The following is a 144,179-nucleotide window of genomic DNA, read 5'->3' on the forward strand; positions in this document are numbered from 1 at the left end:
CCCCCTTTCGATCCTGGGCCAGTGAGGGACAGCTCAGAGCCTACTTCTCGCCGTCACCGACGGAAAAGGAGGAGGAAACGGAGGAAACAGCGAGAGACTGTTCACGTCACGTCGGTCCAGCGAGAGACCGTTCACGTCACGTCGGTCCAGCGAGAGACTGTTCACGTCACATCGGTCCAGCGAGAGACCGTTCACGTCACGTCAGTCCAGCGAGAGACCGTTCACGTCCCGTCTGCCCAGCGAGAGACTGTCCACGTCCCGTCTGCCCAGCGAGAGACTGTCTACGTCCCGTCTGCCCAGCGAGAGACTGTCCACGTCCCGTCTTCCCAGCGAGAGACTGTTCACGTCCCGTCTTCCCAGAGAGAGACTGTCCACGTCCCGTCTGCCCAGTGAGAGACTGTCCACGTTCCGTCTGCCTTCCTGAGCCAGGACTATCTGGAGCGGCTGGCTCGGATATTGGAGAGGCCGGTGTCCGGTGTTTTGGAGCTGAACCCAGCGCCTGTTCCAAAGCCAGAGGCAGAGTCGGTGCCCGTTCCAGAGCCGGAGCCAGAGCCAATGCCCGTTCCACAGCCGGAGGCAGAGCCAGTAACCGTTCCAGAGCTGGAGCTCATGTCGGTTCCAGACCCAGTGTTTGTGTCTGTGTTTGTGTCTGTCCTTGTGACTGTTTTTGTTCTAGTGTCTGTTCCTGAGCCGGTGTCTGTTCCTGAGCCAATGCCTGTTCCTGAGCCGGAGGCAGAGCCAGTGCCTGTTCCTGAGCTGGAGGCAGAGCCAGTGCCTGTTCCTGAGCCAGAGGCAGAGCCAGTGCCTGTTCCTGAGCCGGAGGCAGAGCCAGTGTCTGTTCCAGAGCCGGAGGCAGAGCCAGTGCCTGTTCCAAAGCCGGAGGCAGAACCAGTGCCTGTTCCAGAGCCGGAGCTCATGTCGGTTCCGGACCCAGTGTTTGTGTCTGTGTTTGTGTCTGTCCTTGTGACTGTTTCTGTTCTAGTGTCTGTTCCTGAGCCGGTGTCTGTTCCTGAGCCGGTTTCTGTTCTCGAGCCGGTGTCTGGTCCTGAGAGGGCTTCACCGCCCTGGCCGCCCGAGGGGTCTGCACCGCCCTGGCCACCTGAGGGGTCTTCACCACCCTGGCCACCCGAAAGGTCTTCACCGCCCTGGCCACCTGAAAGATCTTCACCGGCCTGGCCACCCGAGAGGTCTTCACCACCCTGGCTGCCCGAGGGGTCTTCACTGCCCTGGCCGCCCGAGGGGTCTTCGCCGCCCTGGCCGCCCGAGGGGTCTTCTCCTCCCTGGCCACCCGAAGGGTCTGCTCCGCCCTGGCCGCCCGAGGGCTCTTCGCCACCCTGGCCGCCCGATGGACTATGTGTTTTGCCTTGGTCGGAAAATGGACTATGTGCTTCGCTCTGGCTCGATCTGTTTCGCCCGGACCGCCCAGGACTAAGCGGTCTGTCCCTCCCGTCCCACCCTGGTCTGTCCCTCCCGTCCCGCCCTGGTCTGTCCCTCCTGTCCCGCCGGATGGAGCGTCTGGTAGCCGCTCCGTAGGGAGGGGGTAATGTCACGTGTCTGTCCTGTCTTGTATCGCACTTGGGTGTCTTTGTTATGTTGGGCCATGTGCTCTCGTTATTGTTTGATCCCTCCCCCTTGTTACCTGATTAGTGTTTGAGTTCTTCCACCTGTTCCCTCTTGATTTGTTCCCTTTTTAAGTCTCCTCTTGTTTGTAGTCTTTGTCCGATCGTTGTCATGTTTTCCCAGTTTCTGTGTGATGGTCTTCATGTTCAGAGTCAGTGTTTGTTCTTCAAGTTCAGTTTTGTTTAATGTCTCATTTATTGTGTTTTCCCCCTTGTGGGTTTTGCTTTGTGTTTTGTTTTCTTTTGTTAATAAATCATCCATTGCTGCACTTGAGTCCTCCTTCCACTTTTTGTAACTGTACCGTGACAGAAACACTTAAAAAGAAGTGTTAAATAGCTCCATATTCCGATGGTGATCATTGCTATAGATGCTAGATTAAGTATTTTTGGTTCAGCATTTCTTCAGTAAAACATTTTTTCAAAATAATTACTTTCTATTGTAAATACTTGAATATAACACACAAAGTAAAAACCTTAAAATTGTAAATAGAATTCACACTTTCTTATAGTTATCTGAATATAATCTGTTTCTGAATCATGTTAAGTTAAAAATTCACCTTAAGGTCATAAATCCTCATGAGCTTGGCTAGATCATCCACTGTCTTGCCAGTCTTGGTGGTCTTGTCTCTGAACAAGATGATGAGTTTAGGCGTGTGTCTGCGCAGTAGAATTGATTGCGCAGGTTAACGTTGTTGATTCGGTGAAACTCTGCAATACATGGAGAGAATTACACAGAATTGTGAACGTATTTTAAGTAGTCAAAATAGAAAGTTAATTATCATTCTTAAATTTAAAACAGGCTGTATAATGCTATCAAATAGAAAATGAAAATACTTGAACTCCACGAGAAAGTTCAAATTCATGGTCGTTCCACTACGTCAATGTCCCGGGAAAACATGCATTATGCGAAATGTAGTTCTTCCTGGAAACCCGCTGATAACCGTTGTAAGATTCAAACACTTCTAAAGTTACAATTACTCGGATTTGTAAACTATTTACAACACATATTCCCTGTGCACATTGTACTCATGTATTCCCAGTTGCAAATGTAAGACTATTTATCGAAATTCAATTACAAACAACAACAAAAAAACGTTAGTGTTACTTACCAAATCAGGGCTGATAAGACGGCGCTGAAAAAACGGCAGGCCAAAGATGAAAAAACTGAGGTGGTGGTTTGAATCGAGGGGATAAAAGTGCGCATTGCAAACAAATAAAACCAAATTAAACTGCAGGGGTTGGCCAAAACTTCGATGAAAACTTCTCCGCATGAAGGCAAATTCAATATGGCTGCCTCAGCTTTCCTGAGGGAGAGATAAGACCCACCCACCAGAATGTGACGTCATGACACTACTGAATGGTTCCTAAACTTTTTGAGTGATCCACACAAATTAACTATCAAATTTTGAGCCCTATTCAATTAAAGTGGCATAAATCTCAACTGAGCTCAATAATTTATAGCTTGGTCAACTGCATAAAGACTTTTGACTGTAATGACCGCATTAGTTATAAGCTAGTACAACTGTTTGGGTTTACAGTGTTTCTATCAGTAACCAATCGTGAATGTCCAAAGGGTGATTTAAAGCTAATGACAAAACCTCATTGGCTACTGCTGGTATCTGCTAATGGTCCCCACACTTGACACCCTCCGGCCCCTGGCTGCACCTAGAAATTCTGTCCATGAAAATGATGAACAGAACCGGCGACAAAGGGCAGCCCTGTCGGGTTAGCTCCTAACTCTGCCGGAGTGCAACATGCACTGAGAAAAAGTCTGACTTACTGCCGGCAATGGCAACCATCCGACGACATTCCCAGTTGAGTCAACAGCCGCCCACCTCCACTGTAAACAGCATTGGTAGGGTACTGCTTTCCTCTCTGAGGCGCCGGAGTGTTTGCTAGAATCTCTTAGAGGCCAGTTGATAGTCCTTGTCCATGGCCTCACCAACCACTTCCCAGGCCCGACTTTTTGCCTCCACAACCACCCGGGCTGCAGTCCGCTTGACCTGCCGGTACCTTTCAGCTGCCTCAGGAGTCCCACAAGCCAACCAGGCCCAATAGGGCTCCTTCTTCAGCTTGACAGCATCCTTTACTTCCGGTGTCCACCACCGGGTTCGGGGATTGCTGCCTCGACAGGCACCGGAGACCTGCCGGCCACAGCTCCGAGCAGCTCCATACCGGGCGACGTCACGGTCCTTGTTTCTTCTTCACTCATATGTTTTTTTGAACCGCTCTAAGTCTGACCTATCGCCTAGGACCTGTTTGCCTTGGGAGACCCTACCAGGGGCATATAGCCCCAGACAACATAGCTCCTAGGGTCGTTCTGGTACTCAAATCCCTCCACCAAGTTTTTTTTCTTTTCAATAGAAAAGCATTAAATTCCCTACTTAAATCTTTAAATGCCTTTTTCTCAAAATGATTTTTTTTGTTATTCTCCAGTACAAATATCTCAGCCTATGTAGCACCTATGTACACCAAACTTTCCAGTTATACACTTGGCAGTATTCTGAAGATATTTTCAGAGTGATATTTTCATTGCTGGCCTGATTTATGTGAAATTTAAATTAAAAAAATATGGCGAAAATCGATTTTTTTTTAGGGTATGGACAGTATATAATGCAAGCATACATCCTGAAATACCTCTGAACTTTTTTTGTTCATCTTGTGTGTAAACAAAATGAAAAAAATAATTTTGTGCCTGGCTTTATCATATGTTCAGATCTATCTACCAAATATATATGCAAAATTTTGCATATTTAATGAGATAATGCATCATTTGCATTAATAAACGTACAAATTTCAAAAACGTCTCGGTTACGTATGTAACCCTCGTTCCCTGAGTAGGGAACGGAGACGTTACGTCAGAAGTGACGGAGATTGGGGGTTTCGCATAGAAAGCCAATCCTCTTCGAGTATTTAAAAACGAGCCAATGGCATGCAATGCCTTGGGGCTGCGGAAATTTGCATAGCGTACTCCGCCCTACTCCGTGAGTATAAAAGGAGGAAGTGAACGCAACCGCAGTATGTCTTCGCTGAGGAGCCAAGACTGAACTCGGCGTCTACCCAGCGATACAGCAGAAGTGGCAGGGAGACGTAACGTCTCCGTTCCCTACTCAGGAAACGAGGGTTACATACGTAACCGAGACGTTCCCGTTCGTAGTCACTTCGAGTTACGTCAGAAGTGACGGAGATTGGGGGTCTGTGCCATCACGCCATCTTCAAGCTGTCTTCCAGTGCCCTGCGAAAGTCTGGACCCCTCCTCTCTCTTTTTTTTTTTTTTAGGGATCCTACTTTGACACAGGATTACCAAGGTACACTGGGAAACATATCCCGGGAGGGACATGCTACCAGATGCCTACCGAAGGGAGGACTTAAGAATACTCATATGGCCACATAGGAACGCATACGGAGACACTGGAGCACCAACCGCAGGTGGCTGCTAAAATTTCAACTCCAGGGGTGGCAGATGGCTTGCCAAGGGAAGACACATGCTCAGAGAGGCTTACAGTGGACAATACACATGAGACGGTTACCATGGGGAACCGTACGCATGGAGGCACCTAGCCAGCATCCAGAGCAACAGCAGTGGTGCCCGCATCGTCGGTGCTGGAGGACTCAAGACTTCAATGGAAGGACTGAGGAAATATCGCACTTATCCAGTCCGGGGAGTGGAGTGGCAAGCAAGCGAAGACACCTGAGCGGGTCCAGAACTGGCCAAAACGAGTACGTGAGAGGACACTGGCTCAATTCGCAGATTATAGAATCTGGCGAAGGTGTTGGGTGTCGCCTAGCCTGCAGCTCTGCAGATGTTTGTTAGCGAGGCGCCGTGCGCTAGAGCCCAAGAGGAGGCCACACTCCGAGTGGAATGGGCCGTCACACCAAGGGGGCACGGACGGCCCTGCTGCTGGTAAGACAAAGCAATGGCGTCCACTATCCAGTGGGACAGCCGTTGCTTTGAGAGAGCCCTTCCCTTCTGGCTCCCCCCATGACAGACAAAGAGCTGGTCTGAGGTCCTGAAACACTGCGTTCTGTCGACATAGGTGCGGAGAGCACGTACCGGACAGAGCAGTGCCAAGGCTGGTACTGCCTCCTCCAGGGGCAGCGCTTGCAGGTTCACCACCTGGTCCCGGAAGGGAGTGGTGGGAACCTTGGGCACATATCCAGGCAGGGGTCTCAGGATCATGTGAGAGTAAGCCGGCCCGAACTCCAGGCGCGCTTCGTCAACGGAGAATGCATGCAGGTCCCCCACCCTCTTGATGGAGGCCAATGCAACCAGGAGTGCTGTCTTCATGGACAGAAACTTTAACTCTACTGATTGCAAGGGCTCAAAGGGAGGCCTCTGCAATGCATTTAAAACTACCGAGAGGTCCCAAGAGGGTACGAGGGGAGGACGAGGCGGATGCAGCCTCCTCGCTCCCCTCAGGAACCTGATGACCAGGTCGTGCTTCCCTAAGGACTTACCCTCCACTGCTTCGTGAGAAGCGGCAATGGCCGCGACGTAAACCTTAAGGGTGGAGGGCGACAGCCTGCGCTCCAACCCTTCTTGCAGGAAGGAAAGCACGACCTCGATCGAACACCTCCGGGGGTCTTCTCCGCGAGAAGAACACCAATTGACGAAGAGGTTCCACTTCAACGCATAAAGGTGTCTCGTGGACTCGTGGACTTGTGGAAGTGATGGTTGCCGCCACCGCAGGTGGCAGCGAACTCAAACCTGCCTCGTCCCATCCAGGAGCCACACGTGCAGCTCTCCAAAGATCGGGACGAGGGTGCCACAGAGTGCCCCGTCTCTGAGAGAGTAGGTCCTGTGTCAGAGGAATAGGCCAAGAAGGTGCTGTCGCGAGGAGCATGAGTTCGGAGAACCATGTCTTGGTGGGCCAGTAGGGGGCTACCAGCAAGACCTGCTCCTCGTCCTCCTTGATCTTGCACAACACCCGTGCAAGGAGGCTCACTGGGGGAAACGCATACTTGCGTGGGCCCCGTGGCCAACTGTGCGCCAGCGCATCTGAGCCGAGCGTACCCCCGGTCAGGGAATAAAACTGGGCGCAGTGGGATGTGTCCCGAGAGGCGAACAGATCTATCTGTGCCTCCCCGAACTGGTCCCAAATCAGCTGGACTGACTGGGGATGGAGTCGCCATTCGCCGGAGATGGGACGGACCCGTGACAGCTCGTCGGCTGCCACGTTCCGGTCTCCAGGAATGTATACTGCACGAAGGGACCTCAGGTGCTTCTGACTCCATATCAAGAGGTGGCGGGCGAGCTGCGACAACCGGCGCGAGCGTAGACCCCCCTGGTGGTTGATGTACGCTACTGCCGTAGTGTTGTCTGAACGGACAAGCACATGCTGGCCCGAGAGCAACGCTCTGAAGCGGTGCAGGGCGAGCCGTACTGCCAGCAGCTCGAGGCAATTGATGTGCATGAGGCGCTGGGCTTCTGTCCAGGAACCGGCGGCTGCATGCCCATTGCACATGGCACCCCAACCCGTGGTAGACGCATCCGTGGAGACAACGAGATGCCTGGAAACTCGCTGAATAGGGACCCCGGACCGTAAGAAGCTGAGGTTCGACCACGGGAAGAAGGTTCGGCGGCACGCTGGAGTCACTGGAACTCGGAGCGAGCCGCGATGCCATGCCCACCTCGGGACTTGATCGCGAAGCCACAGCTGAAGCGGTCTCATATGAAGCAAACCGAGCGGCGTTGCCGCGGCCGCGGATGCCATATGCCCCAGGAGCCTCTGAAATAGTTTCAGTGGAACCGCACTCTTGCCCTCGAACTGTCGAAGACAAGTCAGCAGTGAGTGCGCGCGCTCGTTCGTGAGCTGCGCGGACATGGCGACCGAGTCTATCTCCATGCCGAGAAAAGAGATCCTCTGCACGGGGCAAAGTTTGCTCTTTTCCCGGTTGACCCGAAGGCCCAGACGGGCTAGGTGCCGGAGCACCAGGTCTCTGTGTTCGCAAACCTGAGCTCGAGAGTGTGCCAGTATCAGCCAGTCATCGAGATAATTCAGGATGCGAACCCCGTGCTCGCGAAGGGGAACAAGGGCTGCCTCAACGATCTTCGTGAAGACGCGAGGGGACAGAGCTAACCCGAATGGGAGAACCGTGTACTGATATGCCTGGCCCTCGAAAGCAAACCGAAGAAACGGTCTGTGTCGAGGCAAAATGGCGACATGGAAGTACGCGTCCTTCAGGTCGATCGCTGCAAACCAATCCTGAAACCGAACACATTCGAAAATGCGTTTGGCCGTGAGCATCTTGAATGGTAGTCGATGGAGAGAACGGTTCAAAATGCGCAGGTCCAGGAGCGGTCGTAACCCACCGGTCTTTTTGGGGACAATGAAGTAGGGGCTGTAAAACCCGGACCTCACCTCGGCTGGAGGGACAGTTTCGATTGCACCCTTCGCCAGCAGGGTCGCAATCTCCGCTCTCAAGACCGGGGCATTGCCACCGACCATCGTGGAGCGAACTCCCCTGAAACGGGGAGGAGACCGTGCGAACTGAATCGCGTAGCCGAATCTGATCGTTCTGATGACCCAGCGGGATAGCCCGGGAAGCTCTAGCCAGGCTTCCAGGAAGTGAACCAGCGGGGTCATTCGAACCACAGATGTCCCCCCGGAGGGGCAGCGAGGCGGGTCGACCGGCATGCGCGCAGGAGTTACCCTGCCCAGATGCACCGCTGAAGCCCGCTCCCCGACAGAAGGGACCAGGGAAGGCAGAGCGTTCCACGGGGGTCTGTTCTGCCGGGGGTCTGGCGATAGAGGGGGAAGGGATTGGCGTAGCCCGGGGACGACACACGCACCCTTCCGCGCCCTCAGAGACAGAGAGGAATGTGTGGGCTGACGCACTGGGACGTCGAGCGCACCCACTCCAGTCTGTGGGCTCAGTGATGATGTCAAGTCTTTCTTTAACCAACTCAGGGTGCTGCCCACCCGTGGGTGAGCAGCGGGGAGCTGAGAACAAAAGATTCTCCCCCGGCCCTCCACCGGGGGAAGGAGGGGGCCTGCTACCGCCTCCTGGGAAAGACTCGACTTCGTCACTGAGCAGCCCGTGTCAGGATCGTCGCTTAGCCTGGCGTTTAGCGGGGCGTGCGGCCTGAGGGGGCTGCGACGCCTGCCTGCGGCCTCCTCCACGCCGTGGCCCGGGTGAAGGCTGCTGCTGGGGCCGGGCGGGAGGGAGGGGAGCCGCAGGGGGGCGTCCTCGGCGGCGAGCAGCGGGAGGCATCTGTGCCGGTGACAGGATGGAGGCAGCAGCTGGTCGCCGGGGCAGAATGTGTTTAATTGCCTCCGTCTGCTTCTGGGCAGTGGAGAACTGCTGGGCGAAGTCCTCGACTGCATCGCCGAAAAGGCCAACCTGGGAGAGAGGAGCGTCGAGCAGACGGGTCCGCTCAGCGCTCCGAGTGTCTGCCAGGTTGAGCCAGAGATGGCGCTGCTGGACCACACTGGTGGCCATCACCTGACCAACGGCGCGAGCGGCCACTTTCGTTGCCCGGAGAGCAAGGTCAGTGGCGGACCGCAAATCTTTAAATGCCGTTGGATCAGTCCCGCCCTCGTGCATGTCTCTGAGCATCTTCGCTTGGAAGACCTGCAAAGTGCTCATCGCATGCAAAGCGGAGGCCGCCTGTCCCGCCGCTCTATAGGAACGCGCCGCCATAGCAGACGAGAACCCACAGGCTTTGGATGGGTGCTTAGGAGGACCACGGGAGGAGGTGCTCTGTGGACACAGCTGCATCGCAACAGAGCGCTCCACCGGGGGCATCCCAGTGTACCCACGGGCGGCCCCACCATCGAGGGGGGGAAAGGCGGGGGAGAGATCGCGCTCTCGAGTGGACAGGGGAGCCCCCCAAGAGCGCGATAACTCTGCATGCAGCTCGGGGAAAAAAGGTATTGGAGTTGGCCGTGGCCTTGCGGCGGCAGCTTTATCCAAAAACCAGTTATCCATCCGTGAGAGATCGGGGCAGGACGGAGGTTTCCATTCTAGCCCGATACTCCCAGCGGCTCAAAACAGCATGGCCGTCAGCTCGGGATCCGACGCGGACAACGCTGGTACTCCCGAAGGAGGCAACGCAGCCGCATCCTCCTCTCCCGAGGACTCTAGCCCGCCTAGTGATGCTGTGATAGACATCACATCATCATCTGGAGCGCTCCCCGAAGCAGCTGGCGCCGCCGAAGAAGCAGCCGACTGAATCGAGCTAACGCTCGCTGGCTCTCGCACTGAGGCGGGAGGTGTGGCCCGAGGAATCGTCGGGGCTTTATCCCACACCGTCACCGTTAAATCACCGGGTCCCCGGGTCGCTCTAGTGAGATCATTAAGCCTCAACCTCAGTGTAGAGATGGTCATGTTCCCACAGAAAGAACATGAGTCATCCACGAACGCTGCTGCTGCATGCTGAATGCCCATGCATACAAAGCAGCGCTCGTGACCATCAGATGACGATAGAAATCTACCACACCCAGAAGAACACGGGCGAACCATCTTTAAAAAGACGTGCCACGTGCAGCTCTTTCAATGAGAGGAGGAAATTCACTCTTTCAGCGCTGAGGCTACCAGGGAGAAGTGCAAAGTCTGGCAGACCACTGCTCAGATCGCAGGCGATGCAGAATCTCGCTGGGTACCGCCGTCATACCAACACTGAAGAGGACGCTCGTCTCGAAGAGTCTTGAAACAGTGAGAATGGCTTTCAGGAGTGAAGAGGTTCTCTTGGCTCCGAAGCGAAAACATACTGCGGTTGCGTTCACTTCCTCCTTTTATACTCACGGAGTAGGGGCGGAGTACGCTATGCAAATTTCCGCAGCCCCAAGGCATTGCATGCCATTGGCTCGTTTTTAAATACTCGAAGAGGATTGGCTTTCTATGCGAAACCCCCAATCTCCGTCACTTCTGACGTAACTCGAAGTGACTACGAAAGGGAACTTATAATACGTTTCTTTAATATACTTGTGTGAGTAATCAACTGAGGAAGTTTCATGGTTATATCTATTATATAAAAATTTTACCCTATTCACCTAGTGTCTCGCCTTAAAAGTTGGTAGTTTGCAAATATATATACATAAAAAGGAAGTGAGCCTCCAATATATCTTTGCTCTGACCCTTGACTATTGATCTAGAAACTTAATTTCCTCATCTTGATTGCCTACATACAAAAAACTAGGGGGTCCAACGACTGAGCAAGATAGGCAATTTGGCGGCCATTTTGATATACAAATTAGAAGGTAAAAAACTCAAAATGTCACATGGGTACCACTTTTTTTGGACTCAGCATCCTTGAAATATGTAAGGTAGGCCGGTTCCCGACTTCTACCCATAAATGCTCCTCACTTTCACAATTTTATGCCATCTAGACTATGGCCTACAGAGTGATTTTGTGGGCTCAAATTCTTTTGTTGTAAGACTTTTTTATTTTTATTTTTTTATTTAACCTTTATTTAAACAGAAAAGCTCTCTAAAATTAAGAATCTCTTTTACAGGAGTGTCCTGGCCAAAAATGTGCAGCAGTACAATCGGTTCCATTACAAATAAACATCACACAGACAGATACAAAACAAGGCAAGGCAAGGCAAGTTTATTTATATAGCACATTTCATACACAGTGGCAATTCAAAGTGCTTTACATGGAAGAAATTAAAGAAGTCAGAATAATTAAAACGGTTTAGAATAAAAAAATCATAATAATAAAAATAAAATACAGTGTAAATGCAATCAATATAAATAAAAACAGTTAAGAGTAAAAATAAAATAAAATAAAGTAATTCCCCTATCTGAGATGGAAGAGATTGAGCTGGTTTACGGTGCTACTGGGCCTCCAGCCCAGGGACGTACTGTACTGGGGTGGTGCTACACCAGTAATGCCCAGCGGGGCCCCCACAGAGCACGCTTCTGCTGCCGTTACCCTTAACAACGCTCTCAGCGACTACTTATACTCTCAGCAGTATCTTACTTCTTCACTCGCCTCATCGGAGTGAACACTCTCCCGCTCTCCATCAAGATCTCTTCCAGTATACCCCTATCTGAGGTGGAAGAGATTGAGTTGGTTTACGGTGCAACTGGACCTCTAGCCCAGGGACGTAGAGCGTCGTACGTACTCTGCTGGGGTGGTGCTACACCAGTAATGCCCAGCGGGCCCCCACAGAGCACTTTTCTCCCCTTAACGATGCTCTCAGCGACTTCTTATACTCTCAGCAGTATAAGTAACTTACTTCTTCACTCGCCTCATCAGAGTGAAGACTCTCCTGCTCTCCATCAAAATCTCTTCCAGTATATAAGATGGAAGAGATTGAGCTGGTTTACGGTGCAACTGGACCTCCAGCCCAGGGACGTACTCTGCTGGGGTGGTGCTACACCAGTAATGCCCAGCGGGGCCCCCACAGAGCACGTTTCTGCTGCCATTACCCTTAATGACGCTCTCAGCGACTACTTATACTCTCATCAGTATAAGTAATTTACTTCTTCACTCGCCTCATCGGAGTGAAGACTCTCCCGCTCTCCATCAAAATCTCTTCCAGTCAGAGCAGTATTAAAGCAGTATTAAAGCAGATAAAGCAGTACAGTAAAAACAGTCAGACGTACAGTGGCACAGTGCTCATTCAGTAAATGCACAGCTAAACAGATGTGTTTTGAGTCTGGATTTGAATGTGACTACTGTAGGAGCACACCTGATCTCTTCTGGAAGCTGGTTTCAGCTGCGGCTGGCATAATAGCTAAAAGCAGACTCTCCATGCTTAGAGTGAACCCTTGGTATTTCTAGCTGATGTGATCCTAATGATCTGAGTGATCTGTTGGGTTTATATTCAGTTAGCATATCTGCAATATATTGAGGTCCTAACCCATTAAATGATTTATATACCAGCAATAATACTTTAAAATCAATCCTAAATGTAACTGGCAGCCAGTGTAAAGACCTGAGGACTGGTGTGATGTGTTCATATTTTCTGGTCCTGCTCAGAATCCTGGCAGCAGCGTTCTGTATGAGCTGCAACTGTCTTATGGTCTTTTTGGGAAGGCCAGTGAGGAGGCCATTACAGTAATCCACCCTGCTGGTGATGAAAGCATGCACAAGTTTCTCTAAGTCTTGACTGGAAACAAAGCATCTAATTCTTGAAATATTTTTCAGATGATAGTATGCTGATTTAGTTATTGCTTTGACATGACTATTGAAACTAAGGTCTGACTCTAGAGACACGCCAAGATTCCTGACTTGATTTTTAGTTGTTAGACCCCTAGCGTCAAGGTATGCATTCACCTTGAGAACTTCATCTTTGTTTCCAAACGCAATAACTTCAGTTTTGTCTTTGTTTAACTGCAGAAAGTTTTGACACATCCAACCGTTTACTTCATCAATGCATTTGCACAGGGAGTCAATGGGGCTGTAGTCGTTAGGCGATAGGGCTAAGTAGAGCTGTGTGTCGTCTGCGTAGCTGTGGTAAGCGATTTGGTTCTTTTTCATTATTCGGCTCATTGGGAGCATATACAGGTTGAATAGGAGTGGCGCAAGAATCGAGCCCTGAGGGACTCCGCAGTTCATGGATGTCCACTCAGACTTATGTTCTCCCATACTCACAAAATAACCTCTCCCTTCTAAGTATGACCTGAACCATTTTAGGACTATCCCAGAAAGCCCCACCCAGTTTTCCAGCCTGTCAAGAAGTATGTCGTGATCAACAGTGTCAAATGCAGCACTGAGGTCGAGTAGTACCAACACGGATAATTTGCCAGTATCAGTATTTAAGCGAATATCGTTTATTATCTTTATGAGCGCTGTCTCTGTGCTGTGATGCGATCGGAAACCAGATTGAAAATTGACAAAATATCCATTTGAGCTTAAAAATTTGTTCAGCTGATTGAAGACAACCTTTTCAATGATTTTGCCTATGAAAGGAAGATTTGAGATTGGTCTATAGTTGCTTAAGATGGTCTTATCCAGATTGCTCTTTTTCAGGAGGGGCTTGACAACTGCAGTTTTCAGGGAGTTCGGAAAACTCCCAGAGCGAAGTGAGGCATTTACCACTTCTAGGAGATCTGCTTCTAAACAGTTTAACACACTTTTGAAAAAAGATGTGGGAAGTGTGTCAAGGGCGCAGTTTGATGTTTTAAGGTGCTGTACGGTTTCTACCAAAATTGTGCCATCAATTTCTTCGAAATCAGACATAGTAACTACTTTCTCAGGTTGTGGTCTGGTCTGCCTGACCCCAGAGCAACTCAAGGATGTGCTGATCACCTTTCTGATGTTATTGACTTTCTCAGAGAAGAAAGAAGCAAACTCACTACATTTCCTTTCTGAGAGCATTTCTATGGGAATCTGGCTCGGGGGGGTTGTCAGTCTCTCTACAGTAGCAAAAAGAGTGCGTGTGTTGTTTATATTGCTGTTTATAATATTTGAGAAGAAAGTCCGTCTAGCTTTGCCTAGTTCCCTATTGAAAGTGTGGATGCTGTCTTTGTAGATGTTATAATGGACAACAAGTTTTGTCTTCCGCCACATGCATTCTGCTCTTCTGCATTGTCTTTTCATATTTTGCACAGCTGTTGAGTTTCTCCAAGGTGCTTTTTGTCTGCCACTATTCTTCCTGACTTTCACAAGAGCAATATCATCGATTACACTCTTAACTTTTGAGTTGAAAGAATCAAGGAGAAAATCAACAGAGTCAGCAGATATGCTTGGTTTTAAGGATATAGCCTTCATAAATAGCACACCAGTGTTCTCATTTAAGCATCTCTTCTTGACAGACACAGCTCTAGCTTCAATGGCAGGAGAGATTAATATATCAAAGAAAATACAGAAATGGTCAGACAGTGCTACATCCTTAATAACAATCGATGAGATGTTTAAACCTGTACTGATAAGTAAATCTAGAGTGTGTCCACGATTGTGTGTGGGACCGTGTACATGCTGTGTCAGATCAAAAGTTTTTAAAACAGTTTTGATTTCTTTTGCCATATTGTTTTATGCATTATCTATGTGAATGTTAAAATATCCAGCAATGGAAAAACAGTCAAACTCAGAGGCAATTGTTGATAACAGTTCTGTAAAGTCCTCAGCAAAGGCTGGAGAGTATTTTGGAGGCCTGTAAACAATGATAAGTAACATACGTGGAGCACCTTTTAACACAATACCCAGATATTCGAAAGAGGGGTAGTTCCCAAATGATATTTGCTTACATTGATAGACATCTTTAAAAAGAACAGCTAAGCCCCCGCCTCTCTTACCCGCTCTGCAGACACTCATATAAGTAAAGTTAGGAGGGGATGTTTCGTTTAGGACCGTTGCACTACAGCTGTCTTCTAGCCAAGTTTCAGTTAGAAACATGAAGTCCAGGTTGTGTGTGGTTATTAAGTCATTGACTAGAAGTGATTTATTTTTAATGGAGCGGATGTTTAAAAGTGCTGACTTTATAGTCTTACTTTTTGTCCCCACAGCAGTCTTAGTTTGGCGTGTAATAGGCACCAGATTAGATGGGTTTGCTGTACGGCTGTTGAAGGCCTTAGATTTTCTATCATGTAAATGAACAGCAATAGAGAAAGATTCAGGCACACTGGGTTCCCGCTTGTTCTGTAAACATTTGATAAAGTTATTGTTTTCAAAGCGAGGACCCAAAATATTTCACAGAGCTGGTATCAGTTGTTTTTGGTTCACCTCGAGCTGATGGAGGAGGCTGTGAGCCCTGGCGCTGTGGCAGAGGCCGAAGAACTCTCGGAGGAGGAGGAGGGGGAGGGCGAGCTGGGCCCGAAAGTTTTGGTGGTTTTGGGGCCTGACGTTTTTTGGTTGGTATCTGGGGGCTTGCAGCAAAAGAGTGTGATAGTTTGGTTCCAGCAGACACCAGTTGTTCCATTTTCTCTGAGAAGCACAGAAGTGGAGATGCTGGAGAGACGGATAACGTGTCAGGTAAGATGGGCTGTTGCTCTGGTGTTATTGGAGGGTGTAAAATGCTGTCCTGGTTTCCCTCGTTGTTTTCCAGAAAGTCGTCCTTGGGTGCTGAATCTGGGAGCAGTTCTGATATGTCATAGTCTGACTGTGGTGAGCTCTGTGGGCAAGGCTCTGCTGAGATTGTATCCGTGAGCAGAGGTTGTTGTTGAGTGGTGTTGTTGGTGAGAGGCTGAGTGGTGTTTTCATTGTCCTTGTTTTATGTGTCAGCAATATGTCCATTCAGGTGTTGAAGTGAAGTCCTGTGGTCGTTCATACTAAGTCCAGGTGTGTGAGTGCCATTCAGGTTGAATGGATTGGCACACACAGCAGAAGGATGATGGAGGGAGAAGTAGATGTTGTCCTTTAGTACTCTTGAACCAAGTTTGTTTGGGTGATGGCCATCCCGTTGAAACAGTTGCCTCTGACTCCAGAAAAGATTGAAGTTGTCAATAAAGTTCACTCCTTTTATATTGCAGGTTTTTTGCAGCCATGTGTTGAGCCCAAGCAACCGTGAAAACCTGTTTGTTCCTCTTGCTGGGAGTGGTCCACTGATGAATGTTTCAACTTTCAGTCTTTTAAGTGTTTCAAAGAGTTCATTGAAATCCTTCTTAAGGAGTTCCGACTGCTCTTTATGAATATCATTTTTCCCCACATGAATGATGAGTCGATTTGCAGTCTTATGTTTCACCAGAATGTTCTGAAGTTCCCTGTTTACATCAGAAGTTGTTGCTTGTGGAAGGCAGCATGTAGTTGTATCCTTGCTACTAATGTTTCTGATTATGGAGTCGCCCACTATCAGAGTCCTGGGCCCCGCTGTGCTCTGAGCTGAGTGCCGCTGTCTGCTCGACCTTGAGCGCCGGTTAGCATCAGTGTTAGCTACAGGCTGACTCAGTCTGTGTTCGATCACATTCGTCAAATTCAGGGATTCCTCATTCATTAATACTTCGAATCTGTTCTCAAGATGAATAGGCGGTGGTAGGAGACCAGTGGTTGCAATCCTGGTCAGAGTCATATCTGGGGTAGATGATGCTACTGCTGAAATATGTGGTGCTCGTGACAATCTGATGTCTCAAGTGCCTTTGGGTCTCGCTCCCTGTTTGTGCCATCGATTTGTAAGTCGATCGGCTTGTTTCTCTACAGTCAGTATAGCCTGCCGAGGAGCACTAGATTCATGGGACTCACCGGCTGTATGCTGAGGGCGTCCACGACGGAGCTCTGTTGTGCCTTCCGTCTGGTTTGTCGGTCCCGAATGTAACTTTGTTTCAAGAACTGCAATCCTTTGTAAAAGTCTGTGGCAGTTAGAGCAGCAAGTAGATTCCCGAAGAGGCATTTTCTTGTCCTTATGAATGTAGGGAGTTGTGTTTTCTCTTCCCCGGAATGTAAGCAGTGAGAGGCTGGTTGAATAAAAGTGTGAAGTATTTTTAAAGTAATCCCAGCGTCTGAGCACTGTGCTGATTTGCTGAAGTTAAAATTAGGTGAAGAGGAGATAAAATATATAAAAAATATTAAAGCGATAGAGCAAAGCGCGGAGCAGTAAACAGGAGCGTCTGAACAGTAGCTGAGCAGGAAGTCAAGTCCAGGCAGGCAGACTCAACATCGGGAATGAGAAAAATCCTGTCCCAGTCACAGCGTGCTACATCAAAAAAAAAGGCTTGTTCATTAAAATATCGTGTACAACGTTTAATAATAATACGTGGTTTATGCTTGGGTAATTTGGTATCTCTGACTATGGCTACGACGCAGTGATTGCTAACATCATTAGCATATGCAGAGGCCAAAGAGTACTTGTGAGGCAAATTACTAAAAATAAGATCAATCAATGTGGACTTTTTATAGTCCTTCGAGTTAGGTCTAGTGGGTGTTTCGACTAGCTGAAAGAGATTTAAACAATCACAAATTGCTTTAAAACAATCTGATACTGAATGTAGCCAGTTCACATTAAAATCACCAAGAAGAACAAGCTCCTTGTAATTCAAAGAAGTCACTGAGTGCATCATAATGTTAATTTTAACAGCCATTTTTAAATTTAGTTTCAGTTTTAGTCCAGTTTCAGCATCGCTTGTTAGTTTTTATCACATTTAGTCGACATCATCCCATTTTTATTTAGTCTAGTTTTAGTCGACTATAAGTCGAGCATTTTAGTCTTTATTTTAGTCCAAGAAAACATAATTTTATTCGTTTAGTTTTAGTCAAAAAAAAACTGTCAACATTTTAGTCTAGTTTTAGTCAGGACATCATTTTAACCTTTTACTTTTTTGTCAGCAGATAATATTTAACATTTCCAAAAAATTATTTCACATTTCAACATTTTCTCTCATCTTTTTGATAAAAAAAACACAATTTTAAGGAACACATGCAGACATGGAAGATGTTCTGACAATATTTGCATATTTATTTTGAACATTGTTAAGGTTCAAAGACACAAACACAAATGCTTGCATTAAAACAAATAAAATACACCTGACAAAGGAAACAAATAAATAAAATAAAGTGTATTATGAACTTAACACAAGTGCTGGCTGTTTAAAGCTAGTTCACATAGAATAATAAAATAAATAGATTTGAGGTCAATGTTGTGAAAAAAAAAAAAAACTCCAACTGATACAACAAAAGTGCTTTCCTGCCAGCTAGTTCACATGGTATATAAAGGTACAGTATTTAAGGTGAAACAAGGCATAGCTTGCTAGAACGTATGAAATCTTTTTAACTAATCTTTTTAAAGCGTCTGTCTGCTTTAATCAAATGTAACTGAAACTATAGTTGCCCGGCCAGTATAACATATCTAAGTTAGCATAAATTTAACTTCACATACAATTCTATCAACAAGTGGCTACGGTCGCTACGTGCTAAGAAGCTAACGCAACATAGCCAGCCTGGATACTAAATGCTATGAAAGTTAGCCATCATTAGTTAGTTTATCATTGTAACAAAATGTGTCCATATATCACGTCTCTTCTTTCTCCCGAGCCCCGTGCAAAGCATGTTTTACTTTTAACCTGTCGCCGCCGCCTCACCGTGAATCCAGCTCCTGTCTGCTCCATGTGTTGTGTAGGCTACTCTGACTGTGCCCGCCCGCTCCAGGTTTGAACGTGGGTGTGTGTGGCGGAAGAGCTGACGAGGAGGAGGCGGAGGAGGAGACAGGATTTGACAAAACCATATCATATAATATGTAATTTTCGTCTCGTCTTTGTTCGTGAACTAAAATGTCCATAGATTTTAGCCCAGTCTTTATTTACCGAACTGCATGTTCGTCTCGTCTTTATTAGTCTACGAAAATTATGTCTGATTTAGTCCCAGTTATTGTTTATTAGTGGGGATTTTAGTCTCGTCTCGTCTAGTTTTCGTTCGGTGAAAAATGTGCGTTGACGAAAATATTTTCGTTTAGTTTTCGTTAACGAAATTAACACTAGTGCATCAGGGAGGAAATGGCATCAGTACTAGCTGATGGGGGTCTGTAGCAACTACAGTAAGATGTAAAGTCTTAGAAACGATAAGATTTAAAGCTAATAGTTCATACTTTTTAACTACTGATTCAGAGAGCAACACAGTAACTTCAAGACTATCCTTAACATAGATTGCTACCCCCCCTCCCCTGTTTGGTCTGTCAGTCCTATAAACAGTATAACCATCAATATCTATGGCATTATCCGAAACTGTTTTTTAAGCCATGTTTCGGATATCACTATAACATCAGCACTTGTATTTTCTGCCAAGATACGCACCAAGTCCAACTTAGGAAGCAGGCTTCTCACATTCATATGGATAAAACCTAATCCTGATCTAGATTTAAAATCAGCAGGAACTTTGAACATTAAGGAAGTATCGTTAAAAGAACCAGGATTTGGTAATACATCAGTAACATAAGAACTATAAAACTCCGACGCCTTACTGTTTCTCTTACATTTCCAGGAGGATTCAAACAAGTGGAACAGTTTAAGATGCTGGGCTCCTTATTCGTTTGAGCAGAAACTATGGAATTCTCGTACACAAAGTTTGAAAGCAGTAACTTCAAACGGCAGTCCGAGAGAATGTTAAAGTTTGTATACCAATCCCCGGCAATTTGTCCATTTTTAAGTTGTGGACTTCCATACCATAACATTTCGATTCTAATATAAAAGTGTAGATTATGCAAATTAGCACATATTTTAATAGATAATGCCCCATTTGCATATGTAAACATGCCATTTCAGAAAACTGGAAAAGTTTTATGGTTGTATCTATAACTTAAATTTTTTTTTCAGCTGTGAATAATGCACTTATTGTTTCGATAACAATTACAAGAAAAAGGGACCCTTATTTCAATGTTATATGTTGGATCCTTATTCAGGACACATTGACCTTTCTAAAAATGTGGTATAACAACTTTTCCTCAAAAATACCTACAGGGTTACACAATCTTGGAGATTTGGACCTGACTATAATCAACCTCTATGGGAGGAAGAGTGTGACGACTAATAGTAATGGTCACAGTACAAAAAAGTATAAAAAATAAACCAGAATAAGAGGAAACAACTGAATACAACAAAAAAAGATATGCATAAATAAAAAAAGTATTAAAAAATATAAAAAAACAAAAGAAAAGAAAAAAAAACATGCATTATAAAAAATATTAAGGCAAGGCAGTTTTATTTATATAGCACATTTCAGCAGTGGTGCAATACAAGGTGCTTTACAAGTTACAGACATAAAAACACAAAAGCAACATTAAAAATGCAAGAATAAAATAATAAAAGAAAAGATATATAATACAGTACAATGAATGAATGAAAAAAAAAATAAGAATATGCAACATTAAATAAATAGGTCTTCAACCTTGATTTAAAAGAACTAAGCGTTGTTGCGAACTTACAATCGTCAGGAATTTTATTCCAGATATGAGGCGCATAAAAACTGAACGCTGCTTCCCCCTTTTTAGTTCTAACCCTGGGGACAGCAAGCAGACCTGCCACAGATGATCTAAGTCACTCTTTGGCCTAATGGACATAGCTGAAACTAAAAGACTTATATTTCTGACACTATCCAACATTGTTTATAATAAAAGGATTTGAAAATTATGGTTTTAAATAAATAAATAAATAATAGGGCTCATATTCTGGTATTCATGATTATAGACAATGTCCTTATTTAGGATCTGAGTAGTGACTGCGGGTCTAGCCCATGCTGAATACAGCAACAGTGCTTGATTATTTAGCCCGGCTTCCAGAGAATAAATATGTACTTGTTTCGGAATCAGTTATGTGTTCTATAAAAATGATAACCTGACTGATAAATTGAGGAAGGATGACATTGATGTCCTGTTGTGTGTGGAAGGTGGGAGAGCCTCTTAATGGGGACTGGAATTTTTAGTATTCATCATGTCCGTGACGAGGTGAAAAGACAAGTGTGACCCGTCAGGGGAGCATGCGTCACCACTCCCCCTTTCCGTAGTGACCTCACTGGTTAGACCAGACGTGGCGGTATTGGACCCCACATTGGTCTAAAACGGGGGACTGAAGGGGTGGTCAAAATCCCTTGACTCTTCAGCATATATATCATAATATCCTTTTGAATGATTATGTATTTCTTTATAAAATCAATAATTAAGTATATTCATTGTTACTTAATCATTTATTGACATAAATGTATTCTTTGTGCGTTTGCTTGTGAAATCATATACTTAAATGCATGCTGATGTACATGCACAAGTCACCAGCTTCTTTTAGGTGCACAAGGCCATTTGTCTCTTTCTCTGGTCTCAGGAGAAATGTTTGTGGATCCTAAAGGCGTCGTGAACACATATGTCCAACACATATGATACTTCTCTGTACAGATGGTCAAGCTATATTGAGCATTGCTATATTGAACTTTAATTGATATATTGTATTCTTTCTATTATATTTGCTCTCTGGGAAGCAAATGTTATCTGTTTTTCTCCCAAACGAGTGAATGTTTTACCATTATGTTTTGGTACACTTTACTGATTATAAGCCGCTCAGACTCTCTTCAGCCTTGATGGGAGCTCCTATTTGCTAGTGTCCTATGTGAATGCAGTAACAATGAAAATAATAGGAAAATAGGGATTTGGTTTGTGTTTGAGTGTTAAAACATAAAGGGTTCATTGAAGCCAACAGTTTAAGGCACCATGTTGAAGTCTTACTCCAGTTAGACTAAAGTTTAGTGCTAGTCTTCTTAGTTGCAGGTTAAGGAACCACTGCCATTATTGGAGATTGAATGAGTTGTTGTTCTGGACACACTGGCACCAGCAACCCAAATCTGTGACCTGGAAGGTCATGACGTGCCTCATCGATGGAGATATGCTTCGTCTATCTGTATATGTGTGGAAAATTACTGTGTTTATCTATATCTTAGCCAATGAGAATCATTCAACGTGTAAGCAATGACTTAGCTTAGACCTTGGAAACAGTATAACTGCTGTGATCTTTGTAACTGTAAGGGGGGTGGCCTACGAACTACGGCCTATGAGTTTTGAAGCTGACTTCTGCTGATGAAATGGCAAACTATGTTCAGTAAAACTTTCTTTAATTTTTTTTTTATAATTCTGACTCCGGGTCTTCATTCTTCATATCTGGTTCTGGGTCCCTAACTGTTAATCCCTTACACTTAGAACCACGCATACTAAATGAGGGTGTTGAATTACACGCAAGATATTTTAAGGCATGAAAACATCTATTTCAAGGAAAAACTGCCCAAATATTTAATTTCGCTTATTAAGATGTTTTAAGGGGAAAAATGATTGATTGTACTTTAAACTTTTTGACTTAAGATCATTTGAAAGTACTGTTCTATAATGGGAATCTTTTTCCAAAGCCATATCAAAAACAGTAACACACACCCACTTACACAGCTTTTTTTTATTTTACAAAATCTTTCTGAGTGACACTGAAATATGATACAATGCAATATGAATACAAACAGTCTCTGATAGTTCAAGCTGATATACGACTCTGGCTTGAGGAGGGCAGTGCATGACGTCACCACAGTACAATACAATATACGGCTACACATAAACAGCCTCGACGTGATGGTGGTGGTGTGTGTGTGTGAGAGAGAGAGAGAGAGAGAGAGAGAGAGAGAGTGTGAGAGAGAGAGAGAGAGAGAAGGAGGGAGAGAGAGAGAAAGAGAAGGAGGGGGAGAGAGAGAGAGAGAGAGAGAGTGTGTGAGAGAGAGAGAGAGAGAGAAGGAGGGAGAGAGAGAGAAAGAGAAGGAGGGGGAGAGAGAGAGAGAGAGAGAGAGAGAGTGTGTGTGTGGTGCTGCTGCTGCTGCAGTGTTCAGGGCCGGAATGAAGAGGGCCGGAACTTCATCTCAGTGAAGGGAATAGAGAAATCCTTGCCTTTCCACTGCATCCAGATCACTCCCTGAGAAAACCACACACACACACACACACACCTTACCACGGCATTCATGGTGATACCAGTTTATATTACTGTAAGCAACCGAAATATGATGAACATTTCTATTCTTGAGCGGTCTGAAAATAGCAAATCTTGTATAATTGTCATATCTACAACAAAAATACACTTTATTACACAAAAATAACTCGTTAGGGCCCAAGCCCTGAAAGGGCGCAGAGCCCTATTGTTTTCCTTAGGGTTCTTATTAGGGCCCAAGCCCTGAAAGGGCAAAGACCCTATTCAGTGCCACCGCTCCCACCACGCGCATCACGCGCAGTGCGTAGGGCACCAAGTGCTGAGGGGGCACCAAAAATATCCTAATGAAAAATCAATCTTCAAACTTCTTGTTATAATCAGATTCAGCACATTCTTCATCTTCAATCCGCAGCGGCGCCGAGCAGAGAGCACGCCAGAAACAGCTGACAGGGTGTGTGTGTGTGTGTGTGTTCAGAGCCTCATTGGTTTGTCACGGCTCGTCAATGTCAGAATATTTGAGATGACCAATCAAATCAAAGAAGGCGGGCTTTATATTCACAGAGGCTGAGCGCGAATTTTAACAGTGCAACTCAACGCTTCAGTGTACGGTCAAGTGCGAGATAAGATGTAAGTATATATTTGACAGGTTTTTTTGGTCATAAATGTTAAAGGAATGACAAAAAATAATTAGGCAAACTAATATAATTTTGTCTAATTTCGCCATTTTGAACTGAAAATAGGCCTATGTAACATGTAGCCTAGTGTAAAAGTTTAGGCTACTGTGATTGTGAGGGGACAAGCAACATGAACAAAGCCTTTTTCATCATGTTAGATAGATAGATAGATAGAAAATTTATTAATCCCGGTAGGGAAACTGGTTTGCCACCAACCGTACAACCATAAACACAGCACACAACTAACAGACAAATAAATAAATAAATAAATATGCATTAAAAGAATGACAAAAACCTGATAAGACACAACTACAAGAAATATTCAATTTCACAGTACAAAAATAATCAAACACTAACTATATTAAAGGCCTGGATGTCACTCAATAATTAACAGTGTTCATTAAAATATCTGACTGCTGCTGGGACAAAAGATCTTCTCATCCGCTCACTAGAACACCGAGGCAGAACCAGTCGCTCACTGAAAGAGCTTCTGAGTCCCCTAAACAAATTGTGTAGTGGATGGCCTTCAAAAAGCAGGACAGTTTTCAATTTTGAATGTATCCTCTTCTCCACAGTAACCTCCAATGCATCTGGGTTAAGACCAATAACTGAACCAGCTCTCTTGATCAGTTTATTTATCCTATTTTTGTCCTCAACAGATATACTGCCCCCCCAGCAAAGTACAGCATAAAAAAGAACACTATCTAAAATCCCTTGATAAAAAACATTTAAGAGCTTTGTGCTGATATTAAATGATCTTAGTTTTCTCAAAAAGAACAGTCTCGACTGAGCCTTCTTCATCACAACACTAGTGTTCTCTTTCCAGTTTAGTTTTTCATCCAAATGAACGCCCAAAAATTTATATGACTGCACAATCTCGATCTCTTCACCATCAATTCTAACTGGGAGGACCTTCTCTTTTTTCTTTCTGAAGTCAATCACAAGTTCTTTGGTCTTCCCAATGTTCAGTTTCAGAAAGTTTGAATCACACCAGTTATAAAAAGACTGAACCTCCATTCGGTAAGCAAGATCATCACCCTTATTAAGTAGACCTACTAAAGCAGTGTCATCAGAGAATTTTTGTATCCAGCAGGATGGCTGACTATGCCTATAATCAGCAGTATAAAGTGAAAATAAAAAGGGGGATAAAACTGTACCCTGAGGTGCTCCCGTATTAGTTAAAATGGTATTAGAATGTTTGTTACCCATCCTAACAAACTGTGGTCGTGCTAGAAGGTAGTCTAGAATCCAGGCAATGGTTGTTTTATGCAACTTAAAATTTATTAGTTTATTAACTAAAATATGTGGCTGTATAGTGTTAAAAGCGCTCGAAAAATCAAAAAACATGATCCTAACGGAACTGGCAGTAGTTTCGAGATGACTATAAATATTGTGAAGCATGAATAGCAGTGCATCATCTACCCCCACACCCTTCCTATAAGCAAATTGCAAAGGATCCTGAAAGGCAGACACATGCCTAGTCAGATGATCCAGTACAACCCTCTCAAAACACTTCATAATCTGCGAAGTCAAAGCTATAGGCCTCAGATTAGAAAGATTGTTAGACACCTTAGCTTTTTTGGGAATAGGGACAAGACAGGATGTTTTCCACTTAACTGGGATTTTGGCAAAAGACAGAGACAGAGAAAACAATAAATGAAAAACAGAGCACAACTGGTCAGCACACACTTTTAGGGTACGTGGATGAACACCATCAGGACCTATTGCCTTATTTGGTTTAATGCGCCGTAACTGCTGACGAACCTCTTCAGTGTTAAGAAGAATAGCTGGACTGCAGTCCTCCGAGCTGTACTGCCTAAGATTAGAACGGGCATTCTCATGTAGTAAAGAAAAGTCTAATTCATCAAACCTTGCAAAAAAGGTATTGACATCATTGGCCTGTAAACCCACATTACATAAACTGGGTTTACTGGTCCCATATCCAGTAATAGATTTCATACCATTCCATAGTCCTCTTGTATTACTACAGGACATATTTCCTTCTACCTTTTCCTTATACTTTAATTTGCCCTGTCTAATAATGATTTTCAACTCTCTTTGAGCATTTTTAATTCTTTCCTTATCACCACTGTAAAAAGCAGCTTTCTTCTTATTTATAGCAGCCTTAACTTCTCTTGTGACCCAAGGTTTGTTATTGGGAAAATTTTTGATTAATTTACAAGGGATTATAGACTCAACACAATAATTAATATAACAAGTCACTTTGTCAGAAATACTGTCCAAATCACTGTCTCCATCAAAAAATACAGTCCAATCTGTGCAATCAAAGCACCCTCTTAATGTCTCACAGGCATCCTCTGTCCAGATGCGCACAGTCTTTGTCGTTGTCGGCTGTTTCCGTATCACCGGAGTATATTTAGACATCAAGGTTATCAAGTTATGATCCGATTTACCTAGCGGAGGGAGTACTTTGGCAACATAGCCATCCTTAACATTCGTATAAAACAGGTCAATAGTTTTGTCACCCCTCGTAGGACACGTCACCATTTGCTTAAGAGACGGCAGAGAGGTTGAGAGAGAGCTGTGGTTAAAATCCCCATTTATGATAACCAGTGCGTCTGGAGAGGACCGCTGTAAGTCGTGCGTGATTTTCGAAATAGTGTCAGTAGCGCATTTCCCATTACCCGATGGGGGTATATACACCACCAAGACAATAACATGGGAAAACTCCCTTGGTAAATAGTAAGGTCGACAACTTACTGCAATAAGCTCAATGTTCGGATCACAAACTCTCTCTTTTACCGTGACATGCTGGGTATGACACCACCGGTTATTCACATACAAACAGACACCTCCACCTTGTTTCTTGCCCGTGTTTGCTTGATCTCTGTCCGTTCTATGTAGTGTGAAGCCTTCCATCTCCACATGAGAGTCAGGTATTCTTTCGGAAAGCCATGTCTCAGAAAAGCAGAGTAAACTGGTCTGCCGAACCATGCGATCAAACTTCATCCAAGCTGTCAGCTCATCCGCCTTGTTGACAAGGGAGCGGACATTCCCCATAATAACCGAGGGTAGAACCGGTTTATATCCCCGCCGACGGTTTCCAACCCGAACACCTCCTCTGCGGCCTCTCTTCCTTCCTTTGGCCCTGAGCTTAATATCTGTCAGATCAACATCATGATCCAGGAATCCTGGCCCAGAAACCCGCAGCTGGAGAAGTTCATGACGGCTGTACATTATGAGAGGCGGACCGGGCTCGCTCATCACCTGGAATGTTGTTTGTGCGACTTTCCAAACAATCAGTGTCCACAGCCACAGAAGGCAAACAATGGTGCGGTTATTGAATAAAACCATAGTTATGTCATCAGGAATTACTCACGTTAATAATCCAAAAATTAAAAGACTTCTGAGGAGTCACAAAACACATAAAAACACATAAAACACGAACGTTCAGGCGCACAGTGGTTGCAGAGTCGCCAGCCAGCAAAGGGGCGGCGCCAAAACACAGGATTAATAATGAATGTGTGTGTAGATATTGAGAATAAAATACAAATTGTAGTCTTTAGTAAATTAAACAAGCCAACTTTAGCCAACATGGTTTTAAAGCTGGTGTTCTCGACTTTTTTTTTTTTTAATTGCCTTCACAACATCTTAAAATGCACATCTGTAGTTCAGAGAAATCCAAAATTTTCTCGGGGAAACCCCGAACCCCCTAACCAGCCTGCCTCGAATTCGGGACCATAGTGATTATAAAATCATGAAACCAATCAGGTAATGAAACTAGTTAATAGTAAGCATTAGACCCTAAGATAAAGTCATTTTTGATTTTTTTTTATTTTATAAATCATACCCCCTAAATGAAAATGTTTTTAGGGCCCAAGCCCTGAAAGGGCAAAGGCCCTATTGTTTTCCTTCCGATTATTAGGGCCCATGCCCTGAAAGGGCGAAGGCCCTATTGTTTTCCTTGGGATTATTAGGGCCCAAGCCCTAATAGCGGGAAGTGTGTCAGTTTCAAAATGCTTTGAAATCACCCTCTTATTTTTACCCAATTTGCTTCAAACTTCATCTGTATAATGTAAATACATAGCAGATGAAGACCTGTGAATGGATTCTTGATATCTCTGATACTGTTGCCGTGGCAACGCATCAAACTTTGAAATTATTTTAGGATGCTTTTGAGACTCTTAGCATGCTTGAAATTGCATGAAACTCAACAGACACATAACATTTATTAGCCAGTAGATATGTGCAAAGTTTCAGAAACGGGCATGGTGCAGGACTAAATAGCGCCACCTTTTGACAAAAGTGGGTTTGTTAGTTTTATCTACAGTTACAAAAATCAGTATATACATTTTACTCCTCAAGCCAGACAACTTTCTAATTCATAGTCATTAGCTCGGACAAAGGGGAAGTCAGATATTTTGGTTTGAATATGGTGAGCCTCTCTCTGAGCCTACGTCACTGTATGGCAAGCCCTTTTAACATTTAAAAGCTAAGTTTGCCTATCCGGAATTAACATTGTAGATATCAACAACGTCTTTCTGATTAGTCGTAATTACATTTTGGATAGTTTGTATTATCATTAAGATATCTGTAACATAATTGTGACTAGTCGAAATGACAGAGTATGGCAAGCCGTTTTAACATTTAATCATGAAAGGGCCAAAGCCTTCGGCACCGCCACCCTGGTGCCTTTAGGTAACTAAATGAACCAGGAAGTGAAACAGGAAGTGTGTCATAACTTCAGCATACATCAACTGATCTTGATGAAACTTCAGCAGTGTGTTCGCTGTAAGAGGACGATCACATGGATGTGACTATTGTGAGTCAAAGTTATAGCGCCACCAACTGGCAGCAGGAAGTGTGTCACTTTCAAAATGCTTTGAAATCACCCTCTTAATTTAACCCGATTTGCTTCAGTCTTCATCTGTATAATGTAAATACACCGCAGATGAAGACGTGTGATTGGATTCTTGATATCTTTGAAACTGTTGCCGTGGTAACGCATCAAACTTTACCATTCTTTTAGGATGCTTTTGAGACTCTTAGCATGCTTCAAATTGCATGAAACTCGACAGAAACATCACATTTATTAGCCAGTAGACATGTGCAAAGTTTCAGAAACGGGCGTGGTGAGGGCTCAGTAGCGCCACCTTTTGACAAAAGTGGGGTTGTTATTTTTATCTACAGTTACAAAAATCAGTATTTATATTCTACTCCTCGAGCCAGACAACTTTCTAATTGACACTCATTAGCTAGGACCCACAGAAAGTCAGATATGTTTGTTTGAATGTGCTCATGCTCTCTCTGAGCCTACGTCTCTGTCTCTGTCTTTGCCTGTCTGTTTGTGTGTTTGTAGGGGGAGGGGGCTTAACCATTTCACTGCTCTGTGTCTGGCCTGCAGAAAAAGAAAATACATTTCTTAAGCCTGGTATGTTTTAAATAAGTTTTTATTTTAATTTTTAAGTAAAGGCATAATATATCCAGTTTAATTGTAGTGCATTGACAATAGTTTTGTATAATTAGTTTATTAATTAAATAACTTGGTCCTTAAACTTGATCTGAAAATTTGGTCCATAAATCAAACACACTTGCATGAATTAATATGAAACTCGGTACACTTATAGATCACATCAGGCCAAACAACTTTCGTGCTCTAAGTTTTACGACAGTTCAAATGGAATTAGGGAATTATGGGTTTTTTGAATAAATCTCCTAGGAGAAATACATCAAATTACAACCCATGCTGTTACCAGTCACCACCAAACTCGGTGTGCATGAAGTCAAGACATTGAGGATGCTCAATTCCGGACGGATTATTAATATCTCGAACAGTTTGGCCGTGGCGAGGAAATTAATTTTATGACTAAAAAAGGACACATTAAATGTGTTATAACTTTGCTCGTTTTACCTACAGTTACAAAACTTGCCACGTATATTGTTCTTGTCAAGCCGATCAACTTTCTAATTAACAGTAAGAAGCTCAGACCAAAAGAAAGTCAGATATTGTAGTTTGGATGTGTATTTTGTCTCTCTCTTGTCTCTTGTCTGTCTCTGTGAGGGTCTGTGTGGGGAGGGTAGGGGAGGAGGGAGGGGGGGGTTGCTGGTGCCTGTGTTTATGTGTGTGTGTGTGTGTGTGGGGGGGGGGGGGTGTGGCTGACTGTAGATTTTTCCTGCAAGTCCTTGCCTTTTTGCATAACAATTTTTTTTTTAAATGACAAAATATACATATAACCCCCATCTTTTAAATGTATAGTTTGCTTTAAATAAAAGTAATATAAATTGGTAAACTACAAATTGGTAATTGAAGCTGAATGAATTTAAAATTAATGTGCTATATTTCAATATATTTGCTAACCTTAAAATTGTAAAACACTAACCTCATTCTCATCTGAATATTTTTTTTCTATATAAAATAATACTCTGACTAAAAACACGTTTGATGTTTCTTTTTTAATCAATGTACATTGTGTACAATGTACAATGTACATCCCCAGGGTTCCGGTCCCGCATATGTCGAGGCGATGCGGCGATTGAGATCCTGGGGTTCGCAGCGGAATCTGGCAGAGGAGAGTGAGAATGCTGAGGCATTTTCTCGCTCTCCATCAGCTGATCCCGCGGCCTCTGAGAGTGGTGTGGGAGCCCGTGCTGCGGTTTCTCCTGCCCGCGATCAGGTCCCGATGCTTGAGCTGTCTGCTTCTGAGGAAGTAGACGTGCTCAGCATTGATACGGACGACTGTGATCTCAGCGCGCCATCACGCGGCCTGAACTATGAGGAGCTGGTGGAGGTTGTGACTCGTGCTGTGGCCAGACTAAACATCAGCTGGCCACAACATGAGCAGGAAATGCAAGTCACAAGTAAACTGGACGAGCGTAACCTGCTGCGCAGGTCACTGCCTCACCGCCGGGGTTTGCCGTTTTTCCCCGATCACCATAAAGAGATCACGAGATCGTGGGAAAGACCGCACTCGTCCTGTGTTTCGAGTCCCAGCATAATAGATTACAGCAATGTTTTGGGGGCTCGAGACATGGGATATGGGAAGATGCCGAAGGTGGAAGAGGCTTTAGCGAGCTATCTCTCTCCCGAATCAGCATCTTCCCTAAAGACCCCGGTGTTGCCTAGTAAGCCCTGCAGGGAAACATCTGCATTAGTGGGCAGGGCTTACATGGCCGCAGGTCGGGGTGGCTCATGTCTGCACTCGATGGCGATTTTGCAGGCATACCAAGGTAACTAGGTAGGTAACTAAAGGCACCGGGGTTGCGGTGCCACCGGCTAGGGCCCGCAATCGCTGCCCACAGCTATATTTTTAATTATAATTTAGAGAAAATAAAAATGAAGTTTTTACATGAGATCAATCATCTGAAGAGAGCTCAAACAATCAAGAAAGTCTAATGTGGAAATCCAGTGAAGCTACATGAGTTCCTCCAGCTGACGGACAGATCACTTATACAGAAAAATATATGTGCATTTTTAAGCAAATTCCCCCGCATTGCATTGGTGGATCACCCACACAGAGACACACACACACACACACACCTGGTGGTTGGTGCTGGTGTTGTACAGCCCGTTGAGGTTCGCCTTGTGGCAGTTCGGGACACACTCACACACACACTCCTGGTGGTTGGTGCTGGTGTTGTACAGCCCGTTGAGGTTCGCCTCGTGTTAGTTAGGGACACACACACACACACACACACACACACACACAAACACACACCTGGTGGTTGGTGCTGGTGTTGTACAGCCCGTTGAGGTTCGCCTCGTGGCAGTTCTTGTACCACCAGCCGCCCCGGTAAGACATGGCGCAGCGTGTGATGAAGGGCTGCGGGTCTCGGTCACGCGTGGAGAACGGGCGTGTGTTGTGGTATGACATTGCGTCACCTGGTAGGAACACACACACACTGTCGTGAGTGTACCATACTACACGAGTACAGCCTCATTATTCTTATCTATATTGGCATGCTATAGCAAAAAAGCGTGTGTGCCAGACTCACCGGCTGTGCCCGAGTATCCAGAGACTCTGATGGTAAAGTGTTTCTTTGCACTGTCGACAGAGAACGAGGAGTAACGAGCGTAAACGGCCTCGTCTCCGGCTCTCAGGTCCACTCTCAGGCTCACCGGACTCACTTTAGTGAAGTTATGAAGCAGCTCGTTCCCTAAAGCAGGAGAAGAGCCATCAGTCCAGCAGAGCACACACACACACACACAGCTGCTTAATGACACAGGAATGTGTGATATTTGAGATATGAACGGGTTTAGTCTGTCACCGAGCCAGAACTCCCCATCCAGCGCTCCGAATCCACTGCTGTACTCCCGCCAGCTCCGGAAGAAGTTCGTCTTCCCGTCCTTTCTCCGCTGAAACACCTGGACACACATACACACACACAGATAAAAGACGAGCCACTCTGCTAAACGGAAAATGTCAAATATGAATAGTTTTTATTATTATTATTATTATTTATTTATTTAAAAGGGACAGTGCACATTGATTGACATTTGTTTACACTCAGAGTTAGCAGAAAAGCACATGTTCAGTCCCTTGGCAGGTCAACATCATCGTATTACATTAATAAAAATAATATATGAAAAATAGAAACAATTCAGACAGAAAAAAGGAGATAAAAGAGAAAGAAGGAAATAGAATAATTAAATAAGTACAGTACAAAGAAGGGCAATACCTGGGATACGGTAAAGCCTCTATTGTTGTTTGCAGTTTTGATTATTTTTTTATCCATCTCTTAAAGTTGTTGTATGCGATTTTTAGCGGCATCTAGCGGTGATGTTCCAGAATGCAACAAGAGCGCTCATGCTCGTGTGAGTGCTAGATCTTAAGAGCGATCAGTCACTACCAGCCACACGGAGACTTTCAACGCAACGGCGAAATAATCACACAACATGCTGGAAACTAATGTAAACTCCCATTGCAGGTACAATAATAGCCTACTTTCATCAGCTTGACGTTGAACTAATGCTCTGTGCTCGTACCATGATAATGTTACAATAAACTGCATTATAATACGAAGAGTTCAGATGCAAAAGCCTCTAAGTGCCATTTGAAATTTTCTTCTAGAATGATCATTTTTATCAAGCTTGTATATACAGTATAAGTTCAGTGATTTCACTTAAATGGCAATGATAATTACCTATTAATTGTTATTTAAGTGAAATTACTGAACTTAAATATACAAGTTTGACAAAAATCATTATTAAAGAAGAAAATTTCAATGGCATTTAGAGGCTTTTGCATCTGAACTCTTCATACCATTATAATACTGCATTATAATACTGCAATAAACCCCTTCAGGTGTGTGTGTGTTATCTTAGAATAAACCCCCTACAGGTGTGTGTGTGTGTGTGTGTGTGTGTTCTCAGAATAAACCCCTTCAGGTGTGTGTGTGTGTGTGTCCTGATCACCCTGTCGGGTTTATTCTGAGATATCAACCAGCTGGATGCACATTATCCCTTACTTAAAACTGAGCCAGAGTCATCAAGTCATCCGTCCAGTCAAACACTGCAGAGACAGGGTGTGAAAAGATGAATTATTCTAAATAAGTCCAGAACGCTGAACTGCTCCCGCGCCTGTTGTTGTATGTATGTGAATAAGGATGCTACACATACAGTGGGTTAAGATCCGTGTATTAATATATTGCAAAATAACTCACATGCTCACGCAGCACACAACTGCTGCTGACTTCCTGTTACCAGTTAACATACTTAAGTTTTCTACAAGGTGGAGCTGCTGCCTAGGCAGTACAACAGGATACCCTGTAACATCTCCCTTCCTTTAGTAAAATATCCAAACATTAAATCCATTGCCCACAAACCTGAACTAAACTACCTGTTAACTCTGCAAATAACACATACATTACCATGAACAGAACAAAACTAATTGACCTAACACCGCTGTTAGAACACAACTACTGATTGGTATTAGCAGTGTTCACTTTCCTTGTTCAGTTTGCTCCCCTTACAGGTTCAATCTATCCCGAGGCTTGATTAGTCTGCCACTCCGGGAGAATGCCTGGCCCTGATCCGCTCGGAGTGGCGTGCAACTGGTTTGTGATGAATGGGTTACCTCAGTCTTTGTGACATCAGCCGCTGTGCAGGACTGCAGTGCATTCCTTCGGTGGGTGTGTTTATCCAATGGAGAATAGCTTTCCATGGGTCCTCGCCAGCAAACGCAGCTCTTCTGCACAGGCTTTTTACAATCTTTACTGCCGACTCCGCTTTGCCATTAGCTTTTGGGTGTCTTGGCGATGAGGTGACATGCTCAAAGGACCACTCTTTTGCAAATGTCCTGAAAACCCTGCATGCAAACTGACATCCACAGTCAGTAATGACCCGGTCTGGTATGCCATGGCGTGCAAATCGAGCCTTGCATCCCGGGACCGTGGTTTCAGCTGAGAGGTCAGGAAGCAAATCGACCTCCCAGAAGTCCGAGTAATGGTCCACCACGAGCAGGAAATCCTCTCCTGCATTGTTGAACAGGTCCATGCTCACTATCTGCCAGGGACGTATGGGTGTGACATCATGGTCTCCTTCTGTTGTTCATGTGCATACTCATTGCACACAGAGCATTGTTGCACAAAGTCTTTGATTTCCCCCTGCATGTTGGGCCAGAATAGAGTGTCACGGGCATGCCTGTAGCAGGCCTCTCCCCCTATATGGCTGTAGTGGATCCGTCTTAGCATTTCTGGTCACAAAGTTTTAGGAATGATAACACGCTGGCTTCTGAAGAGTATGCCGTCTTGCACACTGATTTCGTCTCTGATAGCCCAGTACCCTCTAATCACTATGGGCGTCTCCTCTCTGCAGTCTGGCCATCCTTCAAGCACGACAGTCTTGAGCATCTGAAGGCACTCATCCTTCTCTGTGTGTTGTCGGATTTGTGAGAGGCGTTGGCTGGTGACGTTCAGATAGTCTGTCTGCTGAATGGCTGCGGTGTCGTACTGTTCCTGCTGCAGGCTGCAGACCATTTCCCGCCTGTACTGTGTGTCTGTGCTTTGTGGTGGGGTAGTAGCTCTGCTGAGCGTGTCACTGATGTACATTTCCAGGCCTGGCTTGTACACCACTTTGAGGCAGTAGTTCTGAAGCGTAAGGAGCATGCTCTGGAGACGCTTTGGTGCACTGAGGAGGGGCTTGATGTAGATGGACACCAACAGGCGGTGATCTGTCTCTGCTGTAACATCACCTCTCCCATACAGGTAGTAGTGGAAACGCTGAAAGTCAAACACAATGCTCAGGCATTCTTTTTCTATTTGAGCATAATTTTGCTCTGTTTGGGACAATGCACAGGATGCAAATGCAACTGGCTGCCCTTCTTGAAACAAGCAGCAGCCTAGGCCTGTCTGGCTGGAGTCACTCTGTATGGTGACCGGCCTGTTAATGTCATAATATCTCAAAACAGGTACAGCTGTAATCAGCGTCTTGATCTTCTTCATGGCCGTGTCGTGTTTTGGCAGCCAGTGCCACTGTACATCTTTATCCAACAGCCTCCTCAGTGGTTCGCAGACCTCTGATAACCGCAGCATGAACTTGGACAGATAGTTCACAAACCCCACAAAACGCTGCACGCCTTTAGTGTCTGTGGGGTTGGGCATGTCCAGAACTGCTCTGACCTTGTCAGGGTCAGCTTTGAGGCCCTCGGCCGAGAGGACGTGGCCGTGAAAGCCAACTTCCTTAACTCGAAATTGCAGTTTCTTCAGACTCAGCCTCAGTTTTACTTCTCTGCATCTGTCCATCAGTGCGGTGAGGTTTGCATCATGGTCTCGAATGGCTTCCTCCTCTGTGTCGCCACAGCCCACAATTAGGATGTCGTCCGCTATAGGCTCAATTCCTTTCAAGCCCTCCAGGAGCTTGTGCTGCTACCTCTGATACAGCTCTGGTGCAACCGACACGGCGAAAGGGAGTTTTAGCCAGCGTTTCCTGCCCCACGGTGTCCAAAATGTCATCATCAGGCTGCTCTCCTCATCCAGACGGCACTGTAGAAACGCGTCCCGTGCGTCCACCAGCGTGAAGATACGTGCTTTTGGCAGTTTGTACAGCACATCATCTAAGGTGGGCATAAGGTAATGGGACCGCTTGAGAGCTCGGTTCAGGGGTCTGGAGTAAATGCAGAGCCTAAGTTTCTCTGGCTTCTTCACTATGACCAGATTACTTATCCAGTCAGTGGGTTGTGTGACAGTGACTAAGTGCCCATCCCTTTCATACTGGTCCAATTGCGCTTTAACGGCTGCTTTGAGGGCCACTGGTACGTTTCTGGGAGTGCACTGTACAGGGGCCACCGTGCTGTCCAGCTCAAAGTGAAGGTCACCAGGCAGGGAGTAAATGGGGCCGTTGAAAACATTGTGGTACGTGCTGATTAAACCCTCTTTAGACAGCATGCTCAACTTGATGTGCTCTACACTATTCAGCTCCTCTGGAATAGTGAAGCGTATCAGGCCAAGATCCTTGCATGTGGAGCGCGAAAGCAGTGGCCTCTCGCCGGATTTCAAGATTTCAAAGTCAAGTTTGTGTCTCTTGCCCCTAATGACACACTGAGTACTGAACAGGCCCATTGAGTTCATCCAGGCACTGTTGTAAAGTTTCAGTCTGGTGAGACTAGGCTGAAGAGCCGTTGTGGGTGATAGTCTCATTTTGTCCTTAATGCTCATCACGTTGCAGGTTGCTCCAGAGTCGAGCTGGCATCTCTGAAGCCCATTCTGCAGTGGGAGTTTGACAAACCACTTCTTACCCTGTGTGTTCACTGCTCCTATGCTCATTGCGGTGTAGATTTGACCCAGATTGCCGCCATCATCATCTTGGTCCTCTTCAGAGGGGGCGTCCATAGTGTGCAACTGGCGTGTGTTTTGGCCTCTTTTCATGCACACTTTAGCGAAGCGATTGGGGGTGCCATACGAGCGGCATGTTCTCCCAAAAGCGGGGCACTGGTCCCGCCCACGTATGTGTTGAGTTCCACAGTACCTGCAGTCGCCTGTCCCTCTCATGCTCTGTGCAGGTTTGATGGTCTGCTCAAATGGCCTGCTGGTAGGCCGCCGTCGATGTCCCTCTGCCACATTAAGGCTTTCCCCAGGCCTAGAGGTGTCCAGCGCCATAATTTTCAACTTACTGTCCATAATCTCTGCAGCACGACAAATCTCAACCGCCATTGCCAATGTGAGCTCTTTTTCTCTAAGCAGGCGGCGTCTCGCACCCTCATCAGTTATTCCAAGAACAAGCCTGTCTCTTATAAGCTGGTCTCTTAAGGTTCCATATTCACATGTTGTCGCTTTTTCTCTCAGTCTCTTAACAAATGCATCAATAGTCTCACCCTCCTCTTGTCTAAGATTTCCAAAGACGTACCTCTCGAAGATGACGTTTTTAGTGGGTGTAAAGTAGTCTTCAAGTGCTTCCAATATGGCTTTTACGTCCTTCTGCTGGTCTTGTGTGAGACCCAGGTTGTGCTTGTATACATGTCGGCACTCGCTGCCCATTAGCCGTCTGAGTGTTGCCACTTGCACATCCGCATCTTTCTCACATAGTCCGGTTGCCAGCAAGTAATCATCAAACTCTGCTCGAAAACTTGCCCAATTGCTGCTCAGATCACCAGACATCTTCATCTGCTCCGGTGGTGGAATGGACGACGCCATATTACAGTCAATGTTTTGACTAACATTAGCTGGTTTGCCACGAACTTAACTTTCCAGTAAACAAACAAAACGCGTCGTGTTAGCGATGGCCTAGATAAGCTCACTTTTGGGTCCTAATCTATCTGACACCATGTTGTATGTATGTGAATAAGGACGCTACACATACAGTGGGTTAAGATCCGTGTATTAATATATTGCAAAATAACTCACATGCTCACGCAGCACACAACTACTGCTGACTTCCTGTTACCAGTTAACATACTTAAGTTTTTCACAAGGTGGAGCTGCTGCCTAGGCAGTACAACAGGATACCCTGTAACACCTGTCCTCGCTCCGGATCACGGGGTCACCGCATCACCGGATCACCGGATACGAGTGTACCGCTATAGAGCGGCGAGGAGCCTCGTACCGTCCAGCCACCTCCGTCCGTCTCCATGTCACAGTAAACCATCACAGCCTTTCCCTCCCGGCCCTGCGGAAACACATCCACGATCCCCGACTCCTGCGCTCCGTTCTGCTGCTCCTGGAAGCAATCAGCGGGAAACGGGAACCGGAGATTCCCTGAGGAGAGAGAGAGAGAGAGAGAGAGAGAGAGAGAGAGAGAGAGACCATGAAACGCATCCAGCTCAAGATCAAGCAAACATGTGAAAGTAAAACTTTTGGTGACACTTTATTTCGATGGTCCCGTTTGAACATTCTAATAACTATAAGTAACTTTGTGTAACAGAGGCCAGCTAGTAGTTGCTGTGCAAGTAAACCTCACTCCTCTGATCTCAATAGGCGCTCTAGCGAACAGATGCTAGAGGCTGCAGTCTTTAGCCTCCTTGTTAGAATGCCCGACTCTCATGCCGGAGACCCAGGTTCGAGGCCTGCTAGGAGCGTGTTGAGTAGGACCCGGGTGGAGGGGTTTCATTTGCATTATGTCAACTTATCCTAACCCTAACCAGTCTATTACCCCTTTAATGAGAGCTGGGAGAGATGGAGAATGTCACTTAAAACAGGGATCATCAAAATAAAGTGAAACCAGACTTTTTCCACAGAAGCAGAATGCAGTGCATCCTGACTTCACAATAATAATCAGTGACGTGTTAACATTGATAAACGTTTTAAAGGGGACATATCATGAAAATCTGCCTTTCCCCGTGTGTGTGTGTGCTGTAATCTGGCGCTTCTACCGACACAGAACACATGAACAGTGAAACCCAAGAACTGTGTTCTGGTGACTCTCTCTCTCTGAGAGCATGTCACTGGAAAAGATCCAGCGACACCTGCAACTGTTATGTGGTCGAGCAGACGACACTGAACGCGATCAGAACATGTCACCGCTGTCTTACACTGTCTCAGGAACTGTGGACACTTGTGGAAGAGTTCAACATGATGATGAGTGTAGTGGTTTATACTGTATGGTAATGATAGTATCAGTATTAGAGGAAATACGGGAAAAGGGGAGGGGGCTCTCGCGCGCCCGGAACTGATCTGTATTGGAGTAATACGATAAAGTAAACAGCACTCAACTTGGCTCCGTCTCTGCGTGTGTTATTGTTCCTCTACGAATACTACAGTGGCGACGAGGATAAAAAGTAAATGAATCCACATCGGGAAGGATATTGAAGATATCTAACAAGGGAAACTCAGTAAAAAAGGCAATATTCCGCCTGTTTTCGGGTTCGGAGGAAACCGAGACTGCTAGCTACCCAAACGGCTAAGAAAAAGGAACAGCGCATGAAAGCGTACGAGCGCCCTCCTGTGGTGAGTGGATGTTATTGAAAAAAAAAAATGTGTCTTGCAAGACAAAGCCAGTTATAAATAAAAAGCGGAGATTAACAGAAGGAACCATAGGAAGAAGTGTGCTGGAAGAGGCAAAATTGTAAAGAAATTAAATAAAGAAAACACCGGAAGTGATGGCATTGATAGGAAGAGTGCCAGAATTTGAAAGTAAGAAAGAAGATTTTGATTCATATCTAGAACGATTTGAAAGATGGCTGTCAGCAAATGAGATTGATGCTGAGAAGAAAACAGACGTGTTTCTGAGTGTCTTGGGTCCTACGGAATATGGACTGTTGAAAAATTTGATTGCACCTCAGAAGGTTTCAGATGTGTCATATGAGGATGTCACAAGTGCCTTGTCACTGCATTTCAAGCCAAAGCCCATTTTGATTGCAGAACGGTTCAGATTCTACAAAAGACAGCAAAAGCAAGATGAAACTGTGGCTGAATACATTCTTGTACTGAAGACTTTAGCAAGCACTTGTGAGTTTGGACAATTTCTAAATGATGCCCTCAGAGATCAGTTTGTTTGTGGGCTCTCAGGAGAGGGATATCACAAGCGGCTATTATTTGAAAAAGATCTTACATTCAAAAAGGCCTGCGATATTGCACTTGCTCTTGAGTTGGCTTACAAAGACACTATGGAATTGAGAGAACATGCTGACAAACCAAAAGGGGCAATTCACAGAGTCTTTAACACCTCTGGTGACCGGCGGCATCACAAGAAGAGTAACAGTGCATTTTACAACCGGCAGGATGATGGAAAAGGCAAACAGCGTTTCTCTGCAGAGAAAAAGCAAAAGTGCTATCGATGTGGAAAGGACAATCATCAATCAACTGAATGCTACTATCGCACCGAAACCTGCCACGGTTGTGGAAAAGTCGGACATCTAAAAAGAGTCTGTAAGAGAATAAAGCATAGGGACAAAGCTCAAATGGTGAACGCAACGGGAGTAACTGATGACTCTGATGATTGTAAAGATGATGGTCTGGACTTGTTTACGGTGTATACCGCTCAAGGAACAAAAGAGGGAATTTTTGTAGAAGTTAAAGTAGCGGGGAACCCAGTGAAAATGCAAGTTGATACAGGTGCATCTGTGTCCTTGATTCCAGAGTCTCTCTATCATGACCAACTGAAGGACTGTTCTCTGCAGCCAGTAACCATTCATCTGTCTTCATACACAGGAGAAACCATTCCTGTGCTTGGGAAAATTCTAGTGCCAGTGAAGTATGAGGGATTTGAGTGGAAGCTGCCACTTGTGGTGGTGAAAGGTAGTAAACCACCACTACTGGGAAGAAATTGGATGCAGAAGATAAAGCTGAACTGGGGTAAGATCTTCAGTCTTCAAGGCGGTGAGAAAAATGAACAGCTCACCCTGAAAGAAATGCTTGAAAAGCACAAGGATCTTTTCAAAGACGGATATGGGAAGATCAAGGATTTCAGAGCGAAGATTAGAGTGCAAAGTGAGGCCAAGCCCATCTTCCACAAACCACGACCAGTACCTTATGCGTTGAGGGAATCAGTGGAGAAAGAGCTGGAATGCTTACTGAAGAATGGCATCATAACACAGGTGGAAAGGAGTGAATGGGCGGCACCTGTTGTTGTGGTACCAAAAAAAGACAAGGAAGTGAGATTGTGCGGGGATTACAAAGTGACAGTGAATCGATGCATACTTCCAGAAGAATATCCACTTCCAAATGCAGAGGATTTGTTTGCTACTTTGGCAGGTGGGCAAGTTTTCAGTAAGCTAGACCTGTCTTTCGCTTATCAACAACTGCAATTAGATCCAGAGTCAGAGCAGTATCTTACAGTGAACACACACAAAGGCCTTTTCAGATTCCATCGCCTTGCCTATGGAGTTTCCACAGCTCCAGCAGTGTTTCAACACACAATGGATTAAATACTGAATGGGATGGAGAAGGTTGTGTGCTTTATGGATGACATTCTGGTGTCAGCACCTACAAAGGAAGAACACCTGGAAATTTTGGATCAAGTGATGGCAAGACTGGAAAAGTATGGTGTGAGAATTAAGCTTTCCAAATGTGCATTCCTGCAAGACTCAGTGGAGTACCTAGGGTACAGGATAGATGCACAGGGACTGCACCCAACCACAAGCAAGGTAGAGGCCATAGTAAACGCACCAGCTCCGCAAAATGTTACTGAGCTAAGATCATTTTTGGGGTTGCTTAATTACTATGGAAAATTTTTGCAGAATCTGTCCACATTGCTACACCCACTGCACCAGCTACTGCAAGCTGAAGCACCATGGAAGTGGTCCCCACAATGTGAAGATGCATTTCAGGGCTGTAAACAACGGCTCTTGAATAGCAAATGCCTTGCACACTATGATCCAGAGAAGCCTCTCAGGCTTGCTTGTGACGCCAGTCCATATGGTGTCGGAGCAGTAATTTCTCATGTGTTTCCATCCGGTGAAGAGCAACCAATTGCTTTTGCATCAAGGACTCTCTCATCTAGTGAGAAGAATTATGCGCAAATCGAGAGGGAAGCATTGAGCATCATTTTCGGGGTCAAGAAGTTCCACAAGTACTTATATGGTAGAAAGTTTGAGTTGTTGACGGACCACAAACCACTTTTGACAATTCTAGGCCCAAAATATGCAGTTCCAACTCTCGCTGCACTTCGCATGCAACGCTGGTCTTTAATTCTGTTGGCGTATGATTATGACATTCAGTACAGACGATCCAGTGACCACGCAAATGCAGATGCATTGTCACGTCTTCCCTGTGATCAGGACACGGATGACGCTACTGATGACGGCGGAGTACTCTGTGTCTCGCACATTGATGAGCTGCCTGTGTCTGCAAAAGACATTGCAGAAGAGACAAGACATGATCCGGTCCTTTCCAAAGTTCTTGATCTGACATTGGCAGGTTGGCCGAAGTTTGTGCCAAATCCAGATCTTAAACCATTCTATCTAAGAAAGGATCAGTTGTCTACAGACCAGGGATGTATTCTCTGGGGGTCAAGGGTAGTCATACCACCAAAGTTCAGACGGAGACTATTGTCTGATGTACATGATGGACATCCTGGAATAACACGAATGAAGGCATTAGCCCGGAGTTTCCTGTGGTGGCCGGGACTAGATCAAGAAATAGAGGAATTTGTAGGTCAGTGTGCTGCCTGTGAGATCACACTGAACAGGCCTGCAGTAGCACCCCTCCATCCGTGGTCATGGGCTACATCACCGTGGGAGAGAATACATGTTGATTTCGCTGAGATCAATAAGCAGCACTACTTGCTTGTAGTGGATGTCTATTCAAAGTGGCTGGAAGTTCTGCCTACACAGCAGACAACAGCGGAGAAGACTGCACATCTTCTCAGAAACCTATTTTCATCCTATGGCCTGCCAAAGGGTTGGTGTCAGATAATGGTCCTCCATTTACATCAGCAGAGTTTGAACAGTTCCTCAAGAATAATGGAGTCCGTCATGTTCTATCACCATCCTACCACCCTGCATCCAATGGAGCAGTGGAGCGAGCTGTGCAGACATTCAAGAAAGCCTGGACTCGACTGGAAGCTCAGTCTGTGTCACCCCAGCAACGGCTTGCTCGGTTCCTGTTCACATACCGAAACACTCCGCACACCGTCACAGAGCACACCCCGGCAGAAATGTTTCCAAAGAGACTACCGCGCACTCGCCTGTCATTATTGAAGCCGGACATATCGGAAGTAGTGCTCAAGCATCAGCTACAGCAGAAAAAGGCTCATGACAAGCGAGCAAAGCCACTCCGGACATTTAAGCAGGGAGAGAGGGTGTTAGTTCGGGATTTCAGACATCCAAAGAAGCTATGGGTTACAGGAACGATTCTGCAACGAAGAGGATCTCTGACCTATGAGGTACAAGTTGATCATCGTCAAGTCAGAGTGCATGTGGATCATCTGCGTGCATCTAAAGCTTCATATTCACCAAGCAGAAGGGATGATGATGATTTCTGGGAGTACTCGGCATGCTGTGGGGATTCAGTAGAAAGCACAGAGCCAGAAAATGTTGCAGCTGGTCCATCTTCGGAAGTGCAACAAGAGCGGCGCTATCCAGAAAGGCAGCGGACAGCACCAACTAGATTGAATCTCTAAGTGTTCATGTAGAGATGAGTTATTAATATAGTATTCAGGTTCTGAGTCTTTACGGTTAAGTTAATGAGGTTGTATATGTGGTAAAATTTTAGCACTGCATATTATGTTAAGAAATAGTGATAACAGTACAGTTATTTTTTGGTTATGGTTCAAATCTAGGGGGAAGGAGTGTAGTGGTTTATACTGAATGGTAATGATAGTATCAGTATTAGAGGAAATACGGGAAAAGGGGAGGGGGCTCTCGCGCGCCCGGAACTGATCTGTATTGGAGTAATACGATAAAGTAAACAGCACTCAACTTGGCTCCGTCTCTGCGTGTGTTATTGTTCCTCTACGAATACTACAATGAGATGATCAGTGTAACTCCACAACAACTACACAAATGTCTCCGCTAACATTCAGAAACATGTAAAAGTGAAGCTCTCCCTGAGTCTCTCCGTAAGGCGGAGCTAAAGCTGCTGGTTACTCCTGATTCTGGATCAGTGAGATCGGCCTGTGTTGTTATTGCCGGAGTCTCTGAAGCTCGTGGGAAGGCTCCGCCCTTTTTTAATGGAGTCGGAGCTAAAGCTCATTTGCATTTAAAGGGACACACAAAAATGGGGCATATATCTCCTCACACCCAAAACAGGACAAATTTGACATGCTATAAATAAATGATCTGATGTGGGAGAGCTCTTGGCCACACACACACACAGTACCGGTGCTGAAGTCGGTTGAGACGGGTGTGGAGGAGCCATCGGCCCGCAGGACAGCTGTGTATCGGGAGGACGGGATCAGCCGGCTCAGCTTCAGCTCTGTCACTGTGGGATCGACCGTCACTTCCTGTGAGGAACACACACACACACACACCATCTTACCAACGCAACATCACTCACTCATCACTCACACTGATCACACGCTGGGTTTCTGACCTGGATCTCCTGGCCATCTGTGAAGTAGCTCAGCTTGTAACGAGTGATGGCGGAGACAGGCGGTTTCCATGACAACAGTGCAGTGCGAGGCGTCACCTGACTGGCCTTCAGATCACGAGGACCTTCCACTGTTTTACTGGCACCTGCAACATACAGAGGATTTCAATGAGAAGCGATGAACTATATCTGCATGTATAGTTATTTGAAGAGTTTGTTTCCAAAACGCTATAAATCCATTTTAATGAATTTAAGTAAAACTGTGTTTTCTTTAGCAAGAAAATGGGCACATGAAAACCACTATTTTCTGTTTCAAATTTTCACATAGCATTTGTAGGTTATAATAACAATAAAAAATGAAATCCAGGTTTTGATTTTCAAAGATTTATTATAAAAACATCGTTTTTTTCCCCAAAATGCAATAAATCCAATATTTTTTTTCCCCAAAATGCAATTAATCAAAATAAAATTTTATACACATTGAATTTCATGTGCATACTATAAATCCATTGCTTTAATATAACAATATTCAGTAACACTTTAAGATACATGTCAATTATCATGAATCCATGGATAAATTAATCATGCATGAATTATGCATTCATTCATACATTAATATCATCAGGAACTAACAGCGTTTTTTTTAACAGTTCAACGTTTTTCATTCATGACTTCATGGATGAACAAAACCTTAATTAAAACATTAACTAAGATGAGCACATCATCATGAATTATGATTTATTAAGCATGATCTAACGTTACTTCTGCATATCGCTGTTGTCAACCTTGGGACGTCGCCTCTGAACTTTTTTGACGGCGATCAGCTGTAAAAGGGCTTGGTCCTGCTCAGTTTTCGTTGACTTTGAATAAAACAACTGAAAGATTTTCAAAAGATCCCTGGGGTCAGTGTGTCAGCGTGACAGAAGTTTGATGCTGTCGTGTGAGAACAAGCAACAGCCGGCATTTCCTCCTCCCGAGTGCCTCATCTTCTTAATTTCCTCACGTAACGTTAAATGATTCAATTTCGATGTCACGTTTACCCATGCAGGATATACCTTACCCTCCGCAGGTTCACCAATGCTGTCAAAATTATTCATTAGGGCCCGAGCACTAACAGTGCGAGGACCCTATTGAAACTGTTAGGATTATTAGGGCCCGAGCACTAACAGTGCGAGGACCCTATTGAAACTGTTAGGGGTTTTTTTTCTTTTTTTTTCTGCAAAGTAAGCGCCATTTTCGGGGCTGCAACATGCTCAAAAACTCACCAAATTTGGCACGCATGTCAGGACTGGTGAAAAATTTCGTATTTTGTGGGTTTCACGGATGGGCGTGGCAAAATGGCACGCTAGCGCCTCCTAGAAAATTGGAAAAAATTAGCCCCTCGTCCATGTTCAACCTACATCAGTGATGCGCGGGTTGATCCGAAATGAGCGGGTGCCTGCGGTCACCCGCGGTTACCCGCAGTTACGGGTCATCCAAAAATGTTTTTAATGATATTCGGGTCGTGGTCGGTCGGGTCGTTTGAAAAAAGATGCCAATTAAACATTTGTATATAGTACTCGACACAGTTTTTGATGAAATATACAGCCCTACACATTATTGACTGCAATAACTGGCACGAAGATAACACACAAGCTCAGTCTAAACAGTTCTCGGTTCTATACTAGTGATTCGAGAACCGCTGTTCCTGTGCGTTCAGTATGCGCAGTATCAGCTGCTCGTGCTGATCACTTCTCTCAACAGTGGCAGCAACATGTCTCGGTTCAGTGAACTGTTGGAGTTACTGGAGTAAAATATAATTCAGGATATTGATTTATTTCGATTCGGAGGCGACTGTCAGGCATGTCTGAAAGTGAGTAACTTTAGTAACTTGTGGATCAGCACTGACGCAAGACGCGAACTGTTTCGAACGATTCAGTTCGAGTGTACTGGTTCGACCGGTTCACTAAAAAGAACCGGTTCAAAAGAATGATTCGTTCACGAACCGGCCGTGTCTACGATGATTACTACAGTCTGCAGAGAGATGGAGGCGGCAAGAGAAAAGGTGAAGACTGGGGAGTGGAAGCTCCGCAAATACACAAACAGAAAGAGTAAAAGTGTGGGAGACATTTGCTGAAATAATGAAAGATGATGACCAAAGTGCTGGCTTTGCCTTTGTTATGTGTAGGCCTACGTCTTCTTGCGATGCTGTGTTGTTACACGTCTATGGCCCAATAACGCTCCGATGAGCATTTACTACTTTAAAAAAATGCGGTCAGGAAGCGGGTCGGGTACAATGTTTTTTTTTACTTTTTTTTGCGGTCCGAGTTGCGGGCGGGTAGTTGAAAACGTCGGTCGGTTGCGGGTTGTTTATACATTGACCCGCGCATCACTGACCTACATGCACGAAATTTGGTGGGGACGTGTATCATATCAAGATGCACAAAAAAGCCTCAAGAACCCATACCCTAAACTCGACAGGAAGTCCGCCATTTTGAATTTGGCGGCCATTTTTGGACGATTTACACACTCCGTACTTTAACGAACTCCTCCTAGGGATTTAGTTGGATCGACTTCAAATTTCTGCTGTGCCTTCTAAAGGTATGGACGATGTAAAGTTGTGCTATCTGCGCGTTTTCGTCGATGGGCGTGTCCGTGGCATCGAAGATTCGCCATGAAACAGGAAGTTGTAGTAACTTGGCTTTAAATGCCCAGATCTGCACGAAATTTGACACATTTGACAAGAGTCCCGTCCTGAACAAATCTACATGCCTACATTCACCCACAGTCATAGCGCCACCTGCTGGCAACAGGAAGTGACCTTTAACGAAGCAGCCCCCTCCGCTTGTTTGACCGACATGTACGAAATTTCTGTAGTACATCTACCATGACGAGACAGACAAAAAAGCCTCAAGAACCCATACCCTAAACTCGACAGGAAGTCCGCCATTTTGAATTTGGCGACCGATTTGGAACGATTTACACACTCCGTACTTTAACGAACTCCTCCTTGGGATTTAGTCGGATCAACTTCAAATTTCTGCTTTACCTTCTAAAGGCATTGACGATGTAAAGTTGTGCTATCTGCGTGTTTTCGCCAATGGGCGTGTCCGTGGCGTCTATGATTCGCCATGAAACAGGAAGTTGTAGTAACTTGGCTGTCAATGCCCAGATCTACACGAAATTTTACACATTTGACAAGAGTCCCGCCCTGAACAAATCTACATGCCGACATTCACCCACAGTCATAGCGCCACCTAGTGGCAACAGGAAGTGTCCTTTAACGAAGCAGCCCCCGTCGCATGTTTGAGCGACATGTACGAAATTTCTGTGGTACATCTACCATGTCCAGACGCACAAAAAAGTCTCTTGGAGCAATGCCCTAAACTCAACAGGAAGTAGGCCATTTCGAATTTTACCGCCATTTTTGGATGATTAACTCATCACGTACTTTAACTAACTCCTCCTAGGGATTTAGTCAGATCGACTTCAAATTTCTGCTGTGCCTTCTAAAGGCATTGATGCTGTGAAATTGTGCTCTCTGCACATTTTCGTCGATGGGCGTGTCCGTGGCGTCGATGATTCGCCATGAAAGTTGTATTAACTTGGCTGTAAATGCCCAGATCTGCACCAAATTTTACTTTATTCTTTATTTTTATTTTATTTTTCTTCAGCCAGAGAGGTGGATAAACTGCGTAACTACTGTGAAACACCCTACTAGGGCTATAGAAGAGTGACTATAAATCCAGTCTTTTAGGTTTTACAACTAGCCTCCCAGATCTGGTTCTGATTACTGCTCCTGTTGGACTGACAGAATTTGTTTGGTGTGCCAGTGCATTTTGTGTCTCTCTACCGTTCTCAGACAACTGGGAACCAGCATGGGTGTCACAACCACCATTCCTTACATCCATAGGAAGGAGGAAATCCCGGTCATGGAACAGTTCCATGAGGCACATCCACCCGGTAAGAACGGGGTGTTGAATGTTTCTCTACCACAGTTCCAGTCACCTTTTGATCTGTGACCCACACCTGATCGCCAGGTGAGAGTTCAGGTCATGCACTCTGTGCCGTTTGTTAAAATATCTCATATCTGCACTTCTTTTCTTTCTCTCTCTCGAACACTTATGGCGGTGCCATCAGGTAACAAAGGATCCAGTAATCTCGGGAGGGTTGGCACCGTAGTGCGAAGACAGCGTCCCATGAGCAACTGGACTGGACTCATTGTGAAGTGGAGTTGACCTATATGACAGTAAGGCAAGGTAAGGATCTTGCTCCTTTTTGAGAAGGTTTTTTACTGTCTGTACAGCCCGCTCAGCTTCTCTGTTGCTGCGTGGATGCTTTGGGCTACTAGTGACATGTCTGAATCCATAAGCACCTGCGAAATCTGAGAAAGTGTTGGATAAGAACTGTGGCCCATTATCACTCACTAATGTCTCCGGGATGCCGTGGGTTGCAAAGATAGACTTTAGGTGTGTAATGACATCTCCAGAGCTGGTGAGTGAAAGATTTGCCACCTCAACATAACGTGAATAATAATCCACAACTAACAGGTAGGTTTTCCCTTTCAGGACAAACAGATCTGTCCCTATTTGCCAGGGCCTCTCAGGAAGATCCGAAGGAATCAAAGGTTCAGTGTGATTAGTGCGCTCTTTAATGCAAGCATGGCATTTCAAAACCAGCTCGTTCAACTGCTGGCTAAGAACCGGCCACCACACACTTTGCTGTGCACATGCTCTGCATTTAACTACTCCTTGATGCCCTTCGTGCAGCCTGTCAAGGACATCATTCCGCAATGCAGAGGGAATGACGAGTCTTGAACCTTTCAGAAGGAGGCCGTTATGAACAGATAGGTAAGCTCGCTCAGACCAGTAAAGCTTCTCGGTCCCAGTACAACAACCTGACTCGGGCCATCCATTCTGGCACATGTTCATGACATTTGAGCAAACACTGTCCGACTTAAGGTGTCCGACTGTCCGTTCTCTCAGGTTGTCCAGGAAAGATTGACTTGCCGGGAGATGCTCCACAATGCTGTCCACGTAAATGTTAGTGCTTTCCATGAACTCCTCATCCATGTTTTCTTTATGAGCAGGTAGCGGAGCACGAGACAGAGTGTCAGCAGTCCATAAACTCTTTCCAGGAACATGATAAATCTTGTATGAATAGCGCATCAGTCTCATACGGAGCCGCTGGATGCGGGGAGGTATAGCATCCAAATCCTGGCCCCCAAGGAGACTCAACAGCGGTTTGTGATCGGTTTCCATCTCAAAATGTTGGCCAATCAAAAAGTCACGAAATCTCTCACATGCCCAGGTCAGCCCAAGGGCCTCCTTTTCGACCTGTGTGCATCTTTGCTCAATAGGAGTAAGAGACCGTGACGCGTAAGCAACAGGTCTCCAATCGACACCCTCTTTTTGCATCAGGACTGCTCCCAGTCCATATGATGATGCGTCTGCAGATACTTTGAGTTGCTTGTTTGCATCGTACAGAGCCAGCACCGGAGCAGACGACAAGTCTCCTTTCAAGTTCTTAAAAGCTTTAACTTGTTCTTCCCCCCAGTACCAACAGTTTTTCTTAGACAGGAGATCTCTGAGTGGTTTATCTTTTTCCGCCAGATGGGGAATTAATTTTCCCAGCTGGTTGACCATACCAAGAAAGCTTCTTAGCTCACTGACATTTCTTGGCTCAGGCATCTCCTGAACCGCTGTGGTCTTGGCTGGGTCTGGTTGCACTCCTCTGTCTGAGATAATGTGGCCAAGAAACTTGACTACACGCTGGGACAAGGCACATTTGTCTAAGTTGAGGGTAACGCCAGCATTTTCCATCTTTTGGAGCACTGCGTGAAGCCGCACATCATCCTCCTCTTGAGAACGTCCCCACACCAGCACATCGTCCATGTGACAGACCACACCATCCAGGCCCTCTAAGACCTCGGTTACTATACGATTTTGGAAGTGTTCAGGTGCCGATGCGATACCGAAAGGAACACGATTGAAGAAATACCGCCCAAACGGTGTGATGAAAGTCGTCAGCTTGGCAGACTGCTCTGCTAGAGGTATTTGCCAAAATCCCATGTTGGCATCTAGCTTGCTAAAAACACAAGCTCCCGCTAACAACCCAAGAGTCTGTTCAACCGAAGGAAGTATGAATTTCTCCCTTCGCACTGATTCGTTGAGCTTTGTTAAGTCAACACAAATATGTGGATCACCAGACTTTTTGGGCACCACGACAATGCCTGCACACCACTCTGTGGGTTCTTCCACCCTGCTTATGACTCCCATCCGCTCCATGCGTTGTAGCTCATTTTTTACTTTTGGCATGAGCGGAAGAGCAATGCGTCGTGGAGTTTTGAGGGAAAATGGAACTGCTCCTGGGCTCAGTTCAATGGTGTAAGGCCTCTAACAGTCCTAGCCCACTGCACAGCTTTGGATAGCGTTCCTGTAGTGTGTGTATGCTTACATCATCAACACGTGTGACAAGACCCAATTTGGTGATGGCGGGTCTACCTAGCAGTGCTGAATGAAGACTCTTAACAACATACACATCCTCCGATATATGCTTGTCCCCTTTCAGAAGCAGCATGTTTGAAACTCCAAGCACGCTAAGTGGTGAGCATCCAGGTCCAAGTAAAGGCTTGGTCACTCTCTGGAGTGCTGGTTTGTTGCCCTATTTAAATATCTTGTGGAACACATGGTCTGGCATAACAGTGACATCCGCACCTGTGTCGATCTTGAACTGTACTTCACAGTCTTGTATTTTAATATCAATAAGCCAGGGGTCACCCTCGGCAACTACAGTGCCCAAAAATATGTCAGGGTCTTGTTCTTGAATCTCATTCACCTTTCTGGATGAAGCACACACCTTTTGGTAATGTCCCCTCTTTCCACAGGCATAACAGATTACAGTATTTGCAGGGCAGTGCGCTTTCGGATGTAACGGGCTTTTTCCACACTTGTGACATCTTGATTGCGACTGTTTGAATTTGTCTTTTGCTCCATGGGCATTTTTGACTCTCTGCCTGCTTTGAAATGACTTGCTTTTGCTTATGACTCTATCTACAGAATCAGATGCTTTTGCATTAGCGCATTCACCACGCAAATTACTTTGCTGCAGCTTCACTGCCTCAGTCTGTCTCGCCATATCAATGGCCTTTTCCAGCGTTAGATCTTTATCTAACTGCATTCGCTCTGACAGACGTAAATCATTTAAACTGACGACTAACCTGTCTCTGATTAATTCGTCGTGCAGTGGCCCATCTTTGCAGTGCTCAGCCAAGGAGTACAGTGCAGTCATGAAGCAGTCAATTGGTTCGTTTTCTCGTTTTTTCCTCATGTAGAAACGAGCTCTCTCATAGATTACGTTCTTCTTCGCAACAAAGAACGCGTGAAAAGGCCTCCTTTACTGCATCGTACCGCTCACTGTCTTCGTCCGTCAAATTCAGCCCCCCCACAACGCCCACTCCTGGGCAGAAATGGTACTCAGAGCCTGAACCTTGTAACACATTGTAATGTTGCACTAATAGATTATCCTACAGAGAACACCTAGGAAGCCGGGTTAGTTAAAGCGCTGCCGTTACTGTTTACATTGCGTGGAATGGTGCGTTGTGATTGGTTTAGCGGATATGTCGCATTTAGCAGAAAAGGGAGACTGGCGTTTGTAGCGGTTTGGAAAGAAAGGGAGAAAACATTACATAATAACACGGCGGATATCGCATTTTACATAAAATTAAACATTGTTTTGTATTTGGTCGGTATTGAAAAGTCAGATTTTTGCAGTAACTCATTTTTTTTTAAATGGCATTTATCAAGTTTTGGAACCAAACTCTTAATTTAATGAAGCGCTGCAAAGCTTCCGGCCCGACAGCACAGTGTGAGCTCAGTGCCCGGGGCCGAGGCTATCAGCCCCGCCCAGCCCATTTACAGCCCTGCTCACACCGGCCCACTGAGGACAGTATCTTTGACCTGTGGTGACCTCTGACCTGTGGTGACCCCTGACCTGTGGTGACCTCTGAACTGTGGTACCTGTGGTGACCTCTGACCCGTGGTGACCCCTGACCTGTGGTGATCCCTGACCTGTGGTGACCCCTGACCTTTGCTGAACCCTGACTTGTGGTGACCTCTGACCTGTGGTGCTGAAGCTTGCGGTGGCCCTGGAGCTGCTCAGATCTCTCAGACGGCTCTGGATGCTCACGCTGTACCGGGTAGAGGAGCTCAGCGACTGCAGCTGCTCTTCTGCTGCGTTTCCGGACACTTCCATGGTTATCCCAGGGGCTGATGGCGGAAACACAGGACGGTCATCTTTCAGCAATGCTGAAGTGTGTCTGTGCTTTCTTTTTTTTAACAAAGCATAAACCATATTTTAGCTTACCTGCGTCCGAGCTGTACTCAATGATGTAATGGTCGACGGTTGCCAGAGCGGGTCTCCATAGCAACAGCGCTTTACTGTCGGTGACGTTTATGACCCGCAGGTCTGTTGGAGGATCCGGCACTGAGGGACACACATGAGATCACCAACACTGATCGAGGCACCCAGACAGCAATATAGAGTCGGCCGAGATCCGGCCCACATCTGGGCTGTGTGGATCCACGTGTCCCGCATCTGGGCCGGATAGGGGCAGACACCATGTTGCTGTTGGGAGTTATCCTGCGGTGACTTGAAGATTCCTTTTGATTTGAGTGTCTGAATGGGGCAAAAGCTTTCTGTGATATGTTTTTGATCATGTTAAAGTAGGAGTCAGCAAACATTAGAGGAGTTGATCAGTCGTTTAGCAGATACTTTTAATCCAAATTCTTTTCTAGTTAGTTTTATACTGTACAACATTTCAACCCACCAAATTAGTTTAGTCACTGCCTTACATGGAAGTGTAAAGCTGTGATTGATCAGTGTACGGGTGTTTCTGTAATGACTCACGGGTGGTCGCGGTGTCTGTGATGGGGTCGCTCTCGTCTTGGCCGAGCACTGACGCTACGCTGACCTCGTATGAGGAGCCGGGAGACACCGGAGCGAGATCCAGGCGGAGCGTCTCCGAGTCCACACTGACCGAGACCGGCTCACCTGCCGACACACACACACACACACACACACACACACACACACACACACACGCACGCACACACACACATAAACACACACACACAGGGTTAGTAACAGCAGGGGCTTAAAGTCCCCCTCAAGTCAAGACATAATTCATATTTTCTCATGGAATATATACATTGGTTCCGTAATCTTGAATCAGAATAACTTCCCCTTCTCTGATGACGAGGGCGGGGCAACCTGTCACTCACATGAGATCAGCCAATAGCAAACCTCAACCATCCAATCAATTCCATGCAGACAAAACCAAGCCCCTCCCAAATTTGTTCTTGTTCTAGATGCGTTTCGCCACAGAATAAAACATTTTAAAACATAATTGTGACTTTTTATCTTACAATTGCGAGTTTATTTCTCAGAATTGTAATATTTCTTACTTTATGATTCGCAATTGCGACTTTATATCACGCTATTCTGAAAAAAGGAAACAAGCTTCCATGGATATATGGCACAATAGTAAAGACAAACACTAGCGCTATTTCCCTTTCATGCTCATGAAGTGTTAATAACCAAGCTCAGGAAGTCAATATAAGAATTATATGAGTTTTACAGTCTTGCAATTTATTCAACCCAAAATCATGCAATAATAGGACTGTGGGAAACAAGCTGCAATTAGTGTATGCAACGTGTGTTTCTAGAGAGATTTGCACATCTAATGCTCCTTTGAAATTGAGGTTTGCGTTACCTTCTTGTACGTGAGTGTGTGTGATCTTGAATCCGGACACCTTGCTCTTGGGTTTGGCCCAGGACACAGTGATGGAGCTGTCGGTCACATCGCTGAAGACCAGATCTGATGGAGGCTCCGGGCCTGAGCAGACATCAGACACAGCTCAGACACACAGACACAGGAAAGAAAGAGAACAAGTTCCCAATAGAGAGTCCTCACCAGAAAGGTCAAGGATACGGAGAACAACAAATAATGTGAGGGAAAAGATGTAAGCATGAAAACAAAACCAGACTAAAACATTAAGCAGAACTTGTTTACTTGCATTCACAAGTCCCTGGTCTCTGTGCAAACCCTCACACACGGCTGTCTACGGGTTATTTCAGGGACAACATGAGTGTATATATGTGCAGTCGAAACATATATACAGTATATAGGCCAAGGCCTATACAGAGTCCACAGAAACCTGGCTGTTAATGACGGACACGAGATCCTGCACAGAAAACACAAGCATGATGTGATGATGCTGCTCATTTCAACCTGGAGAGGAGAAGAAAAATGCAAAGCTGGAATGAGTGAGGAAGTGGAGGAAACACGTGAACATGACAGAAGCACAGTTGTGTTGTGTGCGGGTTACGCGAACTGAGACCAAAGACCATGGCCTTACCCTGATGGAGAACACATGAAGCTCTGGCCTCAGCCTGGGTGAGAAAAGACCAGTGCTGGTGAACGTGTGTCCGCTATTAGATTACACTAATCCCTCAGTGTGTAAAGATGAACAAAATCATATTTACAGTAATGTGTTTGCCAAGGTTTAAAAGCAGAAATGCGAAGCTAGCGTTTTTGTATCACCATCAAATAAAGAATTATGTTTGAGAGAACTGCCAGGTCTGGTTTCATAATTCTACCATATTATTTAGAATAGAAATATCATCCTTATGTGTGGATTTAGCTCAGATATGATGGAATCATCACACAGACTTGTGTTTATTGATTTTACACAACTGACACAACATGTGATGCATTCAGTTTGATTTGTCATCATTTTTATGAACAGAAGGACAAGCTGAAATTATTTTGGTAATCGATAGCATGATGCTTTTTATCTGACATTGTTTAATCATTACATTAATCATATATTAATCAGTAGTAGCTCACTAGCTCTCATATCCGAAACAAAATGTCATGTTAAATTAATTCAATTACCACTGATACACAATGGCTGTAATAGTTAAAGTGTATTTGTATAGTCTAATGTTAATGTTAGTTATGAACAGTTAGTTATCACCAAATGAATGAGATGATGTGGTAACACTTTATTTTACGACCCGCAAACAACTGTGTAAGTACACCGAAATTACGGTGTATATTTCTGTAATTATGGTGTACTTCAGTGTAGGTATAAGGGAACAATAAGGTTAAGTTTGGGGTAATAAGGGGGTAACAAGCAGATGTACAAGCAAATTATTTAATTAGTTAAAAAATAACAGGTACCTATTCTGTTAATATATTCCAGGCAAAGATTGTACGTCTGTTTTTTATAAAATGTATCACATTTCTGGCAAAACATGTTCAGGATAATTTTGACATCTTGATGGATAATTTTGACATAATTTTGACATCATATATATATATATATATATATTGGCTTTTCTTACTAGATTACTAGAAAAGTCAAAATAATTTTTTTCTGCTATGATTTTAATTTAGTACCCGTACCATGTGGTAATTAGTCCTTACCTTATCCCATTGAATTGCAATGACACTTAAATGTCAGGGCAAATATACTGTGTAATTAAAACGTTTTTTTTTTTTCTTGATAACAGTACCTTTCTCTGTAATTACAGTGCAAAAAGTGTTGTTTCGTATTGCTATATTGTAAGTAGCGTTTGTTACCCCCTTGTTCTGCGTAGTTACAGGGTAAGTGTAACTCCTGTGGGCTGTAAATTAAAGTGGTGCTTGTTGCCCCTTTATTACCCCAAACTTAAAATATTGTTCCCTTATACTTAGACGGAAATACACTATAATTACAGAAACGTACACCGTAATTTCGGTGTACTTACACAGTTGTTTGCGGGTCGTAAAATAAAGTGTTACCGATGATGTTAAGGTGAAACTAATAAACAACTCTTTTGTGTTCTGTTGATATTCAAGACACACATTTGCCTGATGAGAGTGTGTGTGGACGGCCACACTGACACACATTTCATTCTAGAGTTCATTATTTAGCATGCTAGTTTCTACTCTTTCTTCAACTCTTTCCCTGACAGAATTTAAAAAGTTTGCATCATTTTCACTGAACTTTCATCTTGGCCAGAATATTTAGTTGTATGAATAATCTTAGCAGAGCCTCTGCTTTAAAAGAAAAGAAAAAGAAAAAGAATTATTTTTTATCAACACTTGAATATGGGTAATAAAAAACCCAACATTTTTATTAAAAACACAGACGTCATCACCTCCTCAAAGCTTCAGTCGTTAAGTCTTCCTGGATCAATAGTTACTGAAACATTACGTAGTTTTACATTTATAGCTGTTTAATGTTTGATGGCTGTGTTATTTTACATGTGTGTTTTGATCCTGAGGTTCAGTATTCGTTCAGCAGATGTGTGATAGTGCCCCCTGTGTGTAACAGTGAAATCCCGGATCGCCAGAATACTCTTATACAGGGAAAGAGTTAATGTGCTGCTCAGCGTGTCCACACACAACGTCCACAAAAGACCAAATGCACAGGGTTAGCAAATATAAGTGTTCTAGTCAAACATTTATAAAAATTTACTGACTGCATGAATCTTAATCAAATATTTGCTTTGATTAGAAGCTCCTGATAGGCAGGAGTGTACACATAACAGCAGGGAAAGTGGCGGCGCTAAGCAGACATCCGCTCAGAGCACGAACAGATTAGGGTTAGCAGTGTTGGCTTCTGGTTTTGAGTACCTGTATGAATGATGAGGCTGTGAGTTTTGGAGCGAAACGCAGGTCCCTTCCCAAAGATGGACACAGAGTAGCGGGTCCGGGGGCTGAGGTTGGTCATGTGGTGTGAGCGGGCCGACCCCGGGAGAACCGTACTCGTGTTTCCCACACCCTTCTTCATCTCTGAACTCCGTGCATTGGGTTCATGGACTGCAGCTTTGCCTTTGCTCAGACTGTTTCTCTCGGCTAACCCATCATCACCCTCTTCCTCGCCGTTTCGCCCATCAGCCTCTTCATCTCTTTCTATCTCATCCTTTTCTTTGTTTTCTGGTCTGAGCTCAGTTTGAGTAATTCTGAAGTGTTTGAACTTTTGCTCCGGAGCCGGCCATGTCAGGTCCAGCGCCGTGGACAAGGCGTTGACGACCCGCACATGCTCGACCGAGCCGTCCGAGTCGCTCAACACATACTCCTGGGTCTCATTATTGGAAAAAGATCTATCGGAGTTTCCTTTTCCATACGGACTGATGTTTGGGCCTACTTGAGTGGTACCAATGTGTTGTATTTGGGAATGTGTGCTGGCGGCCCCATCGGTCCTGTTGATTCCTGCATTTGGTCTCATCCTAACACTAGTGTTGTTCTCTGTAGCCGAAGTTAATGCAGGTTTCACAGGTCGGACAGGACTGAATGTCCTGTTGTTCCTCATAATGGGTTTTGAAAGGAAAGCTCGTCTCATGGGTCCTCGAGAAGGGTGTTGAGGCGGCTCCAGAACGGGCCTTGTGCGGTTCTGAAAAGGATTGACATTGGGACGACGAGGATCAGAACCCCTAAAAGGCTTCTGCCGAAACGGCATCACATCCGAGGCTTCAATGCCAGTGTTTTTTATTGCAGAGTCTTGTTTCGAGAGGAATTTGACTGGTAATGGAGTTGTGTTCGGGAGTTCAGGACTTGATTCCTGGATTTCTCTTGTGGCTGGAAACACTTTCGTCTCTACAAGGGCTTCTTTTGTAAAACCGGAGGCAATTGAACTAGGCCAAGAAGGACGCTTCTCTTTTTGCAGCTCTAAAGATGATGAAGAGTACGGCGACATAAAAAGTGTGTGTTTTGGCCTAGTTGGCAGTCTGGGGATGGACAGTGAAGAAGCCGGGATAGGGTTTCTTCTTGCTGTTGGCGGGTCTCTTGCCGTATGTGGATTCCCCGTCTCAGGTTGAGCTGATGTGGAGACGTGAGGAGATGTGCTGGTGAAGGACATTATTGTCTCAGGACGTCTCGTTGAATAGGGAGTGGCATTGAGATTATTTTCATCCACCTCTTCATCAACTTGCACTTCTCCTTGCTCCTTCACACTCCTCCTGGCCTCAGAAGTCTCCGCGTTAGGGTTAGTCTCGTCCATGTCATTGACTATAGACTCACCCATCAGAAGCTTGTGTAAGAGCTCGTTTCCGTTTACATGGCCAACTATAATGCTCAGGTTTTTTGACAGCACATTGCCATCGGACATGTTCCCATGTATCTTCCGGTACCCGACCAAAACCTTCCGGACACATTTTGTCCCATTTATATAGGCTGTCAGTTTTTTTTCTGTTGTGATTATCGGCTCTTCGGTTGTGAAAGGCAGTGGAGTGGATGTGAGTTTGTGAACGCTGGATCTTGGGGTCTGGACAGATTCCCTTCTAAACATGGTTGCGATGTCTCCCGTCTGAGATCTTGTCTCTTTCATTGTCAGTTCCAATGGTTTGCCAACGGACACAGGATAAGCTGAGTCGTCATTCTCTGTTACTGACCGATTTGAAGAAGGTCCAACAATCACCCCTTTTACTCCCATCTGGGAGGAATTGAAATGTTTTACTCCTGGACGATAAGGACTTCTTGTGATTTCCGGCTGTGTGCCGGGTTTGGGAAGCATCCCATGCCTTCTCACGGGCAGTGGTCTTTTTTGCCCTGGTCTAAGAGGTACGCCTGGTTTGAGTCTGCTGGTATTCCATGTTCTTTCTGAGTTTTCAACCTTTCCTTTAGTCAGCTGGCCGCTCAGCACTTGCTTTCGCAGGATGAGTGTTGTGTTTGTGAGCCTCGGTATCTTTTCTCTGTTGTTTCCAGGCTCCAAGTCCACCTGCACATTGTCCGTCCTCATGCTCATCCTGGTTTCAGGCACTGAGACATTCCCTAAAGGCACGAATAAAGTGTAAAATGTGGATGCTAAATTAATCGTCCCAGCTGCAAATGGAAATCCTGTTAATAGAAAGGTGGTGTTAATGCAACAAGTTAAGTCAGTTAACCAAACGATTATGGCATTGGGTCACGAGTTAATGCAGCATCAGGTCCACTTTAAGTCCTATAGAAAACCGGGGAGGTTTTTATTTTCTGTAAGAAAGAAGAAAGGTAAAAGCTTCCTAAAGAAATAGAAAATGTGGCATAGAGGGAATGCATTGACATGTAACTTTCCCGCGTGACAACCCCCCTCAGCCTGACCGAGTGGCAAAAGATCTGCTGCGTGACTGGATTTAATAGGGGAAACTGCGGAAATGCGACTAAATCGAACAATTTTATCAATTTAAACTAAATGTTGGACTCAATATAGTGTTCCTTACAACTTACTAAAGATCCAGTGATCCTTGGATATTGACATGCAGCCAGGAATCGTGTTGCCTGACGTTTATGTTTGCCTAATTTCGACACCGGGGAAATAAAAGCAAGACCTAAACATAAAGCAAATTTGCCTTTGAACGCTTTATATAAATATAATATGGGTAGGTCTAAATCCGGGTGATCACTTATATCAGTGTCATATAGCCTATATATATATCATATCGTCCAGCCCTAAAACTTTATACGTTTTTTGGTCAGTGTTTATTAAAAAAACATCCAATAATGCAGAATATGCAATGATAAATATTTAATTGATGAGTTGTTAATGTATATAACAATACAACATATATGGGTATGGTTTTACAGCTAAATTCAGCATGTTGACACAAAATGATAACTGCAAATCCACCTTTCGCTGACTGGAGTCCAGCTGTTTCTGTGAATTGCAGCGATCCATTTGCTCCTCTTTCTATAGCAGTCTGTAAAAATATACCTCCGATGTTTTGTCAAATCTAGTTGTAGGCCTACAGTCAATCGCAAAGCTCTTTCCCACTTTATTTGTGTGTTTTGTGTTTGTTTTTCGCGGCATTCACGCTGAACACATACAGCCGCTCAGTCTTTTTGCCACTCACTGTGAGGAACTGCAGGCACGCCGGCCGACGGTGACGTCACGCGCATTCCCTCTATTGCTGGTTAGAGTGAAGATTGTGTGTGTCGGGGGAAACATTCTTCACAATAAAAGAGAAGAGAAAATGTTCCAGTCATAGACATTTACATGAGGCAAAACAAAACTTGCCTCGCCACAAATAAAACTTAATTCCAATAGCCTGGACATTTCCAGAGTGAGGTCACTGGTGTAAAGACTGACTGGTCTACACACGATCAGTGCGAGGCTTGTCGGAATTCACATCATCTGGTAATCTGATATAAATACGTTTAACTCATGATGACTTTTCCTTGTACACTCATTACCTGCTGTGGCATCTACGCTTGACATGCAAAGGGGCCTGGACTCAAAACCTGGCCAAATATCAGCTTTCATTAGTTGGTAAATACCAGCATTTGATTGTCAAAAATTCCTGAATTGTCAGATACAACGTCTGGTAAAAAAATATTAACACGATGTAGTGAAATCAGATGATTTGCTTTTTTTTCTCTTTTTTTTTTTTTTGCCGAACACAACAAAATTCCTTCCATTCCATTTCTACAAAAATACCTTCCTAAAAGGATTTCAATGTCATTTACTGGAGAAGAACAATGACAGAAAATACTTGTTTTCTTAAAAGATTAGTTTGTGCTCAAATCAAGAAGGTTTTGACCATCCACAACTCTTTATACCTGCTCATGTTAAAGACATTTTGCTTTAATATTTGCTGTAAAAAGTTATAAGTCACACTGTTCCCCATCATTCTGAGAGCTGTTAATAAGAATGTATGTTCAGTGTTACGCTATAATTGATCCCCCTGAGACTCACCAGGAGTGGCCTGTACGGTTGCTGGCCGGCTCCGAACACCGTCTCTCTCCGCCACCAATGAGATGTCATACAAGCGTCCCGGTTGCAAGCCCTGGATCTGGGCCGAATCCCTCTCCGGCGCCAGGAACATCTCCGGGAGTCTGACGGATCCTTCCGTCTGATTGGGTGCAATGGAGAGGACGTACCTGTCAATCTCCCCCTGCGCCTTCTCCCATTGGATAACGACTGTTGTGGTGCTCGTCTTCACAACATGCAAGTCTTTCGGCCCGGAGATCACTGTCCAAAGATGAATGAACCACTAGTTAAAAACCTTCTATAAAGGCTGTTGCTCTACGCTGTTGTGTTTGCATGGACTCACAAGTGGTGAACTTTGCTGTGCTCTCGATTCCCATCATGCCATCCTTCTCTCCAGTAACACTGACCATGTATTCCTGACCGGCGGCCAGTCCAACCTGACTGTATGTGTTCAGTCTTCCACTGATCCGGGAGATTATTTTCTGATCCGTTTCTTTCTGTGGAGAGAGAGAGAGAGAGAGAGAGAGAGAGAGAGAGAGAGAGAGAGAGAGAGAGAGAGAGAGAGAGAGTAACTTGAGAATCAGGGCGTCCACATGAACACGCCAAAACAAACTACTAAATATTAATTGTATCAATTCTGATATTTGAAGTATGTTGTTTTATAATTATTTAATATTATTTAATATTAATTTAGTATTCAGCCTGTTGTTCTTTTACTGTGATAAAAAGATTAGAGTCACTTCATATATATACTGTTTCAATACAAACATGAGAATTTCTCATTTCTCAATTCCTCAGTGTTTCTGTCTTGTTTTCCAGCCCAAATAGGGGCTCAGTGGTTCATGTGGGTTGTCTACGAACCGAAAGGTTGGTGGTTCAATCCTCGGTTCCACCTGACCAAGTGTCGAGGTGTCCATGAGCAAGACACCTAACCCCAGCTGCTCCCGACGAGCTGGATGGCGCCTTGCATGGCTGACACCGCCGTCGGTGTGTGAATGAGTGTATGAATGGGTGAATGTGAGGCAAATGTAAAGCGCTTTGGTGGCCATTAGGTCTATAAAGGTGCTATATAAATGCAGTCCATCCATTCAAATATCCAAACATATTTAAACCAAGATACATTTACTGGAGAAGGTAAATGATTGAAGATATTAAGTCTTGTTTTCTGAAAAATATCGTGAAAATGAAGTGAGTTTGTGCTTAAAACAAGAACAAATATCTGTCAGTAGTAGAGTCAGAAAAATAATCTAGTTTTCCCTTTGAATGAAGATAATTCAGTGGAAGAAAACTCCACTGACAGATATTAGTTCTTGTTTTAAACACAAAATCACTTTCTTGATCTTAATATCTTTAATCATTTTGCCTCTACAGTAAATCTATCTTGATTTAAGAATGTCTACATTTTTTGCTGAAAAACAAGACAGAAACCCTGAGGAAGAACATCATTATTTTGGTATTTTATGAACAACATAAATAATGATTTCATCTGTAATTGACACAATCCCATCTCAGAAAGTCACGGAAAGAAAAGGGTTTTCCTGTGGCAATTCCTGCTTGATGACTGAGTTCCTGAGTTAAATTTCAGTAAAACAGTAATACCTTACAGATTATTAATCCTAGAGTAATATTTAGCTCATATCTTGGCAAAGCCTCTCTCCAGCTCTTTATTGCCTTGAATTCATTTTCAGTCCTCATTGCCAGTTCGCTGGTGTTCTCCAGTCTTCTTTCTTATAATAACCGTGTGATAAGGTTCAAGGAGGGTGATGGAAGAAGACAAGGGGTCGGCAAATACTGGAGCTCGTGTGCTTTATTAAATCCACAAATAATACTCGTTCCACGGCGCCTCAGCGCACTTCACAGTTCTTTAGTCACAACAAAAATAAACTCTTCCCCGCTGATTCACAGCTTCCTTCGGCGTCGCACTTTTCCCACTCTTTACGTCTTTCTTTTAGATTCCGATCAGGATCCACGGACAGCTCCAGCTCAACACACAAGCTCCAGTCTCTCTCAATGAAGCGTCCGACTGGCCCGCTTAAATACTCTCCCAACGCCAATCACTGGAATTACAGACAGGTGTTTATCATTTGAACTTGACCCGCTTACTTCCCGCTCGACTCCTCCCCCGCTCTCCCGCTGCAGACAGCGCTATCCCACGCCCCCCATACCACATACCCCCACCGCCCGACTCAGGCCGGGGAGCCGTCCGGCCTGCAGCCTCCCCCCCCCCCCCCCTCCGGGAGAGAAAGTCAGCCACAGCCATCTGTGCCCCCGGCCTGTGGATCACCTTGAATTTGAAAGGTTGTAATGCCAGATACCAACGGGTGATCCGCGCGTTGGCATCTTTCATGCGGTGGAGCCACTGCAGGGGAGCGTGGTCGGTACAGAGGGTGAACTCCCGACCCAGGAGATAATAGCGGAGAGTGAGGACGGCCCATTTGATGGCTAACGCCTCTTTCTCAATGGTGCTGTACATCGTCTCCCTCTTAGAGAGCTTACGACTGATGTACAGCACCGGCCGCTCCTCGCCCTCTATCTCCTGTGTCAGGACCGCACCCAGTCCTCTGTCCGACGCGTCTGTCTGCAGAGAAAAGGGAAGAGAAAAATTAGGAGCCTGTAAAAGCGGGCCGCCACACAGAGCTGCTTTTATCTGGGTAAAAGCCTGCTGACATTGCTCCGTCCACTGGACGGTATCTGGCGCCCCCTTTTTAGTTAGATCAGTCAGCGGGCTAGCAAGGTTCGAATAATCAGGCACAAATCTCCTATAATATCCTGCCAGCCCCAGGAACTGTCTAACCTCCTTTTTGGTCTTGGGTCTCGGACAGGTCGCAATCGCTGCCGTCTTATCAATTTGGGGACGCACCTGCCCGTGGCCCAAGTGGAAGCCTAGATACCTGACCTCCACGCGCCCAATCGCACACTTCTTCGGGTTGGCCGTGAGCCCCGCCCTCTTCAGCGACTTGAGGACCGCTCGCAAATGCTGCATATGCCGTGGCCAATCGTTACTATAGATGATAATATCATCCAAGTACGCCGCAGCATATGCTACATGCGGCCGTAGAATCCGGTCCATCAAGCGCTGGAAGGTGGCAGGTGCCCCGAACAAACCGAACGGAAGGGTGACGAATTGGTGTAATCCGAACGGCGTCGTGAAAGCAGTCTTTTCTTTGGACATTGGAGATAAGGGGATCTGCCAATATCCCTTCGTTAAATCCAGTGTCGAATAAAAACGAGCCGTGCCTAGCCGATCAAGTAACTCGTCAACCCTTGGCATTGGATATGCATCGAACTTCGATACAGCATTCACCTTGCGGTAATCCACACAGAACCGGACTGTGCCGTCGGTTTTGGGCACCAAAACTATCGGGCTTGCCCAGTCACTGTTGGATTCCTCTATTACTCCCATATCCAGCATCGCCGCTAATTCATCCTGAACTACCTTTTTCTTGTGTTCGGGTAATCTATACGGCCGGCTGCGAACCACCACGCCCGGCTCCGTCTCAACGTGGTGCTGTATGAGATTCGTTCGGCCAGGGAGGGGCGAGAACACATCTGCGAATTACGCTTGTAACTGTTGAATGTCAGCGATCTGGGAAGGCGAGAGGTGGTCTCCACAAGCGGCCAGAGGGAAGGATTGCACTTTTACATTCGCCTCTGGCCCGAGATCCTTCTCCCCACTCACCACCGTCGCCAGCATCGCTGACTCCACCTCATTCCATCTTTTAAGGAGGTTGAGGTGGTATGTTTGATGCGCTCCCCCCCTATCTGAACGAACGATTTCATAGTTAAGATCATTAACTCGCCGTGTAACCACAAACGGCCCTTGCCACTTTGCGAGTAATTTCGAGCTGGATGTGGGAAGCAATACGAGCACTTTATCTCCCGGTGCAAATTTACGTAGTTTAGCCCCCCTGTTGTACAGCCGACGTTGCCTATCCTGCGCCTGTAACAAATTCCCCATGGAGAGCCGCCCTGAAGTGTGGAGTTTTGTTCGCAGGTCCAGGACGTATTGAATTTCATTTTTACTATTAGAAGGTCCGTCCTCCCAAGCCTCTCTAAGCACATCTAATACCCCACGGGGCTGACGTCCATAGAGAAGCTCGAAGGGGGAAAACCCTGTGGAGGCTTGCGGGACCTCCCGTACAGCGAACAAGAGGGGTTCTAACCACTTATCCCAATTTTTGGCGTCTTCCCGCATGAATTTACGAATCATGGATTTTAACGTGCGATTAAATCGTTCCACCAAACCGTCCGTTTGTGGGTGATAGACGCTGGTGCGAATCGATTTAATGCCCAATAACTCATACAGTTCGCGCAAGGTCCGTGACATAAACGCCGTGCCCTGGTCGGTGAGAATCTCTTTCGGGATTCCCACCCGGGAGATTAATTGAAACAGCGCACTCGCAACACTTTTAGCCGAGATATTGCGAAGAGGCACTGCCTCCGGGTATCGCGTTGCATAATCCACCAGGACCAATGCAAAGCGATGCCCCCGTGCTGATCGCTCTAATGGCCCGATGAGGTCCATCCCAATTCGTTCGAAGGGGACCTCGACTAACGGTAAGGGGCACAATGGTGCTTTATTATGGGCCGGAGGGTTCACTAATTGACATTTCATGACAAGACGCGCACCACCTGCGCACATTCTCATGAATGCCCGGCCAAAAGAATCGGGTCATTAAACGATTTAACGTGGCTGCCTGCCCGAGGTGTCCAGCCATCGGATTAGAATGAGCCGCCTGGAAAAGCATTTCCCGACGGCTTTTAGGAACTAACAACTGGGTTGTATCTTGCTTTGTCTGGATGTCCTGAGTCACCCGATACAACCTATCTTTAATCATGGCAAAATACGGGTACGTGAGCGGCTGATCTGGCCGCACCGGCTGTCCGTCGATGACCTGGACCCGTTCAAACGCGTTTTTTAGCGTATCATCTCGGGACTGTTCCAGAGGAAAATCATCACGGACCGAAAAGATGGGTATTTCGGCCCCGCTCCGTTCCTCTGGGCCAGCCGCCGATGGTCCCGGGACAGCCTCGCCGGCCTGAACAGCCGCCCCCCCCCCCGGTGCCGTTGTTTTTGCCTAGGAGCACCCGCGCACAAACTCCTCCTCCTCGGGACCTGGGAGCGGGGACAGGGCGAGAGAGAGAGGGAGTGGGGAGAGAGAGAGAGAGAGAGAGAGAGAGAAGATGGTTGGGGTTCGCCGACCCCCGGGCACGCCACCAGCTGGTCCTCCGCCAACGTGATGGCCTGGTCCAGCGACGTCGGCCGGTGGCACTGGACCCACTGCGCGGTCTTCTTTGGCAGTTTCGCGATGAACTGCTCCAGCACCACCAGCTCGATGACTCCGTTGACGTCGCGTCCCTCGGCCACCAGCCATTTGCGGCAGGCGTCCCGGAGCTGCTGCGCGAAGACGAAGGGCCGGCCGATCTCCCCCAGCTCTAGGGACCGGAACCGCTGGCGGCTTTGCTCCGGAGACCGACCGACCCGCTGTAAAATGGCGCGTTTAAGGTCCTGGTAGACCAGGAGGTTACTGACGGGCAGGTGTTGGGCGGCGAGCTGCGCCTCCCCGGACAGCAGTGGGATGAGGCGCAGCGGCCAGTCAGTTTCCGGCCATTTGTGCAGCATGGGGGCCGCAGCCGGGAGCCGGACCCCCTGGTCCACCCAGCTCCGGAACTGCTCGCGGGCCGCCTGTTGTTCCTGGAGGAGCGTGTCGAATCGTCGTTCCTGCCGCTCCTCCATCTTCAACAGGGCAGCCTGGTGTTGTTGATGCAAGCCCGTGAGTCCCTGGATGATCTCCGCAAACGGCGAAGACAGAGGATTCCTGGCGGCGGCTGCTTCTTCCATCCCGGGTTTTCGGCACCAGTGTGATAAGGTTCAAGGAGGGTGATGGAAGAAGACAAGGGGTCGGCAAATACTGGAGCTCGTGTGCTTTATTAAATCCACAAATAATACTCGTTCCACGGCGCCTCAGCGCACTTCACAGTTCTTTAGTCACAACAAAAATAAACTCTTCCCCGCTGATTCACAGCTTCCTTCGGCGTCGCACTTTTCCCACTCTTTACGTCTTTCTTTTAGATTCCGATCAGGATCCACGGACAGCTCCAGCTCAGCACACAAGCTCCAGTCTCTCTCAATGAAGCGTCCGACTGGCCCGCTTAAATACTCTCCCAACGCCAATCACTGGAATTACAGACAGGTGTTTATCATTTGAACTTGACCCGCTTACTTCCCGCTCGACTCCTCCCCCGCTCTCCCGCTGGAGACAGCGCTATCCCACGCCCCCCATACCACAAACCGTAATTGGGTCCAGCTGAGAGCCGGTGTGTCTACAGCTTTTCTAAAGACACACAAGCAGTTTATTATAGTGTTGGTTATTAAAGCCTGTGTTGGTTATTATAGCCAGTGTTAGTTATTATAGCCTGTGTTTGTTATTGTAGCGAGTGTTGGTTATTGTAGCCTGTGTTGGTTATTATAGCCTGTGTTGGTTATTATAGCCTGTGTTGGTTATTATAGCCTGTGTTGAATATTTTATCCTGTGTTGGTTATTATAGCCTGTGTTGGTTATTGTAGACTGTGTTGGTTATTGTAGCTTGTATTGGTTATTGTAGGCTGTGTTGGTTATTATAGCCTGTGTTGGTTATTATAGCCTGTGTTGGTTATTGTAGCCTGTGTTGGTTATTATAGCCTGTCTCGGTTATTATAGCCTGTGTTGGTTATTGTAGCCTGTGTTGGTTATTATATCCTGTGTTGGTTATTATAGCCTGTGTTGGTTATTGTGGCCAGTGTTGGTTACTGTATCCTGTGTTGATTATTGTATCCTGTGTTGGTCATTATAGCATGTGGTTACTGTAGCTTGTGTTGGTTATTATAGCCTGTTTTGGTTATTGTAGCTTGTGTTGGTTATTGTGGCCAGTGTTGGTTATTGTAGCCTGTGTTGGTTATTATAGCCTGTAGTTATTGTAGCTTGTGTTGGTTATTATAGCCTGTTTTGGTTATTGTAGCCTGTGTTGGTTATTGTCGCCAGTGTTGGTTATTGTAGCCTGTGTTGGTTATTGTAGCCTGTGTTGGTTATTATAACCTGTGTTGGTTATCGTGTTGGTTATTGTAGCCTGTGTTGGTTATTATAGCCTGTGTTGGTTATTGTGGCCTGTGTTGGTTATTATAGCATGTGTTGGTTATTGTAGCCTTTGTTGGTTATTATAGCATGTGTTGGTTATTGTAGCCTGTGTTGGTTATTGTAGCCTGCGTTGGTTATTATAGCCTGTGTTGGTTATTGTGGCCAGTGTTGGTTATTGTGGCCAGTGTTGGTTATTGTAGCCTGTGTTGGTTATTATAGCCTGTGTTGGTTATTTTGGCCAGTCTTGGTTATTATAGCCTGTGTTGGTTATTGTGTTGGTTATTGTAGCCTATGTTGGTTATTGTAGCCAGTTTTGGTTATTGTAGCCTGTGTTGGTTATTATAGCCTGTGTTGGTTATTGTAGCCTGTGTTGGTTATTATAGCCTGTGTTGGTTATTGTAGCCTATGTTGGTTATTGTAGCCAGTGTTGGTTATTGTGTTGGTTATTATAGCCTGTGTTGGTTATTGTAGCCTGTGTGGGTTATTATAGCCTGTGTTGGTTATTGTGTTGGCTATTGTAGCCTGTGCTGGTTATTGTGTTGGTTATTGTAGCCAGTGTTGGTTATTGTGTTGGTTATTTTAGCCTGTGTTGGTTATTGTAGCCAGTGTTGGTTATTGTGTTGGTTATTGTAGCCAGTGTTGGTTTATGTGTTGGTTATTGTAGCCTATGTTGGTTATTGAGTTGGTTATTGTAGCCTGTGTTGGTTATTATAGCCTGTGTTGTTTTTTTGTGTTGGTTATGGTAGCCTGTGTTGGTTATTGTAGCCAGTGTTGGTTATTGTGTTGGTTATTGTAGCCAGTGCTGGTTATTGTAGCCTGTGTTGGTTATTGTGGCCAGTGTTGGTTATTGTGTTGGTTATTATAGCCTGTGTTGGTTATTGTAGCCTGTGTTGGTTATTATAGCTTGTGTTGGTTATTATAGCCTTTGTTAGTTATTGTAGCCTGTGTTGGTTATTATAGCCTGTGTTGGTTATTATAGCCTTTGTTAGTTATTGTAGCCTGTGTTGGTTGCCAGTGTCGGTTATTATAGCCTGTGTTGGTTGCCAGTGTTGGTTATTGACTGTCGATCTTGTCCGGCAGCTGTTCTGTGATGTCATCTCTGTTTTTGACCATGTTTACGGTTCTCTAGCAACAGGCACCCCTCATCTGTCTCTCTTTCTCTGCAACTTCTGATGGCTTTTTTCTTCCCCTGCATGAACTCTCTCTCTCTCTCTCTCTCTCTCTCTCTCTGCTCACTCTCATTTCCTCCTCTTTATTCCTCTGACACATCATTCTAATTCTCTCCATCATTTTTACACCCTCCCATTCATGTTTTGTGTGGTAGAAATGTCTGCAATTTTCGATGTCTTTTCAGTGTAACTGTTACTAATAGCATTTTCAAACATCTGTTCTTTACAATGTTTCCTTTGCTATCTGTCTCTCTTGTATGTAATGTTATGACGACCAGTAAGCGAATGCCAATAAACATCAGTTTTATTGTTGTAGGTGTGGTTGCTGATCTGAGTTTGGTAGAGGAATCTGAGGATGTGAACGTTTCTCACAGTTTTGCTATGAGAATTAAACAATGTAACTGTACTTTCTGAAAATCACATTTTAAGTTTCACACGGACTGATAAATGTGAAGAGGAGAGCAAAAGTCTGAGAGCATTAAATTAACATATTTCCATATTTTATCATTTAATGCAAACTACATTATACTGTATGGGATCTAAGTGAAATATTGGTAACACTTTACAATAAGGTCCGTTAGTTAACATTAGTTAACTACATTAGTTAATATGAACTGCACATATACAGCATTTATTGATCTTTGTTAATGTTAATTTCAACATTTACTAATATTTTATTTAAATCTTGTTAACATTAGTTAATGCACCGTGAACTAACATGAACAAACAATGAACAGCTGTATTTTTATTAACTAACGTTAACAAAGATGAACAAATACAGTAACAAATGTATTGCTCATGGTTAGTTCATGTTAGTTAATACATTAACTAATGTTAACTAATGAAACTTATTGTAAAGTGTTACCGCAATATTAAATGGAAAATGTACATGAATCTGATAATAGTATTCACCTCAGTATACTGTCATTGTCAGACAATGCTTTAATGACACTTTAATGGCTTTAAAAATTAAATGACTTTAATTTTTGCTTTAATGACACTTTCCCATGATCAGTGTGGCTAAATTGGCTGTGGTATTAATTTTGCATTACTTTCTGTCAGAAACTAGGGATGAACAACTATTTAAAATTCTCCCTGATACTAATAAGTCAATGTTTATTTTCATGTTATGGTGAATACCAAATAAATGTACATTAATTAATTCAACAGTGTTTGCCAAAATAAATAAATAAATAAATAATTGTATGCAAAGTTAGGCCTCACAACACTATAGAGTATGAAAAACTGATATTCATTTACTAGTGTTATTAAATTATAAATGTATTTCAAGATGAACTTAAATTGAGGATTAGATAAAAGCAAAGTACATCTAAATGTGAAAACAGGAGAAATGAGCAGAGGCAATTAAATATCCATTCTTAGCTGAAATGGGGGGTGGTGATGACGCAGTGGATAAGACACATGCCTGTGGTGTGAGAGACCCGGGTTCGAATCCACTGTAAGACACCGATGTGTCCCTGAGCAAGAGACTTAACCCCTAGTTGCTCCAGGGGCGTGCGACCTCCGACATATATATAGCAATTGTGAGTCGCTTTGGATAAAAGTGTCAGCTAAATGAATAAATGAAATGAAATGAATGATATATTTCCAATATCAAGTGAGGCAAAAAAAAAAAAAAACATTTCTAATAGCGGCCCATAATAAACACGATGCTGACCCTAACCCGAATCATCACGAACTCCTCGTCAGCAGTGAGTCTGTTTGATTACTAGGCTTGAAGTCTTTAGAGCTACTTTTGCATACAAAAATAAGAGTTCCAGCATGTTTTCTGCTTATTTGTGCATTAACATCACAGTTTTCTCCTGAAGCTCCACTCATCAATAGCGCTTACATCACCACAGCACAATTACTGACAGAAACAGGCCATCAAGCGCTCCTAAAACTGCATAGATCCGTCAATCGTCTGTGTGTGTTTCGTACACACCTGTATACACAAGGTCAGGCTCACATGCAGTGGAAGCTTGAAACCACAACAAATTAATCTAAACAAAGGATTTTGCAAGCAAAAAGTGACAGTGGCCGTATTGAATCACAGATCAACATAGTTTGCATAGCATCACATTTGCTGTGCATTGACTAGGTTCCAAAACACTGAAAGAAGTTCCAATTACGTTGAGGCTACTGACTGAGCGCTGATGTTGGCATGTGCTGTGTGTTCTGCAGCTCCCTTTAAAGTGTGTGACCGTGTGTGTGCGGCTTCAGTTTGCTGAGATGGGCACTAAACATTCAGACGGCTGTAAATGAAAGCAGGCTTTCCGTCCAAAGCACATAGCTTGTTTTTCCATTTCCAGTTTGAGCTCATTTTATGTCTGTGTAAAAATTAATTTGTTTTTCCTTTGGAAAAGATACTTAGGCAGATTTAAGTTCGGGCTCCTGTGGGAGCAGGAAAACACTCTCTGTACCTGACATTATCAGAAGAGGAGAGAAGAGTCGCTGATTCTCATTTACGGTTTTGCAGTAAAAACTGAGATATTAATTAAATCAAAAAGGTCTGTCCTGGACTATGATGCATACAAATATCAATTTAATTGAATTACAGATGAAAAACCGCACTCTCCCGTTGAATCTCATAAGTATTTATTTACCATGTCCACACAGACGCGTTTCGGCCTAAGTGTTCAATTTAATTGAATTAAAATAAGAATGTAATTTAAAATATATACATTTTTCCCATTCCATTATTTTAAGGCTGTTATATATTTTGTTAAATGCATACACTGCAAACAATAAAGCTCTTCCTCAGTGTTTCTGTCTTGTTTTCCAGTAAAAATATCCAAACATTCTTAAATGAAGACACATTTACTGGAGAAACAAGATAACTGAACATATTAAGATATACAGTATTAAAATCAATCAAAATGAAGTGAGTTTGTGCTTAAAACAAAAACTAATATCTGTCAGTGGAGTCAGAATAATCAGTAACACTTTATAATAACTACACGCTAATAATAATTAGTTAAGTATGAGTAAACCATTAATTCATCATTCATAAAGCATTAATAGACATTAATAAGCAGTTTATAAATACAGCTATAAATGTTTTCTTCTTAATTTAAAAGCGTATCTATAATTTGTTAAATAATTGTATTTTCATCCTTTATTAATGATCAATTTATCATTTCTGAATGAAGAATTGCAATTTTTATGAACCAGTTCTTTGAGAGTTGTCAATGGTTCATAAGATTACTTAGAGCGTGTAAGTAAATGATTAATAAACTATTTAAATGTACATTCATACAGCTTATCATTCAGACATATAGTGATGGTTACTTAGTGTGTTAATAAATGCTTTATTAACATGTATCAATGCTGTAATTCAGGTTTAATTTGGGTAGTTATAAACCATTTAGTAGTGGTCAGTTAACTATGTTCGTGAGCTCATCTAAAGTGAGGACTATTCATGCCTTGTAAAGCATTTTTAAAGGCTGTTAAATATTTCTATGTTCTGTATCACTGCGTTGTGTTTGTTACTTTTTACTGTTTAGAAGATTGATGAGTCTTTAAATCGCCTTTATAAATGCTTTACAAAGCATGAATAGTCCTCACTTTAGATTAGCTCACAAAAATAGTTAACTAACCACTACTAAATGCTTTATAACTACCTGCATTTACTATATTTACTTACACTTTCTAAGTGATCTTATGAATGACTGACAACTCTTAAACAACTGGTTTGTAAATAATACTATACTTAATTTATAAATTATTAATTGATCATTAACAAAGTATGAAAATACAATTATTAAACGCATTATAGATATGCTTATAAATCAATAAAAAAGCATTTATAGCTATATTTATAAACTGCTTATTAAGGTCTATTAATGTTTTACAAATGATGAATTAACTGTTTACTCATGCTTAACTAATGATTAATAGCGTGCAATTATTATAAAGTGTTACTGAATAATCATCTAGTTTTCCCTTTGAATTAAGTTTATTTTTCTAACTCCACTGACAGATATTAGTTCTGGTTTGTGGTATTACAAATTTATTATATGTTTAATTTAGGTTTCCACTCCAATGGTATAAAAACTGATAAAGTTTGGTAGATGATTATTGAGTCTCCAGTAAGAGTCTTATTTCCTGATAGTCCTGTTTTCTCACCTTTCAGCCTAGAGATTGAATCGTTCAGGTTGATTGGATTAGCTATAGGGGAGACTTCCACCTTTTGTCTTTAATGGCTCTAGGATGGCTCTATGGAACCAGAGTTCCTGGCCACTATCAGCATTTGAATAGTTATGCTGATTCAATTGGATTGGTAATGCCCTCAGTGTAGGGTGTGTTCCAACTTCATTTGCATGCTTTGTTCACAGAGTGACTCCACCCCTATGTAAACTCCTCCCCTCTAAATGTATAAATTGCAAGGGAACCTTTCCCTTAGAGAGACTATCATTGAGATAACTACAGCAATGCAATAAAGAACTTCTGTTTGAAAGATACCGCAAAAGTCTCCTGGTCTGTTGCCTGGAACAAAAAAACTTCACTACAGGTTTTAAACACAAACTTACTTCATTTTGATTCATTTTAAAACTGTATATCTTAATATACTCATTTTGTTTCTCCAGTAAATGTAACTTAATTTATTTGTGCTAGAAAACAACACAGAAACACTGAGGAAGAATATAATTTTTGCATGAGGAAAGTCTACGTGTGTGTTTGTGTACGTGCCGTGCTGGTGAATCTGATGAGGAAGGGGAGTGTGTGTGTTTGTGTACGTGCCGTGCGGGTGAAGCTGATGAGGAAGGTGTGTGTGTGTACGTGCCGTGCTGGTGAAGCTGATGAGGAAGGTGTCGTACTGCACGGCTGCTGGAGTCCAGGACAGTGTGACGGAGGACTCAGAGATGTTTCTGGTGCTGAGACGAGACACAGCCAACAGCGCTGGAGAAAACACACACATACACACTTACTCTTACATTCAAAGCAGCAACAGCTCTAATACAGACACACCACATGTGCAGGTTATTTCAACACCTTCTTATGGAATACAATTTAAAGTGTCTTTAAAGCTGATCTATCAATAGATGTTCAATCGGGTTCGAGTCTGGGCTCTGGCTGGGCCACTCAAGGACATTCACGGAGTTGTCCCGTAGACACTCCAGTGTTATTTTGGCTGTGTGCTGAGGGTCGTTGTCCTGTTGGAAGGTGAACCGTCGCCACAGTCTGAGATCCTGACTAGTCTCCCAATTCCTCAATTTTCCCTCGACCCTGACGAGTCTCCCAGTTCTTCATATTTCCCTCGACCCTGACGAGTCTCCCAGTTCCTCATCTTTCCCTTGACCCTGACGAGTCTCCCAATTCTTCATCTTTCCCTCGACCCTGATGAGTCTCCCAGTTCCTCATATTTCCCTGGATCCTGACGAGTCTCCCAGTTCCTCATCTTTCCCTGGATCCTGACGAGTCTCCCAGTTCTTCACCTTTCCCTCGATCCTTACTAGTCTCCCAGATCCTCATCCTTCCCTTGATCCTGACGAGTCTCCCAGTTCCTTATCTTTCCCTCGACCTTGATGAGTCTTCCAAACCCTCATGGTGAGTGTTTATAGCAAAGGCTGTGAATACTTATGTACATGTGATTTTAGTTTTTTTTATTTTTAGCAAATTTGCAAAGATTTCATACAAACTTCTTTCACGTTGTCAGCAGGGGTGAAAATTTCATCAAAATGTTGAGGGGGGGACAACATATTAGTGTAGCATGGAGACCATTTCATTATACTCCTTAACATTTCTTTCTGGTTTAAGCCAGCGGTGAATCTGTTTACGTACTCTCCTCACGCAGAGAGCGACTCATTTCATTTCATTCATTGACTCACTCTTTAACTTTATTAAACGATATAAACCGACTAAATCACAGTGAAAGCGTTAAAATCTAAATGCACAGCGCACCCAGACTAGACTAATCTACATGACTAACGTTACATCACGTAGTAGTGTATGTGTACACTCTGTGTGTTTGTGTGTTGGGATATACTGTATTAAACAAGCTAGGAAAGTTAAACGCATAGACTATTATAAACAAGGAAGGGTAACGTTATAATCGCTAACATAGCAGACTGCATCAGTGACAAAAGTACATTGGTTACACAATCATATATTTGTTTTTTGACATGATTTATTATAATGACTCAGCATAATCTATATTAAAGAGAAAATAATCACTTCATCCGATGTTTAAAATTAATAAAATAACATTGACTAAAAGGGGGTCGCACGGACGAGAAGCGCAGCGCCGCGCCGTGTCGCGTCTAGGACAACACCAAGTATCGCACACCGGACGCGCACTTTCTCATCAGTGTTTGGCCAGCAATATTGTAATGTTTAATGTAAATATGTGTAATATTGTAATGTGGCATGAAAAGAAGATAATATCTGTTCTATGTTATTATTGTACTGTACAGTTAAATACAATCGTTGCCGTCTGAAAACTTTACCTCAGAGCATCCGTTCACTGAATGAATTGAAAATCTAACCTGAAAAATCCAATAATATCAGTAATTGTCATTCAAGCAGCTGATTTCTGTAAATGAATGCAAAACTAAATGTATATTGCAGCATAGGGCAGGATCCATCAGCACCGATTTGAGACAAAAATAATTTAAACTGTATATAAAACTATGTAAATGGCGCTCTGTGGCGCAGCAGGGTTTTGAACACGGTCCTGAGCCGTCGCTGGGCGCCGCAGACAGACGCCGAATGGCGCCGCCGGTGTGTGTACACTCATAGAGAATAATGTATTCGAATTATAAAGACATGGCGCTGCGCGACGCTGCGCTTCTCGTCCGGTGTGCGACCCCCTTTACTGGAGTTCCACAACTACTCAAAAACTATGTTCTTCTCTCCCGCCACCGGAATGTGTGTGTCTGAGGTAAAAGGGGTGGAGGCAGTGGACCAACACACTGTGAAGCAAATGTTTAGAACATGTTTAATGTGAAAAAATGTGTAAGCAAATGTGAAAAAATGTTTAGAACGCTTTTTTCGTTATTGCCCCGTTTGCATTTGTGTTATTTTATTTCTTAATTATTTTAAGAATGTATCATTACATTATTTACAATACACATATTTGAATGTTTTTTTTTGGGGGGGGCAACCCTCAGATAGGGGGGGGGGGGCCCGACCCCCCCGCGATTTCCGCCTATGGTTGTCAGTATGGGGTATTGCTTGTAGAGTTTTGGGGAAAATAATTAATTTAATTCATTTTGGAATAAGGCTATACCATAACAAATTGTGGAAAAATTGAAGTTCTGTGAATACTTTAAGGATGCACTCTATGTACACTTATACTTACCAGTTGTTTTTTAAAATGTTCACCCTTCATAAAGTAACGTTCCAGTAATGTTTGTAAAATGATAAAATGGAAACTCCCATGTAGTTTTTATTTTTGAAAATTTCTAAGCAGGCCTTTGCTAAGATATTTTGCTATAATTTCAGTACTAATACAGTAATATTCACAGTGCATCACTTACCGGTGTCACAGTTCTCCCCTGTCAACCCAGACTGGCATTCGCTGCAGTCGGGCCCAGTGAAGCCCCGTCGACACACACACCGGCCCCTCACACACCGGCCCCGGTCACTGCAGCTGTTCGGGCAGGTTTTGCTGGAGCAGTTCTGCCCGGAGAAGCCCACATCACACACACACTTCCCATCCACACACCTGCCTTTGCTATTGCAGTTACCGGGACATGCCTGGGACGAGCAGTCGGGCCCTGTGAACCCGCTCTCACACACACATTGTCCGTTCACACACTGGCCCCGGTCACTGCAAGCTCCAGGACACGATCTAGACGAGCAGTCTGGACCCGTGAACTCGCTCTCACACACACACCTGCCATTCACACACCTGCCCCGGTCACTGCAGTCTCCAGGACACATGCTGGACGAGCAGTCCGGACCCGTTAATCCGCTCTCACACACACACTTTCCATCGAGACAGTGTCCTCGATTGCTGCAGTCATCAGGACATGTTTTCACAGAGCAGTCCTGACCCGCGAATCCAGAGTCACACACACACTTCCCATTCACACACCGGCCGTGGTTGTTGCAGTTCTCCGGACATGTTTTCCCAGAGCAGTCTGGCCCAGAGAAGCCCGGGTCACACACACACTGTCCGTTCACACACCGGCCCCTGTTACTGCAATCTCCAGGACAGTCCGGGACACTGCAGTCCGGCCCATTGAATCCTGGGAAACACACACACTTCCCATCCACACACCGACCCTGGTCACTGCAGTCATCGGGATGATCGTCAGTCTCGGGACGACCGGTGGTGCAGACCGAACCTGTGGAACAACAACAGAACCAATACTGAATAATGAATGAATCTGGAATCCTATTTTGAAAAGTAAACAAAAAATAGGAAAGTAAGTTTATCTGGGAGGATATCATTTGATTAGAACTGAATATCTCCTATTGTGATCCTTCAGGCTTGGATTCCTTGACGGTCTGTGCAAACATGATCATATTACACCAATCCTAGCATCACTTCACTGGCTGCCGGTTCACTTTAAGGTTGTCCTAATTCTCTTTTGCTTAAGTAACCTGTTAATAACATGCTTAATAACATGTGCTTAAATAACCTGGCTCCCCCTACCTCTCTGAGCTTTTAGTGTAGTACAATCCTTTCAGGGGTCTTAGATCAGGCACACAGAACCTTTTATCTGTCCTACGGTTCAGACTAAAACAAAGACATCATCATGCCTTTGCAGGCTCTAAATTATGGAATAGTTTGCCATTTCAGGTTAGATCTGCACTTGACTTGTCAATTTTCAAGTCACAGCTAAAAAACTTCTTTTACTTACTTGCTTTTAATAATCAGTAATTTGGGCCAGGAATTTTGTTTTAATTTCAATGTGTCTCTTCTCCATGTCTGATGTGTTCTTGTTTTATTATGCTTTTTAAAGCATGTTGGTCAGCTTCGGCTGTATAAATTGTGCTATATAAATAAACTTTGACTTTGACTACAGTTACAGCTCTGATGGAAAGGTCTGGGATTGGACTGAGACAGGTCTGGGATGGGTCTGGGATGGGTCTGGGAACGGTATGGGATGGGTCTAGGAATGGTCTGGGATGGGTCTTGGAATGGTCTTGGATAGGTCTGGAATCACACTGAGATCCGTTTGTGAATGGTCTGGGAAAGTTCGGGGAACAGTCTGCGATGGGTCTGGAATTGGTCTGGGATGGGTCTGAGTTAGATCTGGGAAAGGTCTGGAAACGGTCTGGGAAAGGTGTGGGAATGGTCTGGGAGCGGTCTGGGAATGGTCTGGGAATGGTCTAGGATGGGTATAGTATGGATCTGGAATCAATCTGGAATGGGTCTGGGATTGGTCTCCTTCACCTTTGCTCTGCTGGGAAGAACAGCATCCATCCGGCCCTCCACATTTCTCCCTCAGATCTGACACCTCCTTCTCCAATCTTTCCATACGCTCCCGCAACGCTGCGAAGTCCAGCTCGCACTGACAGCCGGACCCCGAGCCCAAGCTCGTGCTGGACACCAGCCGGATCCGATGGGTCAGGACCAGAGGAGACCCAGGCTCCAGGAGCATCTCTTTCTCTCCGGACTCATCCTGAACACATGTGTCCGAGATAATGACCTTCACCGGCTGGGATCTGAGATCCTGAGCTCCCGATGAGAGGATCAGAGGAGACAGGAGCAGGAATGCCAACACAAACGCCATGTTTAAGAGGAATATCTCCAAAATCAATGGATGATGTGTTGTTCGTAAACAACAAGATCTTTTATTATACTCAGATCAGCACTCAAAACATTTAGATTCAGTTTTTGCAGATGAACCGCTGATGTCTAACTCTTCTTCTCTTCGAACATCTGTCCGACCTGTTTCAAACAAACAGAATTTCAGGTTAGACATTCAGCACATATTTGTGCTATTTTCGATGCATGACACATAATGAGAGCAGAAATGTGCATTAAGAGAGTAAACAGTGTCTACGTTAATTCCACGATGACCTTAAATAACACTGTTACCTTTGAAAATAAAGAGGGAAACAAGATTTTGATGTCACGTTAAACTATAAAACTGTTGAGTTTAATTACTCACCCCCATGCTGTACCAACCCCGTAAGACCTGCGTTCATCTTCGGAACACAAATGAAGATATTTTTGATTAAATTTGAGAGCTGTATAACTACCACATTGGCTGCCTAAAGCCCCGTTCACACCGCCAGCGATTTTGTCGCTGTGTGTCGCTAGGCTCTGTACTGTGATGTCGCTTGTGGGCGTTCGTAGTGCTGTCGCTCTTGTGTTATTGGTAGACTGCACGTCTGGCCATATCTATACAAAAGACCATCACAAGTGATATATAATTTTAATTTGACTGGGAATAAATGACTTTTAAGGCTAAAAAGAAACCATATGCTGTTGGGAGAGTGTTTTTATATCTCCACAGCTGTGTTCAGTGGATTAAATCATTTACTAGATCAACGATCGATCAATGAACAAATTAAACTCACTCATACTGTCACAAATTATAAAAACGTCATTCGAATTTGACAAATAATCAATTTTCTTGTCCCTAATAGTCAATGTAATGCAGGGGAAATTGTAAAATTAACTGCAGCAGTGCTAACGTGCATCATATAATTACAACACTCGAACTATAACGTTAAATGTATGAATTAAACTCACTGTCGACAGTTTCTTTTCCATGCATCATTTTATTATCCATGTATGTGGTTACAGTCAAATCATATAAAACAGTGAAATCGTCCTCAAACTCTTTCTTTCTGTCTTGCCTGCACTGCACTCGAGACGGTGACGTGAGCTGAGCTCCACTGAAAGTCTTCTTTCCTATTGGTTGTCGCTCGCGAAAATCGCTTCTCATTTGCATAAAGTTGAAAATTCTCAACTTTTGTCGCTTGTCTCTTGTCGATTGACACGCCCACAGTCTGTCGCCAACGGTCACTGTCGCCGGATGTCGCCAGCGCTCCATTGAAATGAATGGGATCTTGTCGCTTTGTCGCTGCGTGTCGCTGGCGGTGTGAACGGGGCTTAAGGGACTGGCTCTTGACGGCCCAGAAAGTCAATGAAGAAAATGTTTAAATATTCCATGTGACTACAGTGGCTCAACCATAAGTTTATCAAGCGACGAGAATACTTTTTGTGCGAAAAAACAAACAAAAATAACGACTTTATTCGACTATTCCTTTTCTTCCTTGTTGGCCTGAAACGAGACTTCCTTAGATTTCCACGACGCATGCGCGAGAACTGAACTGAGGTAGTTGAAAGAGATCGCAATTCTCACGCATGCGATGTGGAAATCTAAGGAAGTCTCGTTTCAGGCCAACAAGGAAGATCTCATCTTGTTTTCCCTTTGAATGAAGATAATTTTTCTGACTCCATTGACAGATACTTGTTCTTGTTTTAAGCTTGTTTAAGTTCTTGTATTTTCTTGTTTGTGAAGATATTCAATAATTTTTATCCTCCTGTAAATTTATCTTGATTTAAGCATGTTTAGATGTTTGTGCTAGAAAACAAGACAGAAACACTGAAGAAGAACACATGTTTTTTTTTTTTTTGCAGGATGTTTAATTGCCCAATACAAGTCTTTTTTTCCTCTAAAGGAAGTCAAGAACAAGGTGAAATGTTAAATCTCAGTCTGGCCAGATCATGTCATTGGTTGCGTATTTCTGTACACCAAAGTTCTAGTGCTGAACCATCATATCCGGCATCTTAAACACGTTGATTCAATAATACAGAACTGAACTGAGATCTTAAAATATATTTTTAACAGATTGTGCTTAAGCACATGTTATCATAAGAAAAAACGGTAACACTTTATTTTACGACCCGCAAACAACTAGGTAAGTACACAATAATTACGGTGTACGTTTCTGTAATTATAGTGTACTTCCGTGTAAGTATAAGGGAACAATATGTTAAGTTTGGGGTAATAAAGGGGTAACAAGCAGATATACAACCTGCAAATAACTTCGTAAGTACACTGAAATTACGATGTACGTTTCTGTAATTATAGTGTACTTCTGTGTATAAGGGAACAATGTATAAGTTTGGGGTAAAAAGGGGGTAACAACAAGCACCACTTTAATTTACAGCCCGCAGGAGTTACACCCTGTAACTACACAGAACAAGGGGGTAACAAACGCTACTTACGTAGCAATACGAAACAACACTATTTGCACTGCAATTACAGAGAACGGTATCAAGAAAATAAAAAACAAAAACAACAAAAAAGTTTTAATTACACAGTATATTTGCCCTGACATTTAAGTGCCATTGCAATTCAATGGGATACTAATTACCACAAGGTACAGTCTAAATTAAAATCATAACAGAAAATAATTATTTTGATTTAACATTAAGTAATCTAGTAAGAAAAGCCAATAAACTAGATTTTTATCATTATATACAATCATTATATATATATATATATTATATATATATATATATATATATATATATATATATATATATATATATATATATTTAATTTTCAACCCACAGATGTCAAAATTACCCCGTAACATTGCACAAGAACATATTTAACCAGAAATGTGATACATTTTATTAACAACAGACGTACATTTTTTGCCTGGAATATATTAAAAGAATAGGTAACTTACCTGTTATTTTTTAACCAATTAAATAATTTGCATGTACAGTATATCTGCTTGTTACCCCCTTATTACCCCAAACTTAACATATTGTTCCCTTATACCTACACGGAAGTACACTATAATTACAGAAACGTACACCGTAATTTCTGTGTACTTACCCAGTTGTTTGCGGGTCGTAAAATAAAGTGTTACCGAAAAAACTCTTATCAGTCTAAGCACACACTGTGGGTTTAGGATCAGATCTGTATGTTGATAACGACGGAAGTTTGCTAACAATGATTTTGGGAAGTAAGCTAAAGCTTATATGCGTCTCTGAATCTTAAGTTGAGAAAGGAGAAAATACTACTTTGAAGTTACAGTTACTCCTGTGTGGTTTAATTCAGACTCGTGTCACTCTTCATGGTCAGTTTAAAGTTTCAATAAAACACTACACACCTTATGGCATCTGCCTGTGCTTAGAGACGGTCGCAGGTCAGATAAAGTAGGGTGACCATATTTTGATTACCAAAAACCAGGACACTCGGCCCAGCAAAAAGATGGGCCTACTCAAATGATACTTGCAGTTTACTCAAAGAGACTTTATTAATTTCAATACATTTAAAGTAGGTCATGCCTCCTCTTTATGGATAGAAGACATGTCCTGGGAAAACAGGACAGTTGGTCACCCTAAGATAAAGGGCAATCTGCAGGCCTTTCTCAGTGATGATGATGATGATGATGATGATGATGATGAAAAACACAAGCATGGAGCTGAAGGGGAAATATCACATATCAATCATATCACATCACGGTAACACTTTAGAATACGGTTCCTTCGTTAATGAATAACTACACAAGAACTAATGAGTAACACAATATTAACAATCTAGTAACTATTATTAACTAACAAGAAACTCTGATTAACGAACTAGTAAGTAATAGCGCACAGAAGAAAGTGGTAGTTCACTATTAAGTAATCAATAACTACTATTTTTTTAATACTTCCCAGAGAACTACTGAAAACGTTTATTATTAATCTAGTAACTACTTTTAACTAAAAGAAACTCTTATTAACAAATTAGTAAGTAATAGCTCAGATGAAAGTGTTACTAGATACTTCTGTGTGAATTACTAATTATTTGGAACCGTATTATAAAGTTAAGATCATTGGAACTAACTAGTAATTACTCAAGTGTTACTACATGATCTAGTCATGATTTGTGCAAATGTTTGAGTTTTTTGGTGAACTTTAGTCACTTTTAGAAAATGTCTTTAGTAATACTTGAGTAATTACTAGTTAGTTCCAATGATCTTCACTTTATAATACGAATTCAAATAATTAGTAATTCCCACAGAAGTATCTAGTAACACTTTCATCTGTGAGCTATTACTTACTAATTCGTTAATAAGAGTTTATTTTAGTTAATAGTAGTTACTAGATTGTTAATAAACTTTTTCAGTAGTTCTCTGGGAAGTATTAAAAAAATAGTAGTTATTGATTACTTAATAGTGAACTACCACTTTCGTCTGTCCGCTATTACTTACTAGTTTGTTAATCAGAGTTTCTTGTTAGTTAATAATAGTTACTAGATTGTTAATATTGTGTTACTCATTAGTTCTTGTGTAGTTATTCATTAACGAAGGAACCGTATTCTAAAGTGTTACCCACATGACAATCATAAAGATACGAAGACTGCAAGAAGCTGTGAAGCTTGAACTGCCAGAGGATTCATGTCTTCTGCTTTTGTGATTATCACTGTTTCAAAACATCTACTATAAAAGCAGCTCTTATCTCATTAGAATATTCGTAGACTTTAATCTGTGTGATTTCACAAACAGACAATTACATCATTTGTGTAACTAAATATGTTACAAATCATTTTCACTAACTGAAATACACGTTAAAGTTTTCATCCCAAGTGATGCGTTGAAGGGAAATATTTGCTCAGTTCATGCATTGACTCTTTCTCCACTTTCACCATCCCTCGTTCTTCACACAGGAGGGTTTTACGGTTCATCTTCTGTAAAACTGCTTTTCAACAGCATGTATAGTGAAATACACATAAAACTGGCTGGACTGTTGAATATTTCAGCGGTTGCGTTTTTGATGATTCTTCCTTCCCATCTAATCTCATCATTTCCCTTCATTAACAAACGTCATCTTCAATTTACCCTCAAATGAGCTTGATCTCTCAAATCTCTTAAAACAGTTTCTCTTCTGAACCGCCCTTTATCTTTCCAGGAGTCAGAAGCCCATATGAACAGTCTAGACAGACTGTAATAAGCTGCACATTCTGGTAATAAAAGTGTAATAGCCAGAGATCACGATCACGGTTCCCTGACTAGATGAAAACTGTGATTGAGATTCAATCCAAACGCACATTATCCCTCAGAGACATTTCAACCATATTACATTTACTGGTGATTACATACACATTACTGCCATTTAAAGATGTGTTAATGTCTCAGAAAGCTTGCCAAGGCTGCATTTATTTGACAAAAAATTAAATAGTAAAACAGTGTAATATTACTACAGTGTAAATCATCTGTTTTCTATGTGAATATATAGTAAACTGTAATTTATTCCTGTGATCAAAGCTGAATTTATCATCATTACTCCAGTCTTCAGTGTCACATGATCCTTCACAAATCACTCTAATATGAGGATCTGATGATCAACAAACATCTATGATTATGAGTTGAACACAGTTTATATTTGCATGGAAACTGTCAAACATTGTATTTTTCATGAGTCTTTGATGAATAGAAAGATGAATTTATTTGAAATTTAATCTTTTGCAACATTATAAATGTCTCCACTGTCACAAACTACACTGACGCCAAACTTTTGAACTGAAAGTAAATTCAACACGTTTGAATATGAGCTTCTGTGGACAGATGTGCAACTCTTGAAGGTTATCTACTGAGGTTAGTGATGTATTACCGCAGTCATCAGAGGGTTAATATCAAGTGCAAGTATTATTAGATGATGGACAGAGGAGAAGAAGGCTTTACCTGCAGATCCGCTGATGCTTCTACACACACTCCTGTCAGATGCTGTTCCTCAAGGGTCTGGGACACTCCTGACTGACGGGGAAGAAGACAAGAGAGAAAGAGGAGGGAGAGAGAAAGAGAGAGAGAAGCGAGAGAGAGAGAGAGAGAGAGAGAGAGAGAGAGAGAGAGAGAGGGGAGGGAGAGAGGAGAGAGAGAAAGAGGAGAGAGAAAAAGCAGTAAAATTTCCTCATACTTTAAGAATGTTTCCTCTCTCTCTCTCTCTCTCTCTCTCTCTCTCTTTCTCACTCCTCCTCCTCTCATCTCCTCTCCACTCTCTCTCTCTCTCTCTCTCTCTCTCTCTCTCCTCAGCTTCACTGATGTAATTCTATGTGCATTACTGGTCCCTGCTGGGCGGATCATTTCGATGGAAAACATCTGATTTTTTAGATATTTTGAATGACCAGTCGAGTGTTTTATGCCTTTGAACTGATTCTAGTCTGGATATTCCTCCATCACTTGGCCTTTTAAAATCCTATTTGTGTGTTAATTTACCGTTGTCTCACATGAACACACAGTCCTGATTATTCCTGATCTCAGTTTGCTTCAGGACAGAAACATCTTTCAATATTTGTTCCTCTTAAACTGCAGCTGTGTGAACAAAATGGCAAATAAATACATAATAATCTGCCATGAAAAAAAATAAATCTCACGCCACACCACTATAACACCTGTTTAAATTATTTAAATACATCATTAACAATAATGCATTTAAAAGTGCAGCACATGCAAAAACAAACACAAGTTTAACATTCTTAAATCAAGAGACATTTACTGGAGAAGCAACATGACTGAAGATATTAAAATTAATCAAAATCAGGTAAGTTTGTGCTTAAAACAAGAACTCATATCTGTCAGCGGAGTCAGAATAATCATCTAGTTCCCTTTCGTAGTCACTCCGAGTTATGTCGGATGACGGAGAATGGGGGTTTCGCATGGAAAGCCAATCTTCTTCGAGTATTAAAGGAGTCATAACCTAGTATTGCCTTGGATACCCACGCTCTCTTATAGTCTTATCAGGCCTTTCTAAAAAAGAAAAGTGGAAAAAAAATAAACACAGAGCTCCTCTGACCCTTATTTCTGGATGCATTATTGTCTCGCGAGATCTGATGCAATATTATGGCTGTCGTGGACGGTCATTTTAATAATGCAAATGAGGGGCGCGTTGATTGGTGGCAGGAAGGAGGGGGCTTGACACCGCAGGTAATTTCAGCATATCATTCCAAAATGACATAATGGCGCAAGTTGTGAATGAACCCGGCCTGGCCGCGACCTACGGAATTCAACCATATATGTTTGAGCCAGAGCTGGAAACGGAAGATATAGAGTCAACGGAAGGACGTCTACATCAACATGTCTCTGAATGTTAAAGACAATAATTTTGACTGAGACGTACATTAACATCAGTAACGAGCTAAAATGTTTGTTGCTATTTTCTCCCACATAAGTTTACCTTTTATTCAATGTAGATTACATTAACGGAGATGTAGTCTAATTTTTTATCAGCTTACAGTGGTTATAGAGATCACGTTTGCTATCATGTGTTGTGTTTGCCTTGTTTCACGTTCACACACTTCTTATAACTTAACGTTAACGTAACTGTGTTTACTCAGCTCTTACGGTGATTTTCTGAAGTAAAACTGACGCTTCATCTTTTGTGTGATGTACAATAAACTTTCTTAAACTCATCAGTATATGTTTGATCATCATTCGGATCTGGTCCGAAACAGCAGACTCGTATTAATAAACTAGAAAAAAAAGTTTGATGACACAAACTTTAAGTTGGCTTGAGAAAGCCAGACCAGAGCGTTTGAATAATCTTGAAGTTTGAATGAAGTTTTAAAGATGGAATTAGAAAGAAAGAAAGAAAGAAAGATGGATAGATTAGTTAGAAAGATAGATTAGTAAGAAAGAAAGATAGATAGATAGATAGATGTTTTTGGCAAGAAGCTAACATGATTAGCATGTAGCTAGCTTGATGCTAATATGATTAGCATGTAGTTAAGATGATTAACATGTTGTTAGCGTGATTAGCATGTTGTTAGAATCATAATAGCATGATTAGCACGTTGCTAGCATGTTTTTAACAAGAAGCTAGCATGACTAGCATGTAGCTAGCTTAATGCTAGCATGATTAGCATGTTACTAGCATCATGCTAAAATGTTTTAGCAAGAAGCTAACATGATTAGCATGTAGCTAACATCATAATAGCATGATTAGCATGTTGCTAGCATCATGCTAACATGTTTTTAACAAGAAGCTAGCATGACTAGCATGTAGCTAGCATCATACTAGCATGATTAGCATGTTGCTAGCATCATGCTAGCATGTTTTAGCAAGAAGCTAGCATGACTAGCATGTAGCTAGCATCATAATAGCATGATTAGCATGTTGCTAGCATCATGCTAACATGTTTTTAGCAAGAAGCTAGCATGACTAGCATGTAGCTAGCATCATGCTAGCATGATTAACATGTTGCTAGCATCATGCTAGCATGTTTTAGCAAGAAGCTAGCATGATTAGCATGTAGCTAGCATCATAATAGCATGATTAGCATGTTGCTAGCATCATGCTAACATGTTTTTAGCAAGAAGCTAGCATGACTAGCATGTAGCTAACATCATGCTAGCATGATTAGCATGTTGCTAGCATCATGCTAGCATGTTTTTAGCAAGAAGCTAGCATGACTAACATGTAGCTAACATCATGCTAGCATGATTAGCATGTTGCTAGCATCATGCTAGCATGTTTTTAGCAAGAAGCTAACATGATTAGCATGTAGCTAACATCATGCTAGCATGATTAGCATGTTGCTAGCATCATGCTAGCATGTTTTTAGCAAGAAGCTAGCATGATTAGCATGTTGCTAGCATCATGCTAGCATGTTTTTAGCAAGAAGCTAACATGATTAACATGTAGCTAGCATCATGCTAGCATGATTAGCATGTTGTTAGCAAGAAGCTAACATGATTAGCATGTAGCTATCATCATGTTAGCATGATTAGCATGTTGCTAGCATCATGCTAGCATGTTTTTAGCAAGACGCTAGCATGATTAGCATGTAGCTAGCATCATGCTAGCATGATTAGCATGTAGCTAGCATCATGCTAGCATGTTTTTAGCAAGAAGCTAGCATGATTAGCATGTAGCTAGCATCATGCTAGCATGATTAGCATGTTGCTAGCATCATGCTAGCATGTTTTTAGCAAGAAGCTAGCATGATTAGCATATAGCTAGCATCATGCTAGCATGATTAGCATGTAGCTAGCATCAAAATAACATGATTAGCATGTAGCTAGCATCATGCTAGCATGTTTTTAGCAAGAAGCTAGCATGATTAGCATGTTGCTAGCATCATGCTAGCATGTTTTTAGCAAGAAGCTAGCATGATTAGCATGTAGCTAGCATCATGCTAGCATGATTAGCATGTTGCTAGCATCATGCTAGCATGTTTTTAGCAAGAAGCTAGCATGATTAGCATGTAGCTAGCATCATGAAAGATGTTAGAAAGATGGATAGATTTGTTAGAAAGAAAGATGGATAGATTAGTTAAGTAGAAAGAAAGACTGATAGATTAGTTAGGTAGAAAGAAAGATGGATAGATTAGTTAGGTAGAAAGAAAGATGGATAGACTAGTTAGAAAGAAAGATGGATAGATTTGTTAGAAAGAAAGACTGATAGATTAGTTAGGTAGAAAGAAAGATGGATAGATTAGTTAGGTAGAAAGAAAGATGGATAGACTAGTTAGAAAGAAAGATGGATAGATTTGTTAGAAAGAAAGATGGATAGATTAGTTGGGTAGAAAGAAAGATGGATAGATTTGTTAGAAAGAAAGATGGATAGATTTGTTAGAAAGAAAGAAAGATGGATAGATTTGTTAGAAAGAAAGAAAGATGGATAGATTTGTTAGAAAGAAAGAAAGATGGATAGATTTGATAGAAAGAAAGATGGATAGATTAGTTAGAAAGAAAGATGGATAGATTTGTTAGAAAGAAAGATGGATAGATTTGATAGAAAGAAAGATGGATAGATTTGTTAGAAAGAAAGATGGATAGATTTGTTAGAAAGAAAGATGGATAGATTAGTTAGAAAGAAAGATGGATAGATTAGTTGGAAAGAAAGATGGATAGATTAGTTAGAAAGAAAGATGGATAGATTTGTTAGAAAGAAAGATGGATAGATTTGTTAGAAAGAAAGATGGATAGATTAGTTAGAAAGAAAGATGGATAGATTAGTTAGAAAGAAAGATGGATAGATTAGTTAGGTAGAAAGATGGATAGATTAGGTAGAAAGAAAGATGGATAGATTTGTTAGAAAGAAAGATGGGTAGATTAGTTAGAAAGAAAGATGGATAGATTTGTTAGAAAGAAAGATGGATAGATGTGTTAGGTAGAAAGAAAGATGGATAGATTTGTTAGAAAGAAAGATGGATAGATTTGTTAGAAAGAAAGATGGATAGATTTGTTAGAAAGAAAGATGGATAGATTAGTTAGAAAGAAAGATGGATAGATTTGTTAGAAAGAAAGATGGATAGATTAGTTGGGTAGAAAGAAAGATGGATAGATTTGTTAGGTAGAAAGAAAGATGGATAGATTTGTTAGAAAGAAAGATGGATAGATTATTTAGAAAGAAAGAAAGATGGATAGATTTGTTAGAAAGAAAGAAAGATGGATAGATTTGTTAGAAAGAAAGAAAGATGGATAGATTAGTTAGAAAGAAAGAAAGAAAGATTAGGTAGATAGATAGATAGATAGATAGATAGATAGATAGATAGATAGATAGATAGATAGATAGATAGATAGATAGATAGATAGATAGATAGATAGATCATTAGTACATATAGAATGGTAGTTTAATTGAGTCTAGGGCTTCAGGGAATTTAGATTTGAGTTTTTGTTGTACGCTATTGGGCCACCGTAGTCTTGGCTCAATTTGACCATGCTGCAATGAAAGTCAATGGGATTTTTATGATTTTTAATATTAATTTTTAAGAAATCTGAAAGTCGAATCAGTCTAAAAAGATATAGCAACTCGAGTCAGAACAGTCTGAAGGTCTGACCCGAGTTTGGAGTTTGTAGAGTTAAAGCTCTAGGAGGAGTAGCAGTCAGAAAATTTTGAGTAAGAAGAATAATAATAATAATAATAAGTTTAAATAGGATTTCAGTAAGTTGGCTTTCTCAAGCCAACTTAATAATAATAAGTTTAAATAGCATTTCAGTAAGTTGGCTTTCCCAAGCCAACTTAATAATAATAAGTTTAAATAGCATTTCAGTAAGTTGGCTTTCCCAAGCCAACTTAATAATAAGTTTAAATAGGATTTCAGTAAGTTGGCTTTCTCAAGCCAACTTAACTAGAAAAAAAAGTTTGATGACAAACTTTAAGTTGGCTTGAGAAAGCCGGACCAGAGCGTTTGAAGTTTTGAAGTTTGAATGAAGTTTTAAAGATAGATTAGAAAGAAAGAAAGAAAGAAAGATGGATAGATTAGTTAGAAAGATAGATTAGTTAGAAAGAAATATAGATAGATAGATAGATAGATAGATAGATAGATAGATAGATAGATGGATAGATAGATAGATAGATAGATAGATGTTTTTGGCAAGAAGCTTACATGATTAGCATGTAGCTAGCTTGATGCTAATTTGATTAACATGTAGTTAAGATGATTAGCATGTTGTTAGCATGTAGCTAGCATCATAATAGCATGATTAGCATGTTGCTAGCATCAAGCTAACGTGTTTTATCAAGAAGCTAGCATGACTAGCATGTAGCTAGCATCATGCTAACATGATTAGCATGTTGCTAGCATCATGCTAGCATGTTTTAGCAAGAAGCTAGAATGATTAGCATGTAGCTAGCATCATGCTAGCATGATTAGCATGTTGCTAGCATCATGTTAGCATGTTTTTAGCAAGAAGCTAGCATGATTAGCATGTAGCTAGCATCATTCTACCATGATTAGCATGTAGCTAGCATCATAATAACATTATTAGCATGTTGTTAGCATCATGCTAACATGTTTTTAGCAAGAAGCTAACATCATTAGCATGTAGCTATTATCAAGCTAGCATGATTAACATGTTTTTAGCAAGAAGCTAGCATGATTAGCATGTAGCTAACATCATAATAGCATGATTAGCATGTTGCTAGCATTATGCTAGCATGTTTTTAGCAAGAAGCTAACATGATTAGCTTGTAGCTAGCATCAAGCTAGCATGATTGGCATGTTTTTAGCAAGAAGCTAGCATGACTAGCATGTAGCTAACATCATAATAGCATGATTAGCATGTTGCTAGCATCATGCTAACATGTTTTTAGGAAGAAGCTAGCATGATTAGCATGTAGCTAGCATCATGCTAGCATGATTAGCATGTTGCTAGCAAGAAGCTAGCATGATTAGCATGTAGCTAGCATCATGCTAGCATGATTAGCATGTAGCTAGCATCATAATAACATGATTAGCATGTTGCTAGCATCATGCTAGCATGTTTTTAGCAAGAAGCTAGCAGGATTAGCATGTAGCTAGCATCATGCTAGCATGATTAGCATGTAGCTAGCATCATAATAACATGATTAGCATGTTGCTAGCATCATGCTAGCATGTTTTTAGCAAGAAGCTAGCATGATTAGCATGTAGCTAGCATCATGCTAGCATGATTAGCATGTAGCTAGCATCATGCTAGCATGTTTTTAGCAAGAAGCTAGCATTATTAGCATGTAGCTAGCATCATGCTAGCATGATTAGCATGTAGCTAGCATCATGCTAGCATGTTTTTAACAAGAAGCTAACATGATTAGCAGAAAGCTAGCATGATTAGCATGTTATTAGCATCAAGAAAGAACGAAAGAGAAAGAAAGAATTTTTAGAAAGAAAGATGCATAGATTAGTTAGAAAGAAAGATGGATAGATTTGTTAGAAAGAAAGCTGGATAGATTAGTTAGAAAGAAAGATGGATAGATTTGTTAGAAAGAAAGAAAGAAAGAAAGAGAAAGAAAGTATTGTTAGAAAGAAAGATGGATAGATTACTTGGGTAGAAAGAAAGAACGATAGATTTGTTAGAAAGAAAGATGGATAGATTAGTTAGAAAGAAAGATAGATAGATTTGTTAGAAAGAAAGATGGATAGAATTGTTAGAAAGAAAGATGGATAGATTAGTTAGGTAGAAAGAAAAAACGATAGATTTGTTAGAAAGAAAGAACGATAGATTATTTAGAAAGAAAGATGGATAGATTAGTTAGAAAGAAAGATGGATAGATTAGTAAGAAAGAAAGATGGATAGATTAGTTAGAAAGAAAGATGGATAGATTTGTAAGAAAGAAAGATGGATAGATTAGTTAGAAAGAAAGATGGATAGATTTGCTAGAAAGAAAGATGGATAGATTTGTTAGAAAGAAAGATGGATAGATTTGCTAGAAAGAAAGATGGATAGATTAGTTAGAAAGAAAGATGGATAGATTAGTTAGAAAGAAAGATGGATAGATTAGTTAGAAAAAAAGATGGATAGATTTGCTAGAAAGAAAGATGGATAGATTAGGTAGAAAGAAAGATGGATAGATTAGTTAGGTAGAAAGAAAGATGGATAGATTTGTTAGAAAGAAAGATGGATAGATTAGTTAGAAAGAAAGATGGATAGATTAGTTAGGTAGAAAGAAAGATGGATAGATTAGTTAGGTAGAAAGAAAGATGGATAGATTAGGTAGAAAGAAAGATGGATAGATTTGTTAGAAAGAAAGATGGATAGATTAGGTAGAAAGAAAGATGGATAGATTTGTTAGAAAGAAAGATGGATAGATTAGTTAGGTAGAAAGAAAGATGGATAGATTTGTTAGAAAGAAAGATGGATAGATTAGTTAGGTAGAAAGAAAGATGGATAGATTAGTTAGGTAGAAAGAAAGATGGATAGATTAGGTAGAAAGAAAGATGGATAGATTTGTTAGAAAGAAAGATGGATAGATTAGGTAGAAAGAAAGATGGATAGATTTGTTAGAAAGAAAGATGGATAGATTAGGTAGAAAGAAAGATGGATAGATTTGTTAGAAAGAAAGATGGATAGATTTGTTAGAAAGAAAGATGGATAGATTTGTTAGAAAGAAAGATGGATAGATTTGTTAGAAAGAAAGATGGATAGATTAGTTAGAAAGAAAGAAAGATGGATAGATTTGTTAGAAAGAAAGATGGATAGATTTGATAGATAGAAAGAAAGATGGATAGATTTGTTAGAAAGAAAGATGGATAGATTAGTTAGAAAGAAAGATGGATAGATTAGTTAGGTAGAAAGAAAGATGGATAGATTTGTTAGAAAGAAAGATGGATAGATTAGTTAGGTAGAAAGAAAGATGGATAGATTAGTTAGGTAGAAAGAAAGATGGATAGATTAGGTAGAAAGAAAGATGGATAGATTTGTTAGAAAGAAAGATGGATAGATTAGGTAGAAAGAAAGATGGATAGATTTGTTAGAAAGAAAGATGGATAGATTTGTTAGAAAGAAAGATGGATAGATTTGTTAGAAAGAAAGATGGATAGATTAGTTAGGTAGAAAGAAAGATGGATAGATTAGTTAGGTAGAAAGAAAGATGGATAGATTAGGTAGAAAGAAAGATGGATAGATTTGTTAGAAAGAAAGATGGATAGATTAGGTAGAAAGAAAGATGGATAGATTTGTTAGAAAGAAAGATGGATAGATTTGTTAGAAAGAAAGATGGATAGATTTGTTAGAAAGAAAGATGGATAGATTAGTTAGAAAGAAAGAAAGATGGATAGATTTGTTAGAAAGAAAGATGGATAGATTTGATAGATAGATAGATAGATAGATAGATAGATAGATAGATAGATAGATAGATAGATAGATAGATAGTTCATTAGTTCATATAGAATGGTAGTTTAATTGAGTCTAGGGCTTCAGGGAATTTAGATTTGAGTTTTTGTTGTACGCTATTGGGCCACCGTAGTCTTGGCTCAATTTGACCATGCTGCAATGAAAGTCAATGGGATTTTTATGATTTTTAATATTAATTTTTAAGAAATCTGAAAGTCGAATCAGTCTAAAAAGATATAGCACACTAAGTCAGAACAGTCTGAAAGTCTGACCCGAGTTTGGAGTTTGTAGAGTTAAAGCTCTAGGAGGAGTTAGAGTCAGAAAATTTTGAGTAAGAATAATAATAATAACTAGAATGTACATTTCCAGAGGAAAATGTGAAGTGGTGCTTGCAGTGGCAAAACTCACCACCCGGTTGCTAGAGTGTGGTACATGATTGCATACGAGACACCAAACATGTCTGTACAATGTTTGTGTGATGAGAAATGGCTTATTCAGCGGAGAAATGGCTTATTCATGTGTTCAGGTGGTTACTAGGGTACTCTATATGGTTGCTATGGTGTGATTATACAGTGTATGAGATTATATTTAAACACTAGTTGACAGAAGGCAAACCCCCATCTCTATACGATGTTTTGTTGCAGAGATGTAGGTCTTACAAAATGGTTGCTAGGGTACTCTGTTTGGTTGCTAGGGAGTGGCTTGGCAGCTGCCAATCATGAAGCTCCAAAGTCAATGTGAATGTATGAACCAACCCCCATCTCTATACGATGTTTTGATGCAGAGATAAAGTCTTGCAAAATGGTTGCTAGGGTACTCTGTTTGGTTGCTAGGGAGTGGCTTGGTAGCTGCCAATCATGAAACTCCAAAGGCTGCTTGTCAGTATGAATGATATAAACCAACTCCCATGCCTCTATGACATTCAGAATGGAAGATATCCCTCTTTGGATTTTGGTTGCTAAGGTGCTCTACAATGGTTGCTAGGGCATGGCCAGAAATTGTTGAGGTGATTCATGATTGGCTGTTTGCTGGCCCAAGTCAAACGAGCCCACCCTCATGTTTCTATGACACTTATATCCTGAGATATCCCTTTGATCTCTTTTAATGGAAGTCTATGGGAGTTGTTGCTAAGGTGCTCTAAATGGTTGCTAGGGCGTGGCTTAATAGCTTCACAATGATGCTGAGAGACTGATTGGTCGTCTGAGTAAAATGAGCCCGCCCCCTTGTCTCTATGACACTGTGATCCAGAGCTATGTTCAATACAAAATCCCTATGCAAATTACCATAGTAGGAAAAACACTAAAAGTCTATGGGACTTTTTTACCCAATGATTTGCCCCTGGGGCGAACACCGTACCCCCGATCGCTACGAAAAGTCACAGCACACCTCTCCTCAATAATCCGCAAAATTTGACGCCTCAATCAGGGGTCTGTGATGTCGGCGTGTATTTTTTAACAGATGATTACTATTTAGTCTCAAAAATTAGTTTTTATAGAGTTTTTATAGAGTTATTTAGTATGGCACGAGGCCTGCGGCCTCGTGCCTATCGCCCACGGTTGCTAGGGTGCTGTAACTGGTTGCTATGGTGTGACCATGAAGATTTTAGGCCATTATTTATTGGTTGCCTGATAAAATAAATCCTCCTAGGGAGAGAGAGACGTCTGCCCTACAGCAGGGCTGTCAGGCCCTTTTGTGTCTGTGAGAAAGTGACAGTTGGGATTTGAATTTTTGAAAATCCCCCAATGTTTAGTCAAAATCGCTGATACTTGGCCTCGAACAAACCTCCCTAGAGACAAAACTATAGGTTGTATCAGCGAAATGACCTGACCGTGAGCGAGACAAGGCCTTTGTGAACGCTGTGATGTATTTTTTGTGTGGATAGAGTTGAAAAAAGGGACCACTTTGGCAAGTTAAAAAACTGGTCCGTAATGCTCTGATTACTAAAGTTTGACCTGAATTTATAATTGCTGCCAATGGAGGATAGTCTGTCACTCCTGTCGTTTGGAAGGACACAGAGAAAAAACTATAAGTCCGAGGGATTTACTAAACACACGAGAGGAACCACAACAAAAATACCTACGTTTTAAGTATATTTTCATGGCCAAAGAGTGAAGATTGTGGCCAGGCCAGCGATTTAAAAATTATTTTTTAGCATTAGTTTTCAAGCTGGCTCACTCTAGCTTATGACATCACGTGCTCTAGCTCTGAACAGTCTCTCTCATTCACTCCCATTATAATTTCAGAAACGGCTTGAAAAACATCATGAGACTAAAGTAGAGATTGTGAAAAAAGTATAATAGATATCAAAAAGTTGAATACAACTTTAATAGCTGACAAATTTCTCAACATTTTAAAGTTTTAATGGCTGAAATAGCTGTCAAAATAGGGCTGTCAGGCCCCTTTTTGTGTCTGTGAGAAAGTGACAGTTGGGATTAGAATTTTTGAAAATTCCCCATAGGAAATGACTTGGGACATTTTTGGCCGCTTTTTCGTCCGCTGTGCGAACATCGTACACCCGATCTCTTAGAAAAGTCATAGCACACCATTCCCGAACAAGCCGCACGTTTTGACACCTCTCTTATGGGTCTGTGACAAAAGCTGCGGGAGGAGTAGCGCGCCGAAATTTGTACGGAATAAGAAGAAGAAGTAGCGGAATAATAATAAGTATGCAGGATAACAATAGTGTTGCTTTGCAAGCACCACTAATAATAAGTTTAAATAGGATTTCAGTAAGTTGGCTTTCTCAAGCCAACTTAATAATGGATACATACAAGCAGATGACAAATACCTAATAATAACCGTAATTAAACTACTAAACTATACCTGTTCCATCTCTATACAGCACTCTGATTCTGTAGGCATTGTTGTCCGACTCGAAATGAACGTTGTAAAGGATTCCTGTGTAAATGTTTAGCGCAGACACCTAACGTTGAGCCAGGTGATAGGGTTGTTGGAACAGCGTCATTAAAAATGAATTTCATCCACTGGTCCCTGGTAGTTTGGTCCGTTTTTGGTAGAGAAAACACATTTGAATGTTGATTCTGGCAGTCAACCACAGAGCAACTGAGGTGTGCACTACATTTCTACGTCTTTCTTGACTGAATATGAGGGGGAGAGGGACAGCTTCCTGCAGCATATGTCTGCGGTGTCCATATATGGTATATCCTGCCCCGTCTTGACGTCAAGTCGGGGGAGAAATTAAAATCTCGTATTTGAGTGCGCGTGCACGTGGGCTGGTTTAAGAACCCTGGGGTAAACAAACGCTTCACTTTTGAATGTCGGCTTCCCGGCCAATGTATAATCGTTAGGCAATCATAACATACATCGATTCTCGTGGAAAAGTGAAAATTGCAGGTTATGACTCCTTTAAAACTCCATGAAAATGCCTTGGATCTGCGGAATTTGCATAGCATATCTCCGCCCCACCTCGTGGGTATAAAAGGAGGAAGCAGATGCAACCACAGTATGTTTTCGCTTTGGAGCCAAGAGAACCTCTTCACTCCACAAGCTACTCATACTGAGTTTAACTCTTCGAGACGAGCATCCTTTCCAGTGTTGGTGTGACAGCGGTACCCAGCGAGATTCTACATTGCCTGCGATCTGTGCAGAGGTCTGCCAGACTTTGTGCTTCTCCCTGGTCGCCTCAGCGCTGCAGAGTGAATTTCCTCTCTACTGAAAGAGCTGCAAGTGGCAAGTCTTTTTAAAGATGGCTCGCCTGTGTTCTTCTGGGTGCGGCCGATATCTCTCTTCTTCTGATGGGCACGAGTGCTGCTTTGTGTGTCTGGGCTTTGAGCACGCTAGAGCAGCACTCGTGGATGACTCATGTTCGTTTTGTGGGAACATGACCATCGCAACACTTAGATCGAGACTCAATGATCTTACTGTGAGAGTCCCCGCGTCTGTTACCCGATCTGCTTCCTCTTCCAGAGGGAGCTCTTCGGCTCGCAGACAGGGTGATCTGACGGTGACGGTGTGGTACAAAAGCCCGACGCTTTCTCCTCGGGCCACACCCCCCTCAGCTGTGTTGCAACCAGAGAGTGCCGCGATGATTCACACGAGCACTTCTTCGGAAGTGCCGTCTGTTTCATTCGGTGCTCCAGAGGATGATGCGATGTCGATTGCGGCATCCCAAGGTGGGCTAGATTCCTCAGGAAGTGAGGATGCGGCTGCGTTGCCTCCTTGGGGGGTGCCAGCGTTGCCCGTGTCTGATCCCGAGATGACGGCCATGCTGTCTCGGGCCGCCATGAGCATTGGTTTAGAGTGGAACCCTCCGCCCTGTCCCGATCGCTCACAGATTGATAATTGGTTTTTGGGCAAGGCTGCCGCCTCACGGCCACAACTGAGCCCAATCCCTTTCTTCCCTGAGCTGCATGCGGAGCTGACGAAGTCATGGAAGGCTCCTCTGACCTCCCGTGAACGCTCGTCAGTCTCCCCCACCTTCCCCCCCCCCTCGACGGCGCGGACGCCCGTGGGTACACTGGGATTCCCCCGGTGGAGCGCTCTGTAACGATGCAGCTGTGTCCTCAGAGCGCATTCTCCCGCGGTAATCCTAAGCACCCTTCCAAGGCCTGTAGGTTCTCGTCATCGATGGTGGCGAGGTCCTATAGCTGCAGGACAGGCGGCCGCTGCCCTGCACGCCATGAGCACCTTGCAGGTTTTTCAAGCAAAGCTGCTCAGAGACATGCACGAGGGCGGGACTGAACCGGGGGCGTTCAACGATCTGCGTGCCGCTACCGACCTTGCCCTCCGGGCGACTAAGGTCGCGGCGCGCTCCCTCAGTCAGGTGATGGCCATTAATGTGGTCCAGGAGCGTCATCTTTGGCTCAACCTGGCTGATGTGCGGGACGCAGAGCAGACTCGTCTGCTCGACGCCCCCCTCTCCCAGGCTGGCCTCTTCGGCGGTGCGGTTGAGGACTTCGCCCAGCAGTTCTCGACCGCCCAGAAGCAGACTGAGGCTTTTAAACACATTCTGCCCCGACAGCCAGTTGCTGCCTCCACCCAGCCGTCGGCACAGATGCCTCAGCCTGCTCGCCGCCGAGGGCGCCCTCCTGCGGCTCCCCTCCCTCCCACTTGGCCACAGCAGCAGTCTTCACCCGGGCTGCGTCGTGGAGGAGGCCACAGGAAGGCGCCACAGCCCCCTCAGGCCCCACGTTCCACTAAACGCCAGGCCAAGCGGCGTTCCTGAGAAGGGCTGCTCAGTGTTGGCGACGAGTCTTTCCTAGGAGGCGGTAGCAGGCCCTCCACCGGGGGAGAATCTTTTGTTCTCAGCTCCCCGCTGCTCACCCACGGTTGGGCAGCAGTCTTCACCCGGGCTGCGTCGTGGAGGAGGCCACAGGAAGGCGCCACAGCCCCCTCAGGCCCCACGTCCCACTAAACGCCAGGCCCCACATCCCACTAAACGCCAGGCTGTCGTCCCCGGACCACGCTGCTCCCTTCCCCCTCTATCGCCAGACCCCCGGCAGAGCAGAACTCCGTGGAACGCTGGTCCTTCCCTGTTCTCCTCTGTCGGGGAGCGGGTTAACTCCCCCACGTCTGCAGGTCTCTCCGCCCCACTGCCCCTCCGGGGGGACGTCTGTGGCCCAAGAAGACCGGTGGGTTACGACTGATCCTAGATCTTCGCGTTTTGAACCGCACTCTTCATCGACTGCCGTTCAAGATGCTCACGGCCAAACGCATTTTCGAATGCATTCGGCCCCTGGGTTGGTTTGCAGCGATAGACCTGAAGGACGCTTACTTTCATGTCTCCATTTACCTCGACACAGACCGTTTCTTCGGTTTGCTTTCGAGGGTCAGGCATATCAGTACGCGGTTCTCCCATTCGGGTTGGCTCTGTCCCCTCGCGTCTTTACGAAGATTGTCGAGGCAGCCCTTGTTCCCCTTTGCGAACACGGGGTTCGCATCCTGAACTACCTCGACGATTGGCTGATCCTAGCACACTCTCGAGATCAGGTTTGCGAACACAGAGACCTCGTGCTCCAGAACCTAACCTGTCTGGGCCTTTGGGTCAACTGGGAGAAGAGCAAACTTTGCCCCGTGCAGAGGATCTCTTTTCTCGGTATGGAGATAGACTCGGGCGCCATGTCTGTCAAACCTTCTTCCCATGGACGAACCTCAGCTTCTTGCAGACCGGTGTCCCTCTGCAGCGAGTTTCCAGGCATGTTGTTGTCTCCACAGATGCATCTGCCACGGGTTGGGGAGCCATGTGCAATGGTCATGCAGCTGCGGGTTCCTGGACAGGACCCCAGCACCTTATGCACATCAATTGCCTCGAGTTGCTGGCAGTACGCCTTGCCCTGCACCGCTTTCGAACGCTGCTCAGGGGTCAACACGTACTAGCCCGCTCAGACAATACCGCAACAGTAGCGTACATCAACCGTCAGGGTGGTCTACGCTCACGTCGGATGTCGCAACTCGCACGCCACCTCCTATTATGGAGTCAGAAGCACCTGAGGTCCCTTCATGCTATTTACATTCCAGGAGAGCGGAACCTGGCAGCCGACGAGCTGTCGCGGTTCCGTCCAGTCTCTGGCGAATGGCGACTCCATCCCCAGTCGGTCCAGCTGATATGGGACCAGTTCAGGGATGCACAGATAGGTCTGTTCGCTTCCCACGATATACAGTTTTAAACTGTATATCGATATTGTGAAATGTATCTCATTTTGTATAATTTTGTTTCAAAGTCAACATAACTTTTCCTTTTGTCTTGAGATGCAAAATTCACAACGTGGTATGTTAATCAAGTGGGCGCGCGCTCCTTGATTTGGACGACGGTCATTGGCCGTCCGAGTTTTAGGGGAGTCCCGAAACACCCTTGAAAAACTCGCGCCACAGAATCATCTCTCTCTTATCTCACATCTTACATCTTACACGCTCTTACCTCCTCCTTCCGGAATCTCCTTGGACCCTCTCGTCGTCTTCCAACATCTCCCGAAGCTTTTTAAAGTTATCAGTATTTCGTTACTTTTACTTCACGTTTACTTTTGCGAATAGCCAGTTAAAGGAACACTCCGACTTTTTGGGACTTTAGCCTATTCACCTTACTCCCCAGAGTTAGATAAGTCCATACATACCTTTTTCATCTCCGTGTGTGCTATAAGTCTGTTTGACGCACCCACCGCTAGCCTAGCTTAGCACAAAGACTGGATGTGAATGGTTGCAGCTTTCATACTAATCCAAATGAGTGGCAAAATAACGCAAACGTTTTCCTATTTACATGTTGTGATTTGTATAGAATGTACAAATAACAAAGTCAAATGAGACACAGACATCTTTTAACCGTATAAAACCTGGGAACTATTCTCTGAAGGCGAAGCACTGCTACTTTGGCGGAGTGATAACCGCATCACCTGAGACACGCCGTGGTGAGGAGCGGAGAGTTCGCTCAGTGTTTGGGTAACAGAGTCAGCAATTTATAAATAGTAAAAGCGTAGTTTACAGTCATGGGTTTTCGCTCTATTGTAAATAGCTGCGACAGTAAAAAGGGGAGGTAATACCATGTTTCACAGAATTCCAACTAAAAACGCTGACTGGATGAAGTGGCTAACTTACTCTGGATATTTATCCAAACACACCTAAATAGATTATCAAGGGACATTATGTTTGCTTGGTACATTTCAATGGACGACTATTTTGAAAAAATGGAATTTACCACACGGACCATAATGTGCTGAAGGATACGGCTATCCCATCGATAGCACAGACAGGACAAGTGGATCACCTGCGGCTGAGGTAAGTGTTCCGTTATGTTTTTAGATGACCTACTGTAACAGTGCCATTAGCCAGAGTTAATGTAACGTTAGTGACACTATTATATGATTAGGGTATGAATATGTTTTTATCTTGATGCGGTGCGGACGCGCTTGGAAAAAAAACGAGCGCGTTCACCGCGTTGAACTTGCACCCTGCGCGCGGCGCGCCTAGTAGCCTAAATTTGAAATAACCATGGAAATAACGAACTTGAGCGTGCAAAAGGGTACGATAGGCTGTGAGTTCATTGTGCAAAAACAATTTGTGCTATTACTTTCCCCGTATTCTATCCTATAGTAATGCAATTATACTGTATATTATATACTGTTGAATACATTTGGTTTTTGCTAATAAATTGCATTTAAAATATATTGATTCCTGTAATAATAATTATTTATTCATGTGATATTTATAAATCTGGGTGCGTTTTTGCTTGGAAATCAATGAAACATGGTACCTGGTCTCCCCTGTTTATTGTCACAGCTCATACAATAAAGCAAACACCCATGATAAACTATGCTTTTCTATCTAACGTTAGTAATTGCTGACTCTGTTACCCAAACACTGAGCGAACTCTCTGCTCCTCGTCACGGTGCGTCTCAGGTGATGGTTATCACTCTGCCCAAGTAGCAGTGCTTCGCCTTCAGAATTATTTATACGGTTAAAAGATGTCTGTGTCTCATATGGCCTTGATATTTGCACACTCTGTGACTATATACAAACCACAACATGTAAATAGGAAAACGTTTGCGTTATTTTGTCACTCATTTGGATTAGTATGAAAGCTGCAACCATTCACATCCACTCTTTGTGCTAACCTAGGCTAGCGGTGGGTGCGTCAAACAGACTTATAGCACGCACGGAGATGAAAAAGGTATGTATGGACTCATCTAACTCTGGGGGGTAAGGTGAATAGGCTAAAGTCCCAAAAAGTCGGAGCGTTCCTTTAAAGTTTGTAAGTGCATCTCCTCCGACAAGAAGTCAAACATCATGCACGATAGAACTTTCTTTAGGATGTTTGAACCTCCCGTGAAACCATCCCACGTGGGGAGAACAAAGAAATCCGTCTCCCGCCTCCCGGACAACCTCACGCTTCCATCTTACACAGGTCTGAATGCAATTTGTTCCATCAAATTTTAGACAAGAGTGTTTTCCTGTGGTTGTCTCGAAAGGCTTAAAGTTGTGCTAGTAACTGTAATTTTCCTTGTATTTCCCTTTTCCATTGTTTCCTTCCTTAAGTTTCATTTTCATTCTGTGTGTATACATATATCGTGTGATTTTGTAGTGTAACTTAGTCGTGTGCTTTTATTAAACTTCATTTATACATTATTTGCCATTGTTTGTATTAATCACATAACAAAGCCTCTTTAATATGAGATCCTAACGCTACAATCTGATTTTGTTGAGTGCACAAACATTATCAGTAAATGTATGCTAAAACCAACGCGTTCTCATCCTTTAACGTCATATAGAACGCTATATGACAAAACGGCGCTATACTACGCGCATGGCACACGTTATCGTTAAGATAACACGTGCTGTGAGGGCTAAGTTTAGGTGTGGGGTAGGGTGTGCGTGTCACATTCACGCTAAAGGATTTATAACGTCTTGGGTTCGCGTGTTATATTAACGATAAAGGGTGCCATATGCGTAGTATAGCGCCGTTTTTGCATATAGCGTTCTATATGACGTTAAAGGATGAGAACGGGCTGGCTAAAACAGACCAAGTGATTGATAGTTTACAGATCAAGCACGCTGGCGCGCTGACTGAGGAAACTGTGTAATCCTTTGTTGTGTTTAAAGATCAAACAGCCTCGATCTGTGGAAAATGTATGCTCCAAATTAATCATAATTCGTTGTGTTTAATTTCCTCATATATACCTGAAGCAGACGTGTGTTGTGAAACACCCCTCGTTGGGTGATTTTATTTTATTTATGCTGATCCAGATCATTAATTTAGAATATCCTTCCGCTAAATTCAAATTGAGCTATAAACCTTAAGACGGGATTCCCTACATAGGTTTGAGTACCCTTCCACCTGCGGTGGTGGCTACCATCACTTCGGCTAGAGTGTCATCCACTAGACACGTCTATGCGTTGAAGTGGAACCTCTTTGTCAACTGGTGCTCTTCTCGCCCAGAAGACCCCCGAAGATACTCGAACAGTGTCGTGCTTTCCTTCCTGCAAGAAGGGTTGGAGAGAAGGCTGTCTCCCTCCACCCTGAAAGTTTATGTGGCTGCAATTGCCGCATTTCATGAAGCATTCGAAGGTAAGTCGTTGGGGAAGCACGATCTGATCATCAGGTTCCTGAGGGGAGCGAGGAGACTGAATCCTCCTCGCCCTCCACTTGTACCCTCTTGGGACCTCTCAGTGGTTTTAAGTGCCCTGCAGAGGCCTACCTTCAAGCCTCTGCAATCAGTTGAGATTAAGTTCCTGTCAATGAAGACAGCGCTCCTGGTTGCACTGGCCTCCATCAAGAGGGTAGGGGACCTGCACGCATTCTCCGTTGACGAAGCGTGCCTGGAATTTGGGCCGGCTTGCTCTCACGTGATCCAGAGACCCCGGCCTGGATATGTGCCCAAGGTTCCCACCACTCCCTTCCGGGACCAGGTGGTGAACCTGCAAGCGCTGCCCCTGGAGGAGCCAGACCCAGCCTTGGTACTGCTCTGTCCAGTACACGCCCTCCGTGCTTACATAGACAGAACGCGGTGTTTCAGGACCTCAGACCAGCTCTTTGTCTCTTATGGTGGGAGCCAGAAGGGAAGGGCTCTCTCAAAGCAGCGGCTGTCTCACTGGATAGTGGACACCATCGCTTTGGCTTACCAGCAGCAAGGTCGACCGTACCCCCTTGGTGTGACGGCCCACTCCACCCGGCCTTTGGGCTCTAGTGCATGGCGCCTCGCTAGCAGACATCTGCAGAGCTGCAGGCTGGGCGACACCTAACACATTTGCGAGATTCTATAACCTCCGAGTGGAGCCTGTGTCATCTCTTGTACTCGCTCAACCGGCCAGTACTGGACCCGCTCAGGTGTCTTCGCTTGCTCGCCATTCCACCTCACGGACTGGATAAGTGCGAATTTCTCCTCAGCTGAGCCTTCCGTTGAAGCACTGAGTCCTCCAGCACTGTTGATGCTGGCACCAGTGTCTGTAGCCTGTGCGTCGGCTAGGTGCCTCCGTGTGCATGGTTCCAGCTAGTAACCTCCACATGTGTATTCTCCACTGTGAGCCTCTCTGAGCAAGTGAGCCACCTTGCCACCCCTGGAGTTAAGATTCTAGCCACCCTACGGGTTGGTCACTCCAGTTTCCTCCATATGGAGCCCCACGGGGCCATATGTGTATTTGAAAGTCCTCCCTATGGTAGGCATACTGCGGCATATTCCCCTGGGATATGCTCCCCAGTGTACCTTGGTATTCCTGTGTCAAGTAGGACTCCTCGTCAGTAAGCTAAGTGCGACAGGGGTTCAGACTTGTGCAGGGCCCTGGAAGACAGCTGTGAAGGTGGCGTGATTTCATGGGGGACCCCCATTCTTCGTCATACGACGTAACTCGGAGTGACTAAGAAAGGGAACGTCTCGGTTATGTATGTAACCCTCGTTCCCTGAGTAGGGAACGGAGACGTTACGTCTCCCTGCCACTTCCGCTGTACCGCTGGGTAGACGCCTGAGTTCAATCTCGGCTCCTCAGCGAAGACATACTGCGGTTGCGTCTGCTTCCTCCTTTTATACCCACGAGGTTGTGTGGAGATACGCTATGCAAATTCTGCAGACCCAAGGCATTTTCATGCCATTGGCTCGTTTTTTAATACTCGAAGAGGATTGGCTTTCTATGTGAAACCCCCATTCTTCATCATCCGACGTAACGTCTCCGTTCCCTACTCAGGAAACATCTCTTTGAATTAAGTTTATTATTCTGACTCCACTGACAGATATTAGTTCTGGTTTTAAAGACAAACTCACTTCATTTTCATGTTTTTGTTTTCAGTAAACAAGACTTAATATCTTCAGTCATGTTGTTTGTCTTGATTTAAGAATGTTTAGATATTTGTGCTGAAAAGCTAAATCAGTTTCTGCAGTTTTTCGATCATGTTCTATAAAGTGCTAAAATTAAATCCTCACATTCACACATTTGTCAGAGTCTTTTATCAAAAGAGACTTGCAGGATATCAATTAAACTATGTTCTTCCTCTCCCTGTAGATCTCCAACAACATGTCTCTGTAGTTTAGCTTACCTGTGTTTAGTTGCCATAGTTACGCCTCTGTTGTTCCTCATCAGTTCCACCTGTTCCCTGTTTTCTCCCTTGTTCAGTGTGTCCATGTCAGGTTTGATGCACTCATGCGGTTTTCGTGTGTTTCAGAGTTGTTGTGTTTCTTCATTTACTAAATATAGACCCAGCTGTTCGTGAAAGTCACATCAGTTCATAAATCTTTCCATCCTCTTTCTTCTCTTCACTCAGTTTCTCTCCTTCATCTTTCCCACACGCAGACTCATTTCTCAATGGCAGCTTCTGAGTCTGACGTCAGTCACCCGATGCTCATTTACACCTCCAGAACGAGGGAAAGGTCAGGGTTTCAATGGCGGTCAGTGTTCAGATGTTTCAACACGTTCCTGAATCCCGCTGTAATGTGTGACTCAGCAATCATCCATCCGTCCACAGGGAACATGGATCCGTCAGTCTGAGCGGTTACAACTGTTTATCTTCCACACAAAGTTTTCAGTAGAGCGGTGTCGTGTTAGCGGACCCTAAGATAATAACTAATGATCTTTGCAACGGAAATGTATCAATCAAAAATGTATTTAAACTGGACAATAACTTTATTCTAGTTCTGCTGTAAAGCTAAACACTCTCTGTTACTGTAATCTCCTGTTGTCACTGTAAAGCTGCTCGACAACTCTGAAAAATAAAGCTTTCAAAAGGGGGTTTTGCGAATTTCTTCTCCTCTCTTTCAAACATTTCCAACGGTTCAATAATTATAGGGGGAGACTATAATACTGTAATCAATCCATCATTTGACAGGTCAAAACATACAGGAAAATCTTGGCAGTCCTCCAAAACAATAAAACAGTTCATGAGTGATTTTGGTCTTTGCGATGGTTGGAGGCTACAACACCCACTTGCCAGAGAATACACCTTTTATTCTAATGTCCACCAAACCTACTCCCGCACTGATTTATTTCTAACCAGTAATTCAATCATACCAAATATTTTAGAAATCAAAATACATCCCATCATTATCAGCAACCACTCCCCGGTAACTCTCACATGCAACCCATCTGCAATACAGAAGCACCCCACCAGATGGTGTTTAAATACGTCACTCTTGAAAGATCCAGAATTTGACAGCTACTTCAAAAGAGAGTGGACATCCTTCCTTGACATAAATGACTATCCAAAGTCGTCAGCATCACTGCTCTGAGAAACATGGAAAGTAGTTTTACGGGGGAAAATTATATCATATTCATCATATCAAACCAAGAAGACATAACCCAATTCCTCGATAACATCATTCTACCAAAACTCAACATGGAACAAATAAACACACTAGAATTACCAATCATAGAAAAAGAACTTCACTCCGCATTGAAAAGCATGCAAAATAATAAAGCACCAGGTCCGGATGGCTTCCCTGCTGAGTTCTACGAACATTTTTGGTCAACCTTATACCCACTATTTAGCAGAACAATAACAGAAATAAAACACAATGCAAAGTTCCCTTTCCACATGAATACAGCACCAGTGGTGGAAAGTACTAATTACAAATACTTTCGTTAGAGTACTTGAGTAGATTTTTTCATTTTTTCTACTTTCTTGAGTATAATTAAATTGTGGTACTTTTACTCTTACTTGAGTAAAATAAAAATGAAGTATTCAACTTCGCTACATTTATATTTCATAAAAAGTACAAAGTACTGTGACAAAGGTGCCGACCTATTTTCTACAGTCTATGGTGCCGACGGAGCAACAGCGCAAGCTGATATTTGACAGACACTTTTCAGGCGGGGCTAAAACAGGGCTCTGTGACGCACTGGAACCCATGAGCTGCTGGACACCCCCCTATTTGATGACGCACAGAGTCTGATCTCCCTCTCTCCACACACACTCCCCGTGCACATTCGCATTCACCGCTCAATCGCGAGTGACTGTCAGTACTATTAGTTACTACAGCTAAGCCTACAGTTTTCTAGCTAGCTATGCCTTCGACACGGACATGCATGGGCTACTACCTGGATGCGATCATGTACAAAACAAATCAGTATCTTCATTTAAATTCCCTAAAATCGATCACATCAAGAAGAGGTTTTTAGAGAGCCTAACGTTACCTTGATGAAGAGCTGAGGATCATCCCCAACACCGCCTCTGTAGTGATCATTTTACACTGGATCGTTTTATAAACTTTCCTCAGAGTCAGAGACAACTTGGATTCACTGATAATTCACTGATAATCCGCTGTTACTGGTGAACGGGGCCGAAACGACGATCTCCCGCCTCAGCTTTCATCCTCCCGTCTCCAAAAGCTAATCAGCTAATATCACCGTCAACAGCTTTCCCGTGAGTGGGCATGGTTTCAGCACAGCCAGCGGACACGCCCCCAGCGTTTGAGAGCATTTTTTCATGATTTTCATAGCTTATTTTATGTACTTCCCGACTTTTTTTATCATTCAAATTTGGCTGGGTGGCTAATTACACATTTTTCTGTGGTGTGACAAACTCAGAACAAATACTTAATTTTGACTTTACAGGGACTTTAACATGTTAATCATACCCCACTTAATTTGTTTTTTTGTTTTGTTTTGTTTTTTACTTTTTTTATTCATACTATTTTATTGTTTTTCATAACTTTTTTTATCGGACCTCTCAATTAACCATCTTTGCTTTCAATTCTGAATGATTCAAATCAAAACATTCAAATGATCTTACCTACACATACTTTTCAAAATTAGTAATAAAAATTGCTCTTGACAACAAAGGAAGCTAGTAGTCTATATGTGGAGCACTTTTATCATTGATGGATGCACTTTTTTTGGGCTTCAAGTTTTCACCAGTCATTCACTGCCATTATAAAGTTTGGAAGGGCCAGGCCATTTTTTAATATAACTATGATTGTATTCGACTGAAAGCAAAAAGTCATATCTTCTAAGATGACTTGAGGGAGAGTAAATCGTGGGCTAATTTTAATTTTCGGGTGAACTATCCCTTTAAAGTCATACATCATTCTTTTGAAAATACCTGACAGTTTGATAAACTCAGATATATTATAGCTATTATGTGTTTGTCTTCATGTTTCATCAGTCAAAACATCACTATTTGCAAGTTATTATATCCATATAAGGAATTTCCTGAAATGTGTAAGTTTAATACTTCTATGCATCAGTACTGGGCCTTCAGTATGAATGAAACAGATGACATGAGAGTGTTTAGCACTCCATTTCACTATCATCTCCCCATTTTGGGTAAAAATAAAAAAAATACTAAAGTACTTTGTAACGCAGTTACTTGAGTATTTTTTAAGCAAACTACTTATTTACTCTTACTTGAGTCATATTATATTTCAGTACTTCTACTTGTACTCAAGTAAATTTTTACTTAAGTAGCAATACTTTTACTTAAGTACAATTTTTCAGTACTCTTTCCACCACTGTACAGCACTTATATCACTCATTCCTAAACCTAACAAAGACCACACCTTCACATCCAACTATCGTCCTATCTCACTAATAAATGTCGACATAAAAATTATTAGCAATCAATCAACATTTATTTATATAGCCCTTTACATCCCTTTTTCAAGGTGAACCAAAGTGCTTTCCAAAACAACAATTAAAAAAAGAACAACAACAATACAATGCAAAATGGCACAGAATGAGTCAACAAAGTTATGACATAAAAGCCAGTCTAAATAAATAAGTCTTAAGCTTAGCTTCAAAAGGGCCTAATTCCGTGATAGTTCGTAAATCGGCAGGTAGCTTGTTCCAAAGTCTTGGCCCAGCTACAGAAAAGGCCTGGTCACCCCATCGTCTGTACCTTGTCCTTGGGACAACCAACAAAAGTTGATTTGTTGACCTGAGAGTCCTGTTTGATTCTCATAAGGTTAGCATCTCAGTCACGTACGGTGGAGCAAGCCCATTGAGAGCTTTAATAACAAACAATAAAATCTTAAAATTAACTCTAAAAGAAACCGGAAGCCAGTGAAGCGAAGAAAGAATTGGGGTTATATGCTCACGCTTGCGTATATTAGTTAAAAGACGAGCTGCTGCGTTCTGTACCAGCTGAAGGCGCCTGAGTGATGACTGTGATACTCCCAAGTAAAGTGCGTTACAGTAGTCTAATCTTGAGCTAATAAAAGCGTGAATAGTTTTTTCAAGATCCGAACGATTTAAAAAAGGTTTGACCTTTGCCAATAGACGTAGCTGAAAAAAACTTGCTTTTACCACACTGTCAATTTGTTTGTCAAATTTCAGGCTACTATCAAAAGTCACACCGAGATTTCTGACAGTCGGTCTAAAACTTGAAAATAACATATTAGGGTCAGTGTTTGCAGACTCACCAAATAAAATATATTCGGTCTTATCTTCATTCAAATTAAGGAAATTTTTTCCTAACCATGATTTAATGTCATCAATGCAATCAACTAGTGACCCGAATGCATCACCATCTGTTGGACTTATCGGCAAATAAATCTGCAAATCATCAGCGTAGCTGTCACGGGTGTGGAGCAGGCAGAAGGAACTGGAGAAGTCCAAAGTCACAATAAAGATACATTTAATTCCAAAATACAGGCAGGAAGACGGGGTACACCGGGTAACATTCAACATTGACCGACAAAGACAGACTGAAGGAGGGAGAACTAAATACACAGAGGAATCAGGACTAATGAGGTGCAAACAGGTGAAACAGATGAAACAGGACGCTGAACGGGAGGCTGATGAGGGAGTGAGTTCAGGTGTGCAGACGAGAGGATCATGGGAAGTGTAGTGCAGGAGAAGCAGACAGGATGGTGCAGACGCAGACTGTGACAGAACTCCCCCCTCCCGGGAGGCGTGACCTCACGCCGCAGAACAGAGGAAGGAGGGGGGACGAACTGGGGGCTGAGCGGGGCGTGGCCAGGGTGGAGCAGGCTGAGGGCGTGGCCAGGGCGGAGCAGGCTGAGGGTGTGGCCAGGGTGGAGCAGGCTGAGGGCGAGACCAGGGCGGAGCAGATGAAGGGCGAGACCAGGGCGGAGCAGGCTGAGGGCGAGACCAGGGCGGAGCAGATGGAGGGAGGACCCCTGGTGGAGCCGATGGAAGTGGGGCTGACAACACCAGGGGGCCGACTGACGGGGGCGGAGCAGATGGGAGAGGAGACCAGGGTGCAGCTGAGGGACAGACGACATTGGGTGCTGAGGAGGGACCGAGGGACCATGGTGACACCGTAGGCTCAGGTGACCGAAGTGATGACAGGGGCACAGAGGGACACCGTGAGGACAGAGGGAGTGAGGGCCGATGGGTGACTGGAGGGAATGAGGAGTCCGACAGAACCGGGGGGTGACATGACAGGGCGGAGCCAAGGGAAGGAAGTCCAAAGGTGAAGGGAGGATGACGAGGGAGCGCAGGGAATCCGGAGGGTCCAAGGAGCCTGGCCGAGGTGGTGGACTGAGGGGCCAAGGAGGAGCTGAGGGAGGTAGGAGCCACGGGGGAGCCAATGGGACCGGGGGCCGAGGAAGTGTCCAGATGGAGGAGGTGTGAGGCGAAGGCTGGGGATCCAACGACCAGGCTGGGTCAGAGGAGCTGGCAGACGGAGGGGCTGACGGATGCATGACGGGAGGAGGTGGGAGAGGGAGGCTGGGTGGGATCCTGGTCTCTGGCTGGACGGTCTGGACGGTCTCTGGCTGGACGGTCTGGGCGGTCTCTGGCTGGACGGTCTGGACGGTCTCTGGCTGGACGGTCTGGACGGTCTCTGGCCGGACGGTCTAGACGGTCTTTGGCTGGACGGTCTGGGCGGTCACTGGCTGGACGGTCTGGACGGTCTCTGGCTGGGCGGTCTGGACGGTCTCTGGCTGGACGGTCTGGACGGTCTCTGGCTGGACGGTCTGGACGGTCTCTGGCTGGACGGTCTGGGCGGTCTCTGGCTGGACGGTCTGGACGGTCTCTGGCTGGACGGTCTGGACGGTCTCTGGCTGGACGGTCTGGACGGTCTCTGGCTGGACGGTCTGGACGATCTCTGGTGCGGGCTGGACGGGGCTGGACGGAACCAGCGAAGAGGAGAGCTTGGGCTCGGCGGGGCTGGACGGAACCAGCGGAGAGTAGAGCTCAGGCTCGGCGAGGCTGGACGGAACCAGCGGAGAGGAGAGCTCGGCGAGGCTGGACGGAACCAGCGGAGAAGAGAGCTCGGGCACGGCGAGGCTGGACGGAACCAGCGGAGAGGAGAGCTCGAGCTCGGCGGGGCTGGACGGAACCAGCGGAGGGGAGAGCTCAAGCTTTGCAGGGCTGATGTGGAGCGCCGGCTTTCTGGGGACAAGAACCAAACGGGGCCGCCGAATTGGGTGGAGGATCCCCAGAAAAGTCACGGCGTCCATGTTTCTTTGGGGTCGGTCAATCTGTCACGGGTGTGGAGCAGGCAGAAGGAACTGGAGAAGTCCAAAGTCACAATAAAGATACATTTAATTCCAAAATACAGGCAGGAAGACGGGGTACACCGGGTAACATTCAACATTGACCGACAAAGACAGACTGAAGGAGGGAGAACTAAATACACAGAGGAATCAGGACTAATGAGGTGCAAACAGGTGAAACAGATGAAACAGGACGCTGAACGGGAGGCTGATGAGGGAGTGAGTTCAGGTGTGCAGACGAGAGGATCATGGGAAGTGTAGTGCAGGAGACGCAGACAGGATGGTGCAGACGCAGACTGTGACAGTAGCAGTGATAAGCTATGTTATGCCTGGCTATGATGGACCCCAGGGGCAGCAGATAGAGCGAAAATAAAACTGGTCCAAGAATAGAGCCTTGTGGCACCCCGCAGTTGAAAGAAGTAGAAGAAGAGGACGAATTCCCAATCACCACTGAAAAGGTTCTGTTAGTCAAGTATGACGAAAACCACTAAAATTAGCAAAGCTTTAGCCCATAGAATTGAACAAATTATACCGTATATAATCCATCCTGATCAGACCGGCTTCATAAAAGGTAGACATGCATCTAATAAGATTATACTATTTAATGCACTACTCATCAACACAACAGAAAGATACTCTCATTGCCACATTAGACGCCGAAAAAGCTTTTGATAGGGTCAACTGGAAATTTTTATTCACCACGTTACAAAAATTCGGCTTTGGATAGTCATTTATTAACTGGATCAAGATTTTATACACATTACCATCGGCCACAGTCACAACGAACGGACTAATATCACAAAGCTTCACACTGCACAGGGGGACGAGGCAGGGATGTCCACTCTCTCCATCCCTATTCAAGATTTTTATTGAACCTTTAGCAGCAGCTATCCGTCAAAACCCAGCAATCAAAGGTATTGAAACACCACAACAAACACATAAAATCTCACTCTATGCAGATGATATCCTACTATATATACAAGAACCCCTAACATCTACTCAAGAAATAATTAAAACAATCCAGTCCTTCTCAAAAATACCAGATTATGCAATAAACTGGAATAAATCTTCCATCCTCCCTTTACATAAAACCAAATGGGATGTGGCACCCCATCAATCACCTATATCTATATGTCATGATCACATCACTTACTTAGGCATTAGGATTTCCTCCAGACTGTCAGAGTTGGTAACACTCAACTGCTAAAAAAAATAGAAGACGATTTGCTCAGGTGGCTCAACCTCCCAATCTCCATAATCGGTAGGATAGAAGCAATAAAAATGACGATTTTACCGAAAATTAATTACTATTCTCAATGATTCCAACCCACCCCACACTTGGTTTAAATCACTAGACTCCATTATAACTCACTTCTACTGGAAAAATAAAACGGCAAGGATAAAACTCACTACACTACAAAAGAGTAAGGTTCAAGGAGGACTAGAGGCACCAAATTTCCAATATTACTCAATGGCTAACCAACTGCAATACATATACAAATGGATTCACCCCACCCAATCTGATATTATATGGCTAGATATAGAACAATCACTATGCAAAGATTTAAATATAGCTGACATACCGTTCCTCACCAAATCAATCAAACAACACACATGTTTTAATGCAGTAACTATAGCCACCACTCTGACAGCCTGGTGGAAATTTCACCAAATCACGAACTCTACATTAGCTCCATCTAACCTCACTCCACTATGGAACAACAATGACTTTATCAGCAATAAAAGAACATTGAATTTTCACACATGGGCGGAAAGAGGCATCACCCACATTAAGCATATTTTCAAATCCAACACATTTAAACCATTTCCACAACTGGCCCAGGAGTATGGCATCGGGAACAACGAATTTTTAAAATAACTACAAATCAAATCTTCTGTCTTGACAAAAATAAACATCAGAGATACAAATTTAGAACTTCCACCAGTAATATCAGACTTGGTCAACATTTCCTCTCCAAAGAAACTGCTCTCTAAAATATACAAAATGATCTCAAATCAACTTCAGTCCATATACTTACCAACAATAAAATGGGAAAACGATCTTTCAATAGCCCCTGATGCCAACTTCTGGACCCAAATCTGTAAAAACATCTATCTCATGTCCAAAAATGCGAATCTTCAGTTAATACAATACAAAATACTTCACAGAACACATTACACGGGCAATAGATTAGCTAAAATGGGTTTCACATCAAAAGTTTGCACACATTGCAATCAAAATTCTACAGATACATACATCCATGCAACCTGGCACTGCACTCCAATCAAACACTTTTGGGAAGAGGTCACACAATCACTATGCACTATAGTTGGCTGCCACATCCCACTGTCGCCTTTGCTTGCTGGGAGATCTCACAATAATCACTGATAAAACAATAAACTCTAAAATACTCCTCATAGCTCTAACCATCGCCAAGAAAACTATCCTCATGAACTGGAAAACCAGAAATAAATTACACATTAACATTTGTAAAAATCTTATTACAGACTTCATTGCAATGGAACTCGCATCTCCCCTTCATAATTACACATCTGAAACTGACCTCTGCCGTCCAACACTTTCTGACCTCTTACTGCTATGAATCCTCTCTCTGTTCTTAACTCCGACTCCTCCCACCTTCTTAACCAACCCACGAATATTTGTGCATTTTAATTGCTTGAACTTGTTTCTGTCATCATTGTTATTACTATCTGTTACTGTTATGATTACTATTTTCCATTTTTTTTTTGTTATTGTTTCATTGTTGAAATTGCTGTTGTTGCTGTCTTTTGCTCTCACCGTTGTGATCACCACTGCCATCATCATTGTCATTTATTATTATTATTATTACTATTATTATTATTAGTAGTATTATTATAATTATCATCAATATTGCCATTGTCAATGCTGTAGAATTAGAATGTAGAACTAGAATTAAGTGTCATTGTCATCAGTATTGCAATAACTTCCCCCTTATCTCTTCATGGGTTTTTAATGCACCACAACATAGAATAGGGAAAAAAGAAAAAGAAAAAAAGAAACATGCCAAACACCAAGGCAGGCAAGACAGGCGAGAAGTGGTTTCAACAGGACAGCATCTCTGGCCCAATTTGAGACACTCTCGCACTGTACTCCCTCTTTTAATGTACTTTAGACATTGCACATAACACAAAAAAACCAAAAAAAAAAAAAAAAAACAGTAAAATAAGGAAAATATAGGGGCTGATGAGATGTGGGGGAAGGTTATCTTATATTATATTATCTTATATTATATTATTTTATTATATCATATTATATTTTATACAGGATTGACAATGGCAATTGTTACATAGGAGGAAGGATGGAAATAAAAATCTACAAACACAATATGGGCAGTATGGTGGTAGTGGGGAGTGGGATGGTGATGGTAATGACAATGGTAATAAATAATAAATGGTTACTTTATTTACACACATACACATACCCACACTCACACCCGCTCACATACACACTTAGATCAAACACTTAAATCACTCTTGCCACTGCTGGAATCATGGATTTACAAGTTTGCTCACTACTGCACTATGTTGGTTTGTTGTATGTCTGACTGTTAAATTAAAAAAAAAAGAAAAAAAGGGGGTTTTCCATGTTATTCTCTGTGAACATTATAATAATCTTAAAAACCTTCTCCACTAATGAACCTGGAAAGGTTCTGTGGATGTTAGAGGCTTTTAATGGAACCATCAGCCAAGTCAAGTCATCTTCAACATCTAGAATAAAGTTATTCTCCAGTTAAAGTTAGTGTTGATTGATTCACTTCCGTTGGAAAGATCATTAGTTATTAACTTAGCGGCCTCTAACACGACACTGCTCGACAGAAAACTCAGTTCTCTCTATTTTCTTCTAATAGGGTTGACAAATAAGCAGATATAGAAGCTTTTAAAGCCTTTCTGTATGCGGTCGAGCTCTCCTTCCATGAAATGCGAAATACCTCTAGTTTAGTTTTCTTCCAGTTGCGCTCCATGTTTCTAGCTGCTCTCTTAAGAGCTTGAGTGTGTGCGTGCGTGTGTGCGTGTGTGTGAGAGTGCTCATTGTACCACGGTGTTGGACTATTTTCTTTAATCTTCTTTAAGCGCAACGGAGAAACTGCGTCTAAAGTGCTGGAAAAGAGAATGTTAAAAGTTTCACGATATCGAGTTCTTCTAAGCTATCCGGGATGCTGAGATGATGAAACTGATTAGGAAGATTATTAATAAAGCAATCTTTAGTGGCAGAAGTTATAGGGCTAACATATTTATAACACGGAGTCGGCTTTGCTGCTTTGGCTAAGTGAAGTTTACATGAGACTAGATAGTGATCTGAGATGTCATCGCTCTGCTGCAGAATTTAAACGGCTTCAACATCTATTCCAAGTGATAATATTAGATCTAGAGTATGATTACGACAATGAGTGGGTCCTGACACGTGTTGTCTAACTCCAATTAAGTTTATAATGTCTGTAAATGCCAATCCCAATGCATCTTTTTTATTATCTACATTAAAATCACCAACTATTAGGACTTTATCTGCAGCCGTTAATAACTCTGATAGAAAGTCTGTATGGTGCCCTGGTGGCTTGTATACAGTAGCCAGCACAAATCTCAATCAGGATTCATCATTTACACTATATCTTTTTACATTAAAGTTGCAGTGTGGGATTTTTAGCGACATCTAGCAGTTCGGTTGCGAGTTTGCACCAGGTTTGCACTAAGGGCTCAGCCCACTGTTCACCCCTCCCTTTTGAAGAAGCTACGGTTGCTAAAACGGGACAAACATCTCGTCGGCTGAGACAGCACAGCAGAGAATAGCCAGAGTAAGCCAAGAGTGTGTAACATTGTCACTGTTTCTGTACCACACTCCATATCATGGATAAAGTTTACAAAGCCATAGTCAGGTGAGGATCAAGGGTTTTAATATATAATTTAATATAATAATAGTATTTAGCTGATTGTCTCACAAACGGAACCAGCAGCACATTTCTTCCCACGTAGCACACCCATAATACAGCGAGGGAGAAGAACCACATGAAACTATGCAGCTATATATTTTTTCTAACAGGGTAGTAAAAGTTTAGCTGGCTAATATGAGCTGTTACTGTGGACAGTACTGAACTGGTTAAAGCCTTGTTTACACTCGATACGTCTGCATAAAGAGTCCAAAGGTGCACGCGGCAAAAATTACATGATTGTAACAGTGCGCGCACCTCCGCATCCCATAGACACCATTTACTACACACAATAGGCTTTTTCTCTGATTTTGAAAACTCTCCGTGATCGACTTAGATCTCTTCCAAGATCGACGGGTTAGTGATTCCTGTAACATACTGTTTTGCAGTCAAAGACACGAGTACTAATCAGCTGTCTCACGAACGCAACAGCACATTTATCCCCACATAACAAACCCATAACACAGCGAGGGAGAACTAAGTTACACGAAACAATCCCAACTACTTTACACCACTCACAAGGGAAAAGTCACTACTCATGGAGTTTAGGGCTAGCGTCCTGCTTTCCGCTGCTTCTCTTTCAAGGTAGTGATGAAACGCGTTCTGTAGCGCTGTTTGTTCACGTTCGGCTATGGTAAAAAGATGACGTCACAATATGGCGACCTTCATAAGGGGATTCCCGCGGTTATGGAGATATAAATGTCTCATTCTAAGGTAATAAAAATATTACGGTTTATTAAGTAAGTTCTTCATACACCACTGAAAACGTCTCGGTTACGGATGTAACCCTCGTTCCTTGAGTAGGGAACGGAGACGTTACATCAGAAGTGACGGAGATTGGGGGTTTCGCATAGAAAGCCAATCCTCTTCGAGTATTTAATCTCGAGCCAATGGCATGCAATGCCTTGGGGCTGCGGAAATTTGCATAGCGTACTCCGCCCTACTCCGTGAGTATAAAAGGAGGAAGTGAACGCAACCGCAGTATGTCTTCGCTGAGGAGCCAAGGAGCCGGGAGGGAGATGCTACCAGATGCCTACCGAAGGGAGGACTTACGAATACACATATGGCCGCGTTGGGAGATCACTGGAGCACCAACCGCAGGTGGTTACTAGAAGCTCCAGGGGTGACAGATGGCTTGCCAAGGGAAGACACATGCTCAGAGAGGCTTACAGTGGAAAATACACATGAGACGGTTACCATAGGGAACCGTGCACATGGAGGCACCTAGCCGGCATCCAGAGGTGCCCGCATCGTGGGTGCTGGAGGACTCAAGGCTTCAACGGAAGACTACTGAGGAATATCGCACTTATCCAGTCGGGAGTGGAATGGCGAGCAAGCGAAGACACCTAAGCGGGTCCAGTACTGGCGGAAGCTTGCTGCTGGTAAGACAAAGCAATGGCTTCCACTATCCAGTGAGACAGCCGTTGCTTTGAGAGAGCCCTTCCCTTCTGGCTCCCCCCATGACAGACAAAGAGCTGGTCTGAGGTCCTGAAACACAGTGTTCTGTCGACGTAGGTGCAGAGTGCACGTACCGGACAGAGCAGTGCCAAGGCTGGGTCTGCCTCCTCCAGGGGCAACACTTGCAGGTTCACCACCTGGTCCCGGAAGGGAGTGGTAGGAACCTTGGGCACATATCCAGGCCGGGGTCTCAAGATCACGTGAGATTAAGCCGGCCCGAACTCCAGGCACGCTTCGTCAACGGAGAATGCGTGCAGGTCCCCTACCCTATTGATGGAGGCCAATGCAACCAGGAGTGCTGTCTTCATAGACAGAAACTTTAACTCTACCGATTGCAAAGGCTCGAAGGGAGGCCTCTGCAGAGCACTTAAAACTACTGAGAGGTCCCAAGAGGGCACGAGGGGAGGACGAGGTGGATTTAGCCTCCTCGCTCCCCTCAGGAACCTGATGACCAGGTCGTGCTTCCCAATAGACTTACCTTCTACTGCATCATGAGACGCGGCAATGGCCACGACGTAAACCTTAAGGGTGGAGGGCGACAGCCAACGCTCCAACCCTTCCTGCAGAAAGGAAAGCACGACACTAATCGAACATCTCCGGGGGTCTTCTCCGTCCAGGAGCCACACGTGTAGCCTCCACAGCTCGGGACGAGGGTACCACAGAGTGCCCCGTATCTGAGTGAGTAGATCTTGTCTCAGAGGAATAGGCCACGGAGGTGCTGTCGCGAGGAGCATGAGTTCGGAGAACCACGTCTTGGTGGGCCAATAAGGGGCTACCAGCAAGACCTGCTCCTCGTCCTCCTTGATCTTGCACAACACCCGTGTACAAATGGAACTGTATTGCGCTAATTACTATTACGATGCTAAAGGGTCGATTACCACATTTTGATGTAATGAATCTTGGCCAGGCGAATTATACCACACACACACACACACACACATACACATTCATCCACGTACCTCAGTGGCATCGAGTTACAAGACTTTTATGGGACCAATGGAATGTGGACAAACTAATGTCTCTGAACAAAGAGAAATACATCTCTTTTGGTTTTAAAGACATTTAACAAAGGTATTCAATGGTTTTTGTGTATATGTGTCTTCCCCATGTCACAGTGAAATAACTTTGTTTGGTCACAGTTTAAATAGGAATTAAAAATACCTTCGTCATGCATTTGAAACATAAGTGTATATTCCTTTGATATAACATAATGTTCCTTGATATCTCTAGAATGCTTATTGAATGAAACACTCGAATATGCATAGAGATGTAAAGTAAAGTGTATTTTTAATTCGTTTTACTGCCAATGAAGATCAAATTGTTATTATAGAACACACCCCCTTCCACGAGAAGCGCGCGCTGAGGAACAAAGGACCATAAAAAGGACCATAAAAGAAGGCTTCTCGCGTGTAATATCCACTCTCCGATTGGCTCAAGCCAACAGGAAGGGGATGGATTTCTCCAAGGTGATAAATGTGAGAACGCAGGTCCGCCCTCGCTTCTGAACTTTCCAGCGCTCAACATGTAAACCTCACGGGACTCTGATCCAACCATGGGTCTTTCCTTTTGTTCGTCTAAAAGTTTCATCCTTTCCTCAAGTGGACTACCAAGTTCGTCTTCCAGGAAAGGAAGTGGACTTTGCCGAACTATCTCCTCGGGTAACGTCACCTCAAAGACTCTCAGCCTTTCAAACACTGGCGCTAAATGCCGACGAACGCCACGTGACTCCCCACGGAACAAAGCAGCAATGAACGAGCCGGGACGGGCCGCACCAACATGCCGCGGCCGCGCTTCACGTGACGCACGCGCGCCGGACCGGCGCACCTCTAGCCGACACGTGGCCCGAACGGGTCGAGCAACGAGCCCACGACTCACACAGACCACATGTGCCTTGCAAGTATACCTTCTTTTAGAGCTTCTAAGAAGCATTAAGAAGATGTTTTTGGGGTGTCAAGAAAGGTTAACTGACTGTTTTGATGAACGTAACTCTCTCTCTCTCTTACAACTCACTCTCTCTCTCACTCTCTCTCTCAAACTCACTTAACTTGCGCGTATCCATTGTCTAAACGCTCTGCGTCGTCTTAGTTTGTGTTTTAATGTTTGTAAATACATGTATCATTGTAACGTAGTGAATGCTTAAGTAGGAACTTTATTAAATACAAAATATGCTTACCTTGACTGATTGTCTTGCTCATGATACGGGTCAATGAAATGTCGATTTAAAGCTACACGCTTTACAGAACTATAAATACCTAAGAGGGTATTTGGTTATATAGCAGGGAAGGCAGATTCTAGTGGCCACAGAATTTGTTTTCACAAGCTATATAACTTAATTGAGCTAATTGATTTTACCTGTCTTGTAAAACGTGGTCCTTGCAATCAATTACAATTAATTTGTGGTGGATTGCGGGGATGCACATGTATGCATATGGGTAAAATTAATAAATTAACATGTAAGACCGGTCTGATCCAAATCTGCATGAATAATTATTAATTATCAATTATTAATTATGATATGCAAATTCCCCCCTGATCAGAACCGACCCAGAGTCTTTACATTGGTGGAGAATGCGGGCATTTCAAACTTGTTTATGAGCAATCAATTTCAAGCTAATGTGTATATTGTTATTTAATATTGTTTATGTAATATTTAATATTACACGCACGCATCGGAGTGAACGCTTTGCGAACTCACGATATGATTGAGCTGGGCACGAAAGCCGCCTCAGTCAAGCACATTTAACAAGCTGCTAAATGTTCAAACATTTTAGTCACTGTTAATTGTTAAAAATAAACTGCAGTTTCCATAGTATTAAATTTGTTCTGGCACAGATGGAAGAGAAACCTCTGCGCATAAACGACACTTTTAATAATTTTAACTCCACTGTTCGGACGAAATTCTCCGAATAGTGTCGAAGACAAGATACGGTAAAACGATGCTCTTTTACTGTTCTTAAAAGGCCTTATTATAATCGTTAGAGTAACGATAAGCTCCTGGTTGAAAAAAACATTGACTTAGCTACTCAATGTATAAAACCGCCAAGCATAGTATCATAAGTGCTATTTGATATATGCCTGTTGGAGCAGGAAACAGACGAGTAATTCCTGTTTTCCTTTGCACAATGCAGCGAAGAAAACCTGCGAACGTGTTTTAAACAAATATAGCACCAAAAAATCCAAAACTGAAAACATTCCAATCATTAATACTAGTTGTGATAAATGTTATTTGGAGTTTTGAAACAGACGAGTAATTCCTGTTTTCTTTTGCACAACGCAGCGAAAAGAAAAAATCCTGCCAAACGTGCTTGTAAAATATAGTACCGGAAAGAAATCCGTCGAGATTTAAAATTCCGTAATATTTGTGATTATTCTCCCGCTGAGAATATCACAGGGGCAGCAGGTGGTTGTAATACTACTGCCAGACACTAGGGTGCGCCCCTGAGTGCTTTGCAGTATCAAATTTCCACCGGTGTCCTGACTTTACCCCGTGTGAGCGCAGTGGCGCCATCGTGTGGACACTAACAGCTAGGTCATCTTTTCCTCAAAATTCTCTGTTAGAAAATTCCTATTTTCTTACTGAAATTTTGAACTAGTTTCTCTAACTTTCAATGCATGTGCAATTTACAGCCTCGTTGTAATAACATGATTTTCTTTACCTTGACTGTGTGCACTTGTTTTGAATTTGGTTCAAACCACGTTTGAATTTAAAATTCAGAATTAAGTCTTAGCAGCTTCTGATGACCACTTAGAGGAAAGCGCCCCCTTGTGGCAAGCCCTTTTGCTAAGTCATCAGCTAACATCACTCTGTTTTTGCATGGCTCTCTCCGTTGGTTGTATTCTGGTTATCACTGATCCCTCACCGTAATCGTGATTATCATCAAATATGACACCAACCTTTAATTTCCTACACTTATTCAAATTTGGTTTGAAACAGACAAATTTCGAAGTTAATTTGAATTCTCTCATTTCCCATTGGGAATTGTTTATGGCTTTATTTCTATATTTCCTCCTCAAATTATTTTTAATAATTTTGATCTGGTCCCGGTACAACTGTATCCTTATTAATCTAATGGTTACTTAACCCCTATGCATTTGCTCAAATTTGAATTGTGTTTAAATCAGTTTGAATGCAATTTAAATCAAGCTCTCTGTCAGCCCGGTGAAACACTAGCAGGAAGTGGCCCAAAACCCTTAGTGGCCAAAACCCGCCACTACAGCTCGCTTCCTCCTGTGTTCTTCATTGCGGCACTCTATCCCTTTCCTGAATGGAGGCTAGGTTATTCTGATAAGTAACATTGTCATAATTTCCTTTTTGTTTATACCATAATTTTAGTAAAGCTGTTGCCTTTGATTTTTCTACAAAAAAAAACACTCAATTTGATTTAGATAAAGGAGCTTTAATTCACATTGAAGTACACTTGTTCTTCATCCTGTTTTGTGTTTGCAAGTAGAAATCTCTCTCGTGCTGTGATGATTTGACAGTCATCTCTGCCTGGGGTCCAGCGAGCTGGTTCGCCTGATCTGCGTCACCATCACTGACTGAGCGCGAGTCTCTGACTTTTCTGTATCTTCTGTTGGTGCGGCCCGCAACACGATATCACCAATCTGGCACTGCCGGTTGTGTTCAAGGTCAAGTTGCTTGAGAGGGCGCACCTCGGTACAGATGCACCGAAAGGCCCGGGACACTGCTGTCATGTGTGGGGCGACAGAAGGACCAACCACGATGCTGACTCCGGCCAGAGTGACCTCATTTCACCCCAGGCAAACTAGAAAAGGTATTAAAACCCATCCACTTACTATTTGCCACAGAACCTAGAGATTCCCCTGGTAATTTGAAGTGGTTGGCTTCCTCCTCTCCGAGCCACAAACCGGCTCCAAACAGGCTTAGGCCTTCTCTTCTTCCCCTTTCTAACACTGCTGGTGTACTACTACTAATGCCATTTCAGTACAGACCTCCCCATCTCTGATGGTTGCATGTTACTTCAAACTTTGCTAGATTGCCATTGCTCTGTTCTGTTGTGCTCTGTTCCTTTCAGTTCACCTAGAGACAGAACCTCTCTGACACACCAAGGAAAGCTGAAGAATAGTTTGACAACCAAGTCGTTAGCACCAACAGGTGACCCCTAAGCTAGCGCCCTGTCAAAAACCTTCATTCAGACCCATGATGACCTACCCAAATTGTCCCACCAAACGGTTTAACTGTCTGCATCAGTTAACCAAAATTCTCATACACGGCTTAGCCTGTATTATAGCTCGTTAAAAGTAGTCGAACTGGCATTGGTCTGTCTGTGTGTGTTGTGTTCCTCTCGTCCACAGTGAAGGCAGTATGTTCCAGTCCTACAGTCCCACAACCCGCTGGGACAACCTGGAGACATGGCTGAGATTCATGACATCTCCATCCCTGCCCAAAGCCACCAGCGACTCAGAGCCCCGAGCCAAGAGCAGCTGACAAAGACTGGGCCAGACACATCACAACCTCGCTCACCAGCTCAACGCACACGCACGCCTCCGCGAAAGGAGCCGCATCGCCCTGGAGCACAAGGTTGTAACGCCGAGGATGACAACTACCCCGAGCTACCGAAGGAAGTGGAAAGACTTCAAACTGCCCTGTCTAATTTTCTACATAGACTGAAGAAGAATAGTCAGAGAAAAGAACTAAAAAGAATTCAACGAGAAACTCCGACAAAGTGAAGTCTCTTGCAAAGAGCAGAGACCGAACTGAAAGAGACTCAAAAGCCACGGCCTGCGCAAGAGGCCCGTGCGACCACCCACAAGCTCGTTCAGCAGAGACAAGATCTCGAACACGAACTTGACCCACAGAGTTGCAACACTCTGATAGACTGCAGCATAACTGAAAAGGGGAGGACACACACCACAAGCTTCCCCTGACCAGTCTGCACATTTCAGCCAATGCACAAGAGCTGAAAAAAGGGGGGGTGGAAAAGCCCGCCTTCCACAACATCTCTGACAATCTACAAGACAGTGACCTTTCACCAGCTGTCTCCAACCGGTGAACACGACACCGACACCCAGCAAGACAGACCCCGGAGGGCCTGTACCATCACCACCGGCTCCGAACGAGTTTTCTGTGGAACTTACAACGAACCTGTAACTGAGGAGGACGCCAGTTTCAAGAAACTTTCCCTCCAAAAACCCGTCAGTCACCATAGTTCTCTCGGCCCCACACCATGCCCACTCAACGAGGCGTGAAGGCCCCCAGTAAAAATTCCTCAAACCCCAAATTATTCTGAACTGCAGAACCAGAAGACACACAGCACGAACACCGTGCAAGACTCTGCGTTTGTAGAATTAGAATTTTACTAAGTTAAAGGAATCTGAGATAGGCATGTAAGCCTCAACGGCCGACGGACTATGCACGACTCTTTTGAAACAGACAGTTTCTAGATGTTGTTTAAATCAGCACCGTTAAACATTAGGTTTCGTGACAGTGAAGAGTTACAGAAAACACCAACTCCGAACAGGGCATACAGTACGTTACCCTGACGACAGAGTGTAGTAAAATCACCCGAGTTTTAACTATTGTTAACCTACAGGCGTGCACTCGATCATCGCGACCCAACCAAAACGCAACGTGCAACACGCATTTTGATCGCTGGCTTATCTAAATGCAGATAAAACAAATAGCTGAAATTGACATCTCTACCTTGAAAAAAAAAAGCCTTAGAGTCCCAACTGATATCAAGAACTTCAGCATTAAAGCGTAAGTCTGTGTAACAAAGGTTTCACCTCAGCAGCTTGTAATCTGTACCGATATCTATTCTGCTTTGGTTAAAAAAAAAAAGAAATCCAAATCGCGGTATGACTAAACCTGTTCCTGACGAAGGAAGCCCAGGACAGAGGTATAAGTAGGTAGACCTGGGAGACGCTCCCCCTTTCTACAAAGTAAAGGCCTTAAGTTTATTGTTAGATTGATGTAATTCACCTAAATTTTAGCTGCATCGACAAGCAGAAAGCCACTAAACGATCAAAACAAGCTACTCGCGGAAGAGCTAACACTCATGCATGAGAGAGACGTACCTATATATGCTTAGACGAGCTTTGACTCAGCAGCAAACCTATTTCCTTACCTTGTAAACAAATAGAACAAGACAAGCTTTGACTTGCAGCAAATCTATTTCCTTACTCTGTAAACAAATAGAAGACGTGTAAAGTAAAGAACAGAGTTCCATGAGAAAATCAGCAAATGCCAAAACACATTTGCGTTTTACTGAATGCAACCAAAGTTCTTGAAAATCATAAAGTATAGGCGCCTCATGTTAACCCATTAAAACGTGCATGATTCATGTAAAATATACAGACATTCTTCAGATACTGTTGAATTGCTCTGACACGCTCTGGTTCCCATGACAACAACTTGTCACAGGAAGTGTTACCTTGTAATGTCACTTTTGTAAACAAACCAGCCTGGGTGGCTAAGCTAACCTAGCCTAGCGACACGCTCTGGTTCCCATGACAACTTGTCAAAGGAAGTATTACCTTGTAATGTCACTTTTGTAAGCAAACCAGCCTGGGTGGCTAGCCTAGCATCAAGCTAACTTAGGCTAAGCTAAACTAACCCAGCACTAAGCTAACTCCGGCTAAGCTAACCTAGCTTAGCATCAAGCTAACTTAGGCTAAGCTAACCTTACCTAGCTCCCATCAAACATAAGCTAAGCTGAATAACCTCCACAGTTAACAGTTAGCATCATTTACGTGAACCCTTACTCACCGCTCGTGTTCCACAGTGCAAAGTATTCTAGAATACTTTCTCAACACCAGTTAGGGTTTTAAATTACTCACTTTCCATGTTTACCATTCTTATTAGCTAAAGTTTACCTTCACAGGGTTAGGAATACTCCTTGCTAACCGTTAAGTGCGAACTTCGCAGATGCCTTGTTAATTAAACTTAAGTTTAACTACATGAAAACTGCGTGACTAACTACAGAATAACGCGTGTAACCGTAGGAATTTTCATCGGCATGTTGACTAAAGCTTTGGAGGGACACACAATGTGGTTTTGAACACCCAACCGCTACAACCCACTATAGTGTTGATCAAAGCAAATCCAAAGTTTAGTCACTAATGCCACTGAACACCCTTGACCTCAGATCATTCCCGTGTTTTGATCACTTTATTTCCTTTTGCTTTAATTTTAATTTTATTTTGCCTCATTGATTATTTCTTTCCTTCGACCTTGATGATAATAGCAAGCAGCTATTCCCTTAGGTCATCTATATGATTTAATTTCATTTCCTCTCTTGTCCAAGTGTGGTTCTATTCCCAATAGGGCCCAGAAAGGAAACAGAGACCCCCTTATTTGTTATTTTGGCTTAGCTTCAACCAATGCACTCGTTTGTGACCCTGCAACGCAAGTAATTTCAACAATTTACTAGGGCACTACTAGAGTCCTGAGGGTCGATAATAAGCAGAATTTAAATAAGAAAGCGGTCCTTTTCCTATTATTGTTCACTTCGTCGAGCCATAGTGGACCACCAGCTAAGTCCAGAGAAATAATTTAGTCATAAGGACCACCTTATGTTATTTATTTTGTCTCGGATATGTCCTTTCCAGGAAATACGCTCGGAACCACACAAGACTTAGCCCTAACATGCACAGCTAAAATAAGGACACAAGAGACACTTAGCTTTATGTTAAACACTTAACTAACTTATTAAGCAGTAGTTCTGAACTTTTAGGGCCATGCATTAGTCACTCACAACAAGTGTGCCAGAATGCCACAGAGCCCCTGCTTAAACCGACCCCAACCTGCCAAGGAACCACTGCCCCAAACCACGGCATGGCTTCAAAAAGGATGCAACAAAGCTAACCAGAAAGGTCCCAAGATTCACTCAGGACCCTGCATCTACCCACGACATGCAGACAAGACTTTCACTTGCAAACTGTCTAACCAACATGACTGCATGAAACAGATTCTGCTTGATATGGATTACGTCCAGTCGCGAAGTGCACAGCTTCCTAGATCGTCAAACAGAGACTGTCAAAATGGACTACCAGCTGTTGCAATAAGCTTTGATCGCTTAACTCCCTGATCCAGAATCAGACCAAGGGTTATCACCACCGTGGACATCAAGTAAGACCGACTTGAAACTCCACCGACTTCGGCAAGCCTACTTCGAGAAGCAAACCATCAGGTATGAAAAGGATACCAGTTTCAGAACTTTGTTCCCTTAAAACCTGCATCCCACAGTGAGTTAGTCGATAAGCACCCTGGCCTGTGCTTGTAGACTGTCTACCTCAGCTACGAGACTGGGCCCGCAAAGCTCACATTAAGCAAAGACTTTGTCCGAAAAGACTGTAAAAACCCTCAGACTAACCTGTCTCTGAGCACGACTCAGAGCTGCCCCTAGAAGGCACCCCATACATCACAAACACCTTCACTGAGAGTTAAACCGTTCCAGGCCAGCAGAGGGCAACACAACAGTCATGGTGCTCATCTAACGCCCCAGAGCAAGAGCTCTGAAACATTTCTGGAAGCCAGCCGGCGACCCAGAATGGACCGCCCAGCACCAAGAGACTCAAGCCCAACCAGTCCAGAGCGGTACCCTTTCAACACGCCACTGGTAAGCACAAGTCTGAGCACACATCAGATAACAACAGTGCAACCACGTCACAGACGGCAGAAATCCTGAAGGTGCTGAAAGCGTTTCTGCACGAGGCATCACAAGGAGACAAGTCAGACATCCTATGTCTCAGCGCAAGACCCAAGCCAGACACCCAGAACACTGCTTGTCAGCATCAGACCACAGAGCTCACGGTCGCATCACAAAGCGACAACACCAAGCAGCCGCTACAACTGACAGCTGCACAACCTGAGCATGACAGTCCGGTGTCCCACAAAACACCGGCCCTAACCGCTCATCGATCACAACACCAGCCCAGATGCCTAAACTTCTGGGAACCCTAAACAAAAGGGGGTGGCCCAAAAGACTCTACATAACCACCACCAGAGACAATCATTTGAGCCTTGAAGGCCTGTCAGACACTAGCTCAAACATCACGCTAATGTCAGCCCAACTCTTCGAAAGACTCACTGCTAAAGCTAAGAGTCAAGAACGCACTCTCAAAGCCCAAACATGTGAGCTGAATGAAAACCCTACAGCCAAAACAACTTCTGGCTCAAAACAGGTAGCTCCCATTCATCCATTAGGTCCTATGAGCCTGATTCACCCAGGGTAACGATCAAGAACGATCACGTACCCACTTCTGATTGCCCAAGATCTGTTAGATCGCTTTGAGCCTTTAATAGACTTTAATCAACTGAATGCCTGAGCTCAAGTTCAAGAACCCCTCCCCCTCCAGTCATACAGGTCAAGAGAACCTAACTGGCAGGTCACAGAGGTCACAAGAACTCCCGCAGCCAGCCATGAAGGCACAGCCTCAGCACCAAATGGAGAGGTGAACTTGCTACTCTGCACCTTTCAGCTCACTAAAGACTTTGACTAACCAAATGAACTCTGAGACTACCACCTCTTTACCCCTCCGACCTCCCAAGCCTGCCGTCGGACACAACATCAGGCAGCTCACCAAGCACATGCTGCTCAACGGCCCTACAACTCAGTTTCATGCACCTCGTGACATCACTTCGCCACGGCTTGTGCTGCCACGGTGCAGAAAGGGGGATATGCCAGTGTATGCCCAGTCCCGCACCATGTGGGCTGCACACCGCAGCACCAGGACATCTCGGCATCCTCAAAGGCATCAGACTGTCCCAGCCGACAGCCGCTGAATTCTTTCCTCCCTTTCTCTCTCTCTCCCCTGTCTCTGTTACAGGATGCTGCTGTGGTCGTCTTCCTGTGCCTCCTGTTACAGGATGCTGCTGTGGTCGTCTTCCTGTGCCTCCAGCCAACCAGAGGACAGCTACTGTCGACCGCCTCACCACCGGGTCCGACATCAGACAGCATATGGTCGACTGCCACGCAAGCAGAGCTAAATGGACTCCCACGCCGCTGCTGTCAGTACGCGGTCAAACACCGGCCTGTCCAGCAACCAAACGAACTGAAATCCCACAGCCAAAAGGTAACTCACAACACAGAGTGCCTCCTCACAGACCATCAAGAAATTGAAAGGAACTGTGATAAATCCGCAACGCACACAGTATTCTACTGAACCAGACAAGTGAGCTCCAGCGAGACAACTGTTCACTGTCTGCCAGAATGACTTTGCTAAAATTCACCAAGCAGCCTTTGCTCCAAGACCCGAGCTACCCTGCTGCAACCGAGCGTGAGTCAAGTCCCAGCCAGGACGAAACCCACGATTTCACCCTGATTCCAGAACTGGAATTATGAACGATGATAGGAGGGGTCCAGCCAAACTGGACTTGTTCCCAGTGACCGCTGTGTCTCAACTGCACACCTGTTGCACTGCACAACTGCCTCACCGGTAGTCCAATCCTGGACTGCAGCTGATTCTGCACTGGGTACCTCTACGGTAATCAACCACACCCTGACACTTGACATTCACGCTGCACAAGAGGCAAGGAAATGCAAACCTCCACAGCCACCACGGGACCCTCAGGAAGAGGGTACCACGCTGGAGACTGCGTCGAACCTCAGCAAGCTGAGCCCCTACCTCAGCCTAGCCGCCGCCTGCCACCTGACCCTCATGATTCACCTGCCATCCGTCCATTGCGATGGTGTCGTTCGATGAAGTCACACAAGGACTTCACCTAACGAAAAGGGGGAGATGTAATGAATCTTGGCCAGGCGAATTATACCACACACACACACACACACACATACACATTCATCCACGTACCTCAGTGGCATCGAGTTACAAGACTTTTATGGGACCAATGGAATGTGGACAAACTAATGTCTCTGAACAAAGAGAAATACATCTCTTTTGGTTTTAAAGACATTTAACAAAGGTATTCAATGGTTTTTGTGTATATGTGTCTTCCCCATGTCACAGTGAAATAACTTTGTTTGGTCACAGTTTAAATAGGAATTAAAAATACCTTCGTCATGCATTTGAAACATAAGTGTATATTCCTTTGATATAACATAATGTTCCTTGATATCTCTAGAATGCTTATTGAATGAAACACTCGAATATGCATAGAGATGTAAAGTAAAGTGTATTTTTAATTCGTTTTACTGCCAATGAAGATCAAATTGTTATTATAGAACACACCCCCTTCCACGAGAAGCGCGCGCTGAGGAACAAAGGACCATAAAAAGGACCATAAAAGAAGGCTTCTCGCGTGTAATATCCACTCTCCGATTGGCTCAAGCCAACAGGAAGGGGATGGATTTCTCCAAGGTGATAAATGTGAGAACGCAGGTCCGCCCTCGCTTCTGAACTTTCCAGCGCTCAACATGTAAACCTCACGGGACTCATGGGTCTTTCCTTTTGTTCGTCTAAAAGTTTCATCCTTTCCTCAAGTGGACTACCAAGTTCGTCTTCCAGGAAAGGAAGTGGACTTTGCCGAACTATCTCCTCGGGTAACGTCACCTCAAAGACTCTCAGCCTTTCAAACACTGGCGCTAAATGCCGACGAACGCCACGTGACTCCCCACGGAACAAAGCAGCAATGAACGAGCCGGGACGGGCCGCACCAACATGCCGCGGCCGCGCTTCACGTGACGCACGCGCGCCGGACCGGCGCACCTCTAGCCGACACGTGGCCCGAACGGGTCGAGCAACGAGCCCACGACTCACACAGACCACATGTGCCTTGCAAGTATACCTTCTTTTAGAGCTTCTAAGAAGCATTAAGAAGATGTTTTTGGGGTGTCAAGAAAGGTTAACTGACTGTTTTGATGAACGTAACTCTCTCTCTCTCTTACAACTCACTCTCTCTCTCACTCTCTCTCTCAAACTCACTTAACTTGCGCGTATCCATTGTCTAAACGCTCTGCGTCGTCTTAGTTTGTGTTTTAATGTTTGTAAATACATGTATCATTGTAACGTAGTGAATGCTTAAGTAGGAACTTTATTAAATACAAAATATGCTTACCTTGACTGATTGTCTTGCTCATGATACGGGTCAATGAAATGTCGATTTAAAGCTACACGCTTTACAGAACTATAAATACCTAAGAGGGTATTTGGTTATATAGCAGGGAAGGCAGATTCTAGTGGCCACAGAATTTGTTTTCACAAGCTATATAACTTAATTGAGCTAATTGATTTTACCTGTCTTGTAAAACGTGGTCCTTGCAATCAATTACAATTAATTTGTGGTGGATTGCGGGGATGCACATGTATGCATATGGGTAAAATTAATAAATTAACATGTAAGACCGGTCTGATCCAAATCTGCATGAATAATTATTAATTATCAATTATTAATTATGATATGCAAATTCCCCCCTGATCAGAACCGACCCAGAGTCTTTACATTGATGTCCAATGACTACGAGAGTAATGAAGAGAAAGCAGTTGTACCTTTTACTGTGAATATTGTTGAACAATAAAATACACTGTGTACATATTCACCATCAAAAGGTATTCAAATGTAAAGAAAATGTACATATGAAAAAACGTAGGCCTACGCAAAATAATAAACAGAAATAAACAATGAATTGTTTCAACAGATTTGAATCGCAAGGATACAGATGACAGTTGGTCCTGTGATTAGGCAGTGAAACAAAGATTGCAACAGTCCGTGTGGTCTCTACAGTTCTTTAAAGTGTCCAAAAGGCTTTGTGACGTTGATGTTGAGATGCAGTCTCAGGCCCTGAAGTATGGTAAATCCTCAGCGACGATAAATTCCAGTGTATAATCTAAGATGTTACTGAATATTTATCTCGCTGATGAATGACTCTCAAATGTGGTTCTACAATAAACAAATAATGTAATCAGCAACATAAAACTGTATAGATGTGCAATTAACACGACAGAAATGCTGAGACATCACAGCTCTATATAATGGATGATCACATCTGTCACTATTAACATAATATTTCACACAATCAGGTAACTGCACTCTCATTTAACATAAAATATAATGTAGCAGTCGTACATAAAGGTAAACAGTGAATAAGTGACAATAAAATAATAATATAAATGTAACTCACAATCTTCAATGACGGACATTCAGGAATCGTCACCATGGAAACTTCAGTGCAAAGTTTAATATCGTCCACTGCCGATCAAGAGCACAAATATCCTATTCTGCAGTTCACAAAGTGAAGGCGCTGCAGAAAGTGATGTTAATCTATCTTATTTCACTGCTTTACAGGTAAGATTGCAGGACCTAAACTTTCCCTCAGGATCCGAACCGAAGAAATATGATCTGCTTTCGCGTGAACTCAGATTAAACCACACCCCTTCATATTCAAATCAATGACCAACATGACAGCTGCACAGCCTTTATAATAAGTGAACAAAAACTGAACATGGGCTTTTTTACAACCCGTGCAAGGAGGCTCACTGGGGGAAACGCATACTTGCGTGGGCCCCGCGGCCAGCTGTGCGCCAGTGCATCTGTGCCGAGCGTGCCCTCGGACAGGGAATAAAACTGTGCGCAGTGGGATGAGTCCCGGGAGGCAAACAGGTCTATCTGAGCTTCGCCGAACTCGTCCCAGATCAGCTGGACCGTCTGGGGATGGAGTCGCCATTCGCCGGAGATAGGGCGGATCCGTGACAACTCATCGGCTGCCAGGTTCCGGTCTCCTGAAATGTGCACTGCACAAAGGGACCTCAGGTACTTCTGACTCCATAGCAAGAGGTGGCGGGCGAGCTGCGACAACTGGCGCGAGCGTAGAACCCCCTGGTGGTTGATGTACGCTACAGCAGTGGTAATGTCTGAACGGACAAGTACGTGTTGACCCCTGAGCAGTGCTCGAAAGCGGTGCAGGGCCAGGCGTACTGCCAACAGCTCGAGGCAATTGATATGCATGAGGCGCTGGGGTCCTGTCCAGAAACCCGCGGCTGCATGCCCATTGCACATGGCACCCCAACCTGGGTTGGATGCATCCGTGGAGACAACGAGATGCCTGGAAGCTCGCTGGAGCGGGACACCGGCGCCCAAGAAGCTGAGGTTCGACCATGGGGAGAAGGTACGGCGGCAGGCTGGAGTCACTGGAACTCGGAGCGAGCCGCGATGCCATGCACACCTCGGGACTCGATCGCGAAGCCACAGCTGAAGCGGTCTCATATGAAGCAATCCGAGCGGCGTTGCCGTGGCTGCGGATGCCATATGCCCCAGGAGCCTCTGAAAGAGTTTCAGTGGGACCGCATTCTTGCCCTCGAACTGTCGAAGACAAGTCAGCAGTGAGTGCGCGCGCTCGTTCGTGATATGCGCGGACATGGCGACCGAGTCTATCATGCCGAGAAAAGAGATCCTCTGCACGGGGCAAAGTTTGCTCTTCTCCCGGTTGACCCGAAGGCCCAGACGGGCTAGGTGCTGAAGCACCAGGTCTCTGTGTTCGCAAACCTGTTCTCGAGAGTGAGCCAGTATCAGCTAATCATCGAGATAGTTCAGGATGCGAACCCCGTGTTCGCGAAGGGGAACAAGGGCTGCCTCGACGATCTTCGTGAAGACACGAGGAGACAGAGCCAACCCGAATGGGAGAACCGCGTACTGATATGCCTGGCCTTCGAAGGCAAACCGAAGAAACGGTCTGTGTCGAGGCAATATGGAGACATGAAAGTACGCGTCCTTCAGGTCGATTGCTGCAAACCAATCCTGAGGCCGTACGCATTCGAAAACGCGTTTGGCTGTGAGCATTTTGAACGGTAGCCGATGAAGAGTACGGTTCAAAATCCGCAGATCCAGGATCAGTCGTAACCCACCGGTCTTCTTGGGGACAATGAAGTAGGCGCTGTAAAACCCGGACCTCACCTTGGCTAGAGGGACCGTCTCGATTGCACCCTTCGCCAGCAGGGTCGCAATTTCCGCTCTCATGACCGGGGCATTGCCACCGACCATAGTGGAGCGAACTCCCCTGAAACGGGGAGGAGACCGTGCGAACTGAATCGCGTAGCCGAATCTGATCGTTCTGATGACCCAGCGGGACAGCCCGGGGAGCTCTAGCCAGGCTCCCAGGAAGTGAACCAGTGGGGTCATGTGAACCACAGACGTCCCCCCGGAGGGGCAGCGGGGCGGGGAGAATGGCATGCGCTCGGGAGTTATCCCGTGCGGATGCACAGTCGAGCCCCGTTCCCCGACAGAAGAGACCAGGGAGGGACCAGTGTTCCACGGGGGTCTGTTCTGCCGGGGGTCTGGCGAGAGAGGGGGAGGGGAGTGGCGTAGTCGAGGGACGACACACGCTCCCTTCCGCACCCTCAGAGACAGAGAGGAATGAGAGGGTCGACGCGCTGGGGCGACGAGCGTACTCATTCCAGACTGTGTGCTCAGTGATGATGTTCTTTCTGAAGAAAGTCTTTCTTTAACCCTTTCACGCGTACGATCACACCGGTGTGATCAGTCTTGGGTGGTCCCTGGAGCGTACGATCACACCGGTGTGATTAGAACGTTCAGTGCACACGTCAGCAACTGCTAAATTCAAACTTGCTCTCGCGCGTTGGCTGGGGCTCACCCAGAGACAGACGCACTCAGTGCTGTCATATTATATCACAACTATTGAGTGTTTTCAACCACATAATGTTTATTTTAGGTTTCAGACATTTAAATACACATATGTACTAGCAAAACAATGATTTTGAGTTTGTAAAATACACACAGATGTCTATGGAAGCGGCAATAATCCTTTCAATTATAATAAGACAACACATTTTATTCATATCAGATACACATTGTGTAAGTAGCTTAACATTTGATCCTATTCTTCTCCCAGTTCACCAGCCACTTACTATCATGTATTTCATGAGAAGTGGATGAATTGACGTTATAAATCCAACAGATCCGATTCTCTGAACTGAAAACGAAACTAAAATGGCGCCGCCCGTTGTGCATACAGCTCAACTAACGCGATCGTTATAAAGATGTCTAAACAACAAAACCCATCCACTTGCACATATTTGACAATCGGAATATCAGTGTTTCATGATATAGCTAATACATTTTTGAATATTTTTAATAAAAAAGGAAAAATGACATAAAAGCAGATCATCATTCATTCCGCGCTCTGTTCTGGTTGTGCTGTGTCACGTGACAAGCAATGACGCGTCACCATGGAAACATTAAAGTGGCAAGTTCTAAATAACGGTCGCCTTGAAAAACTCACGCTGGGGGGTCAGTTAGAATATTTTAAACTTACGTGTGAAAGGGTTAACCAACTCAGGGTGCTGCCCACCCGTGGGTGAGCAGCGGGGAGCTGTGAACAAAAGATTCTCCCCCGACCCTCCACCGGGGGAAGGAGGGGGCCTGCTACCTCCTCCTGAGAAGCTCGTTAAAAGCCGCTGGGTCAGTCCCGCCCTCATGCATGTCCCTGAGCAGTTTGGCTTGAAACACTTGCAAAGTGCTCATGGCATGCAAAGCGGCGGCCGCCTGTCCCGCCGCTCTATAGGATTGCGCCGCCATAGACGACGAGAACCTACAGGCTTTGGATGGGTGCTTGGGAGTCCCACGGGAGGATGCGCTCTGCGGACACAGTTGCATCGCAACAGAGCGCTCCACCGGAGGAATCCCAGCGTACCCACGGGCAGCCATGCCGTCAAGGGGACGAAAGGCGGGGGAGGCTGGAGCGCGCTCTCGAGAGGTCAAAGGAGCCTTCCAAGTGCGCGTCAGCTCCACATGCAGCTCGGGAAAAAATGGAATTGGGTTCGGCTGTGGCCTTGCGGCAGCAGCTTTCCCCAAAAACCAGTTATCCATCCGTGAGAGATCGGGGCAGGGTGGAGGATTCCACTCCAACCCGATGCTCACGGCGGCCCAAGACAGCATGGCCGTCATCTCGGGATCAGACACGGGCAACGCTGGCGCTCCCGAGGGAGGCAACGCAGCCGCATCCTCACTTCCCGAGGACTCAAGCCCGCCCTGTGATGCCGCGATCGACATCGCGTCATCCTCTGGAGCGCCGAACAAAACAGACGGTACCTGCGAAGAGGCAGACGCCTGAATCGAAGCAGCGCTCGCTGGCTCTGACACTGGGGCGGGGTGTGCTCCGAGGATCTCTCGTCGGGTTTTTGTTCCACACCGTCACTGTCAGATCACCCTGTCCGCGAGTCGAAGAGCTTCTCGTGGAAGAAGCAGAACGAGTAGTGGACACGGGGACTCTTACTTTAGTCAGATCATTGAGTCTCGATCGCAGTGTAGAGATGGTCATATCCCCACAAAAGGAACATGAGTCATCCACGAACGCTGCTGCTGCATGCTGAATGCCCAGGCAAACAGAGCAGCGATCGTGACCATCAGAGGACGACATGAATCGACCGCATCCAGAAGAATACGGGCGAACCATCTTTAAAAAGACGTGCCACGTGTAGCTCTTTCAATAGAGAGGAGGAAATTCACTCTTTAAGCGCTGAGGCGTCCAGGGAGAAGCGCAAAGTCTGGCAGACCACTGCTCAGATCGCAGGCAATGTAGAATCTCGCTGGGTATCGCCGTCACACCAACACTGAAGAGGAGCTCGTCTCAAAGAGTCTTGTCAGTGAGAATGGCTTAGGAGTGAAGAAGTCTCTTGGCTCCGAAGTGAAAACATACTGCGGTTGCGTTCACTTCCTCCTTTTATACTCACGGAGTAGGGCGGAGTACGCTATGCAAATTTCCGCAGCCCCAAGGCATTGCATGCCATTGGCTCGTGATTAAATACTTGAAGAGGATTGGCTTTCTATGCGAAACCCCCAATCTCAGTCACTTCTGACATAACTCGAAGTGACTATGAAAGGGAACATAGTTATGGATGTCATATTGCATTCCTGTATTTGCCACTCAGGAGGAAAATTATCACAAAGAGACTTGACACTGTCATTTGTCGAAGGATGTAAATCTGATTTTCCGTTCTGTCTCAGATAGACACATTTAATGATTATACAGTAAACTGCAGCGAGGTCTGAAGCACAAAAGATGATTGTTGAGGATTTTGCAGCATTAAACTCTCTATAGACTCTGAGCATCTTGTAAACCAATAGTTCAGAATGGAAACAGAGCAAAGTGTTGCTGACGTTCTCCAGTGTTGGCTCCATTTTTTTCAATTAATACATCATCATCACCATCATCACGCAGACGGTAACACTAAACGTTTCGTCAGCTCATCTCATTAGCTGGACTTAACTAGCAGCCGTCGCTCCACAAGTGAATGTTGAAGAGCCTTTTTAACTTCACAGTCACTGACCGACTGAGACGCCACAGTAAACACACAGCTGTGTGTGTGTGTGACCTACGACAACAAGAACTGAAGGTCAGGTTCATATTTGTTTAGCAGAGACACAACTGAACGGCGATCCGATAAATGCATGTAAATCTCTCGACAGAACAACACTAGACTCAAACTTAAAATGATCGGAAGTCCTGAAAGACAAACAGCATTTAACAACGACCAGTTCTGACATCATTTCACATACAAAACATCCCACATAGCAAACAGATCCGGAACGGATCTGCCGCGGTGGTAAGAACAAGGTCCGGAACGGAGTCCACTTGCACAGCGCAACGGATCCGGAACAGATCCGGATTGCGGATCCAGACTAGATCCGCGGCAGACCCTATCCGGATCCGATCTGGACCCGTTCATTTTGGTCTGAAAACCTTTCAGATCACTCATTCAAAACTAGTAATCTGGCCAAAACTACAAAAATATTTCAAATCTATTGGTGGGCCAACATTAGATAGACTGCCCACTAAACAACATGATGTCCAAAAGATGTCTTTTCAACGTCTTTGTCACAAAAGTCGGATGCTGAAAAGACGTCCACTGAGGAGCCAGAATTAAAGTTTTTATGACGTGTTTTTTTTGACGTGTTCTGCACGTCCGATGTAGACGTTCATCGAACCTTCGTACAAGTTTAAAAACTAGGTCAAATGTGGCCATCGTGTTGAAAACTCATGTTTATATCAATGTCATTTCCTTACATTGTTTAGATGAGGTTTAGATGTTGATATGTTTCATTTTAAGTCACCATTGTGGTGATGAGTGTTTGCTTTAGTTGGGCTCTTGGTCCCAATTCTTCTTACTTTAACTTCTCTTTGGTTGTTGTAACTGTGTGTTTGTATAACATTATTGTTGTTGCATAGAAAGCCAAGAAAAAGTCAAATCGGCTTTCATCGGCTCCTTGTTGATGATGACAAAAACACAAAGCGAGCTTTTAATGATGTGTAGACTTTTGTCCTTATATCTGCTGTTTATAACCACCTATTTTGTGGAACTGTGTTATTTGGACCAGTACCATTAAAATGAACGCTTATTTGAAGGTCAATAAAAATCATGCGTACTCAATGTTTTGAGCAAATATATCACACAGTCACACACAGACATCACAATTTTGCATATGATTCTCAACAACGGTGACAACCAAAACAAAAAAAGCTTGGGAATCAAGGATCTTTTGTACTTTGAAAACTACCCATCATGCATTGCAGCATGAAGCTTTTTTATTGTCACCGTTCTTGTGATACATACGCAAAATCTTGATGTCTGTGTGTGACTTAGTTAAACTTCCTAATAACATTGTTTAAACAAGCTTTTTTTTATTCACCTTCAAATAAGTGCTAATTTTAATGGTATACAAATAACACAGTTCCACAAGATAGGTGGTTATAAATGGCAGAAATAAAGACTAAAGTCTAAACACAACATCAAATGCTCACTTTGTGATTTAGCAATCATCATCAACAAGCTGATGCCAGCATCTCACTTTTTCTTGGCTTACTGTGCAACAACAATAGTGTTATACAATCACACAGTTACTACAACCAAAGTAAAGTTAAAGTAAGATGAATTGGGACCAAGAGCCCAACTAAAGCAAACACTCATCACCACAATGGTTTCTTAAAATGAAACATAACATCTAAACCTCATCTAAACAATGTAAGGAAATGACATTGATTTAAACATGAGTTTTAAACTCAATGGCCAACATTTGACCTAGTTTTTAAACGTGTACGAAGGTTCGATGAACGTCTATATCGGACGTGCAGAACACGTCAAAAAAACACGTCATAAAAACTTTAATTCTGGCTCCTCAGTGGACATCTTTTCAGCATCCGACTTTTGTGACACAGACGTTGAAAAGACATCTTTTGGACATCATGTTGTTTAGTGGGCAGTCTATCTAATGTTGGCCCACCAATAGATTTGAAATATTTTTGTAGTTTTGGCCAGATTACTAGTTTTGAATGAGTGATCTGAAAGGTTTTCAGACCGAAATGAACGGGTCCAGATCGGCTCCGGATAGGGTCTGCCGCGGATCTAGTCTGGATCCGCAATCCGGATCTGTTCCGGATCCGTTGCGCTGTGCAAGTGGACTCCGTTCCGGACCTTGTTCTTACCTCCGCGGCAGATCCGTTCCGGATCTGTTTGCTATGTGGGATACGCGTGATTCACAGTTTAGCACAATGTTCACGCTGCTTGTTTACATACTGAAAGACAACAGAAATCCACATTGCAGATTTTGTGAGGAAGAAGAGGAAAGACCAATGACATTTATTTTACTTTGTCCATTGGTATATCAATTCTGGTCAAGTGTCCAAGTTTGGTCAAAGACGGCTAGAATAGAACTTACCATAACACCGCAAACTATTGTACTTGGTCATTTTACAGGTAGTTTTCTTGTGTTAAACACCATTTTATTAATAGGAAAAATGTTTATTTTTAAAACAAAATTATCATCAAGCTTGTATTTAGGTCACTTTAAGAATGTTATAAGGTCTCATCTTCTTAAAAAGATAAGATAATAGCAGAAAGCAAAAATAAATTGGATGAATATAATAAAAAATTGAATAATATTCTATGTGTATTATAATTATATGAAATCTTGTATTTTTTTTCTTATTTTTTTTCTTTTTCATATCATACTTATTCTTCTGTTGTAATCTATTTTGTAGAAGAGTTAAAAAAAATTCTTATGAATACTTTGTGGTATGAATGTGAGGATGAATGTATGTAGAGTTTCTGTAGATTTTGGTCCGTAAATTACTTCTTATTACATAAAAATGTAAAAAAAAAAAAAAAAGAAAAAAAAAAAAAGACAGAAATGAGGCCTAAAATCTAAGAATTACATAAACATAAACATTTTAAATAACACAGCGGCTTTCATTAGTTTAAATGAGGCACAGCTTTCTAAGTGACTTTGATTATCATCTAAGGTTGTCCATTTGTTTGCTTGCATCATACCTTGTTTATAGTACGACTTAATTAAATTACCCTTCGAATTATAATACAGTATAATGTTTGCAAAGTGATTTCAATTAATTGTCTCAGTTCAGTTCTGAATGTTGCACAACCCTGTGTGTTCGCGGAGCAAAACAACCGTCAGGCTTTCAAGAATCAATGAAACTCATCCAATGAGCAGAGGCGGCCGTGAAGAAGCGGCACACGTTACATGAAGGTTTGGGGGAATTCTGCTTTGTCCATTTCAGACGGCAAAGGCTGGAAGAACATCAAGAAACGACAGAGCACTGGCTATCACTCCTCCGAGAGAACAGAAGACCGACAGTCCGACTTTACAAGACAAGGCCTGACTTTTCTTCTTCAGCCGCACCATATGCTGGAGCTCCTCATAAACCAGTGGAAAACCTGGAGGAAAAACAGGAGCTCTGAATGAGAAAGAGTGGATGTTCTCACAATGTCTCAATTCTGACTGAGCCCCAATCACTGGATCAATCAATTCATTTGGAAATATACTAATAACCCAAAACATCTCTTTTAAATCATGTTGTGCCTGTTTCAAGGTTAAACACTTCCCAGCTTGAGGTCAGTAACACAATATAATGAGCAATAAATCATTAACAAGAAAACCATCCTTAAACAATGCCAGATAGCACTACAAGAAACAAAGACAATCTAAAAATGCATTAATGTCTTCATATGCTTTATAAACATCTGATATTTACTTCAGCAAAAGCAACATTCAGAACATGCTGATTAACTGAAATACTGATGAAAAAGACATTTATTTTGCATTGGAACATTGTTTATTTGACACTAAACCGCCAGATCTGTCATGTATCGTGACTTGCTTCATATATAAGTCATGAGCGAGGGATGATGATGTTCTCTATGGTCAGACAAACTCAGAGAAACATTCACAACCTAAAAGGCCACCATTGTGTCTGAGAAATGAGTCGGCGCTGGAGAATAACACAAGCGGGGAAATATCCCACCAATGCGGACAGAGGGTGTGAGAGAACGAGAGACTCGAGGAAGTGGCTCACAGCGATGGAGCGAGAGAAGAGAGTGACTATTCATCTGGAAGAACTACTGTATAATGGTGAGACGAGACATGAACAAGCACAACTATGATAAACACAGTATATTAAAAATATTACACTATCATAAATGCTGCCACTGACCAATCAGAATCAATTATTCAAGAGAACAATATAATAAATAATGTAACTATTATTGGTATACTATACATCACACTACAGATCGCTATATATATATCCACACATCACACACTATATAAAATATCACACACTATATATTTATATATCACACACTGTATACGCATATATCACACACTATATCTCACACTACAGATCACTATATGTCCGTATATCACAAACTGTACATCACACACAACAGATCTATATGTCACACACTTTATATCTATATATCACACACTGTATACCCATATATCAAACACTATATATCCATACATCACACACTATATACCTATACATCACACACTATATAAATCAATATATGCCCATATATCACACACTATACATCACACACTACAGATCTATATATCACACACTAGCCTATATATCTATATATCACACACCACAGATCACTATATCACATACTATATATCACACACTATATCACACATTACACATCTGTATATCACACACTGTATACCCGTTTATCAAACACTATACATATATCACACACTCTTCTGTGAAACTTAAAAAATTAAGTGTCACATTTGAGAATGTGCATAGATACTATATGTTTTTTTTCTATGTAATTTAGTATAATAAAACTCATTGAGTAGACGACAGACACTTAGGGTTAGTTCACGTGTTCACGAGAGCACCACAACATGCATGTTGATGACGCTAGAGCAGACGTTGTATGAACGCGCATTGGAGATTGATATTTTGGTAGATTATGTTTTTTTTGTGTGCGAATAAAACACTGGCGTCGCTTCATAAAACTGAGATTAAACCCTGGAGTCACATGCATTATTTTGATGATGTCTTTGCTACCGTTTGGGGCTTGAAAGTGGTCATTGTGTCAATGAAAGTCAATGAAAACGTCTCGGTTACGGATGTAACCCTCGTTCCCTGAGTAGGGAACGGAGACGTTACGTCAGAAGTGACGGAGATTGGGGGTTTCGCATAGAAAGCCAATCCTCTTCGAGTATTTAATCACGAGCCAATGGCATGCAATGCCTTGGGGCTGCGGAAATTTGCATAGCGTACTCCGCCCTACTCCGTGAGTATAAAAGGAGGAAGTGAACGCAACCGCAGTATGTCTTCGCTGAGGAGCCAAGACTGAACTCAGGCGTCTACCCAGCGGTACAGCAGAAGTGGCAGGGAGACGTAACGTCTCCGTTCCCTACTCAGGGAACGAGGGTTACATCCGTAACCGAGACGTTCTCTTTCGTAGTCACTTCAAGTTACGTCAGAAGTGACAGAGATTGGGGGTCAATGCCATCACGCCATCTTACAGCTGTCTTCCAGTGCCCTGCGAAAGTCTAGACCCCTGCACCTGGAGTACCCAGGAGTCCTACTTTGACACAAGAATACCAAGGTACACTCGGAAACATATCCTGGGAGGGAGATGCTACCAGATGCCTACCGTAGGGAGGACTTACGAATACACATATGGCCGCGTAGGGATGCATATGGAGATCACTGAAGCACCAACCGCAGGTGGTTACTAGAAGCTCCAGGGGTGACAGATGGCTTGCCAAGGGAAGACACATGTTTAGAGAGGCTTACAGTGGAAAATACACATGAGACAGTTACCATAGGGAACCGTGCACATGGAGGCACCTAGCCGGCATCCAGAGGTGCCCGCATCGTGGGTGCTGGGTACGTGAGAGGACACCGGTTCGACTCGCAGATTGTAGAATCTCGCGAAGGTGTTTGGTGTCGCCCAGCCTGCAGCTCTGCAAATGTCTGTTAGCGAGGCGCCATGCGCTAGAGCCCAAGAGGAGGCCACACTCCGAGTGGAATGGGCCGTCACACCAAGGGGGCACGGACGACCTTGCTGCTGGTAAGACAAAGCAATGGCGTCCACTATCCAGTGAGACAGCCGTTGCTTTGAGAGAGCCCTTCCCTTCTGGCTCCCCCCATAACAGACAAAGAGCTGGTCTGAGGTCCTGAAACACAGCGTTCTGTCGACGTAGGTGCGGAGTGCATGTACCGGACAGAGCAGTGCCAAGGCTGGGTCTGCCTCCTCCAGGGGCAGCGCTTGCAGGTTCACCACCTGGTCCCGGAAGGGAGTGGTGGGAACCTTGGGCACATATCCAGGCCGGGGTCTCAAGACAACGTGAGAGTAAGCCGGCCCGAACTCCAGGCACGCTTCGTCAATGGAGAATGCGTGCAGGTCCCCTACCCTCTTGATGGAGGCCAATGCAACCAGGAGTGCCGTCTTCATAGACAGAAACTTTAACTCTACCGATTGCAAAGGCTCAAAGGGAGGCCTCTGCAGAGCACTTAAAACTACTGAGAGGTCCCAAGAGGGCACGAGGGGAGGACGAGGCGGATTTAGCCTCCTCGCTCCCCTCAGGAACCTGATGACCAGGTCGTGCTTCCCAATAGACTTACCTTCTACTGCATCATGAGACGCGGCAATGGCCGCGACGTAAACCTTAAGGGTGGAGGGCGACAGCCTACGCTCCAACCCTTCCTGCATAAAGGAAAGCACGGCACTGATCGAACATCTCCGGGGGTCTTCTCCGCGAGAAGAGCACCAGTTGACGAAGAGGTTCCACTTCAACGCATAAAGGTGTCTCGTGGACGACACTCTAGCGGAAGTGATGGTCGCCGCCACCGCAGGTGGCAGCGAACTCAGACCTGCCTCGTCCCG

General features: G+C 43.8%; 2 protein-coding genes across 3 annotated transcripts; one reads left to right on the plus strand and one right to left on the minus strand.

Annotated features, from left to right (window-relative positions):
• The first annotated feature begins 283 nt into the window (after window positions 1-283).
• Window positions 284-12,005, plus strand: LOC148970969 (uncharacterized). Its single transcript, XM_089122656.1, has 4 exons — window positions 284-1,187; window positions 1,713-1,771; window positions 11,540-11,674; window positions 11,866-12,005. The coding sequence occupies exons 1-4, from the start codon at window positions 556-558 to the stop codon at window positions 12,003-12,005; spliced, it is 966 nt and encodes a 321-aa protein (XP_088978782.1). The 5' UTR covers window positions 284-555.
• A 10,682-nt stretch (window positions 12,006-22,687) lies between these two features.
• Window positions 22,688-78,660, minus strand: tnxbb (tenascin XBb). 2 transcript variants are annotated; one of them, XM_089122810.1, is made up of 17 exons: window positions 78,252-78,660; window positions 76,384-77,196; window positions 73,685-73,804; window positions 60,962-61,111; window positions 60,604-60,879; window positions 56,571-58,706; window positions 53,658-53,780; window positions 52,793-52,936; window positions 52,250-52,369; window positions 52,006-52,152; window positions 43,910-44,052; window positions 43,697-43,820; window positions 37,545-37,696; window positions 31,775-31,871; window positions 31,502-31,663; window positions 31,225-31,388; window positions 22,688-22,862 (listed from the first exon to the last, which is right to left on the minus strand). In XM_089122810.1, exons 1-17 carry the CDS (start codon window positions 78,589-78,591, stop codon window positions 22,776-22,778), a joined length of 5,298 nt encoding a protein of 1,765 aa, XP_088978936.1. In that variant the 5' UTR covers window positions 78,592-78,660; the 3' UTR covers window positions 22,688-22,775. The 2 variants fall into 2 exon arrangements, with proteins under 2 accessions (XP_088978936.1, XP_088978937.1); XM_089122811.1 differs by lacking the exon at window positions 56,571-58,706 and having other exon boundaries at window positions 22,690-22,862; window positions 60,962-61,115; window positions 73,689-73,804.
• Window positions 78,661-144,179: the final 65,519 nt, after the last annotated feature.

Source organism: Pimephales promelas, chromosome 18 (assembly GCF_988280905.1).
Source record: "Pimephales promelas chromosome 18, fPimPro1.hap1.1, whole genome shotgun sequence".
NCBI classification, from domain to species: Eukaryota; Metazoa; Chordata; class Actinopteri; order Cypriniformes; family Leuciscidae; genus Pimephales; species Pimephales promelas.

Coding starts and splice junctions, on each gene's coding strand:
- tnxbb (XM_089122810.1), bottom strand. CDS start 78,591: ATGGCGTTTGTGTTGGCATTCCTGCTCCTGTCTCCTCTGATCCTCTCA. Junction 77,197..78,251: donor TTCTTCCCAGCAGAGCAAAG/GTGAAGGAGACC, acceptor GTTGTTCCACAG/GTTCGGTCTGCACCACCGGT. Junction 53,781..56,570: donor CAGCCTCATCATTCATACAG/GTACTCAAAACC, acceptor ATGTCTGCTCAG/GCCCGGAGCCTCCATCAGAT.
- LOC148970969 (XM_089122656.1), top strand. CDS start 556: ATGCCCGTTCCACAGCCGGAGGCAGAGCCAGTAACCGTTCCAGAGCTG. Junction 1,772..11,539: donor TGATGGTCTTCATGTTCAGA/GTCAGTGTTTGT, acceptor TACTCTCAGCAG/TATCTTACTTCTTCACTCGC. Junction 11,675..11,865: donor TGGACCTCTAGCCCAGGGAC/GTAGAGCGTCGT, acceptor AATCTCTTCCAG/TATATAAGATGGAAGAGATT.